The sequence below is a fragment of the Pseudorasbora parva genome, chromosome 23 (genome assembly GCF_024679245.1).
Source record: "Pseudorasbora parva isolate DD20220531a chromosome 23, ASM2467924v1, whole genome shotgun sequence".
NCBI lineage: Eukaryota > Metazoa > Chordata > Actinopteri > Cypriniformes > Gobionidae > Pseudorasbora > Pseudorasbora parva.
Genome location: NC_090194.1, coordinates 6,359,143 through 6,481,038, shown reverse-complemented (window position 1 = coordinate 6,481,038; position 121,896 = coordinate 6,359,143). Strand labels below are relative to the sequence as shown.

Genomic DNA, 121,896 nt, shown 5'->3' with positions numbered 1-121,896 from the left:
TTATATTATATTATATTATATTATATTATATTATATTATATTATATTATATTATATTATATTATATTAATTATATTATAGAAAAAATATATATGTTGTGGAATAGATTTCTGTGCAGTTATTAATGAACATTCATTCATTCATTCAGAAAATAGGAAATTCACCACATTTGTTATAAAAGTTGTTATACAAGTTAAGGTTGTTACACAGATTAATCAATATACTTTATTTATTAGGAGAAAAAAAAGAACGTCAGCTGTGACTATTGAAGAGGGGAGGGGCTTTTATTTTGGAAGTTCCCTTGAGTTCCGGTCCACAGTAATGTATTAAAAATGTAGTTGGGGGCGCGAGCTCGCACTGTCACGCGCAGAGTGCTCGGGCTGTGGTGGGACTGGACGGTAACTCCAGCGGATATTAAGAAAAACGATCTGCTGCAAGGTCGCAACAGACGAGTAAACTAACTTAAGTCTGATTTACGAAGAAAGTCAAAGTTAGCAGGATATAAAGGAATGTGTAAAAAGACAACAGTTAGTTGAACAGCTGACAGGACCGACCCACCACGCTGGCAGTCCGTTGTACCTGACATCGGACCGTTAATTCATCCAAACCTCTGGATTCAACTGCCTAGAAATCAGCAAAGAACTTGTACCCTACTGTGGAAGTGTTTATTATTATTATTATTTAAACAAGAAGTTTATTTGATACATCAACATGTTCAGCTGGGCGAACAAGGACGGGAAGAAGAAGGACCCCGAACTGTTTCAGACCGTTTCTGACGGGCTCAAGCGTCTCTACCGGACCAAGTTATTTCCATTAGAAGACACTTACCGCTTCCATGACTTCCACTCTCCGGCTCTGGAAGATGCTGATTTCGATAACAAGCCAATGGTACTTTTGGTGGGCCAGTACTCCACTGGGAAAACCACATTTATTCGTCATCTCATGGAGCAGGATTTCCCCGGGATGCGCATAGGCCCCGAACCGACCACCGATTCATTCATAGCGGTTATGTACGGGGAACAGGAGGGGCTGATCCCGGGCAATGCTTTAGTGGTTGACCCCAAGAAACCCTTCAGAAAACTCAACGCTTTTGGAAACGCCTTTCTGAACAGGTGAGAACTTCATTCAGTACACTATTCATTAAACAAATTCTTAAAAATTGCAGCCTTGCCAATAAGTTAATCATGTGTCTTTTCCAGTTTTTCAGGGTGTTGTCTTATCAACAGGTTGTCAAGTTTTGTGTTTCATATGAACTCAGTAATACTTGCATGAAATGTAATGATAGGAGGCTTCTGGACTTTAAAACCCTCTGGGTTCACGTTGTACTAAAAATTGAATCTCCTGCACTTTTTTCAGCTTACTACTGCATGCAAGAGTCGCCAGCTGTATTACAGGGTGGAGCTTTGACAGTAGTAAAAGTAGTAAAGCTGAATACTTAACTGGTTCACCACCGGTGGTTTATACCATTGATGAAAGATTTGATTAAGTATATTAGCCTACATGCTTTTTCCAGCTTTTGCCTTTCACAGTGCAGTAATATTCATTTAAATATATATTGAATATAATGTATGCGCTGGAGGAATATTTTTGGGTCCTGATGCCAAATGTCTTGTGTTACCAGTAAAAAGTGGCCTACATTATTTTAAATGTATCTAGTCAGTGACAGAGTGCATATTCGTCTAAAATAATTCCGTATTTTAAGCTTCATAATCATGACCAGCACCAAGTCCATGCCTGTTCATTTTCACCCCCAATGTAATGCCAATTTAAGCATTTTAATCAGCAGTACAATTTTTTTTACCTTTTACCATGTGTAAAATTGCAATAATATCGTATCATGATTTGTATCGAATCGTGACAAGGGTTTCGTTACACCCACTATTACAAACGGCAACTCATTTCTTTTCATGTCATTCCTTATGGAGGGCCCCATTCCCCAAGAGCTTGTTAAAAAAGACCCTTAAAGGCCTCTGCAGCTGTCAAAACCAGTGTCAGCTGACGTTCCTCTCAGAAGGAGGAACCAAAGACTAATGAGAAAGATGATATATGCACACAAAACATGTATTAATGTCTTCAATAATTATTGAAACACAATGAAAAAGGGAACATTTTTAAAGTTGAGTTCTGTTGAAGCTTAAAGGTCAGGATCAACAGCATGAATGAACGTGTCCAGGGTGTGACAAGTATATCAATAAATATAAAGGTTTGTGAGGATTACAATAAAGCGAATCATAGTCTTTATAAACTAACAAGACATATGTTTGCAGGCCAGAGATGTTACACATGCTACCTGTAGTGTATTTTGGGCTTAGCAGGCTGATTTCGGTTAAAGGGATAGTTCACCCAAAAATGAAAATTTGATGTTTATCTTCGTACCCGATTATCCAAGATGTAGGTGTGTTTGTTTCTTTAGTAGAACACAAACTAAGATTTTTAAATCCAACCGTGGCCATATAATGCATATCAATGTTTTTTTATTTTATTTATGAGAGCCACTATGAGAGTAAAGAACACATACATACGAATCCATATAAAACACTGTGGCTTGTGATGATACATCAATGTCTTGAAACACGAAGTGATCGGTTTCTGCGAGATACCCAATAGTATTTTTTTTTCCCTCATAGCAGGCGAATCTCATCTAGTATTCCCCAGCGCCATTACATCCGCTGGTGAAGGACGAAACCCAGCGCGATGGTAAATGGTAAATGGACTGCATTTATATAGCGCTTTCAACAGACCCTATGGCCATCCAAAGCGCTTTACATATCGCCTCACATTCACCCATTCATACACCGACGGCGATGTCAGCCATGTAAGGCACCATCCAGCTCGTCGGGAGCAGCTGGGGTTAGGTGTCTTGCTCATGGACACCTCGACACTTGGTCAGGTGGAACCGGGGATCGAACCACCAACCTCCTGGTTTGTAGACAATCTACATGAACCACTGAGCCACTGCCGCCCCAAGCCACTGCCGCCCCTGAGCCACTGCCGCCCCAATGATCATAGAGGCGATCATAGAGGTGTGTACATAGATGCCTTATTCGACCAAGTGCAGGCACTTATGAGGCATCTATAGATAGATAGATAGCTATCTGGTAGTATTTTGACCTTCTCCAGCGGAAGTAATGGCGTTGGGAATACTAGATGAGATTCGCCTGCTATGAGGTAAAAACAAAACAAAACATAAAACTGTTCGTTTTTTTGCAGAAACTGATCGTTTCATGTTTAAAGACATAATCACAAGCCACAGGGTTTTATATGGATTCGTATGTATGTGTTTTTTACTCTTATAGTGACTCTCAAAGAAAAAAACCTATTGACATATATTATACGGCAACGGTTGGATTTAAAATCTTCATTTGTGTTCTACTAAAGAAACAAACACGGCTACATCTTGAATGCCCTGGGGGTAAGCAGATAAACATACAATTTTCATTTGGGGGTGAACTATCCCTTTAAGAAGTGGGTGTGTCTTCTCTCAAGGACTTGTACTACACTTTTCCTTTGACTTGTGCTTGTTCTAGTTATGAGGATTTTACCACAACCCCATGCTGGTCAATGCTTGAGTTAGAAGGATCATATTATGCACGGATCATATTCACATCACATCCCAACAGGCCTGGGCTGGCAGAATGTGTTTTATTTTACAAAAATGTCCTTTTAAAGAAAGTCTTGGAATGCTTTCAATTTGTGAAATGAGTAGGTTGACTAGTCAGTCATGAATGGGAGGAGAATAGTTAAAGATTTCATCCCTCCACACTAACTGAATTCTCCTTGACGGTGTATGTTTTAAGGTCAAATCAAGGTTTCTTGAGATGCTCAATGTTTTCTCAGTGTATAGTCATGAATTGATCAGATACTTTTCAGTGAGTGCTGCCCTATTTGTTAAATGCATGATTTTAGTGTTTTGACACTTGTTTGTGACTTTTTTTATAGGTTTAAAAGGACTGACTCAGCTAAGGCACTGCACAGATAATCTGAGGAACTGACTCTGTAATTTCAGAGTTCACTATTAAAAGTGTCTCCCACTTGCAAATATCTGACCCCAACTTCCTTTAAATTACGCAGTTTATTGCTTATCATGCATATTTCATTTTCCTTCCATTATTTTGCACTCTGGCCTTGTCGGAGAGGTTCGAAGGTAGCTTGAAGGTCAATGGCGAGATATCAAGGGTGTGTGTGTGCCTTGTGACAGCCACTACTGTAGATTTTTAGTACATATTAACCTTGTCCCAGTAGTTCATTTAACCGTGGATGCTCCGCCTTTGTGCACTCTCCCCACTCTGTGTAACTTGAGTATGCACTTTCTTCTCCTTTGCAGCTGCAGTCATCATTTTTCCTAGGCTCTGGCTTGTATTAAACCGCATAGCTGATTGCAGATGCTCACCACTGAAGTAGTGTTTGTCAGACAGTTTTCCAAAGAGCTAAGTTCAAATGTATGTGCGTCTAAGCCCTATATGTTATAAAGGCTGAAGATTAATTTACGTAGTGGGTTGCAGTTTACTCTGTAGTGTTATTCATTGCAACATGCTCCGTTACTGCTGTCTATCTCGCTAAACGGGTCTTTCTTCTGATATGTATCTCTGTAGTCATTTTGATTTATGTGCTTGTCAGCTTGGTATCTGGATTTTTTGCACACTAGTGTCATTAAATAATAAAAAAGCATTACTATGACTTTTTGTGGCATATTTGGGAAGCTGCTGTAATTTAAAATATTTCTTGAATAAACTACACACAGGGAAATAATAATAAGGCTGAGACATTACTCTCCCTGAATATTATCAGCAAGAGGAAAATTATTTAACAACACAGGCTAATAAGTTAGTGAAAGGGTTAGTTCACCAAAAATGATAATTCTGTCATTAATTCTTCTCCCTCATGCGATTCCAAACCCGTAAGACTTAAGTTCATCTTCAGTGCAGCACTTCTGGGTTCTACGCCAGAATGCAGGCTCACTATTGGCCGATGCTGTTCACATGAGCACAACGACGCGTTTGTGATGCTGACGCCAGTCATTGGCCAATACTGAGCCAGCATTCTGACGGAGATCATGAACTAACCCTTTAAGTCTGTATATTTTGTTGTTTTAGTTTTAAAATACCCATCTGGCAGCAGGACAAGCCTTCGTCTAATCTTTAAGCGCATCTTTGTTGTGAATGATGCATTTCCAACTAAGATTCAACATGGATACATGATCCAACTAAGTTGTAGCTGGGTACATTAATGTTGTATCCCGTGATAGAAGAGGATATTAGTATTCACACTACCAATAATTTTCAAACAGTTAGGGATCTGTAAGTTTAAAAAATATATTTTTTGAAAGTTCCTTATGCTCATCAATTAAGGCTGCATTTATTTGATCAAAGATATGGTAACAACTGTACAATTTAAATGTTACTCCCATTTAGAATAACTTTTTAAATGTATATATGTATATGTATGTGTATATATGTATATAAAAAGTAATGTATTCCTCTGATGTTTTTTTAACATGTCTTCAGTCACATGCTCTTTCAGAAATCATTCTAATATGCTGATTTGGTTCTAAATCTTACTGACCCCAAACATTTTGAATGGTAGTATATAAAGTTGCATCAAATACATTTTAGCTTCTGCAGGGTGTTTGCAGAACAGAACCTCTGGATTTTGACTTCAAAAACAGGCTAGTAGTGTTTAGATATTATCAGTTAACTTCAAATTATTTATTGCACAATTCTTGAAAATAAAAGTACATGTTGGATTTCTTGATCTGTGGAAGGAAGCATGTCTGTACTAGGCTTTACACTTGAAAACATCAGCCAAAATTACACAAACTGTATTTTTTTTGTCAAACAAGCCTAATAATGAGTGGAATGTGTGCAGAAAGAAAATATGGGATGCGATTGGCAGGAGTAAAAGTAGCCACATGTAGAGAATAAGTGATGTCACCCTTTCTGGAAAAATAAAGGGGAGGGGATGAGTAAAATACACAAGGGTGGACAGTGGTAGGGTGTTTGAGGTTGAAGATTGTTTTTATATGAGTAAAATGTGCTGGTATGTTAATGAAATGGAAATAAAAGCATATGGGTTGGCACATAAATGAAGTTTGCACAGGAAGATAAGCTGTGAACATTTGGTAATGGAAAAGCTGAGGTAAGGGTTGGAATGATAAGATTTGGCAAGAGAGGACGAGAAGGGAATTCCTTCCAATCAATCATGTTGCACTAAAAACATTACTGCAAGATCACTAGGCCCAATGGTGAAATGTCTGATTATTTCAAGTGCCTGTCCTTTTCTAATGTTTGGTCCTCTTGTCTCAGGTTTATATGTGCTCAGATGCCAAATCCAGTGCTGGACAGCATCAGCATCATCGACACTCCTGGAATTCTGTCCGGAGAGAAACAGCGGATCAGCAGAGGTAAGGTTTATTATTATTATTTTTTATTTTAATTTAATTTTATTTCCCATTTCTATAATTGTCTCCCTCACTTTTACGATCCCCTGACTTTACTTCCCGGAGTTACCACAACGTCTTACTCTTTGTTTGTCCTATTAATACAAGTGCCATTTGCATAGACAGCTGTTAGTGTGTAACACATGTCCCAAGCAAGGGAAAGGAGGTTAATTCAGTTAGTTTTGCCTTATGGAAGTATTAAGAGGGAAGTATTTTTAGTTTTCCTGCTTACATTAGAGCACAACAAACCCACTCTTCTTCCAAAGTTTTTTTCCCTGTAGTAGGAAGGAAGGGAAGTTAAAAACCTAATTATTCTACAGTGACAGTGTGGACTGTCAATTCCCATCAAATACAAATGTCACCCTCACTGAAAACAAAAATTATGCAAAAATGTCTAAGGTGTTCAGTTACCCTTAGGCAGTGATGGTTAATTGCCTTTAAGCAGCCAAGGAGAGGACGTTCTTTCTTCTCAAGAAGTATAATTGACTAGTCTGGACCTGTTACAGGCCCAGAAATTACAATGGAGCATGTTGGTATGTTGTTTATTCAAGAAAACTCTGAGAGCATTGTGTATGGAGGTAACCGGTGTCATGCTGAGGACTCTTCCTGTGCTTGTCTATCTGCCATGGCGCGTGTGCGTGCAGGCCTCTCCTTGGCTTTCCCTGAAGACCGTGCAAATGTGATTAGAGGCTGAGTGGCATCTACAGATAACAGTCTGACAAAGAGGGGCGACAGCTCAGGCCAGGAAACAGACATTACCGTACATCAGAGAGGACGTGGTAAAGACGTACAAATGAGTGAACTGCGTGAATGCATCCATGTTCATAGATTCTGCTATGTGTTATTGAGCGTGTTATGGCATACCGTATATGTGAGTTGTTGCTCGTAGGCACACTTTGCTTTCTTTCTTGGAGTGGGTTTTCTCCATTTGGCACAAGACAGACAAGAGCACAATCACAAAAAAATGGATGTTTCATAATAATACTATATTTTGTGGACATGATAAAATGGTACCAAGGTTTTAAAAAATAAATAAAAAACATACCTACAGACTGGGGATGTTCCTGAAGCTGAATATTGAAAGCCGAATTTCCGCATTATTCAAAAAGAATGAATAAGATATTCTGCAGAGCCCCTAAAGGGACAAATTTGAAATGGGAGCAAAACATATATATGTCAATGTTTTTGCATTCTCTCACACAACTTTTTTAGGGTAGCGCAAATGTGAGAGCAAATGCCAAATCATTATACTATAATATTTATCCCTTTAGGGGCTCAACATAATACATTATTCATTATTTGTGCTTCTCTGAATATATTCAGCTTCTATTATACCATTTTTTTTCTTGATTGAAAGAATATGAAACCACACATCACGTAAATGATGTTCGTTTATGAATAATACTGAAATAACAGTTTTCAACATGTGGCATCTAAATGTTTTATATTAAATACTTTTGTTTAATTTTTACCAAACCATGTAATATGCTTTTTGGACATGCACCGTGGTATTCTTTGAGTATCTGGTGATGGTATTCATATTGGATAGGGTTATAAGAGAATTGCCTGTGTGCTTCATGAGATACTACAGACATGAGTGGATGACACTAACCAGGTGTTCACAAACACTCTTGCATTCCATACTGTACAGCTTTATCTTTATCTGTTATTTAGGTTTACTTCCAAATGGGCCGCACCCTATGGTCTCTGATAAGCAACTCTTCCCCAGAGCTTGGCAGTGCCTGCGTGTGTGTAAAAACATCATTACTATATGGCAAAAGTATTTCCAGGCCGATACATGGCTGTGTAAGCTTGTGTGAGATCATAGTATGTGAGTGAGATGCATCCAATGTGCTGCAGACTGAACTTACGGCAGCGATTTAGTCACGAGGGCTTAGGCTCATTAAAAAGAGCAAGAGAGGTTACTTCAGCTCTACATCAGAGGCCAGGGTAACTCTCGCTTTGCTGCCCTTTGCCCTCTTCAGAATGGCAGAATGAGAGCTATAAAGATTGATAGTGATGGCGGTGAAGGCGTGGCGGCTGAGAGACTCGGGACACAGCGAAGGGTCACCTGATATATCACCACAAAGGCTCTTTTGTAGAAGATTGCCATGAAATTAGAAGATTTTGAAGGAAAATTCAGATGTCCATTAGTGCTTAATATGTTTGTTAAGGCATTAAATCCATTGACAATACTTTTTTAAAAACATTTTATCAAATGAAATCAATAATCACTGAAATTAAGGTTTTAAAGGATTTTAAAGGAAAATTAAGGACATTTGGTTAAGAATGTTACTAATAATTATTACCCACAACATTGACTGATTTCAATGCTGCTTGCTTCCTAAAATAAAAATGTGTAGCCTGTAGTAAACACAAGGCTGTACATTGCGACTGTGCGATGAATAAATCTACAACAGTGGCAAACGTGCGTTTCAGTTTTGCATGCGTGTGAGATGGAGCTGCTTGTTTGTATAAAGTGAGCATTTGTTGTGTGCTTGTTTGCATATGGGAATAATTTATGGCTGTACGATCAACCAAAATGAATCTGATATTTGAGTGCATATTATTATTATCATTTTTTTAAAAACATTTTTAACCATGTATATGCATCAGAGCACTAAGATCAGAACAGATCGATAAGTGCACAGTAAGTGCTCCATCTGTGCAAGAGCTTTAAATCTGAATCACTTATAACGTAATGTTACTAACGTAATGTGATGTACTATAATACTAAAATTACCAACAAAAAAAGACAAGTTAACTGTCAGTAATTAAAAAAGGACAAATGAAAAAATGGTAAATGATAGCACAAATAAATACAATAGAATAAAGAGACAAATTAAATAAACATGGCTTTAAGTTTTTCAAGTGGGTCTAACTGTAGTATTCAGGTAAGAAATAAAAGTTTATATTCTGCTTATTGATTCCAGTGTATGCTGGAATTACATCTTTATTTTTGTGATTAATTAATTAATGGGATTTAATAGGATTTTTGTCAACCATTCAAGCGCAAGAAGATGCACTCTCCTCCAATTTAGTGCGTGAATATACATATGAATATATGGACAAATACACTCCAAATATTACCCAGAATAGTAAACCTGCCCCTGTATCCGTCTAGGAAACACTGGTGCACTTGTATTTATCTTATGTTATCACAAACGTGCACTCCATTTGATAGAAAACAGAAAACAGGTCAATACTATAGTGCATTAATTAATATTAACCAAACTTAATTTTTTTAATGTATTTGTAATGTTGAATCTTTAAATATCAACACTATAAAACCATGTGATTACCGGTATATTATATAAAATAACTTGAATGTACTTGCCGTGTATTTTTAGCAATTTTCAATGACTGTTTAGGGCTGTTTTTTGGCTTATTATTTATAACAATTGTTTCTTTACCCATAAAAGCGGTACGTATGGAAAGTCTGTTTCTTCACAAGATGTTTATTTAAAGATTCCGGCTCTATTGTGTTCAAAGCTTCCTCTTTACTGATGTTACAGTAATTGAATGCTAGTGGAGGGAAATATAAGGAAAGCCCTGCTAGTGTCATTATCTAAACATGGAAAATGTTAGTATTTGGCTCTCATTTCAAGTAGATAGGAAGAAAAAGCATAAAATTAACAACAAAACAGACAATAATTCACACGGAAAGTGCTAGTCATTGCCTGGTCATACATCATAATGTGGCGTGTAGCCAGTTGCAGTCTACTGAGGTCAAGTGGATGTCGTGTGAATACCCTAACAGCAAAAAGTTTAGGAGGAAATCTGGGCCTGTCTGAGAATAATGGGATGACCACTTGTGCAACTGATCTGAAAAACATGGATATTCAGGTAGGAATGAGAACTATTTGGAAATCAAGCCACAGCCATGCTGTTCTTTGGAAGCGGATGAGCGTGCTTGCTATTTTAATTCAGTCCTTCCTTTTCTCTCTCTGTATTTTCTACATTTTTCTCATCTCCTCCCACTTCATTCTTCACAGAAATGTGGTCTCCATATTGTGGTTCTGGACTCCTGCTCCGACTTTATAGAAGAATAGATCACTGAGGACTGCATATAATAGTTTTGACATGCTATGTTTTAACTTGCAACCTCAAACCTTAAAAATGTCCTGCTCATTTGTAGACCCTGTGAGGTCAGTTAATAATCTTCTGAAGTCTACTGCTGATTTCACATCCGTCCCCCTGCCTGCAGTTATGCTTTACAAGCAGTTAGCAAGAAGGCACTTCAAAATGAATGCTCGTATATGTCCTTTAAGTCAGTTTGGTCCATACTTGGCTATTCCCAAAACCACTATTCCTAATCAGATGTTGTTTCCTCCCCTAATTTTCAGATGCTGTTATATCTTAACAAGAGATGATTTTGGTATTAGAAATATCAATAAGTGTCATTTATTTTTGTATAACTTTAACTTGATTGAGGAAAACTGCATTCCTTTTTTATATAAGTTATTTTAATTTGGTGAGAGTAGAATCAAATTCCACTGTGATCCCTTTCTGTGTGCAATTTATTTATTTATAAAAATAATGTACTTTATTTTTATAAAGGTGTGTGCACTATTTATTTTGGTTTATTTCCTAAATGTAGCTTTGTGTTGGTGGTGTTCCACAGGGCTCTATTCTAGTACCTCTCCTGTTTACTGTACATAGTGCCTGCATTAATTCTTCAGTGTTGAGTAGTAGACTTGGCTGGAGTTCGTTTCATCACTGGTATTATCCCATAATGCTTTGCTCATTAAAACTCTTTTTTTTCTTTTTTTTCTGAAATTACGTATGTTGAACAAACTGATGAACTTCTTGTGCCAGCGAGATAGATTTAGTGGCTGTGCAGAATCAGATTTCATGTATCACACATCCATGCTGCCATCTTCTGTGGAAAGAAGTGGCTTTTTTTTATGAAGAATGCATAAATTATAAATTGGTAACCCTTTACTTTTACGTTTTAATTCTCACTTATAACTAGTTGCTTATTAGCATGCTTAGTTTATTGGCTGTTTATTAGTATTTATAAATTACATATTAATGTCGAGCAAACGCACAGAGTAATTACATAAACATCATTTTAAACACACTTAAACATATCTAATATGATAAACAGAGCAGCGTTACCTCATACTCATAACCGGAAAAGTGGAAATGGCGCCCACGACTGTGTCCCGTCATAATAAAAGTCCCGGTGCTTGCGAGCCGCGTGTTGCTCAAAAGTCGTTCCTGCGGCCTTACTCAGCTCCAAAACACTCTCCTGCTCTGCTTCATACTACAGTAATGTAAATAATCACATCCATGAACGAGTCCTATCCCAATTCTTTTCCACCAGCTGTGAGGTGAAGACCACGCTCCAAGATTCTGAGCTCAAACTTGCTGTCATCAAACTACGCCTTTGTTTTCAATAGGCGCCATCTAGCGGATGGAAAAATTACATAGTGCAGCTTTAATACTACCCAATACCTAAATGCTTTGAAATTAACTTCTTCACTCACCAGCCAGAGTGAGAGTGAGAGTGAGAGTGAGAGTGAGAGTGAGAGTGAGAGTGAGAGTGAGAGTGAGAGTGAGAGTGAGAGTGAGAGTGAGTGCCGTTATTTGTTACATAGAGATGTGTATTTTCAAGTCAGATATGTGCAGATACTGTGCAATACATTGTATTTAATATATCGTGATGACTCATGAGTTGAATATTTGCGCTAAATCTGTGCAGATTTGTCTTACATGAACTTCCCCAGTAAAGTGAAAGAACTAATAAGTAGCCTAACCCACCAAATTGGCTAGTGATTTGACAGTGTTACCCGCCACTGTTGATTTTAACCTGCATTTGGTCGGTGTTAATTTGAAACCCTGTAGCTAACCATTAATAAGCAGCAAATTAATATTTTATTAAGGCAAAAGTCGTAGTTAATAGTGAATAGTATAGGAGTTCCCCATAGTAAAGTGTTACTGATAATTCTAATGACTTATTTCCAGCTTGTATAAACTGATCGCCTGAGACTGTGCTATTGTTTACGTAGATCATTACAGCAGATTCCTCCATTCTTCCTCTCCCTGTGCTTTCCAGGAATTTATGGAGGTGCCCCATTTACATGTGCTGGTACTGGAAAGGATCATTTCCTTCCATGCACAGATGAATGCTCCCAACTTTTCCAGTCCCCCTCCCATTATTCTCACATTTCAAAGACTTTTCATCTGTCAAATACAGGTCATCATATCTACTGGATCAGGATCGAGAAAAAAAACCCCTAAGATCAGTTATCAAAAGTCGTGTGTTGGAGTTAGTTTCTATGTTTCTAGATATTATGGCACCTCCGGTGCAGTGGTCCTATCAAGTCTGGAGTCTGTACTGTCAAAGGGATAAGTTAAAGGGATGTTTCATGCAAAAATGAAAATTACCTCATGATTTATTCACCCTCAAGGTGTATTTGACATTGTTCTTTCAGTCAAATACAATCTGAGTTAAATTAAAAATTATCTTACTAATCCAAGCTTTATAATTGCTTTGATTTGCAGCCCAACATTTGAAGCCCAAAAAAGTGCTTCCATCTATTATAAAAGTAATCCACACGGCTCCAGGGGGTTAATAAAGGCCTTATGAAGCGAAGAGATGCACTTGTGTAAGAAAAATATCCATATTTAAAACTTTATAAAGTAAAATATCTGGAGCTGTGTAGCTTACTTTTATAATGGATAGATGCATTTTTTGGGCTTAATTTTGGGCTCCCATTTACTGCCATTATAATGCTTGGAAGAGCCAGGACATTTTGAAATATAACTCCCATTGTATTCATCTGGAAGAAGAACGTCATATACACCTAGGATTTCTTGAGGGTAAAATCATGGGGTTATTTTCAGTTTTGGGTGAATTATCCCTTTAAGATTAAACTATAGAAAATGTCAATTTTAGAGCTACAAGGAAATGAAAAAAAGAAACATGTCCACTATCCTAAATGTTTTATAGTTTATAGATATTTGTCTGGTCTCAATCAGTGATCCAATCGACACCTGTTTCAGAAACAGCTGGACTTTTTATTAAAAAAAAAATTATTTTTTTCTTTTTCTTATTCAGGCATTGATTGTGGATCAATGTCTGGACTAGATTTTAGCAGGGTGGAGGGCGGCAATACTAAAGATTAGCCTTTGTTCTAAATGACCTCTATCTATACTGAGCCAAAAAGTGTTTTTTTATTTTTTCCTTTACGAATATTTAGTCCAACCTTCAGACTAGAACCAAATGTCTATTTATGGTGGTTGGATCTTTGTGTTGGTTGTAAACTTAAGTTCCAACCCTGTATTCACTGTACATAATATGCACAAAAACAATATCTTTGTAGATAGCTGGTGTCATTTATGTTTCTAAACATCTATATTTACTTATCTGCATAGTTTCCTGCATGGAAGGTCATTCATTTGGTCGCTCATTCATTCGTCTGTCCATTTGTTGTTCATTCATTAGTTTGCTTGTTTTTTCTTGAATTGACTTAATGATTTAATGACGCAACTGTATGTTTGTAACCGTAACTCCATTGGCAAGAGGAGCGTTACATTTTTCTTGATAACTTTTATTAAATGCAGCTTGTGTGCCCACAGATTTTAGTGCAGGAACAAATGCAGTTACTATGGCATTCTTATGTAAACAAGGAAATCCCATAGTTTAAACAAGGATATGTTTTTGGAAAGTATTAGAAGAAAAGCAAGCAAAGAATTGGAAACGCCATATCATTAGGGAAAACAGAGTAAAATTCCATCCATATGAGCTACCTCTGCTATCACAGTCTTTACCAGCCATATTAATGTGTATATGTATACACACACAACTAGCTTATCAGTGTCTGCTCCGAATGTAGACACAAGAAACTCATGGAGAAAATCGACCCTATTGCAGAGTGCATTTGCTTGTTTGTTATTGTCATTGCATCTTAATACATTAAATTGAGTTACGTTGTTAAATGATTCAAGGATAGATACTTACATATAGAAAAGTTATGTTATAGCATTGTTTGTATATTATAATTGCCCGTTTCATTAGTATTGCGATGAATATTGTGATGGATAACAGTCAATAAAGCAGAGCAGTGAATCCGTGGCGTCACGCCCATGTTGGATTCAGATCCAGATTTCACATCCTGCTGACGTTGACACAACTGTTGTGAGCTGGGATGTAGTCTTTCCTGTCTTCCACACACTCACTACACAATCCAAACATAAATTGGTAACTTCTGTCTCAGTAAGCAGTTGGGCCGGAAATGCTGTCTTTAGCATGTGTATTATGGCATATAGAGAAATCTCTGAAGATTAAACCCTCACGATCTCATAAGTATCTTTTTAGAAAGAAAGCCGAATCTGAGTCTAGAAATATTTATGCTGACCCTTGTTGAAAAATATGCATGCAGCTTGTGTGATTTGCTTCTTGAAGACATCAAAATACCTAAGAAAAAATGTCTACATTTTTCTGTGGAGTAGACAGACTTTTCCCATTATCAAACATTCGTTTCATATCCCAGCATCTTAAACTTAGTTTTGACACGTAGCCATCTCCTTGGCTACTGTCAAAATATTTTACTCAGATTTCCATTGTTCCCTGTGATCTTTTTTAACCATGCAAGAAAATAACCAAATATGGGAGAGGAAGGAGTTTCTGTGGGACAGTTTATTCTCTTTCCTGTTTGCTAGCGTGAGTGGACGTGATGTCAGTTTGCTGTAGTGGACCAGACGTGTCTCTCTATCTGCCCCCCCACCCACCAAGTTATGGCCAGCTGTACTCCACCCTAATGAGCCAATAGCGGTGTCATGCAGGATGAATGGATAAAAGGAGATCGGTTTAGTTACATAAAGACTTTCCTTTGACAGTAAAACTCACACATTTTGTTTTGTGCGAGTTTACCTGTTAATGGATTTCTGCTGGTTTGTTTTCTGTTGGTGTTGAGTGATATGGGCAAGATCAGGAAGTTCTAGGGTCAAATATCTGCTGACTGATACTGCTCTTTATCTGGATGGAAAGAGATGTTGGGTTGTGCTTTATCAAGGAGGCTCACATACACAAGCAAGTTCTCTTTGCATAAATAAACTGAATGACTATTTATTAAGCAAGTTAACTGATAATCTAGAGTTAAGCCTTGTCTTGTGTTAAAAATTGTCATGTCCTTATCTCTTTTTCAGGTTATGACTTTGCTGCTGTGCTTGAATGGTTTGCTGAACGTGTGGACCGCATCATTCTTCTCTTTGACGCACACAAGTTGGACATCTCTGATGAGTTCTCTGAGGTGATCCGAGCTCTGAAAAACCATGAGGACAAGATGCGGGTGGTGCTCAACAAAGCTGATCAGATCGGGACCCAGCAGCTCATGAGGGTCTACGGCGCCCTCATGTGGTCGCTCGGTAAAATCGTCAACACCCCAGAGGTCATCCGAGTGTACATTGGTTCTTTCTGGGCTCAGCCTCTCCTGGTTGCAGATAACAGGAAACTGTTTGAGGCAGAGGAACAAGACCTTTTCCGTGACATCCAGGGACTTCCACGTAATGCAGCACTGCGAAAACTGAATGACCTTATCAAACGGGCACGTCTAGCCAAAGTAAGAGATTAAACATTTATAGTTAGTTATAATGTATTGGTGTCTTTTTGACACATTTTACATTAAAAGTGTTATTAGATTAGTAACCTGGTGTGTGTTGCCCTCATGTGATCACTTTATAAATTCTCATCATCCAAGTTCCTTTACTGTAACACAACATATTTTAAAGTGGCCCTATTATGCTTTTTTTTACATTTCCAACTTTCTTTAGTGTTTAATGTCGCTGTTTGAGCATGAAAAAGATCACCAAACACATAAAGTCCCCTCCATTCTCCGTATCAGTCCGCACTGAACTCCTCGAAACGGCCATTCTGAGAACAGACATGTCACAATATTCCCAATTTAAATAATTCCCACCAGAGGCATACGCAAAAAAGGGTGGTATGGTTGAGTTACGTAGTGTGTTGAAATATATAATTAGGTGCATGATATTTCCAAAACATACTGGAAGCGGTTGGCCAATCACAATGCACTTGTCGAGGTGACCCATCAGAGCATATTTCACTTTTTGGAAAGAGGAGCTTCAGAGCAGAAACCAATGCCGCCTTCACGTGCTATTGTAAATTTGATAATTCCCTCGTCTGAAGTCATGATTACGAGCTTGTCCCATTAAAATTTTGAAATGGGAGGGCGTTCATGTGCAATTTTTCCTGTAGCTCAACCAGTGGAGCGTGGCACTAGCAATGGCAAGGTCATGGGTTCGATTCCCAGGGAAAGCAAGAATTGATAAAAATGTAAAAAGTGTTCCTTAAAAATGCAATGTAAGTCGCTTTGGATAAAAGCGTCTGCCAAATGCGTAAATGTAAATGTAGGAAACTCGTATTTACCATAATTCCTAGATCATGTGAATGCAGCATAAGCAGAGTGTTACAGACTTGAAAGACAGTTGCTGCAATAATGTTTTTTTTTTTTTTTTTGAGTATTCATCTATGGAAACCTATTCTAATAGAACCCAAAAATAAAATCAAGATTTTGAAAAAGGGTCCATAATAGGTCCTCATTAAAGTTTTTAAAAAATCATAAAAAATCTATAAAAAATGATCTATATAAAATAAGATCATTGTTATTGTGAAATATTTCAATTTTAACATTTTTTGAGCATTTTTCTATAATTATATAAAAAAAAATAATGCTATTTTTTTCCCTGTGATGGCATGAAAATTGTAATAACTGTTTTCTATTTTAATATGCTCTGCTTTGTATGTTTGCATGTATTCATTATTATGTTTTTTCTTATATAATTTTTCATTCTAGGTTCATGCCTACATCATCAGTGCTTTGAAGAAAGAAATGCCAAATGTTTTTGGGAAAGAGAACAAGAAAAAGGAACTTATCGCTAACCTAGGCGAGATATACGCAAAGATTGAAAAAGAACATCAGATCTCCCCTGGTGATTTCCCTAAACTCAGCAAAATGCAGGTATGGAAAAAATCCCATCTTTCCCAAGAATATTTTTAATATAATTTTTTTTGTTTGATCAGCCAAATATTTTAAATTGCTTTGTAACTATTTACTCCCTTTTTTAATGAATATTACTATTGTTGTTTTTTTAGTTACTAGATCCAAAGTTTCAAGAATATTATCTCATCCTCTAAGGATTGAATAAGCTTTTTTTTTTAAACATCTTTGTTGTCCTCACCATTAGGAAGTCCTTGCTGCTCAGGACTTCACTAAGTTTCAGGGATTGAAGCCCAAGTTGCTGGAAACAGTAGAGGACATGCTGGCCAACGACATTGCCAAACTCATGACCCTCGTTCGGCAGGAGGAAGCTGCCATGCCCAGCCAGTCTGTTCAGGGTGGTGCCTTTGAGGGCACCATGAATGGACCCTTCGGGCATGGCTATGGAGAGGGGGCTAGTGAAGGCATTGATGAGCTGGAGTGGATAGTGGCGCGAGACAAGCCAACTTACGACGAGATCTTCTACACCCTGTCGCCTGTCAACGGAAAGGTCTCTGGTGCCATGGCCAAGAAGGAGATGGTCAAATCCAAACTGCCCAACAACGTTCTAGGAAAAATCTGGAAACTCGCCGATGTGGATAAGGATGGGTACCTGGACGACGAGGAGTTCGCCCTAGCTAACCACCTCATCAAGGTTAAACTGGAAGGTCACGAGATGCCTGCTGATCTTCCTGATCATCTTGTGCCTCCTTCTAAAAGAGGACTGTAAACAATTTGGGAAAATAAAATGTTGTCTTTGAGCCAAACTTTGTAGAGGTTATGGATATGAGTGGAATGAGGATTATAAATATGAAAATATATAAACAGAATTTATGATATGAGTATATAGTATGCATTAGCTGCAGAAATAGAGCCAAAATAGCTTTTAACTTATCCATCACTACAGTTTGTCATTCTCACAATTATTATCTTCTTTGTTCTTAATAGACTGTTAGTTAGAACTCTAATCAAAACTTTAAAAATATGAATAAATTAGATTTCATCTTATCGTATTCCTCAAATGCTAGATGTAGCTAAATTCTGTTTAAGCATGTACAATGCTATACTGGCAGGGAGATTAGTCCATTGTGACCAAAATATATGCTAATATTAGAAATCTCTTTAAGGGTATTTACTTGTTCCAGATCTTTACACTGATGCTGCTTCATACTTAAAGTCATGCAAGGAGAAAGTAATTTTTCTTTCTTACACTCCATTAACTTTGCTGATGGTTTCAGTTTTTTCCTTTGAAACTGTCAGGTAACGATGTTGTAATTCACCATTTGTCCGATTTTGGTTTTACAATTTGGACTTGGCAATATGACAGTTTTTTTATCACTATAAAAGAGGTGGCAAAAAAACAAAACAGTGCTGCATTTTCTATCCTATGTTAACTGACGCTAATTGTTGCATTGTCAATCGTGATGGTTCAAAACAGTGTGTTTCAGCAGACATTCAGCAGACTCCAACTGTGTGATTTGTGTCAGTGATATAAGTAGCACCACTCACATCGGTCTCTATGTGTTCTTGAGTGCCTCACCCTGCTACAGTATCAAAAGCTTTATACACTATAAATACTGTTCATATGTAAAAAAATGTCTAGTTTGCAATAAAAAAACCTACCACAAGCCTTTTTCTCTTATTTTTCTATACAGAGTATTTGAGGAAGTTATTAATGACTAAATAATAAATAAAGTCCTCATAAAATTTAATTGTAAATTGAGATGATAAATTTTAGAACGGAGCAATGTCTTTCCTGAATAGTCCACTGATACTGTATAGCATGGTTTCACAGACAGAGTTTACTTTAAACCAGGATTAGACCTTAGTTCAAATAGGGCACTTAAGTACACTCAAACATGCATTTTTGTCTGGGACTTTCTTAAACATTTTTGATACATTTAAAAAAATATCCTATGATGTGACACTTTCAAACATGGTAAATAAAAATTACAACTTTTATAAATTAAAAAGAAAAGCATAGAAACGTTAATGCAAACATACATAATACAAGTGTCTATTTTATTAAATGACAAACCTCCGTATATTTCTAAAAGCCGCGTAGGCACTAATTAGCTGAAGGACCCCATGCAGTGTCATGTTACTGAAGCCCCCTGTGAAATGCACATTTTAAGTTTTTGTTCAAATATTTAACATTTTTGGAACCACTATAAAAGTGTTAAGTGTTGTCCTTTGGTGCGACACCCCTATTCTTATTTTCGGTCACAACATTAGACACATTTCAGTAAAAAGTGAAAGAATTGACAAAGTTAGTGACTCTTTATGTTTGATCAAACATGATCACACAACATAATATGCATTTTCTCTTCAAATGTGGTGTTTAAATAAACCAATTCAATGTGCTCCGATGACCGATACTGTCGCTTTTTGGAGATTGTGTACGCAAGAGGGCGTGAAAACTCCTTCAAATTCTCGGCTGATACCTCCGGATATTACGTGTGCAGATTCCAGCCACAATCCACCTGCGCAAGGGAGCTAGTGGACTACTGATGCAGCGCGAGACTGGCGAAAGAAGAGTGAACACGAAACAGTTCAAGTCGGGGGAAAAGTTGTTTTTATACTTACATCTGTTACTAAATTGTGGCTTAAAAGCAGAGGAATGGATCTGAGCACTACCTGCCTCTGTTTAATCTATGGTATTCTTCTCGCAGGTAAGTTATATTACATTTTCTTGTTTTGGTCCGGAGGGCTGCGGGAGTAGCTCGAGCGCTACCTTCCCTCAAAAGTTTTTAATACTTTATCTCGTTTTCTTACACCTTTTAGTTTTTTGTTGTATCGGAGTTTTATACGGTTACGGTTTCTATAAAAGTTTAAGCTTTAAACCAAATTGGACAAAGTAACGTACTGACCAGCGGAACCGAAGTTGAAAGGTTTTCAGTTGAAAGGGGGGAAAAACGGTCATTAATTTCAAAATCTAATTCCAAACCTATGGCGATATTTAGAAAACTCATTTAAATATATCCCCAGTAAGGGTTAATACATTTAATTCAGTTTTAATTATTTTACAATAATTCATAAAATAATGGACCATGTGACACAATATAAAAATACAATTTAACGTTACACATTAAATAAAATCCTGTTTACAGGTAATAACGTTACGTGTTATACTATAACTTACGTATGCGTTTGGAGAGGTGTGTTTTTATTTCTTCTGAGGCTTCTTCGATTAACAACAATGCTACAACAACATTGATAACAACGATGCAGTTTAATTCGCGGTTTTATTTCCATTATCTACAATAAGTCTTATCTTATGCTGCTGCTGAACCAGATTTGAGTTATTTCCATTTGTATTCAAGCTCAGGTGGAATGATACATTTTCTAAAACACGGTCCATTTCATGGAAATTGTTAGTTAGCAGTTAACACAATAGGCTTAACCGTCTCAAAGCTATATAGAGGGGCCTCCATCTGCCAGTGCAAGCTCCACTTGTACCCCCCTTCTCAGGAAGACTCTAGTCTAGATGTCTGAAACTAAGGTTGCTTATTATCCAGTCTACATACAAGACCTGATATTGATTGGTCTCTTGGCTTAGAAGGCAACCATGTCACTTGGCAGTGGACTTGTCTCTAGTTAACATTGATTTTCTGTGAGTAGTTAGGCAGACTAGCTGGTGGTTCATGCCAGGAAGGGAACGAGGATAACGCAAGCATGAACACAGATTCCAGCGGCTCCTCTGCTTATTTCTCTTGAGTAATATATGAAACTGCTTGTGGAGTTGTGGTTAAAGGTTATCTGTGTTCTTTAGTTAGAGATTCAGGTTCTGTAGCATACAGACCAGCATAAGGAAGCAAATAATGTGAGAGAGAGTGGCATAGATTGGGTGATGGCTTTCCGGGCCACTGGTTACTGATAAACTAGAATCTAACAATAACAAGCTTTGCTCACAGTCACTCCTTTTGTTTTGATGCATATGTGGAATGTGTGCAAACTTGGTTGTGGTGTTTATCGAAGCAATTTTCCATTACTGTGGGAGACATTGAGGGACTTTTTTGTAGGCTTGCCCTATGTGTGACATTTATTCCTCCATGGTGTTAACTTGTCAAACTCATTACTATCGCAACAGAATGTCGAGTCTGACATTTGTGTGCTCCTTGTCCTTCTCAGCAGACAGGGTTATTGTTTTTGGTGTCGGCTTCAAGGATTTTTTTCTCTCGTGTTGACATTCTGTCACTGATTCATAAAGTGAAGACATGGCCTTTTCACCAATGTAGTATTGCAAATGTTGTTTGTTATATTTAAATGTATAGTTATGAGACTTGTGAATGATCCATCATCAATATTATGTGCAGTGTTAGACATTTCAAAGGGGTTTACAGTAAGAAAAAAAATTAAATATGATATTGTGCAAAGGGAATCAGTTATTTACTGTAAATCAAATTTGCAGTATTATACTGGGTGATATATTAAATAACCGTACAAATTACTTTTGTAGTAATGTAATTTGAAGGCCTGTTCCAAAAACCCAAGAACATAACTATGACAACTATATTTGCGTCCACACCAACAAACAATAACGGTCTGTTTATTTTAATCTTGCGTGCTGTGGTTTCAAATGGTGAACAGCGTATCGGTGATCATGCGTTTGCTGTTGTTTACACCGCTTTAACCAGCTGATGTCCTCCCTGCTATGTTTTGAGTGAATCATCGATCAAATCTAACAGTGAATTTAGCTGACAGTCCATATACTGGAATTAAAACCACCGCTAGTCTTTTTCACTGCAACTTCCAAGGAGATGATGTCAAAAATTAGTGTTTTATGTTACACTGATTGCTAGCCTGGCATATCCTCTCTGTTAAAGGGATAGTTGGTCTGGGTCATTAATGTAGTAGAAATGTGAAATTATTTTTGAATTTGGTGCCTTCTAGTCTGAGAAAACACAGAAAATGTATTTTTATCTCATGGGGATGAAAGGCAACAATTCCCAGAATGCATTGCTTTGCTGTCCTGTGAGGCCACTCCCAAAGCTGTCGCTACTGAATCAATTTCTTACCGTGTTCATTTTCATAAAATCAGTTCAGTTGGAGAACAGACATTACAATTAAAAACTGAACGTGTCTGTTCAATATAATAAGTGAGTCGCCGAGCAAGTGTCACAGCACAAACGCAGCAGGAGTCGGATTACATTCATCATGATGAATGAGCTCCTGATGAGAGCTGAGGTAAGCGAGACCGCGACATTCACCGCGCATGTTCAGTCTGGGGCGTTTTCTGTTCATGTCTTTGGAAGCTTAACTTTCATAGGAATTGATTTGAGAAGTTGTGGAGCATGATTGTTCGAATATACTCCAGGGTTTCTACTGATAGAAAGCCATATGCTAATCGCTGAAGTAACCCTTTAATACATCCATAATGAATGCCCATGCACATTGTATGGCCATTGTAATGGCAAACTCACTTAAATAGGTGCTTTTGCATTTTGCATTGAAACAAAATCTTCCACTGTTGTCTTGTCATTCAGCTCCTCTCTCTCATGATGAATGAAATCTGACTGTTTCTATCTTTGTTAAAACATCAAAATAACTTTTAGGATATGATGAAAATTGTAAAAATAGAGTAAAATATTGTTGACTCATTACACAGATATTTGTCCAATCAAATGTTTCCTGATAACTATTACACACTAAGTCAGGGTTTGTGACTGTGACATGACAAAAGCTTATTGTCAACACAGAACATTTCTCTCATTTAGCCATTTCACATTCACCTTTCAAATACTGTTAAGTAATTCTCAGTTTTATGCATATATTTTATTCAGAATAAAAATCAAAGAGTGCTTGCAAGCTTTTCTTAGGTTTGAGACAACACTCTGCATTCAGTGTCTATTCCTGTAGCCTTCCCTGTTCTGTCCTATAATCCCTAGTGTCCATTAAAGACATATTCTCAATAATACCTTCCATAGGCTCTGACAGGCTTGTCCCTTCACTTAGATATTAGCCAGATGCTTTCAGACATCCCTGGTCAGTCAGCAGTTTTATTTTGCTCCTTCGGTCGTGTATGTGCGCAAGATCAGTCATTCATGTCCGGCTAATGTTGTAGTATGCACTCAACTATCTGCTGAAAAAAATTATCTGCTGCTGCTTTTTTTAAAAGTTTGACTCACACTTGTCCTCAACACCATTAAGAACCCAGGACCTTCCCATTCATAAACAACTGCGTGTAGTGTCTTGTTTTAACCCTGTTTAAGGTCAGTGAACTGCAGAAAAATTCCTCAACCTTGAGTAGACCTGTGATGTTACCTGATAAATCTACCTACTCTCTCTGGAGACCCTTCCTGGAGACCGTTGCTAGGAGACCTGTAGCAAACAGCCTCATGAGTCCTTGGAAAGTGATTGTAGAGAATCACTTCTTGTTGTTCGCTGTAAGAGTGGTTTCCTGATTGCTTTTTTGCTCTTGTCATCCAGCGAATGGAGGTAGAACCCATTAAAAAAAATAAAATCTTGATTTGGTCTGTTTTTGAGTGTTGTGCATTTTATAGTGGCATATGCACACTATTCACTCTAAAAATGGCTGGGTTAAAAACAAACCAAGTTGGTTTGAAAATGGACAAATCCAGAAATTGGGTTGTTTGAATGGGTCCATTTACTAGGGTTTAAACAACCCAATTTCTGGGTTTGTCCATTTCCAACCCAACTTGGGTTGTTTTTAACCCAGCATTTTTTAGAGTGTTGTTCAAAAGTTTGTGGTCTGTAACATATTTTGAAAATAACTAACTTTCATTCAGCAAGTGTGCATTAAATTAATCAAAAGTGACAAGCATTTGCAAGCTCGGGCATTTTGGTCTAGACATGATCCATAGAGGAGTAATTATGCCTGAACAGAAACTGTAAACTGTTTGGACCAATGAAGTCATTAGGGCAGGTTTTAGACGATGACGGACAGATGATAAACAGTAACGTAATCATTAGGGATGCAACAATACAGTTAGTCCATGGTTCAATACATACCACGGTTTTTCAGGTTTTTTTTTGTTGCTATTCTATTCTTAGGCGACATGAACAGAAAAAGGTTAAGGAGAAAATGTTTTTATTGCAAAACTCTTTCTTTGTTTTACTTAAAAGACTTGAAAACCCTTACCTAAACTTAAAACGTTAATTTAAAAAACCCTGTACACATTCCAAGTGTATTGTATAATATAAAGATTTACAGTGGCAGCTTAGAAATGTACAGTAACATTTAAGTATGAAATTGAATGAATAAATGTAGGCTAAAATTAAAACTACATAGTCTTCAATCTACGACACTGATTAAAAGCTACTGTATTAGAGGTCTTTTTTTTAATTAACATAATTTTAGAGGTGAACTGTCCCTTTAAGGACAAGCGGTTCACTAGGCTGCTGCTGTCAATTGAAGACATGCTCACATCTCGTATACAGACGCATGTGATTTTACTTTCACTTTAGAGATAACCGACTGTATTTATATGTTAACCTTGTGTGTGTTTGACAGTATTAGCGCAGTAAGACTTCCAGTAATCATGCGTGTTTGACACATAGACCGTAAAAGAAATGGACAGCGCGTTCCCATAGACTTCAACGGCGGAAAGTGAGGTCAATTAGAAGCACTCACTTCCTGATGGCTGAGCGAACTGCGCAGGCTCAGACTGAGCTTGAGGACGTAGATCTAACGTAACCAACCTGCCTGACAGTTGTAGGTCTTCTAGTAGTTGTGGAAAGTAAAATCTGAATCACGTTGTTTAAATGTTTTGTACCGTTGCTTTTGGCTCACTATCGGTTTCTCCCCATTCTTCTCCCTTGACTTAATCAGACTTTGTCTCCACATCCCCCCGACTGTCTCATAGACAGTAAAAGATTGCTTCTGAGCATCTCCTCCTGTCTGTATGGTAATTTCTCAACTGTGCAACAGTCGCGTGGTTATGACGCAATCGTTAGCCTATTTTTTACAAAAACAGCTTCTACGGGGCGATAGTGTAAGATACAAGGTAATGGAACTTTTTATGCATTGTCGTGTTTCTTTAGAAATAAACAATGGACAAATGGAGTCTTTAAACGCCTCAGATGTAAAGTTATTCACTGTCAAAGTGACTCAAAAATGAATGGGAGTCAGTGGGATGCTAACAGCAGGTGATGGCTTTGTTAGCAATGGCCTCCCCTATGGGTGGAACGCTTTCCGAGTGCTAGATTACCCCCTTGGTTTGACAGACGTTTAGTGCGCACGCTCAATGCAAAACGGTGCATATGCATGCGAATGAAATGTTTAACCGGCAAGGCTTTAAAACGCGGGTAAACACCCCTTAACTTTAGTGCATATGATTGGATATTTGCTCATATTAGCGCGTAGACTCACAGGCACACTCAAAAAGAGCCAAAATAAACTGAGAGAAATGGAAATAATTATTTAAATGCACTTCAAACCTTCACTTTCAAACCGCAATTCACCAGCGCGTATTGAACCTTGAATGCCGTACCGAATTGTTCAATATTATATTGAGTATTGTGGCATCCCTAGTAATCATGCACATCATTAAAGGTGCTTGGATTAAATTTGTTCAAATCCTAAACGGAGAGCTTGTTTGTATATGCATTCACCTTTACTATTTCTCTCTGAAATTATGATCATGTTAGTAAGTACTCTGTGCATCCTTAAATTCTTCTTCTTCTTTTTTTACAACACCGGCAAAGATCGTTTATTCCAGTGTATTGTTTACAACAAAACCTGCCATCTACAGCTCAAAAAAAGCCCAAATGCCCAATAGCTATTCGGGGGAGATCTCCGGGGAAAAAATGGTGTTTGGGGGGTAAAATGTGTTATTTTGGCAAGGTTGCATGCTAAAATTCGCATTTCTGGGTCTATATATCACATAATTTGGCAACACAGTGCAGTTGAGTTCTGTTGACATTTTACAACTCGTTATATGTCACTTCGTTGCTCTGATTGGTTGTAGATCTATCCAATTGATATCTTTCCTGGTTCGGTTGAAACACCCCATAATTACAGCCCAATGGAGCGAGTTTGACCACGTCAGGCTATGCTTTTGCCATAAAAATATATACAGATACAATTAAAATGCCACATAACTAAAAAATGTAACATTTACGTATCTTATATCACGTATTAATGACTACGGCAAATCAAATATTCTTCCATAGTAGACAGTTGCTTTAAAACATCACAAAGTAGCAGTTAAAGGCGCACCTACACAATATAACACCAGAACGCCGTTCCATCACCAGCTGTTGCTTAAAGTCCATAATGAACACTGAAGACTGGAGTAATGGCTGCTGAAAACAGTTTGCCATTACAGGAATAACTAACATTTTAAAATATACTAAAATATGATAAACAATTGTAATATTTTACACATTCTTTTAATATTCTTTTCAAAAGTTCTAAATGTCACATTTTTCCAGACTTGTGCTCTGAGGTTTCAAAAAGTAAAGTAGAGGTTTCTACAGTAAGTCAGTCAGGTTTCACCAGAACATGGTTCATGTTACAGTCCACAACAATGTTTTATTAATAAATTAAGCCTTAAACTATGACAATGACAAGCTAAAATGAAAAGTTTTTACCAGGCAAATTTCTTATCTAATTTAATAATCATCGCATGCCATTATATTTTGCAAAGATGAGACAAATTAACAAGTTTAAAGGGATAGTTCACCCAAAAATGAAATTTGATGTTTATCTGCTTACCCCCAGGGCATCCAAGATGTAGCCGTGTTTGTTTCTTCAATAGAACACAAATTTTATACAAGCAACGGTTGGAATTAAAAATCTTCATTTGTGTACTGAAGAAACAAACATGCCTCCATCTTGGATGCCCTGGGGGTAAGCAGATAAACATCAAATTTGAATTTTTGGGTGAATTGTTTTATTATTATTATTATTTTTATATTAAATTATTATTATTATTATTATTATTATTATTATTATTATTATAGTATTTTACTATAATCTTTCTATTAATGTAAGGCACTTTTTATAATGAAATTGGAGTTAATTTTACCAAAAATAGTTAACCAAAAAATGTTAATGTTGTCATTACTTATTCATCTTCCAAGTTGTTTTCAAACCTGTGTGAGTTTCTTTGTTGAACACAAAGGAAGATATTTTAAAAAATGTTAGTAACCAGACGGCACCCTTTTACTTCCATAGTATTTTTTTTCCTTCTATGGAAATCAATGGGTGTTGTCAGTGTCTAGTTACCAACATTATTTAAAAATCGTATTTTGTGTTTGACAGAAGAAAGAAACTCATACAGGTTTGGAACAACATGAGGGTGAGTAAAGAATGACACAATTTTTATTTTGGTGTAAACTATTCCTGTAAGAAATATAAATTCTTTCTAATTAGCTTACTTTTAGAATGAACAAAAACACCCACAAAGAGGAAAAGATGTTGAGAAGGTACAGCTAGAGGGCATGCTGTGAGGGGAAAAAGATATTTATCTGAGATACTCTCAAGATTTGTCTTTGTGTAATCTAAGGAGAGACGAGCTGCTGAGTTATGGCCTCAGGCCACCCTCTCTTTTCTTTTCTGTTCTGCACCAGCGCTGTCTAATCCAACCAGTAAAGCCTCTCAAAACGAAGTGTTAATATCGGCTTCAGCCTCACCTATGACTCAAATCCCTGTGTTTTGCTCTGTAGTGTCTTTCTCCTCTCAACACAACATTCCCCCTGGTGCTGTCCATCTGGATAAGGGAGTAGAATCACACTCTGACATACCTGTGTTTTGTATATGTGCTGTATACCCCTCCATCTAACAGAGGACACACTACCCATATGACTATTCAGGCCTTTGCTTCATAAATAATTTAGGATGCAAGACTCGTACTTGAGACGCAGGCAATACCTTCTCCTGTTACTTTACAACCTTCTCATCCAGTGTGCCAAGCAAGCCCTTACTCGCTCTCTCTCGCCAATTTTCATTGCCTTCTTTGTCAATTTGGAGGGTAAGTGGGCCATTACGGTGGGCTGATCACGTTCCATTAGACCTAGTGATAATGATAAATAACCATGGTTGTAGGGTGTTTTTTTTTCTCGGTCACTCTAGTTTCAATTGGAGACTTGCAATGCATTCATGGATCATCACTCACACATGCTGAAATAAGCAACACGGGAACAGAGGGGAGTAGAAAGAGACTGAAGGAAAGAGATTTAAACAAAAAGGAGCGATAAGAGCAGAGGTTAAAGTCATGGATGAGTGTATGAGTGGGAGTTTAGAAGAGGATGGAGGGAAGAAAGTGTGATCATTGTAAGTATTTCATGTGAGACTCCGAGACGAATGAAACAAGGAATCGAAAGGGATAATGGAAGAGAATGGAATCGTATTTCAGAGGGATTTGGCAGGGTTGAGGGTTAAGTATGTAAAGGCTGGTAGGAGGTTTTTCTCTCATTTTTTTTTTTCCAGGGATGTGTGAATCACTGTGAAGCTCAGATTATTGCCCAGCAGACTTGGGCTTGGATTTACACTTTTCCCATCCCGCTGTTCTGATAAACTCACCATAAACACAAGGTCATGCAACCTCTTGTTCTGTGTCTCTCCATCCATCACACTTCAGCTATAGGCACTACCTTGTTTTTTCTGCATAGATAAGAAGACCTGTAGTGCATCCATCATTGTGTCCCTCAGCTCACCCCTCAGTAATGCTTATATCCCATAATGAGTCTTAATGCAGACACATGACTAAACTCCTATTTGGGAATCAAACAGAAATGTCTCCCAGTTGGATCTTTTGATACTTAGATTTAAGTTGCTGGGGTACATTCCTTTCCCCTGATAGTGCCCTGTGAAGTAGAATTCAAAGGATATATTTAAAAGGATAGTTAACCCTAAAAAAAATTCTGCTAGCATTTCTCACCCTCATTTTGTTTCAAACCTATGTGACTTTCTTTTTACTGTGGAACACAAAATTATATTTTAAAATGGTTTAAAAAAAATTCATTGATGCACTGAAAGTCAATCAACAAAACAACATTGGACCAACAGACTTAATTTGTGTGTTTTGGAACAAAAATGAGTCCTTACTTTTGATGATGCAGCTAGCTATTAGTATAAAACAGAACAATATAATGCATAAAGGCATAGTTGACAGAACTGTGAAATTATTTTGATCTAGCTGTATTAGTGTTGACAGCACAATGAGTACACAAATATGTCAAAATATTGTTTTGCTAAGTATCCTTGTAAACACAGTTGGTTATGTCTTAAGTTAGTGTAAACACTGAGAAAGAACGTAACGAGTGTGGAACACTTTGTGTCCGTGCAGCTCTTAGTGACAGTAGCCAACATTAATGAATTAACTCACTGCTCTTCAACTAATAACTTTATTAGTTTTAAATAAGGATTAGTCTATATTTACAGCAGTGTTATTTTACATTTGATTACTTTATTAAATTTCTCCCTAAACTAGTAATGTGTATTTAGAGATGAAACGGTATGGAAATTTCACATCACGGTTATAGTGACCCAAATTATCACGGTTATCAATATTATCAATGTTTTGTTCAAATGAGATGGTGTTCAAAAAGAACCAATGCACACACTGAAAATATAAGTTTTATATTTGAAAATCAACAAACAAATAAATCAAGCAGCTCTATGCACTTTTTAAAAGCACGATTCTATTCTGTGGGATTTTCTTCCTTATACAGTATTGGCTGTCGTCAATAGCACTACATAATGCATAAATAATCATTTGGTGTAAATATAACCTCAAATTATATCTATAAATATGTTCTAGCAATATTCTCATCCGTGTCCTATGCACCAGCTATGACGCATCACGCATTTAAATCTAGCATATTTTGTGTACAAGCCCAAACGGTATCCCAGTAAAATAAATCATATCCATATTTTCTTCATATCAAAAATCCAAAAGGTGTGCATTATACCCGACACCTAGATGTGCATACCAATGTTGTATGTAACTTTAGAGATGGTCCCTAAATTTGTGACTCTCGAACATCAAGCCATCTTTATGCCAGTCATATCAGATGCGCTATGGTTCTGCTGTGTTGGTTTTAAACTATTTTCGCTGGTGAAATACGCTAGAACAAAAACATTCAAGTATAGTCGTGTTCGTTCGTCTTTGGCTCAAGCTTCACGTTATTATTTCCCAGATGTAGGTTTGGCATTAAGGTCAAAGTCCACTTGCCTTGCGTTTGCAAGTCTTTGCAGATTTCAAGTTTTCCCCCTATTACAGTGACTATTACAGGGTGACCAGAGCATCTACGATTCATTTTCCCTCGGGACTATTGTAAAAGCCAAAATACGGCCACACCTCAGATTTTGTCCTTTTAGAAGGCTGGAAAATCTCCCGGTGCTGTCACTGCCTTCTGTCATTTCTTCTCATTCAGAAAACAGCGTTGTCACGTGCTGCGCTCCTGCACCAGACTGGATAGGATTTACCGCAAGTTTTCAAAATCGTGATTAAAACCGTCAAATAAAAACGATATTACTAACCGTCAGTACATTTTATCATGGTTTATCGTGAAACCGGTAATCGTTTCTTCCCTATGTGTATTACTTAAATGACTCCATTGTGTTCTGTGATAAACACACTGATGACGTCTGTCAGAATTATTCAGAATGTAGCTCCTGTCCTCCCTGTTTAGAGACTGCTAGGTTGGGTAAGCATGATCCTTTGTGTTCTCCCGGTCCTCCGAGGACAATTTTTGTGTGTGGTGCACTTAGCTCACATATTTTATCTTGGATAATCAGCATGTTTCAGTATTTATTCACATGGAAAAGTAGTCAGTCATGCAGCAGTTTTTCATAATCCAAAAACAGTTGTTCTTTAATCCCAGTTGGTATGCTGGAACATATTCTGTAAAAGTATGTAGCTTTTAATGCATGGTGTATAGGCTTATGCATTTGTTCAGTGTAGGAGAGAGTGGTCAGGCTCCAGTGTAGGATTTATATTTGCCTTAGAGTGTATGTGTGTGTCTGTTTTAGTGCTGCAACGACGCGTCGACGTCATCGATGACGTCGACTACGGAAATACGTCGACGTTCGTGAAATGCGTCGACGCGTCGTGTCAGACGTTCATCTCGCGTAATGTTGGCTTCTGCTCCTGGTTCTATCACAAAAACCTAGACCGCGAATATCAAAAGTATGGGAATACTTTAAACAGAGGCCAAATAGTGTTTCCCACACATAGACTAATTTGTGGAGGACTGCCACATAATCAATAACGGCCGCCACATTCGTCATTCATTCATTTTTATGCTATTTAAAAGACGCACGCATATTCGTTTAGCTGCATTTCCTTAAATTCTCTCTCCGCCCTTTTGCGCGTCTCTTACTCACTCACACACACACGCGTTGCATTCGACTGTAAAACAAGTTTTATTGCATTTTGGCGCATTTAGTATGACATAGCTTTTAAAACCAGAGCAGTTGAATAACAGAGTTGCGACAAGCCTTCATCACGCGGCAGCGCGCGGTCACGGCGCTCATATAATTCTAAACAAGCCAGCGCGGTGTCAATCAGACCAGTGTTTCCCAACCGGGATCCCGAGCAAAAGTTGCGGGGACGCACTTACACTTCGGTTCATCTGGCATCTGATGACGCATCTTTAATATGGGTTGTAACTTGAAAATAATGCTGTATGTATGTTTCTGTCGATGGATACACGTGCTGACTCCTCAGGTATACACTACAACAACAGCGATAATAAAAGAAAAACGTGGGCAAAACGGTCTCTCTTTGTAAACTTTATAAAACGCATGCGAGTGCTGCTGTACGTCCGACTATGAGCAGTCATTTCACCGTCATCACCCCTGTGTAGCCAGGAGACTCGAATGAGAAGATCTGTCTCTGTGCACTCGTCCCAAAGTGCGCAAATATTGAGTTATCTTTCAAATCCTGTGCTTAAACGGACTAACTCACAAAAGTATGTCAAAATGTCATAGCCTACTCTATGCCTTAAGTGAACTTTATACAGAAAATACGACGACTATCCGTGGGTCTTAAAGGGGCAGTAGCATTCACTGCTGTCTGTTTAATGTCAAACAAAAGATAAAGACATCACTCACTGCTCCTGACTTTTTGTAAGTTTAATAAGGATTATTTTTTAATTTTAAACAGTTAAATGTGTGGTTATTTTACTTTTGATTACTTAATTCCATTTCTCTACCTAAAAACTAATGTTAGACCTACCTGAAAATCCTGAAAAGCATTGTTTATTTTATTCTCATCTTTGCTCAATAGTATTTATTTGTGCTGCTGCTTCTATTTAAGTTATCTGTTCTTGTTTTCTTTATTTTCATTTGACAGTAGTCCTTTTTCCCCTGAACATAGCAAATACCGAACTGTACTGAAACGTGAAACTAAAACCGTGATACAAAGTGAACTGTGAGCAGTCTGTACTGTTACACCTCTAGCGTAACTTATGCGAGGGGGTGCCACAGAATTTTGAAAAATTTCAAAGGGTAAAAAAATTAATCGTTAGATTAGTCGACTAATCGAAAAAATAATCGTTAGATTAGTCGACAGAAAAAATAATCGTTAGTTGCAGCTCTAGTCTGTTTATGCCTGCCAGCTTGACATGTCTGTGTGAAGGTGTACACGAGTCTATGTCTGGAGTCTTGTCTACAGGGATTTACTTTTAAGTGAGATATTCTACTCAGAAGCTTTATACGTGCTAGCACTGTTGTCTTTTTCCATCTCTCTCACACAAACATTAACTGGAAAAATCAAGTTTGTTATCAGTCTGCTTAAGAATCAGATCAACTAGAGCATAAAATATAATATTGACACTTACTACATACTAGATTAGTCCAGCATTAGCCAAGTTCAAATCCAGTTAAACATGGCCAAATTCAGAGATGGGTTTTAAAGCTGCACTTCACTTTCAGACTAAGCAAGAAATCCATTCCAGCTTTCTACAATTAGATTATAATCTAGATTGGGGAAATGTGCAAGACCAGTGTTACTATGTTGTATGTTATCAAAGAGATTTAGTTCCTCTAGACGTAACGACGTGAGAAGTAAAGCAGCTGTGTAGAAACCAATTTTAGGCTTTTTATCTCATTGAGAAACATTACACATTATTGACTGCCAGTGTGTGAGAGAAAAAGCTCATTTACACAGACTGGAGAAGAAAAAAAATGCTATGCCCTTGTCTCTTATCAACCCCCTCAACACACACAAATACACTCGCGTCGTGCCTCGTCATTAGCATTCAAGTCAACACCACTCTAATGTTAAGGCAAATTGTAATCTGTTTCTACATATGTAAATGACCCTTGTGTGTGGGGAAAAAGTGATTTGTTTTCCCAAGATAATCATTAGTATGCACAATTTCCTTTATGTGCCATTTTCTCAGCATGAGGGGAGGATTCATGTCGCAATCTTTACATTATAGCCTGTGGTGCCCGTACGCAACCTATTTTGTAATATTTTTATACAAATAACCTTTTGGGCTCTGGCCCAGTTCTGATAAATCAACCATCTATCTCTCGTCTTTGCCCAAACAAACTGTTTCATTAAACCCTTCATGATAATTTCCTACGTTCTGCCTCTGGAGTTATGATTAGACACAGTGAGCATGCATGAATGTGAATGAGTTTAAATGTTATGAAGGGGGAGGAAGAAGGAAGTCTACAGTGCATTTCAGCACAAATATTTGAGTTTTTCATGTGATGTTAGGAAACAAAAGCTAAAAAGCATCTGCAATGCACACCTGCCGAATATAACCTTGAACAAAGGTGTCAACAGCTTGTCTCTGTGTGTGTAGGACATGACCTTGTCATTGCATTAAGTTTCATATTTAGGTGGTAACATCCTCAGGGATATGGTGATCAGAGGTCTAGTCACCAGTTTCTGGAGCCATCTCAAAATAATTCTCAACTCAGGCTGGATTAATTGTACCATTCATTCTTTACTTCATCTGGGCTATACGCGTTGATGCATAAATTCAATATAAAATATGCCACATTTAGCCAAGATTTCCATCTGTTGTCTCTAGTCAGGTTGATTTTAAAAAACAAATCAATACATAAATGGAAGTATCACCCTAAAATATAAATACTAAGAAGGTTGTAAGAATTGTTCTTAAAGGACAACTCTGGTGAGAAATGAACCTGGGGTAATTAACACATGGTTACTGAGTAGATTGTTCTCTGGGATGCGTTTTCATGAAATTGTAAAGAGTTTTATCTCTAAAAATAGATTAGCTTATAACGCTTGTCTATGGGGCACAGGGTAGTAAAATTAAATCGCTGTTTAATACCACTAACAAGGCTCAAAATAGCCTTACACTACCATGCATAATGAGAGTCCAGAAGGTTAATAAATGCTTTCTGAAGCGGATCGATGGGTTTGTGTAAAAAAAAAAAAATCCATATTTAACATGTTATAAAGTAAAATATGTAGCTAACTGGCGTGACGATAATGACGGACGTAGCGTAAATGTTTTGAACTGCGAGAGGATTACAATTTCTTCGTTGAATATGGTTTAACAGTTTATTTTGAATACGTCAATTTATTTTCCCTTTTTTGAGGGAAGTTTTGAACTTCTCTATGCGGACGGAGTGCAGCGCTCTGGTACTCAGTGTTGCTTCAAGGATATTATCCTGCGCATGGGATGTGTATACGCGCTCTGAGCCTCTCTGTATTATAATAATTTTGCGCTATAAAAGATTATTAATAGCCTTTCTTGTACTGCCCTATCTATATGTTGCTGCCTTATTAAAAAGATGTGCTATAAATTTTAAATAAATGTAATTTCTTAGTATATATTGGCACTATTTCTATAAATATATTGACTTGTTTTTCATGAATGTATTTTGTAACATTTAGAGCTACACTTAGGCCCCATTTACACTGCATGGTTCAAGTGACCCAATTTCGATTTTCCTCTCATGTGGCACAGATCGGATATGACATGTGAACGTGTAAGCAGTAAAAAAACGCACGTATTCCGATATCCTCAGATCGGATTCAGGCCACTCATATGTGGTAATAAATCCGATATGATTCGGATGCGTGCATTAGCATCTGCCATGTAAGCGGTCAAATCGGGTATTCCACAGTAAATGCGAGTCGTACGTAATTGAAAAAAGGACGGAGGCGAATGACGTCAACTCAGGTGGACACAAACTGCGATCTAGTGTTGCCAAGTCTGCGGTTTTCATGTGGAATTGGGCTACTTTAACACAGTTTTGAGTTGCAATTGGGCGGGTTTTGTTGTGAAAACCTGGCAACCCCGTCAAGGGTTCTCCTCTTTTCTCCACCTTAAGAGAGAAATGTTTTGCCAACCTTTAAAGATGTGTGGAACAGTGCAGACAGCAAAGCATTGTGCAATCATTTTGTCTGCGTCCATTGCATATCCCGTTGTTTTACTTCCTTTCACCGGTTAAGAACGTCTTGGGCTGTTTTGCCAGTGTACAGTGTAAATGCAAATATCGGATACGGGTCATTTTTTAAAAGATGTAAACGGGTCGTCAAAAAATCGGATATAGTCAACAAATCGGAATTGTGCATCAAGTTCTGCAGTGTAAATGCAGCCTTATTCACTTTTTGCGATTATTTTCTTTTTTTGGTCAACTATCCCTTTAAGAAAAAATTACGCATTTAAGAAATGTTTTTAGGAATGCAAAATATTTCCATGTTTCGTGAATCTGGCCCCTGGACAGCATCAGTGTGAATTGTGAATACTGATTCATTTATTTTCAGGGTGTGTACATCTATGTCCATAAGGGACATTGCAGCAGCATTTTGCTCAAAGCCAGTGCGCATTAAAGAGAGTTAAATGAAGAAGACAGAGATATTGAGATTTAGATGCAGAGAGAAAATCAGAGATCTAGAGAAAAAAGTGTGTAAATGACTGCAGAACACATTGTTTCCCTGGAGACTGCCTCAGGATATAAGCTGTGTTTTCGTGGCGCTTGGCAAACAGTAACGTTTGAAATGGAATTTGTTCTCTTGTGAACAAATAAAACCTATTTTACCCATACAGTGGTAGTTGTGAAGTTTAACCTAGTTTATTAATTCTTAATGCTGAAATCTTTGTCCGTTTTAAGTTAGCCTTTTCCATACATAACTCACCAGTTTCACAGCAGTATAATGTGTGTATGGTTTCTGCTACTGTAGATGTTCCTCTGAAAAAATGCTTTATGGCAGCCAGCTGTTAAGTGTCTTAATGGATTCATGTTTAATTCATGGCCACATCACAAGGCCACCTCTTCTCGGTGTCATTCTCTCAATCCTTTCCATCCTGCGCACGAGTATCAGAAGGAATAGTTTTGTTTTTTTTCTCAGTACTTTCAGAGCATTCTCTCTTTCCCCTCTCTTTTCATTCTGTATAAAGCGATGCATTTAGGCAGCACTAGGTGTTCTGTAATCCTCAGATTTACTGTTTTTCTCTGGTGTGCTCTCATCTGACACAAATACAAACACATTTAAAATGTCCTTTGTTCACCCACACAGAGGCACTTTCCACCTTTTTAAAATCAGAACTTTGACATTTTGCTTCTTTCTTTATAGTGTTTACAATGATTTGACATTTACCTTCGCACATGAGGAGACACTTTGAAGCCTACTGACACGTTGGAAAACTTTAACTGTTTGTAGAAGGTTAATGATTACTTTTTTTTCTTCTCTTGTGCATCTAAATAAACAAGGCTTCCCTAAGAATATTTTATTTTGTTTGCTTCCTCTAGCCTTACGCATCTGTCCCACTTTCTTTACTGGTGAGAATATGAATTCCTTCAGCATCATAGAAAACCTACCCAAGCTGAAGCCTCAAGCTTTCTAGGCATGCAAAACTGCTTTGCTTTGTTTTTAGTGCTCTTGGCTACTGTCATATTTCAAATGAAATGTCAGGTTTGATTTCTGTAAAATTCAATATATTTGATATGTTTGTCACCGTATACGTTTCTGGCGTGCCATTTTTACAAAGCCATTCCGTCGTTCTGCTTGACTTATTTATTCAATGTGTTTTGCAGGATGATTTAAATGAAGATAAATACTGCCCCTTTTTTCTGTCATGTATATCCAACCTATTGTGGGTTAAAATGGTTCCATGTTAATGAAGATTTGAGTTTTTCAGTTTTTCATGCGTTTTAGGTTGTCATTTTAGTCTTTGTCAAATAAGTGGGGATGCACTGATACCATTTTCTTCAGAACCGATCTGATACCCTTTCTGGCAAATAATGGCAGTTTTGGATCGGTGCATCCCTAATAAGAGGTTTGTAAGCACTTCAGTGTACTTGCGCATCTTTTGGCTCTGAACACAAGCTCTCCCTGATTCTTTGATTGAGGTTCCTTACTGAGAGAGAGAGCCTGTTAGCTGAGATCAGACACTTTCATTGGGATTACTGGACTGAGCTGCCTGTCTGACCCTGACTGATCTTTAAGCTGAGAGACAGCTGTCTGTCTGTTTGACCACTCCTGACTTAACCTCTTTGGATTCAAGACCAAGAAGCTTTGAGTGTATGTATCACTCTACGTTTCCATCCAAACGTGCAAATTTTACTTATGACGACAGAGTTTGCTCAGGCATTTCAGAATGAGCAAAACATTTCAGATGCTGTGCAACAAGATGCTGTGCTCCGCTTGTTGTCGATTTGTTATGCCATCCCATCACAAATGCATGTTGCATGTCTTTTTTGATGTACATCGAGGAGTTAATTTGGTAAATTTGTTTCCACTATAATTGGTGCATATTTTCTTATCAGATAAAAATGTACAGTGAGGAAAATAAGTATTTGTACACCCTGATATTTTGCAAGTTCTCCCACTACAAATAAATAGTTAAAAGCTCATACATTGTGATTTCTGGATTTTTTTCCCCCCGACTATGTGTCTCTCACAATGGACATGCACATACGATGACATTTTCAGACCCCTCTATGATTTCTAAGTGGGAGAACTTGCAAAATGGGTGTTCAAATACTTATTTTATGCACTTTTTTTTCTTTTTTTTTGTGTTCTTCTGGAAATTTTCATCAAGTGTTTTTTTTTTCCTTCTTTTTTTCCGATTATCATAAAATGCACATAAAAATAGGTGGATGGAAACGGCTACTGTGTGCATTTAAGCATGTGTGTTGTTGTCTTATTGACTTTCAAAACACATGGGTAATTGAGGTTAAGCAAGTGACTTTTATAGGAATATTGTCAAATTTCATCATAAAGTGACTTATTTGATTAATGTTCCTCTCTTCTCATCAAAATTGTCAAGTCTGCAGATTTAACTTCATAGAAATGTTTCCTTTTAGCTGTTTAGTTCTGAAGAGAGTCCAATCTATTTTTAGAAAGTAATATTTGACTCTGAAAAGGTCATCTGTGTGTTTTCTGGTCTGGTGAATGTGGCTCTGTTAAACCAACATGTCTAGGTGTGAGCTGGATGTAGTGCTGCAACGACGCGTCGACGTCATCGATGACGTCGACTACGGAAATACGTCGACGTTCGTGAAATGCGTCGACGCGTCGTGTCAGACGTTCATCTCGCGTAATGTTGGCTTCTGCACCTGGTTCTATCACAAAAACCTAGACCGCGAATATCAAAAGTATGGGAATACTTTAAACAGAGGCCAAACAGTGTTTCCCACACATAGACTAATTTGTGGCGGACTGCCACATAATCAATAACGGCCGCCACATTCGTCATTCATTCATTTTTACACTATTTAAAAGACGCACGCATATTCGTTTAGCTGCATTTCCTTAAATTCTCTCTCCGCCCTTTTGCGCGTCTCTTACTCACTCACACACACACGCTTTGCATTCGACCGTAAAACAAGTTTTATTGCATTTTGGCGCATTTAGTATGACATAGCTTTTAAAACCAGAGCAGTTGAATAACAGAGTTGCGACAAGCCTTCATCACGCGGCAGCGCGCGGTCACGGCGCTCATATAATTCTAAACAAACCAGCGCGGTGTCAATCAATACAGAACAGTGTTTCCCAACCGGGATCCTGAGCAAAAGTTGCGGGGACGCACTTACACTTCGGTTCATCTCGCATCTTTATTATGGGTTGTAACTTGAAAATAATGCTGTATTTATGTTTCTGTCGATGGATACACGTGCTGACTCCTCAGGTACACTACAACAACAGCGATAATAAAAGTAAAACGTGGGCAAAACGGTCTCTCTCTGTAAACTTTATAAAACGCATGCGAGTGCTGCTGTACGTCCGAATATGAGCAGTCATTTTCACCGTCATCACCCCCGTGTAACGTTAGCCTGGAGACTCGAATGAGAAGATCTGTCTTTGTGCACTCGTCCCAAAGCGCGCAAATATTGAGTTATCTTTCAAATCCTGTGCTTAAACGGACAAACTCACAAAAAGTATGTCAAAATGTCATAGCCTACTCTATGCCTTAAGTGAACTTTATACAGAAAATACGACGACTATCCGTGGGTCTTAAAGGGGCAGTAGCATTCACTGCTGTCTGTTTAATGTCTAACAAAAGATAAAGACCACTCACTGCTCCTGACTGAATAGCTTTTGTAAGTTTAATAAGGATTATTTTTTAATTTTAAACAGTTAAATGTGTGGTTATTTTACTTTTGATTACTTAATTCCATTTCTCTACCTAAAAACTAATGTTAGACCTACCTGAAAATCCTGAAAAGCATTGTTTATTTTATTCTCATCTTTGCTCAATAGTATTTATTTGTGCTGCTGCTTCTATTTAAGTTATCTGTTCTTATTTTCTTTATTTTCATTTGACAGTAGTCCTTTTTCCCCTGAACATAGCAAATACCGAACTGTACTGAAAAGTGAACCTAAAACCGTGATACAAAGTGAACTGTGAGCAGTCTGTACTGTTACACCTCTAGCGTAACTTATGCGAGGGGGTGCCACAGAATTTTGAAAAATTTCAAAGGGTAAAAAAATTAATCGTTAGATTAGTCGACTAATCGAAAAAATAATCGTTAGATTAGTCGACAGAAAAAATAATCGTTAGTTGCAGCTCTAGCTGGATGCTAGTGCTGATGCAAGCCAGAATCTACCCAGAAGGCTTCCACTGCTACACTGTCCTCATTGCCCTCCAAAGTCCAAACATCAACAAAATCAAATGTATGGTTTTAAAAACAAAATAGATGTTTAATAGGAGTATTAACTTTTTGGATTTCGTTTTTCAGATGCTTGGAGATTATGCCTACCCACAAAAGCTTGCAGACTACACGATTCCCTAGCTCAAAAATTGTTCTGCCAGATAATTTTAGATAAAGTAATTTAATGTAGTGACTTTCTGGACTGGTGCTGCATTTCATTAATGACACAATTAAAGGTGCTGGTGGGGAAGAGGATGGCAAGCTGATGATAAAACAACTGGGAAATGGTAAAAGAACAACAGGCACACACAAATCTTACAAAGGTTACATACCCTTTGATTAGTTAAGAGAATCCTTTTAATTCAAAGCAAAGGCAAAGTGTATTTCATGCACCGAGGTCCATTTGCAACTTGATTAGTGCACTGCCTGGTGGAAAACACTGATTGCATTATGCATGTGTGTATGATGCCACACAATGTGCTGTGCCCCACAGCAGGCTTGTAATGCATATTCAGTGCTTTTTGAAGCAGACCTTGCTGCTGCTCTATCACATTCATACACATCTAGTGGCACTGTTAGTGCAGTTTTACACTATTTATCTGTACAGTCCAGATTCTCCACTCCACAGTCAATCTTCCTTCCGTCTATCTTTATTTCATCACCAGTGAAGTTTTTTTTCTTTCTTCTCTAAACAGAGTTGTTGTGTTGAAATGGCATTTGCTTTAATGTTTGACATTCAGAGAGTCTCTTTCTTTCTTCCTCATTTCATCTGTCTCTTTCCCAGTAATAGACCCTGACAGATTTGCTGAGCCTGAGGGAGCAAAGCACACAGAGGTGCGCTCAACACACCTGCTGGTTTGTTTTTCTTGCTCTTGTGTAGTACGTGAGATCGCTCATCATATTGAAACCATGTTCATTGCAGTGGTCCATGCAGATTGCACTGTGTGTTATCAGCAGGGCTGGGAGTGATCTGATAGTGCTCTCACCTAGTGACTAAAGTCCTATCTTTACTGTCCTGCTGTCTCTTTCATAAAGAACACCAAGAATGGCTAAAGCCTGTTTTTCAGATTTAGACCGAACAAAAGCTCTATAAAGTTTTACACTAATTTTCTATGCCCTAGAATATAGAGGACCAAATTACTCAAAATGAAATGATTAAATAAATAATGAATTTACTAAAACAAACAATTTAATGCACAAGTTTTTTCTGAAATAATTATATAATTAATTAAAAATGTATTTATTAATTTAATAATTAAATAATTAATTTAGATACATTTATTTTATTAATATTTAATTATTTTATTTTGTAAAATTACATAAAATTGTTTAATATTTTCCACAATTACCTCTTCCACATACACTGTTTAAAAATCAATTTTTTCATTATTTAATGTGCTTTTTCAAAAATACGTTTTTCATATTATGCTGCATTTACGAATGACAAATAACTGACCATCAGTAACAATCGAACATCCATCAAATCAATGTGTACATTTCTAATTTAATCTAAATACAGCACACATGCGAGTGCGCATACGTTAGCAAAAATGAATGTGAATGACTGACTGATGTAAAGTTAAAACAAATCTCACTCAATCTTTCATCGTTACTCAAAAAGTAGTAAGAACGACAGGCAATTTGCATTAGACACAGTTTCAGTAAGGATGCAATGACTCAAAATTAGCATATCATTGGAAAAACTTCCTGCTCAAGTTGTCCTTGCAGTAGCGGTTCAGCTTGAACAATCGATGAGCTTCCGAACAGACTAGGCCGTTTGGCCAATCAGAGCAGAGTAGGTTCTTGGAAAGGATGGATTCAGAGAGTCTTAATTATCAGATGAGTAGTTTGAGAATCATTGAAAAATTTGGTGTGCAATGTATATTTTGAGAATGAAAGAGTTTTTGAAACATGAAAGAATGAAATTTGACCTTTGATGCATGGTAAACTTGTTGTAGGAGACACAATTAGGAACCTTTTAAAATAACAGAGGCATCTTTTTTTTTTATCCATATGGGAAAAATATTTCCAGAACCAAGGCTGCTGAAAAAAAAGGAGCGAGCACTTTATTTGCATGGCATATTGATCGTGCTGGGTATGAATTCTAGAACATGTTCTGGATCTGCGATGATCTTTTGGATTCAATGCAGTGCTGGTAATGGCACTGTGCCCATACAGACAATGTCACTTAGTATCTTTTATCAAGTGCTATTGATTTACACAGGCACACATTTTATCAAATTCACAGTTTGCCAAGCTCCCAGTGGAGCCATTATTGGAAATACAATATTCTGTAGATGAAAATAAAATGCTTTTGCAGCCCGGGGCAGATGCTGTGTCTGACAAACACCCACAGTTTTAATTCTAAACTAAACTCTTTGTTCATATAAGAATTACTTCCACATTTTCCTTCATATGTAAAATAAGTCTTGTTAAAGGTTTTGGGTGAAAGTGTGAACTAGTTGCCATTATCCTGGGGACTACTGACTGGTTCTATAAGAAAAACTATATAGAACTGCATATAATACAGACCAACAATAATAATAATAATAATAATAAATTTTATTTATAATGCACTTTATATTAAACAAAATCTCAAAGTGCTACAGAATTTAAAAACAAAAACAAAACAATCAACAACAATAAATAAATAAAACCGAAAAATAAAATAAAATAAATTAAACAAGTAGCAAGTCAATTAAAAGTCAATTAAAAGCTCTGCTAAAAAGGTGGGTTTTAAGACCACGCTTAAAAGTATCTATAGTCTGTGGAGTCCGCAGGTGGTCAGGGAGAGCATTCCACAGACTGGGGGCTGCAGAGCAGAAGGCCCGATCCCCCATAGTACGGAGATTGGCTGTGGGAGTTTTGAGGCGATACAGCGAAACAGAGCGGAGGTTACGAGTGGCTGTTTGTGTGGTGAGGAGTTCCTTGAGATAGGAGGGAGCATCACCATGGATGCACTGGTGGGTAAGGAGAGAGATCTTGTACTCGATCCTGAACGACACAGGAAGCCAGTGGAGTGATTTTAGAATGGGGGTGATATGGTCGTATTTGCGCACCCTCATGAGGATCCTAGCAGCGCTGTTCTGAATACACTGCAGCCTCTGGAGATTTTTGCTAGGGATGCCAATAAGGAGCGCATTGCAGTAGTCCAGCCTGGAGGAGATAAAGGCATGGACAAGCTTCTCCGCATCAGCCAGTGATAGAATGGGACGAAGTTTGGCAATGTTTCTGAGGTGGAAGAAGGAGGTCTTACACAGGTGATTGATGTGCGCTTCAAAAGTAAGCTGTGATTCCATTCTGACCCCCAGATTCGTGACTGAAGTGGAAAGAGGAATGACCTGATCAGAGAAAGCAATGCTGGTGATAACGGACTTCTGGACCTGAAGTGGAGTGCCGACTAGGATAGCTTCAGTTTTGGAGCTGTTTAGCTGCAGAAAGTTTTGCTTCATCCACGCCTTTATCTCATCCAGGCAAGTGATCAAAGTGGAAGGTGTGAGGTCAGCAGAGGGAGATGAACTTGTCCTAAAGTAAAGTTGAGTGTCATCAGCATAGCAGTGAAAAGAAATCCCATGCCGGTTGATGAGACGGCCAAGGGGGAGCATGTAGAGTATGAACAGGGTGGGTCCGAGCACAGAGCCTTGAGGGACACCGCAGGTGACATTGTGTGACAGGGATGTAGCTTCTCCTAACGCAACATATTCAGTTCTCCCAGTGAGATAAGAAGAAAACCAGTTGTGGACCGAGTCAGAGAGACCAATGGTGGAATGTAAACGGTGAAGGAGGATGTTATGGTCAACTGTATCGAAAGCTGCAGTTAAGTCCAGGAGGATGAGAAGGGATGGGGAACCAGCATCTGCCGCCATCAAAAGATCGTTTGTGACCCTGACCAACCTCACGACCACACCATACACGCTCTAGGAGTCACAATAAGACACTATTGTTCGATAGTTTGGGGTTGATAAGTTACTCAAAAATACAATTATAACAGTAATTTAGCCTAAATTTAGTTGCTATTTATTTTTAGATATAATAACCAACTCATAAGCTTCTCACAAGGCAGTTTTTGCATTAACTTCTAAATCTAATTATCATTGAAAGTTCTTGAAAAATGATTTATTTATACACAGTGTCATTTTCATGACAGATTTATTTAAACATTACATTAAATAAACAAGAGATCACTAACAGGTTAAGTAGAATATAATGAACATATACTGTACACATGCTAATATATAGTGCATATATTTAGTGAAAGAGTTAACTTGTAGTGAACTAAGAGCTGTGGACGCTGAATGACTTCTGAGGTAAATGTGAGGCTACATGACATTGTTTACAATCTGTTTTATTGACTGTACCGAAATGGTTCAGTATGAATACGTGAAACGTTACAGCCCTATTTAATATATTTTTAAATGTAATTTATTCCTATGATAGCAAAGCTGAATTTTCAGCATCCAATACAATCTTCAGTCGCACATGATCTTTTTAGAAATCATTCTAATCGTGCTAATGAAAGAAATCAGTCTATATGCTGAGTTGGTGCTTAAGATACAGTTTTCCCCATTATCAGTGTCGATGAATAGATGCATGTATAGAACAGAACATTATAATTACCTTTTTCTAGGCTATGAGAAGATATTTGTTTTAGAATGCTAAAATAACATTGAATGCTGAATTAAATTTAGTCACTTCGAAGATATGTTGATGTTGACCTTTGAACATGAACTTTTAGGTGGATCCACAGATTTTTCAAACAGATTTCCCAAAGTGCTGTAATGTTATTTTCTTTCTTTTTTCTGCTGATCTCAACAGCAGGGTGGCCTGTGATCTGGGAGGTTTGAGAGATACCTCTCCCTCATCAGGGAGGATTTTAGTCCATTTATAGATGATATATATATACGTCTGTTAGTTTGTCTGCTGTCTTATCTGGAGGCTGTTATATTATAGTCCTGGCAGTTTGTGTTTCAGGCTATGGGTAAGCTGTGCATGTGTGCATATGTTGAAGCTACTAATTAGTTAATCAGTAATTGCAATGTCTGTCTCATTTTTGATGTGCAATGGATGCTTGGCTAATTTAATTTGACAGTTCAAATTCGGCCTATTTATAATTTTGTTAAACAAACAAAACAGTGGTTAGATTAATCTGAGTGGTTGCGTTTGTTGGAGATGTAATCAGTTCTGGGACGTGCCTGTAACCTTTCTAGGAAACAAAACTCTAAGATTCCCTGGAATGGTGACGAGAGAACTAACTACACAAGGGATTTGTGAAGTCATGCTGTCAGAATAAATTGGTACTCTGTGTTTTGCTCTAAAACGGCACTTTGTCTCTAACATAAAAAGATGCACATTTTCTAACATTTTCAAGAATTCATGCTGTGGTCAAAATTTGACTGGTGTTCTAAGCCAGCCGCAATGACGGTTTTAGGCCAGCCCTCTCTTTCATAAGAAGCCATTGCTAATAACTTTGAGAAGAGGCCTTGCTACTGCCAAACTAGTTGGGTCTTTAATCCTTAATTGAGCACTGCGGTTCAGGAGAAAATGTTCTAAAATGATATTCACGCTCTGTCAGTCTGAGCCCTCTGCTCTTTTGGCCCCTCAAAATCATTAAAGACATGCGTGAGAACTTCAAGCCGTTGTGTGTACGTGTGAGTGTGGGATTATGTGTCGGGTTTTACATTTGATTGCTGTTGTAGCTCTCAATTAAACAGTTAATTTAACGTGTGCTCAACGTTTTGTGTGTAGTTTGTCTGTTCTTTTTTATTCAGCTCTGAGTTACTGATCAAAGACTGTTAGTAGTCTGGTTTTGTTAGATTAGAAGTACACACAAAAATGAGATGTTTCCACTTTCATCTTCTCTTCTGCCCCTTAGAGAAATCTGGAAGAGCAGATTTATCCTTTTACTTCTTCATTCTACATTTTTCCCACACGTCTCACTTATACTGTAAGCTTTATACTTCACACTATTAGCTTTATACTTCACAGTTGCTCAAATAACAATGTCATGATCACTCTGTTTTGTATTATATTATTATAATTTATTCATACTTCAAACTTGTCATAAACAAGACATTTTTTTTATCCACTGACAGAGTGTTTATTTTTTTAAGCTGCTTTGTGATTTTGTTTAGTTGTTATGGAATAGTTTTGATATGTAATGCAGATGGAAGAGGTCACTGAACCAGTGGATTTAGTTCCGATTGGGTGTGTCGTCTGATCGCTCAAGTTGTGTATGTGAGTTTGTTTGACAAGGATTGAAAAAGAGAGACAGGCTCTGGAAATATGTGTGTCTAGATTAATGTAGGTCCCTGTAGACAGGAGAGATTTATGGAATCAGCAGTCTGTCTCTTCACCTGGGGTCTTTCTCCTGGACTGGCCTCTCGGAGAGCACTGACCGGGCACATGATCCTCTTGTGTTTACGTGAATTGAGACTGGTTTGTTCTTGCTACTCCACTCACTTGATTTCCAAAGTGATAGTTCACCCAAAACTGAAATTCTATCATTTACACAGACTCGTATCAGTCTATACCTGTGAGACTTGCCTTTTCTTTTTTCATTTTTATGAAATTCCAATCTTGTGATTTTGTTTGTAGTTTCCACAGATCTCATTTACATTTTTTCCAGTTAACGGTGAGTTACTTGGAATGTGTTGACTAAGCTTGCGTGAAATTTTAATTTTCAGCCGAAAAGTTCAGCAGAATTGGAATGCCTGTTATTTTTCTACGCATTCTTTCATCCTGTGCATGCTTGTTATTTATATATTCTGGCTAAACTGATTATGCTTTTTAGCTACCAATAGGTATATAGTGCTTTCTGCTCTGTTTAACACATTTTACAATGTTTAAATTCATTCCACACAAAATGGTACAGAAAAAACGAACTAAAACGGATCATTTACAGAGTGATTATTTGCAAAGCACTATAAGAAATGTTGTCTTTCCAAGATTTTTTAAGAATTAATCCAGTCAATTGCCCCTCACCCCTTCTTTCTGCAATATTTTTCATAAAAAACGGAAAGCAAAAGGGCTTGGCCAATCTGTAATTTCTGCGCCCAGACAAACTGATTAGGTGAGACGCTACAGCAAATACACTGTTTTTGTGTGGTTTTTTTTCATGGCATCTGGCCTTTTTGAGATTTTGGGCTTTTTTATCTTTTCATAGTGCTTTTTTCAGACTAGTGGAAACAACTCTAAATACAATTTTGTATAGTATACAAATATAGTGAAGGGCAATAGAAATCAAGAGAAAATTACATTCAACATTCACTCTCAAGAAAATTCCAAAGAGGAAATCAAATTTGCCTGAACATAATTTTTCTCATGGTAAAAGGGAACCAACTTGACTCAACCACAGGGACATGAGGAGGACCGTAACACAATACATTTTCTCGCCAAATAAATACAGAAATGCAACACTCATTCAAGGCCATGGTCAAGGTGTAAATCAGCTTTACAGTTCAAAAGATAAATACTTGGAGAGAGTGCAAAAGATTTAGCAATCTTCTGAACCGTTTTATGGATCGCTGTCCAGTAAGTCGTTAACTTAATCCTATCACATTCCCAAAATACATGCATCACGGTACCAATATTATACTTGTAATTGAAACACAGTTGGGAAACATTAGGGAAGATCTTATGAAGACAAAATGTCAAGTAAGTCCTGTAAATGAACATAGTGCTGCACATGATTCGATATTGAGGCACCTCTAAACATTAAGTGTATCTATTTATAGCACTATTTGCATCTGTAGATTACAATTACAGTACATATATTTTAAAAGCCGTTTTCTCAAAAGGAGTTTTTTTCTCCTGCTCTAAGTCAGAAATCTTTAGTAGCACATACCAACCAAACGTTTTATTCCTACCTATATTCTGAAGGTTTTACAGAGGGCTTGTTCATGTATAAATCATGTAAAATTAAATTTTTAATTTTGTTTTGTTTTCCTAACTTTTATTTTCTTTTGATTTAAAGGGTGATTAAAAAGTAGGGTTGGGCATCGAGAACCGGTTCTAACTTGGAACCGTTTAAAAAAATAACGATTCCATTGGAATCGTTTAGAAAATGTATTTTCGGTTCGATCTTCGGTTCCAAGCGCGCAAGTTTTGGTTTCCATGGCCACCTGATTTGCGGTGCTTGCGCGCCCGCTTGTTCTTTTAGTCATGGAAGCCCGGTAAGCGGCTCTGAAGTGTGGATTTATTTCACTTTTAAAAGCCTGGGTCGGCACAGTGCAACTAGTGTTGTCAAAAATATCGATACTGAAATATCTGAAAAGATACGATAGCCTGCTCAGCCTACACAATCGATCCCAGCTGCTCTCCTCTCCTCTCTGACCGTCAGCGAGTTGACACGCAGCCGCATATTCTCATTCAGCCGGTTAACCTCTGAACACGACGGATGCGCGTTCTGCTGGACTTTTCCTTACGACAACGTGTTAGTGTTAGTGTGTGTGATCGGTCTGAATTTCGCGCGGGATTGCACATAATTCTACGAATCCCCGCAGATTTCAAGCTCACATCTGAAGCGCACACACACACATAGCCTACCGTAATAAAGCCGCCCCTGACATACAAGGGCAAATATTCGGTTCTTTTTACAGCTTATTATTGGTCAAATACACTCAAACAAATTCTCAGTGCACATTTTGAACAGTATTTAAACACAGTCATAAACAATTCAGGAAGAAATGAAGAATGAGTAACAGGAACAGTGTTCAGGATCAATGAGTGCGGCAGTTCTTAAAGGGACCGCAGTCATTTGTTTTTCAAAGTCAAACTACAAAAAGACAAACGATCACACTGCTCTTGACTGATCAACTTGTCTAACTTTAATGGTTTTATATGAAACTATTTAATTTTTTGCAAAAACATTATCCAATGTTATTTTAAATTTATTTAGCCACTTTGCGTTTTTTTATTCAGTTTCTTACCTGAATGTTAGACCTACCTGAAAAAATAAAGCAGTCTATTTCATTTATATCTTTTATTCTATTGTATTTATTTGTGCTATTTTTTGTAATATGTATCTTTGTTTATTCAATTTACCATTCAAAATCAAGCTTACTTGTGCTGTGTGTAAACTATTGCAACACAATTACCCCGTTGTAAAAAATACATTGAGTTAACAAATATTTGTGAGATAATTTTAATAGTAATTGATCAATGTTTATACATGAGAAAAAGCTTTAAAGCTTTATCATATAAAGTGATCTCTTCAGAAGAAATGTTTGATTGCCTAGACCAGAGATGCCCAAACTAGGGCCCGCGGGCCAAAGTTGGCCCGTGGTAACCTTTGATTTGGCCTACCGAGGTCCGAGAGAGAGAGCCTACATTTTGAAATGATAAACGCTCAAACATTATAATAAGCATGCATGTTTATTTTCCGTCAGTGAAACAACTCACTGCAGCCTGTAAAACAATTAAACAATTATCAGTAAATAATGGTAACCCAAAGAGTATAAGAAAATTAATTATTAGTTAAAAAAAGATTTGTAGATAGATTCCTAGCCTTTTCCCCCTTAAAGATGCGTCCTATGCCGGTCTGCGCTTTGAGATGAATGTGGGACATGAGCTGGATAGACACCTTTTCTAATATCTTTGTCTTCATGATGTTGCAAAGCAACACTTGTTGTAAAAGGGCTGAAGAGTAAATTTTATCTTCCACAGGGCCAAGACATTTAGGCTATGTTTGATTATGCACCGCTAGAAAAAGCGAAAGTAAAACCGCTGGGTGCACGTGAACTGCGCTATTCAAATAAACTTGACGCGCCTCAAGTCTAATAACAAGCACAAACATAAAATTTAATAAAATAAAATTTGTCAAAAGGTATTCGTCCTACAGTCTTTACCATAGATGTGAATGGGTATAATATACTTAATTATACGCAAACGAAAGGAAGAAGCATTAATATTTTCCTGTGAAAATGAGTGCGACGCGAGTGAAGATTTGAGAAAAGAAACCAGATGTCCATCAAATCGGGTGACCAGAACGCAAAACAGAATTAAAAAGCTGGCAGATCTTAAATTGGGCTCAGCCCACCTCTCTCATCCAGGGCTGCAATGTTACATCTGCGAATTTATTTCCTTTTTAAACAAAGTTTTGTGCTTTACTCCTGTGGTAATATTCACGTAAAACAGCATTCACATACCAAACACTGGGTTAATGACGAAGATAGAGCTTTAAGTAGAAAATAGTTTTTATGTAAAGAGATAAATTAAAATAAAAAGTGCACAACTCTTCTTAAGTGGAAGGAAGCTACCTTTTTTCCCCATCACGTGGAAACTTGTGCGGGTGAGTCCTTATTTGGGTTAATAAAATAATGAAATTATAGTTTTTAAGAAAATAGTATTTATGTAAAGAGATATAATTTACTATACTCTGTATTTTATCTTTTTATAAAAATAAAAATAAACGACGATATCATCGTCCATTGCGATGTTTTACTGTAAGCATTGTCAACTGCCAATTTAGGGGATATCGCCCAACCCTATTTGCAAACAGTCTGTTCCTTTTTTAAAAGAGTAAAATATCCGTCAACATTATGAATCTGGATCATTGTGTATTTGACATTGAACCGTATTTTACATTGAACACTTGGGGATTGTTGCCCATTTAATTGGTCATTAAAATGCAACACTTTACAAATAAAACTGCATTAGTTAATCAGATTACATTTGTTCTATATTTATTGTAAACATTATGAAATGAATAAACCCATAGCAACTTTAATGTAGGCCTAATACAGTTTGATTTATGATTTTTTTTTTAAATTACTTTCGGCCCACGTCTCTCAATCAAGTTTGATTTTTGGCCCTTCATAGGAAAAAGTTTGGGCACCCCTGGCCTAGACTTTCAAAAGACAGACAAAAAAAAAATATATATATATAAAAAATATCTAATTGACAGTATATTCAGCATTTTCCCCCCAGTGGTATTGAAAATAGCATTGAATATCGATGTGACATGTTTTGACTCCACCCCTCAAAGAATCGGAATCGAGAATCGAAAAGAACCGAAATCGAAAGTAAGAATCGGAATCAGAATCGCTCAAATCAAAACGATTCCCAACCCTATTAAAAAGTGATATCAAACTGATATCAGGGCTGTTTTATTAGTGTTGTATTTATTATATTTATATATATTATATTTTTTTGTATTTAGTATTAGTGCTGTTTTAATATATATACCATATTCACCTTGTCTTAATTCAAAACAATTAAAATGTAGAGTAAGCCAGTCATTCTGGACTGCAAAAATGAGTCCTATCAGAATTTCATGTCTTTTGTGTTTGTTTCTTGATACTTTTGCTTATTTCAGGCACATCTTTTTCATTGGTAATGTGTGAAGCTCTTTTGCATTAGTGGCGCAAAGCTGTTGTTTCTAATTAGTCTTTCCTCTTTTTAACTAACCCTGGCACACAGGAGAATGCAGTTGGCATCCCAATACAACAGAAAACACAAACATGTATTTCCAGGATAAAGTGTATAGGAGTCTGACTCGTCTTAACCATAGCCACAAGGGGATTCCTACTATGGGAAAGTGTTGCCTTATTTGTGGCGGGGGGAAGGGTGTGTTTAAATGACCTAGAGGTGGGCAGGGAAAAATGTAAATGGTTTTGCATTCATTACTTTGTCTGTCTCAGGGTTAGGGAGCAGAGAAGAGAGGAGAGGAAAGGTCACTAGCTCTTTGTCTGAAGGGCAGAGAAAGAAGCGGAGGAGGGAGTTGATGATAAGCAGATGCTAAGGGAAATTAGAGCAATGGTCCATTGGCTCAGGCACCTTATAAGATGATAAATAAACAACCTCTCGTTCCTTTAGGACAAGAGTCAGAGGGGGCTGATTAAAGAATCAAAGATTCTCATCACTGATAAGAGATCTGCTAACGGGGCTTCACACTGCTGGCCACTGACATCTCTCTCTTTCCTGTTCAGTTCATTTCCTCTTCAGATTATTTATTAACAGGACTGGTAGTGAAACGTTATTAGAAGGCATATTTGCAGGAAAAGCAAGAATACATTTACATGTAATGGTTTAGCAGATGCTTTATTCCAAAGCCACTTACAAATAAGGAAAAGCATGAACATTTTATCATGCTGGAGCCAACAATATTTGCACTACCTCAGTAAATAATAGAAATACTAAAACAGATGTGTGGTGTTTTCTTTTTCTTTTTTTTAATCCAAGTTTATGGATTAATTAGAGGCTCGCAAGACAGGTGTCTTAAATAATTGTTGATTTGGCACAAAATTTATGTGCTCATCTTCTCTCTTGCTGCATTGGGCTTAGATTACATGTTCATAATTTGCTTTGTTTTACTCTTAAAGCCATATGTTAGCTGTAGGGAGTTATTTTGTTTCATTAAAAACATTTAATTATTCAAATTAATTCTTGCGTAGTTAGGCTTTTTGCTTCCTGCTCAGAGAGTGTGATGCTATGGAGAGTGAATTTATTCTCTATTTCCCTACTAGCTGGCGTCTGCAGTATTTTATAAATGGGAATTATCTCCAAGCAATAATCCTTCAGCCCATCCTGGAAAATATGCCACGCATGCCACGATCCTCTATAGAGCCGTCACACTCTGCTTTGTCATTTTTCTTCTACTGCTGGAACCCCAAAATAACTTCCACTTCACTGTTGCTTTAAAAATGAGTGTGAGGAAGAGAGAGCGAGCTCAGTCTGTACTCCAGCCATCCTCGTATGCGTATGACAACCTAATTACAATTCAAGCTCTGCTGTACTGCATGCAAAACAGCCACACATGCTGATATGTAGAACAATCTTGTTAGCTTTTGAAATGCATTAACTGTGTTCTGTTTGTCCGTACACCAGAGAGATGGACTAAGCCGTCTTATCGGCTGTGGAAAGATTCTTCCAAATCTTCCTCCTGTTGCATGTCAGTTATGCGGGAGTGACCTTTCCTTTCATGAGTGTGGCTCAAATATCACTGAATTGACTTTGGAGAATGGAAATGTGACGTGCATGATTTTAGTGCTGTTTTCATAATTAATAAATGTCCTTCACTTGCCAGCAATCCTATTAACACAAGAACACTCACCTCCTTATACGCAGACATGCCTACCAAAATTAGTGGGGTTTTTTTTGTTTGTTTTTTTAAATAAGGCTGCGCGATATTGTAAAAACACATTGCAATTTTTGCTTCTACTGCAATATACAACTCTGGGGAAAAAAAGAGACCACATAACATTGATTTCTCAATGTTAAGTGGTCTCTTAAATTTTTTCCAGAGCTGTATATTGTGATGAGGAAAACCCTCCTTTTCGAACTAAAGTAAATTAGGGGAAATCTTGAAAAAATAGGGTGTTCAGCAAAACAAAACAAACTGTGTTGGATAAACTTTTTACAAAAACAAACTCCCACAGTGTTTGACCCATTTAATTTGCCATTAAAATAATAATTAAGATCAATATTGTAAATCTAAATAAATTAAATGTTGTTTTAATGCTGTTATACTATCAAATAGTATTTAATGACGTACCATTTTAAATAAAAAATAAAACAATTACAATACTAATACTAATTTTTACATCAAGGTTTAATTTTGTATTTCAAAATGACACGTGGACCGGTAAATGAATTGAGCTGCTCTTAGATGCTCTACATGGTATTGTGACCTGCACACATGTAAATTAATACAGTGTTGCACTTCGATCTTCAACCATAGCGCATTTGATAGCATTTTTAAGCAGCCCTAATCTTTACTCCATTTTTTTCAGCATGTTATGAAGTTCCACAATACTCCTTCATTTTGATGTTACATTGAAAGTGTCTAGAAAAACATAAATAGCAATAGTATAGCTATACATAGGTTACACTGCTCCTTGAAAACAAGCAAATTTGTGACCTAGCAACCAGCAGGGCGGCATTTATTGTGAATCTGTTGGTGTGCTCATTTCTGCATACATCCATAAATCCACCATTACATCTACAATTCTATCACTTCCTGATTCTCTTTTTTATACTTTGGATTTGGGCTGTGTTTTCAGGTTGTGGGCCCAGGTCTGTGGATTACCTATGATTAACGTTATAGCTTAATGTGTTTTTCTGATCTGCAGCTGACTGTAATTTGTGTTCTGCAATTTAAAACTGATTGTAAACCCCATAGCTGTTAGTCTTGTTTACATTTACTCTATCTGTCCACACCAAGCCATTACTCTCCTCTCACTTAGCCTCCCCCACTTTTTTGTTTTGTTTGTATTGCTCACTCCTTTCTTTCTTTATCTGCATTACCTTCCCCCTTTTCGCTCATCCCCTCTCAGGCGTTCTCATTGCGATGTGTTGCCAGGAGACAGGATTCTCTACCTATTGTGAGTGCACAAAGGGGGTCTGCAATCACCAGTGCTGGGGCTCACGAGACGGCGTGAGAAGGGAGAGTTTGGAGGGGAATGGGAGAGCGGGAGATCAAAAAATGGGGGACGGAGTGGAGAGTATTGTGGTGGTCTTGTGGCCTCATTCTAGTAGGTCTAATTGCTTTCTTTAAATCTCGTAGGATTTGTTGTCATGCTCAGCTGGTGGAGGTCAAGAGCAGCCAGGCAGAGATGGATATTCTTAGAAGTTAAGGCCCTCTTACTCCAGACCCACACGCTTGGCATTCCTTTACACTTGAGATACGACTGTACCTGTTTTTATCACGCTTTTAGGGTCACAGTTTCTGTATGGTTCGGTATGTGCTGTGTTCAGAGGAAAAAAGGACAGTCAAAAAAACAAACAAGTTATGGACAAAGACATAAACAAACACCAATTAAGTGCATTATATTCAAAGAGATTTGTAGCCATTCCATAGCTGAATGTGAGGGACAGAAGAATATTTACATCGTTAGATACTGTAAATGCGTTGTCTTTCTCGACTGTTTACGCTTACTTAAGACAACCTACACTGTTTCCTAGGAAGGATACTCATTTTCTATGTCTTTGTTATTTCATTTTTATGTGAATGTGTCCATTCAAGTGCAAGGCTTAAAAGAGAACTCAATATTTGCGTGCTGTTTGAGGCGTTTTCTGTGTGTACGCTTTGGATGAGTGTGCACACAAATCTTCTGCAGTAGCCAAGTTCTCTTTCCTGTTTTGCGCATGAATGTTTAAATGGACAAGCCGGCAAGGCTTAAATGTGATTAGTTTAAACACAGATAGCAACTTGTGGTGTTCATGTCTTACCTGCACTCAGGCGCTGTCAACACGCGGGTAAATAACTGGTCATATTAGAGCATATGGCACTCAAATTGAACAGGGTTTAGGGGCAGCCAGAAATGGGAGCAGCATGTAGCCATCGACAGAAACGTACACTAGCCTAATTCTGTCTGTCTATTTTATGTGTTTTTCAACAAACCATATTATAGAGGCAAATGTGTCATGAGATTTCAGATGTCAAGTGCATACCGAACCCTGGGTGGAGACTGGTATGGATGGATTTTTTTTCTTTTTCAGAGGACTGTTACACCACGGTGATTATAAGTAACTTCAAACTTATGCATGACACTTGAGATTCTGTGATATCCCATGTCGCTTTAGTAGCATCAGCTTTTCCATATCTGTTGTTTATGTGGATTAGTATTACTATGTTTCTGCCCAGGCAGCAGATCCTGAGCCTGTTCTAGATTTAATATCTCCTCTCGTTTCCTTAATCTTAAGATATTTTATGCAGGCTTGTACTATGCTTTTTCCATTTCTACAGCGATTACGTCATCCCCACAATGTAGCAAGTCTTAGATTTTGTCTCTCTTTAAAATAGAAGAAAACATTTTCCCACTTCAAATTTGACTGGGATATTTGTTTGTTTAAATGTTAGTGTCATTTTAATATTACAGAATTTTCAGAATAATTATTTGGTGGTGTATTGATGGTGAAACTGTTGTTGTTTTGACAGTCAAAATGGTGCCTGGTAATGTAATGAAAAATTAATTATGTATTTATTTTGATGTGAGGAAGTTGATGTTAGAAAACCTTCAGCTTACATTTTGTGTGTGTGTGTGTGTGTGTGTGTGTGTGTGTGTTGGTTTCACTCTTACCTAATGTAGATAATCTAATAGCACAGCACACTGATGAGAGGCCATTCAAGGCTCTTTTACCTTCCTGGTAATAAAACATTTGTGAAATGTCACTGCTGGTGTCTATGATACTATAAAAACACCATCACCTAGTCTTTAGTATACATGATTTTTTTTTTTTTGTATAAATGATTAATGTGCTGTTTAATGTGATTTACATTTAATCATTTAGCAGATGCTTTTATCCAAAGAGACTTACAAATGGGGAGAGCAATTGAAGCAACTTAGCAAGGGCAATAGCATGCAAGTGCTGTAACATGTCTCAGTTAATCTAGCTGAGTACACACAATACAGTGCACATACACTATTTTTTTTCTTTTAAAAAAAAACTAAATTAATAGGATAGTTAAGTGCTAGTCCTTATTGGTAAGGTGCTGCTGGAAAAGGTGTGTCTTTAAGATGTTTTTTTGAAAATGGCTACAGACTCAGCTGCTCGAATTGAGTTAGACAGGTCATTCCACCAGGTGGGAATGGTCCAGGAAAAGGTCAGTGAGAGTGATTTCTGAACAAGCAAGTTTAGGTATATTGGTGCAGAGCCGGTGGTTGCTTTGTAGGCGAGAACCAGTGCCTTGAATTGGATGCGAGCGTCCATTGGCAGCCAGTGCAAACTAAACCAGCGTGACGTGCGCACACTTTCGCCTGCAAGGGTTTGATAGAGCATACTGGAAGGCCTGCAAGAAGAGCATTACAGTGTCCAGTCTGGAGAGAACAAGAGCCTGCTCTGATAGATATTAAATGTTGTATAATGCAAACCTGCTGGACTGGGCTTTTGCAGTGATGACCAGTTAAACTTTACTGACCACATTAATCACAACTCCAAGGTTCCTGGCTGTCCTGGTAGGATTTGAATTGAATTTGTTGAATGAATGTTTATGCTATTAAGAACGATTATTCATCTGTAGGCTCTGTTAAACAGATGTTATGCTTGTGCGTATTGCTTATCTAATGAAAATCACTTTTTTTTCTGTACAGCCATGCTTCGTTGTTCAGCTTGTCATTCTTGCATGATTACAGTTAAAAGGTAAGGTAGTTAAGGGGGATTTGATTTGTTGCAAAACCGGTTTAGACTGTTTTATAATTTTTGCTAAGAGAGTCCAATGTGTCATGCATGGAAAAATAAAAAAATGTTAGTAGTAGTTAGTGATTAGCATGGTAGTCGAGCACTATGCTACAGGCTTTGGTACCAGATTTATGGCTCCAGATGGAGAGAGTAGGCCTAGGTGATTGAATGAAGTCATGTCCTCCACACAGCCCTGATCTGTGCTTGAGAGCTGGCTATATTAATTAAAATGAAATGAAATGCAGCCTTCAGCTAGGGTCACCGGAGGATCTATTCGTTTAAAGAATTACTTTGATCATGGGAAAACGAGCATATATTACTGCTAATGGGGGATTTCTGAATGGCCCATGCAAGCAATATTAATTTGTTGACTGCAGTGCCACTTTTCATTTGAATGATTATTCCTTGTGCGATACACATTTGTAATATTTTTCAATCGCACAAATCAAAGCAATGGTGATACCCCTTAGGGAAATTCTCACTCTGTCATAGGTGTGACATCTAAACGATCCTCTTATATAATGTGGTGTACACCCATTAGCTTCATTCAACTGTTTTGTTTGTATTGTGTGAAATGTCCTTTTAAAAGCTGATTTACAACCAGCTCCCTGTTTGTGACTATAGATCAGAACTTCATGTCCTGGGACTGATCTCCAGATTAATAACCAGAGGCAAACTTGACAATATTCTGAACTCTGGGAATGGCACTCCACCTGTTTTTGATTGTTTAAAAAACTGGACTGACTTGTTCTAAAGTTTCAGCACTATATCACTGTGAATGTCTGAGGGCTGAGTCAACTTTAGAAACATCCCATGTACTCAGTACATTCATTATGACTTGTTTTTTAATATTTTTTTAACTTATTTGTTCATTATTAGTATTTATTACTGTTCTCTTTGAACACTCGTTTTTCTGTTTAGACATATGTAATGGTAATAGCATATATCCTGTGCTGAAGGTGACAACTGAAGTTAGACTTCATATAGAGGTAAATTCATATAACTTAAATTTTGGTCATTCTTGACTAATAAAGATTGAAACTAAAACGAGCACGTTCTCAGAGCGTGTATTTATGGATGAACTGTTATTCATGGTGAATGCGCACTGGTGCATTTTCAGTTCATGCATTTGGAAGCTTAACTTTCATAGGAATGCATTGAAACCACTCGCTTTGCTCCGCACTAACATTAACACGGCCGCTCTGGCATTAATAACACTTTCCGTTAGATAGAATTAGGGATTTAAAAGCCCAGTCGTGATACTGGTATTACGTCGATTAACTGGTGGGGAATGTTCCTCAACGCCACATCCCTAATGCCGTGGTAATACATAGACTTGACTTAAAGAAATACATTGTGCAAAACGATTGAAAATATATATAAGGAAGTGGAACTGGGAGCCACCTACTGGTTACAGTTGGTAATTTTATTTTATTTTTAAGTGCAAGCTTTTCTACACCTTGAAACTTTTTTTTAGTTTTACAAATTGGGGTAATCTTTAAAGGATGAAAAAATATTTTGGTCATCACATTAAAAATAACACATTGTAAATTGTTACTACATTCTATGTTGAGCAATGTTGTGGTGGTCGCACTAGCATGGCCGCTAACAAATTTTGCTCGCACAGGCAGGAAAAATGGTTGCAAATCACAACCTTTTAGTCGCATTCTAGAGCCCTGGCATTACTACAGGCAGATGCTTTATTTTTGATGCTTAAGTCTAACTATTGAGCTATGCTGTACATAACTCCACTGTTATCTGCTTTGTTAGTTGTAATTTTCTAAATGATGTTCATTCCAAGAATAAACAATCTCAACATACAGTATGCAGTTTCTCCGACCACAGAAATCAGTCAGTATGCTGATAACTCGCACAAATCAGCTTATTGAAATAACCTGTTGTCTGGGTTTCCATGCAAACCAATCACGCATCTGTCCTCATTTATAGAAGCAAGGGTGATGCAAATGATTGTTAGAAAATAAGCTGCATCTTCATTGCTGTTAAAAAGCATTATCTTTTTTGTTCTTCTCAGGCTCGGCCTGTGGGCTACAGATCACTTCCACTGGTCCCACATCCATTGAGAAAGCCAGCGGAGAGACTGTGAAGCTGGACTGTCAGTTTACTCTTGCTACTGATGACTCTGGGCCTCTGGACATTGAGTGGAGCCTGCAGCCCTCTGACAACCAGAAAGAAGAGAAAGTGGTGAGTATCTCATTACAATTACATTGTCTAAAGTATGTTAGAGAGAATGTCTCTTTAGATGAAAGTGTATTTGATGTCTCATTCAAAAGCCTCTGGGAGGTTTAGTTTTGACTTTGTCCCTTGTGCTCCATTGCCTCTTTTTCTGTCACAAGTTCTTGTTTTCAGAAACAACACACTCACAAATCTAGTTTGACTGCCTTTGTTGTGTCATAACATTCCTTCTGCGTCATGTGTTCACAAACGTATGAGCAGCTCATGATCTAATGCTTTGTGTCCCACTGTGTCAAACATGGAGCTTGTTAAAAATCACTATTAGCCACACCCCACCCCAAATCAGGCAGCTCGGTTAGGACAAAAGCAGAAGCCGATGGAAAAAGAGCTTTCACACCTGGTGCAGCAGTAGGGTACTTGCAACTACTATGCATTTTCCATAAAACACTGACAAAAATTGAAACCCAAATGATTAAACAACATTATTTAGTGTGCAGTCCACTCAAGATCCTCTTAGATGTCAAGTATGGAGGTATTTGGGTGGGATAGTCCTAAAAGGTTGACCTTTCGCTCTACATTTTTGCCTGCATTGATCTGCAACGAGCAGGTGCTGGTTTGTGAGTACCACATCTGTCAGTGAGGGAAATGCAGCACACCATATTGGGCGTTTTATGAACACCCAATGTTTTATGAAGTCCTGTTGTTTTAGTGCTCTGTTAAGTTCACTGGATGGATGTGTGTGTGGTTCCACATAAAATTTGAAGTTAATTTGTTTTGCCAGCTCTTAGTTGACGCTATGTATTGATGTTTTGTTGTGTGTGTGTGTGTGTGTGTGTGTGTGTGTCTAAGTGATTATAGGTGAATTGTGGTCTACAGAGGCTCTGCTTTTTTTTCCTGCATTCACAAAAATGCCATAATATAGACAATATAGACCATAATTAAACCGTTCCTCACTTCTTTACAAAAGGCTGATTTCACCTTAATATTGGGCTTGCAGGTAGAGTAAGCAGCCAGATATTCTGCTTGTGTACTGCAGCCCCTTCATGCAGAGATTACCTCATACTCTTTCTCTCCAGAGATTATGCATTTAGCTGGGGACAGAATTGGGTCAGGAGCCCTCGATGGTCGATCTCCCTTTGGTATCCTTGCACCTTTCTTCCTATCTTCCTCTCTCTTACACACTCTCTCTACTCCCATCTTTTTTCTCCTCAAAGCTCCTTCATTTCTTCTGTCATTTTGCACCTAATATTTCATTCTATTTTTATCAGTCTCCCTTTCTCCTCACATTTCTGTTCCCCTCAATTGCTCAGTTTGGTGTTTGCTGGGTCGTCCTCATGGGTATAGACCTGCACTCTTCCCCCTCTGTTCTACCAGGCTTTGCCCCAGGACTTGAGATTTGTCTTTGACCCACTTCATCGTTTTTAATGGTTTATAAGAATTTGAAGGTTGAACGTGGATTACGTCCATGTTTTTTGTATTTTGGAAATTTCCAACAGTTACTGTGCCCCAGTTCTTGGTCCAGTGCTTTGCAATGCTTTTACTCTTGCTTTGGCAGCTATTATTAGAGTATCTACATATTCACATTTTGTCAGATCATTTATATAGCTATATTGTGCTTGGAATGGCAAATATGGCCTGCCCTGTTTATGGTAATATTGAAGTATTTTGAAGGTTTTCTTTTATAAACCTATCCTGATAATGTAATGTATACTATCATTGAAAAGTTTGGGTCAGCAATAAGGATGCTAATGATTACTCAACAAAGGAATAATTTACTTGATAACTCATCTGGTCATTTAAAGCAAGGTCCTCATTAGAATGTGTAGTTTTGAGGTGCATGTGGCTGATGCGCAAAACACGTGCAAGCAAACACACAAAGACAAATTAAGTGTGTGCACCGTAGTTATATAATGTATAATTGATGTATAATTGTCTTCAAGCCATGCAATGGATTAGGTATGCTAAGCCATTTATTTCGAAACACAATTAACCAAGGGTCCTAAAACCCTTAAAAAATATTTCTATTTTAAATGAATGCTGTTCCCTTTTTTAAAACTTTTTATCCATATTGAATGATTTCTGAAAGATTGTGACACTCAAGAAGACTTAAATACAATGGCTGATGAAAATTCAGCATTGCATCCCAGAAATATTATATTTTAAAGTATATTAAAATAGAAAACCATTATTTTAAATTGTAATATTTTACAATATTATTGTTTTTTTTTTCTTCTGTATTTTTGATCCAAGAAATGCAGGCTTGATGAGCATAAGAAACATCTGTCAAAAAAAAGAAAAAGGTTTCCAAACTGAATATACTATAGATGAAATGTGTATGTATGTTGTCACAGTATTACACTTTGACTGTGTTTTTGATCAAATAAATTCAGCCTTTGTGGGAATAATTCAGAAATATATATAAAAAACTTGCTAATCCCAAACTTTTGAATTGTAGTGCATGTTCTGTTACCCATTAGGTATCTTGATAACGTCAAACAAAAAATATTTCAATTTAATTAATTTTTCTTCAGTGATTGGCCATGGGCTATTAAATTAGTCAAAACATGAAAGGGCAGTTACATATAAAGACCCGATTGCCCAGTGTTTGTATCTTAGACATATATGCCTTCTTTTTCATCTCTCTCTTTTGATCCAAGATATTAAAAGGAGGGCTTGACACTGTACACAAACACACAAGGCTTCCTTTTGAAGGAAAATGTTTTATCTTATATTCAACACCAGTTTCTTTTTTTTATCTCTTTTTTTTTTCTAAGTACAAGAACTGAAACAATGAATCAACCTTGAATGCAGAACCCCAAATTTCCAATGATTGTATTCATTGTGAAGGTCTTTCTGACACAGTGAAGTGTAAATGATTCTCTTGTTTGTGGGACGCTGCTGACGAGTACATGAATTCCATAGAAGACTGCATTGGTCATTAGCGTTAGCATTATAGTGAAGAATGGATGGGAAATGGGGGTGACACTCACTGTATATGACATGCACTGTGGCTCCATAATCTCTTACGTGACACCTGCAATCGCACAATAGTCCTGCTGTGATTGAGCCCGAGAGTGACAATGGGAACTGCAAAACAAAATGATTGTTTAGAAAATAGAAGTAAATTAGCATTGATTTTATCATTGCGTACATATAGAAAAGGAGATACGATTATTTTAAATTACCCCAGTGGCTGTTTTAGCATTAATTGGAAAATTTGCATTTTCATGTATGTATGTGTAAGTCAGAGAAAGTGTCTAGTTAATTTGAAATATTTTAAAGCAGCATGATTTGTCAGAGTAGTATGAAAGCTGAATTTTCATCATCCATTACTCCACTCTTGAGTGTCACATGATACTTCAGAAATCATTGTGGTATACAGATTTGGTGCTCAAGAAACATTTCTTACATAATATTTTTGTGGAAACAATGATAGTTATACCCTGTCAGTTACCATTAAAAGATGTTTTTGGGGTAAAGCAAGTCACTTCGTTGTAAATAAACAGATTGCAAAGACAAACACCTTTTTATATATATACAACAAATTTAAGAAAGTTGAATGGTCTTAAATAAGGTACTTTATTGCTTATTTGATTCTCTCTGTATCTGTGTTTCCCAAATGTAAAGGCTTTGTGATAGTTGGTGCATGCACTAGTTCCAGGTAGCATATACTGCGGGTCAGAGCAGCGTCTGTTTGCGCAGTTAAGTGTAGACACTGATGTAGACAGGCAGGCCTACAGAAACTGCCCGGGTTATAAAGCAGAGTGATCTCCAACACAGGTGACTCAGTGCTGCTTTGCATTTCAAACAAGCCTGATGTGGCCCTAGAGGAAGTACACACACCTACAGGCATACACACACACACACACACACACACACACACACACACACACACACACACACACACACACACACACACACACGTGTAAACAAGATGCACAAGTAAACACGTACATACTTTTTATAAAAAGACACGCTGTCCTTGAAGACTTGATTTGTAAATATTGAAACTGCAAGTTGTGAGGAAATTGAAATTTCCCTAACCCAATTTAACCCTAGCCCATTTATCAATAAAGGCAGAACCTGGATCTGTTCATTGCTTGTTGATTTTATTTTTAATTTTGAGATGTGGGCTTTGCACTCACAAATGAATGCAAGCTTCATCGTATTTTGGATACTTTGGTCTCTGCCTTGAGCAGACTTTGTGTTACGTTTTGAAATTGAAGTAGTTATATAGTACCTGTATGTTGCTTCAGCAAGTTTTCCTTATCCCTTTTTTATTACATTTTAGTTATTTGACATGGAGTGTTTTACAGATGTTATTGGATGTTGCCTGGAATTCCTCTGGGCAGACTCCAGGTGGCATGTATTATGCCTGCTTACTAAGTGATAATTTGAACGCGATGCTTTTAGATTCTGCAGATGTTTGAATGTGAGAGAAAGAATGAGGAAAAGATTCTGCCCTGTACCCCTCCCCCCCTTTCCTCAATTTTTTTTTCCTTCCTTCCTTGCCAATGTGTTGATTATTGTCTGATACATTTATCCGGATTCTAAATGTGTCTCTGAGCTTTTGTTCCGTTGCCCTGAGGTGCGTTCTAAGGACTGTTGAGCTTGATGCAAGACGCTACGGGAGGCCGTCGCCTCTCCATCATCATGTAAATGAAGTGGCGGGGATGTGGACTATTGAATAGATTCCATATTTTCCCTCCATGAGGGACAAGACTCTGTGCATCTGTGTTTGTACTATTCCCATGTGTCTTTTAGCCAGAAACAGACCTGTACTGTCTCTTCTAATCTAGCTTTTTAAGATGGAAGCATGTATTGAGTATTGGCTTGTTTAATATATACCTGCCCTGTGACACAAGGTGTTAATGTTGCCCAACAAAAACAATTTGTTCAAGTTGACTTGAAAGGGCAAATATTTCACTTGTGCTGAAGGATGTTTTTGAGATGAGGAATATCACTGTGTTTGTCTAACTGACTTTCAAGAGCAGAAAAATTTGGTTTTAGTCTGAATCTGAATTGGTTTGACCTTTCACTGACACACTATTTACACAATAAAATTTCCCACCCACAAGCAACATTACATCAATAAATGTTTACTTACTTAAATATTAATCTCTAGTTGTTTTTCCTTTTCTTCCCACAGGTGATCGTGTACTCTGGTGACAGGGCATTTGAACACTATTATGAACCTCTTAAAGGGAGAGTGCACTTCAACTCCCCTGACCCTAAAAATGGTGATGCCTCCATGAACATCATGGGCCTGAAAGCCACAGATACAGGCACATATCAGTGCAAGGTGAAGAAGGTTCCTGGCATCGGCAGCAGGAAGTTCCTACTAACCGTCATGGGTGAGTGGAAAAATATGAGCTTGTAAATGCCATAAATTGGATAATTAATGTCTTAACCAAGCTCTAACCGTGTTTAGTCAAAACTGCTCATTGACATTGTTTTGAAAAACATCTCCCCGTAGTTTTTTGTGTGTGTTGTTTTTCCTTCTGGAAGGTGAGCTGTAAAACACAAGGGGAAGTCCTGAGTGACAAAGTATTGATCTGCACCATAAACGCACAATAAAGTTTGATTTCACAGGCCTTCTGACAGGCCTTGTTTCAGGGTCTGCATTGATCGCTGTCAACAGCAAATGTGACATCAGTGCTACTCCGTGTGTGAAAAATCACCTGTTCCTTGTTGTGTCGACTAGTGCAGAGACAAAAACGCCCTAGGCAAACACAATCTCGCCAAACAAGGTCATCAGACGCAACTCCCCAAACAACATGACGACAGTGGCGTCACTTCCCGAAACTCAATAACCACACGACCGAGATGTGTATTTGCATTACGGATGCATGAATGGCAGTAATTGTAAGATAAAAAGAAACAGGAAAAAGAAGAATTTTTAATTCTGAAATCCCTAAAATTAACGTTCTCTGAGTGAATTGTGTGATTTTTGTAATATTTTTCAAAAGTTTGGCGTTTAATTTCAAGATCTATTTCAAATAAATGCTTCTCCTTTGAACTTTCTATTAATCAAAGAATTATCCCTATATAATTTTTTTTCTGTAAATAATCGGGATTAAAAACAGGAGTTGTTAATATTTTTATATTGTACTAATTTTACAGTTTTTCTCCAAATTAATGTTGAAAAAACTTAGACCATATTTTTTTATTTATAGTAATGGCATCTTTAAATGAATGAAGGTCAGTATCACGGATATTAATACTATTACTGAAGTCTCTATAAAATTGACTTTTTGTAAACATTAATGACAAGACATTCAACATTACAGTATAATTGAAAGCTATCAATTTCAACATGTATTAGGCTTTACATTTTTTTTATTTTAAGTGAACTTAAAACAATCTTCACATTAACCATTAGAATACATGTCATATTTATTTACCTGTGGTCTTCCTACCTGTTAGACATGTACAGAAATTGAATAAAGTTATCAAACAGTTGCCACTGCATAAATAATAATAAATAAAATGTATAATAATCCTTATTAAAGGGATAGTTCACCCAACAAGGAAAATGTGATGTTTATCTGCTTGCCCCCAGTGCATCCAAGATGTAGGTGTTTGTTTCTTCAGTAGAACACAAATGAAGATTTTTATCTTAACAGTTTCAGTCTGCCAGTCATAATGCATGTGAATGGGTAACAACTCTGAGTAAAAAAAAAAAAAAACATGCTTAGACAACATCCAGAGAAACCCTGTTGCTCCTGACGACACATTGATATCTTAAGACACGAACCGATCGGTTTCTGTGAGAAACCCAACAGTTTTTTTTCTTTTATTTTTTTAACCTCATATCAGATGAATCTCATCTAGTGTTCCCATCCGCTATTACTTCCATCTGGTAAGGTCAAAATTGGTGCGAAAAGACAGACAGATAGACAGATAGATAGGCCGAATGAGGAATCTACGTAATGTATATTGTGAATCAGGACATTCACAGACAGCACATTATCTTTTAACTTGTTGCGCTTAAATGATGTAAAAACATTTGCATTAAAAAGAGTGCTTTATATAATATACCTCTAGCTAAAGTATGACAGAAAAATGGATGCTGTGTTAATTGCGCAAAATATTTTTAACACATTAAAATGAAAAAATCTAAATATTATATTTGGGATCCAGAATTTTTGCTATAGTATAATTGGGTATCGAGAGAAGTGTTCAAAAGATGTGAAAGGGGAGCGTTTGTTTGACTTGAGTGTCAGATTGTGAGCCAGTGATTGGTTAGGTAAAACACTTTAGTTGACTTAAAGCTCACTGATTTATTAACATGAATGACTGTTTGGCAAGAGCCGACCTGGCGATTGGAGGTAGATCATTGTAAGACAGATGGAAGGACACAGATTGGTTGTGCTCTCAGCAGTTGATGAATGCAGCTGTTCTCTCTTCGCCTGTTCCCTTCATTGTCCACCCTCATCCTATCGCTGATGACCGCTGGGACTCTGTACCTGCATTCAGAGCAGATGCTGTCTGGCTGCGTGCGTGTGTTCCTTACTAAACGTGTCTCCATCAGAGATAGCAGTCCAAGGGCATTCTCTTGAAGGGGCTGTATGTGCTATATGCCACGTCAGAGAGGCACGACTCTGCTCTGGAGATGCAGAGACAGAGAAACTTTATATGGGTTTACCTTCCACAATTTAAGGCCTTATAAATGTCTTAAATTGGAGCAGAAAGTCTAAAGTTCAATATCATAGCATGAAATTAGGGCCCTAATTTCTGCGATGCATAAAATCTGGACGGAATTGCAAAATCCATTAATTAAAATGGAATTTACTATATAATGATAACGTCAGTGAATTTGTCAAATTTTGAATAAATAAATCAAAAGTAAGGACTGTTCACCCAAGATCTTTAATTCTGTCATTTGACTCACCCTCATGTCATTCCAAACCCATAAGAGTTTCAATCATCATATAAAGCAATCGAGTCTCTTCATAAAATTTGGAATAAACCTCTTGATTCATATGGGTTAGTTTTACAATCTCTTTATGACTCTTCAAACTTTTTGAAGCGTCAAAGTGGTAGTAATAATGGTAGTAATAATACATTGAATTGCGTTCACTACAAAATTTGTTTTCTCGTACAAATTCGAAACATCCTTAAAATCAAGAAATTAAGTCTTGTTTTCTGAGAAATTAAACAAAATTTAATTTTTTTATGCTTAAAACAAGAACATAAAATCACTTTCACAAGATTTCTCAGCCTATCTTTTTGTTGTTGTAAAAATTAGGTTATGGAGATCTGTTGGAAATTGTATTTTCAAACTTTGAAGTGTCACTAATACAACTCTTTATGTGCTTAGGCATTTACATTTAGAGAATAAATTATTTATTCGTGTTTATTCCTACTTTAATTGTTCTTATAAAAGTCTTCTTTTCCTTCATAAAACCTACAGAAACCCTGGTTTAGGTGAATGTTTGGTGTTGAGCATGTAGTTTACAAGGAAGGTTTACAAGGAAAGACAAGTGTTGTTTATATACTAATGTAGTATTTGTTAGATTTTAATTTTAGTAATTGTATGCACTTTTGTCATTTTATATTTAGTTTATCAGTTTATAGCCCATTTATCAGTTTTGCTACTTTCAGTTAGTTGCTGTAGCAATATGTCTCATTAAATTGGTTTTTCATGTAATATTTATATTTTATTTTATTTTATTTCAATTAATTGTTATTAATTATTTTAATGCTTTATATTTAATTAATGAAAATAGTTTAACAATAACAATGCTACTCGCCTATCTCTAACAATAATAATGTTCATATAATATCACCACTGTCCAAAAACTACTTTTTTGCTGAACTTCTATTGCAAAGAAACAATCATTAAATGGTTGCTTATAGAATGTTCATTTTGAGGGTGGTTTGTTACATTAGCTCAATGGAATGTTTTAAATTGTTAAATTAAACATAACTCATAACTTATTTTACAGATTAAACACTTAAAATATGCTGCCTTATTATTAACTTCTACGGTGAACTTTTGAGTGTTCAAATTGGAAAAAATGTAAAATCCATCCTATTCTTGCCTGCAAAAAAGAGAGAAAATGCTTGACCTTTTTCCATTTCATGCCTTTATGCATCTGGAGTTTCATCGGGCGGTTTGACTTTTCTTTTTTTTCTTGTTTTTATTCTCGTCTTTTTGACCAGTCGAGTGTGATCACCTCAGAATACCGACACGCTTGCCTTGATATCACTACTAAGCTATAAAACAATTGCCTTATTGAAAGTAATGACTGATAAGGAAGCAGATAGATATTGTTAGTATAGATGTGTTTGTTGGTTTAAGAAACCGCATTAGACCATCAGTCTACACCTTGGTTTCTCCCGCCCACCTGTCCATCACCACACATTTAAATTCTCCGTCAGTGGAAGCTGCTGTGCTCTGACCCCTCATCCTATTAAACTGCTGTTCAGTCCTGCCTGCTGTTAATCCTCAGGCCTCTAAGCCTCTGTCCCAACAGCCCCAGAGATCGGTTTTTACAGCTTCTATTATCAGACGATGATGTCGATGGAGACTCAAATGCCAACGCCCTGTCCAAGGTTGGGAGGAATCACAAAGAGCAACTATTGACATTCTTCTGTCTTTCTTGCCCTCTAACTCTCTCTTTCGTTTTGTCTTTGGCCTCTAAACATGGGGCTCTGTATCTGTCTCCTCCTGGTTTTAATTTGGAGTTTTGTTTGCCTTTGAATTCTCATGTCATCTCCTGCCAAGCGAGGTGGGGGTCTGTTTGTGCAGGCTTTGGTTTCTACACAAAGCTCCCTATGTTCTCCATCCTCCCCCATCCAATCTTTCACTATCTTTCCATATCTCTTTCTATCCCGCCCTCCCTTAAATACATAGATTTCACCCACTTTTTCCCTCAAGCCTGCTGTTTTTAATGCAGATCTCATTAGAAAAAAACTATTACAATAGCCAGCCACTTCCCCACCCACTTCTTCTGCATTTGTTCACTCTTTTATCTCAAAGAATGTTGACACCCACTGTGCTCTGATTTTAATTAAGTTGATTGGCACCACCTGTAATAGCAGCAGCTGTATCCATTACCCTGATCATGGCTTCCTATGCTGTGATTAGTTATGATGCGGTGAGAATGAATATGGGTGGAGTGTGAGAGAAGACCCTCAGGGACTCATCTTTTACATTTGTGATGCATCATATGTGAAGTGGGATATGATATTTCAGCCTTAGCTGGTCAGACTGGAATGATAATGTTTTCCTTTTTGAAATAATTGCCTACACATGCGATCTCATGCATTAAACTGCTATACTAATAGCTCATATGTACTGTCAAGACTGTACACACTTCGTAGCGATTATGTATGTTTTTTTTATAAGTCTTTGATAACTTGTTACCATAAATTATCCTTTTTATGTCTGATCGTTTCACGCATTTTTTAACATTTTTTTCTATTATTTAATTTGCAAAAAATTAAAATAAATTCTATAGTATTTTTCTATTATTTTACTATACATCATGTTTTTGAAGTGATATGTATTGCTACCTGTCAAGTCTGCATATTTTCATTTGGAAAAGTTGCAATGTAACCTTTAGATATGAGACCACCTAGTAGTTTTGTTTTAGTTTTTCTAACTTTCTCTCCTTCCTATTTTCCTTTCCTCAGTGCGCCCCTCTAAACCCAGATGTAATGCAGAGGGTCAAACTCAGGTGGGGAAAGACATGGTGTTGAGGTGTAGCTCTGTGGAGGGCACACAGCCGCTGCAGTACACCTGGGAGAGAACCACAGGCAATAAACTACTGCCACCTCTGGCAGTCCTCGGTAAGGTCCTTTTACTTTTGTAACCTGAAAGAAGTTTTTGATAAACCTTCATAGCTGTCAGGTGACAAAGTTAAAATTAATAATCTGTCTCCTGCTGCGAACAGATCCAGTTGGGGGCACCATGAGTCTGAGGAACGCCACTGAGGCAGCTTCAGGAACGTACCGATGCGTTGCTAAAAATCGTGTTGGAACGGAAGAGTGTATGGTGGTGGTCAATGTCACACAACGTGAGTCTTCACAAGTCTGCCCTATTCTGCTTTAAACATTGAAGTAGCTGAGTAAATGGCAAAATACAGTAGCTGAGTTTCAACTTGCATCTAAGGTGCTTTTTGTCTTTCCCTTATTATCTGATTACTATACTATGGTGAATGGGTTTATGGGTTATGTCCTAGACTCTGTACCTCTCAATAAAAATCCCTGTTTCTGGTCCTTTGCAGCCACTAACACAGCCGGCATCATAGCAGCTGCAGTAATCTGTGTTCTGCTGCTTCTCATTCTCCTCGCCCTCATCGTGTTTTGCTGCTGCCGTGCACGCCAAAAGAAGAAGTACGAGAAGGAGATCGCCTATGAGATCAGGTACTAACTGACATAATGTCTCTTATTTAATAACGAAAGGACGTAAGAATGAAAGAGAAAGGGAGTCTTGACCCAGATGCCATTCGGTACGTGTCACTGTCCCCATGTCTGTTGGATTCACTCAGCCTTTATTCAGTCATGGGCCTCCCCCGCATTTACTGATGACCAAACAAAGCTGCTGGCCAGTGAAAATGGCTAGCGGTGCGATCACCCTTCCCCTCTCACCCCTCTTTTCTTCAAACGAAAGGCTGGTGTAATCAGTTCTGTGCGTTTGTTTGTTCAGTCGATTCCTGTTCTATCAATGCCTCTCCCCTCTGTCCCTCACTCGCTCCCCCGGCCTATTGAAATGGCATTCCTCACTGTAAAGGGGCAGGCTGTGGGTCAGGCCCTTTATTAGGCCCCCCCTGGACCCCAGAGCTGGACTCTCTGTCTGGGAGCCTTGCGCTGCCTCACTTAGGCCAGGACAAAAGAGGATTATCCAAATAAGCCAGTTTCTCTTAGAGGAGACCCCGCTGTCTCTCTCTCTTTTGCCGTGTTCTGTGCTGTAATGGATTATTGCTGCTGATTACTTGTTAATTTGGAGGTTGGGGGAAGAGCAAGTCCTGATGGGCTACACTGGAAATCCCTCCATAGTCTTATTTAGCCAATCTGAGGCCTGAGTGCCTAAGCACCAAAACAAACCAAACAAATCTAGACTCAGCTGCAATTCTAGCCTCATTGTGCCCCATTACTGCCTCTGTCAAAGTTTATTTGTATGGCAGAAGGATATGTTTTGTTGGGCTTGACCTGTCCACAATGTTCCGTTTAACCCTTTTCACCAGGAAAAACTTTTTATTTGTTTTATTTCACTTTTTGGAATAAAATGTACAGTTCAATTTTGTAGTTTGTGGTTCATCAAAAAATCCCCAAAAAGTAAGCACAAAAAGGTAAACATTCCTTGGTAAGCATAACTTAGATGGCAAACTTTGTAAAGGTTGTGTATTAACGAAATCGCATAAACTTAATGTTTAAAAACACTTTTGTCTGCCATATCAAACTTATGTGGTACAAGTCATGTGATCTAACTAACATGCAAAAGATGAAAATGGGAAATTATATCATAGAGAGAACCTATCTTAGGTGATTTGATGTCAGATAATTTTACCTTTTTATTATTATTATTATTATTCATTATTATTACTTATTTTTATTAAGGTAATATTAGTTGTTCAACCTTGTTTTTTAAGAAATCTGTCAGGTTTTTAATGGAAACTCTTTTCCCCCCTCTCCTTCCCACAGAGAGGATGTCCCCCCTCCAAAGAGTCGTGTTTCTACCGCGCGCAGTTTCACCAGTGTGGGCAGCCAGCGCTCCTCTCTGGGCTCCATGTCTCCTTCCAACCTGCATGAGTACACCAAGCCTCAGTACGATAAAATACCCTCTGATGAGTACGAGAGGCCCCCTAGTCACGCCCCTCTTCCCCCGCCTAGCAGAATGGCCGGTCCCAACCTCAGCCGCATGGGAGCCATCCCCGTCATGATCCCTGCCCAAAACAGGGATGGGTCCATTGTGTAAAGCTGATCTGGGATCAGTGTCTGCACATTTTGACTGTCACTATTCTATTCGTTGTTCTACCGGAATTTGTGAAGGAGCAAATGAAGGTCTCTGCAGAGAGATCAAAGTGAGCTGAAATCCGATGAAATCAAATTTGACTTCCAGAACTTTAACAAACATTCACAAACTTTATTCAACAGGATGCGGAAAGGTGATTGATTTGCCTGCTCCTGTTTTGTAAATAATGCAGTGCATGATGGTTTTTGTTTTTCTTTTTAAAAATAGAAGGCCCTATCTAATGTAAGGCACTTTAATTGTTTGCCTATTAAGTTTCCTCCAGAGATGAAATCAAATGAAATTAAATGTTTGTGGTACAACCCATAGTTTGCTGTTTTAGAAGCCGCTGCTTATTCTTTTTTTCTTTCAGTTTTAAACATTTTAAGACAACTTTTTAAACCCATTTATCTATGACAATATTTTCTCTTTATGCTGCAAAAAACTGGCAAAAATGTACTCAAAGGTCTGTGGAAAATATGTGGGTTAGCTTTGGTATCTGGACGGGATTGTTTTTAAAAAAAACATTTGTTTGGATTGAAGATTATTTACATGCGATTTGTATATATTAATATGAAAGTGATTTATATGAAAATGAGCTAATACTGTGACTACTAGCCTGCTTTGCTTTTTTTTGTATGGACCATTTGTCAGTTTTGAACCACAATCGGTACATGTCAGAGTGATTAGTGTAGACACCTCTGATTGGTCATTAGATTGGCTTGTCACCCCCAAACCTCCCCCTCACACTGCCCATACACTGCTGCATAGTGGTAGTCGTTAAAATAAGATTCAAGGGTTTATTTCAAAAGATGCTTAAGCTGGGTGGTAAAATACGGTTCATTGAGCAATTAGACTTAGGTAAGTTTAAAGACTAACAGCCACCGCCACTTCTCTGCGCCAGCCAGGCTAAAAAAGCTGATCACAGATGTCGCCGATTAAAGACTTTAACAAGAGATACTAATCCTAAACCTGCATTTGGCTTGGCCACAACACATCTTGCTTTAAAGCCAATTGTCAGTTTGTGTTGGTTTGCAGTTTATTTATTAGATGAAGGTCTTGTTTTACATCACACCAGTTTAAACCAATTGAATAAGGTCAATTTAAACGATGATAATCCATAGATTTAAAATAGACTATTTTTTTATGAATAGTGATTTGATTTAGGTTTAGTATGAATATATGATTATTAACACTCTTAAGTCACTGTTTTCACCATAATGCCCACCTGTCATGAAGAAACATTACAGTCCTCATTGTGTGGATTACTGTATATTTTATTTCGCAGGGTCACCCTATTGTTCACTCTGTGCCTTTTTTAACTTTGGGTGTAATGAACAGGTGTATCACACAAATGAGTGAGCAGTGCAAGGTAAATAATACATGAACAATTACATCAGTTGAAGTACATATTGATTTGTGATTTGTAATGCACAATTTAACATTATATGATTTGTTGCCAGTCTCTGTGCAACAAATATTTCTCTATATTGATATGTATAATGTATTTTTTTCTTTTTTTTTTCTTTTTTTTTCTCAGCAATGCTGGTTTTGGTTTAACGGGAGAGTATTGTGTATAACAACTATACGCTTGTCTGTCTCTCTCTGTCTGTATACAAAAGCAGCCTTTTCACAATCAGCTTGTCTTTTGTCCAGGGTTCCTGTTGAATGTGTAAATATATTTACTGTAAATGTTAGGTGCGTTTGATTGTTTGTCTTTACATCTTTACTATGTTGCCGCTTTGGGTAGCACACTAAGGCTGCAAATGTGATGAAGGACATGAGGATGATCAGGCTAATCATCCACCATCTGGATAAGGTATTATTAACATTTATTATACACATGTTGTCATTACCTGAAAGCACACGTACTCGTGATTTTCCCTGGGCTTTTATTTATTAAGCCTCTAAGAATTGGGGTGCTGTTTAAGGATCAGTTCAGCTTGTTTAAACATGGAGACTAATGCCAGTGTAAACAAGGAAATCTGATCCTTGATCAGTAAACCTTTACCTGCTAGCTGTGCAAATCGTCATCTTGGAACTGAAAGATCAGTTTTCTCTTTGGATGGGGCCCATTTAGTATTTCATAAAAGTAGATGTTAGGCCAGTTCTCTGTACAGTGCCATTTAAAGAGATGGTGAATTCTCCTTACTGATAAAAGACAACCAATGATATTAACTGTAGATGTTTTCTTTTCTTTTTTTTTAAACTACTAATATTACATAACTTTTCTCTTCCTGTTTGTTCAGTTTGCACATCATGTAAAAGCTTCATTTTATTTTTGTGTGCTTTTTTTTTTTTTTAATAAAAATGAAATGGCTATTATTCTACACGGGTTCCCTGAGATATTTACTCATTCCCTCTGCATCCTGCTCTCTGCAGGCTACCGGAGATGCTGTCGCTTTTCAGAGTGATTAATTTTAATCTCCCGTTGATTTCCACCTCTAACTCCAGGTGAGGCCATTCTCTCGCCACCTAATGACCACAATTAATCAATGACTCGAAAAAGCACCAGCGGCTCCGCTGACCAAGAGCATCAGAAGCGAAGGCCGTTTCTGTGGGAGTGAACAGTCCTGCAGCTCGGTGCATGTGGAGCGATGCCCTTGAGGGTGCTTCATAAAACACACTGCCTGAGTCAGTCAGCCAAGTCATTGCAAATAACTAATTTGTACCGCAAGCTCAGCCGTTGTGCCAGTTTAAGAGAGGTGAATCAAAGTGTAGAAATGGGTGATGAATTGCTGTGCTTAGCTTTAATTAGGCTATAGGGTCAAATACATTTTGATTTAAATTTAAAGATTAAATTAGGCCTACTTGTGTGCGAATTCAAACAAATCAAGAAAATTATAGTCTTTGTTATAGATGAAAAAAAGGGCTTTCAGTTTTGTAGTTTAGACATCTTCTCTCCCCCCCCCCCCCCCCCCCCCCAAGAACCAATGATGTTTGACATTGTTATATTTCATATTTATAGCAGGTGTGCTTCAGAGGGTTTAGTATACGTTATGTTTGGACCCCGGCCCTTAGTTATTTTGGAGCTCAACACCCAGTCCACATTATAGAAAAAACATTACAAGCAAAATATGTTCTTCGGTGCTCTATGAAAGAAAGTCATATGGGTTTGGTATGATTTGAATGATGACTGACTTGGTTATGTTGCTAACAAAGCAACTGAAAAAAAAAAAAAGGTTCTCGTGCATTTCATCAGCGTAATGTTACTGAATCGGATTCTCAGGACAGTTATGATATATAATGTATGAGGCTGAATAACCACAGCAGTTTCTAACAGGTGCTGTTGTAACATTATGACAGTGTGAACCCTTTGTGAATGTAGGTTAACCATTGTTTTAATGTTTTCGCTGTTTGGTTTTTACCCTTACACAATGAAGGCCTTCAAGCTACCTTTTAATATCCATTTAATTTATCAGGCTTTGAATGGTGGTCAATAACGTGATTAGTTGCAAGGCCGATGTCTTTAGCTATAACTGCATGATCATAATGGCTTGCAGTTATATTTCTCGATCGATGGGCATTTGTAACCAATCACAGAGCCATGACTTAAGTGCAGAGCAAGTCATTAACTGCTAAATCTCAGTAGGCCTATATTTTTCATTTAAGGCAATTCTGCGTGGAATAATTGCACTGTGAATATGTCGTTTGAGAGACGGCATGCTCAAGCCATCAAAAGCACATTAGAGTGTAATGTAATTGTGTTAATGTAAGGGGAATTTGCTTCCCCTGAGATGATTTTAACTCCCAGAGTCAGTGATGTGTGCTGTTGGGTATTTTCAGTGCCCATCTCTGCTTTTGTGCATGGGATTTGAATCTGCACACGGCATTAATCCCACACAATGGAAAACATCACTCTTATAGACCTCCTCTTCCTCTTGTCCTTGTCAGTGAGATGAGAACATGGAAACGTCCCTCCTCGCATATACACACTCTTAGTTTTCCTGCTGAAGGTATTAATTGTTTGCAAATCACAAGGGGAGCAGTTTGGAGGGAGGGTGTTGATTGCTGATTGGTTGGATGCTGCATGTTTCCACGGTAACGTTATCTGGTTGTACACAGAGCGCGAAAGCATGGAGGGAGGATTTATCTTGCAAACGTAATACTCTGAGCCATTACAACTGAAGCCTCTGAAATGGTGGTGGTCTTGCTCAAGCTCTGCTTCACACATCATCATTTGTTTTCTAAAGTGAATACATTTAGTCAAATGTAAACGGACAGTATTCTGACTAAAGGATCAAATATTCACATCTGACCCTGAAGAATTTTTTTACAGGGCGTTATATTCTAGGCCTATGTGTTTGGTGTTAAATAAATTGGGATGGCTTCTGAAAATGCACCGCTACGAGGCCACACTGTTTGGAATGCATCATGTTTGGGAAGCAGATAACACACACACGCCGTCCGGGGGCTTCTGTTTGCTTACTCTACACCTTCACAGAGAGGAATGTGGAGTCAGTTGGGCAACCTGTCCATATGGTTTTAATCAGATGTTTTAAACTTGCAGAACACTGTATTCACAGCAAATGCTGTACAGTCAACCCAAGCAGCTTTTTAACTAACAGCTATTGATTAGGATTTCAAGAAAACGTTCTTGGCCATTTCTAGAGCTCTTTAGTCTGAGCTTTGGGCTGTACCAGAGGGGTTTCAAGATGTAGAAGTAGATGGTTAAGAAATAAAATGGGCTATGGTTGCCAGTCTCTTTTTCCCATGTGAAATCTGTACTGATTTTTAGTAAACATAAGAATAACTTTTATTGTGTCATGTTCACTTACTGAACTTGAAGCAACTTACTTGATTATCCATACATTTGTTCATTGTGGTTCGTGTTTTGCAGAATGTCTTGCATGGTATGGAAAAAACACTTGAGTTCAAGTTTTTAAAAGAAGTTCAATATACCTAGGCCCGGTTTCACAGACGGGGCTTAGACTAAGCAAGGATTAAGCCTTAGTTCAATAAGGACATCTAAGTAGCTTTTACAAATGTGCCCTAGAAAAAAGAAGAAAAAAAACATACTGGTGTGCATCTTGAGGCAAAAAAACTGCACTGACATAGTTTAGAGAGTGTAAATAGTCTGACTATCTAGATGATGTAAATGTTTATATGGTTGTGAACGAATGGGACGCTACACCATCTTTTAAATATGTAATAGGCTGGCCTTAAATAAGATTTCCCCAAGAAACAGACAAGAGTGGTGTCCTCTATGATTCTTACTTCGACACCAAAGCACATGAACGCGACAAGCTTGTAATCACGATTTCAGAAGTGAAGGTAGAACATTTCGATAGCATTCAATGGCTGCATAAAGTGAAGTAAAAGTAAAAAGCATTCCGGCCCTCATATAACTCAGAATTACAACTTGCAAATTCATCATTTTCAGAGAGGACCGACTTGTACCATGCAGCTTCATTTTGGGTAATAATGTTACCATAGAAGCGCATAAATCCGAGGATGTGAACAGCTCTGAGCAGAGCATCACATGTAGTCATCTCGTAATTACGACATGCAGCATTAGCACATTAATTCAGAATGGATGGTCACCGCTCAATGCCTCAAGTGTGGACTCAATCAGGACTTCGAATCGGAACTATCCATTAAAGAAATATCTTTTGTAAATATTTGTTGAAAGTATTGATAACGACAGTTAAAGGAATAGTTCATCCAAAAATATAAATTCAACCATTAATTACTTGCCCTCATGTCGTTCCAAACTCATTAGACCTTTTTTCATCTTCAGAACACAAATAATGAAATGTTTTATGAGGTTTCTGAACCAGCCATTGGCAGCAACTTTATTGGTTCAAGGTCCAGTAAGGTAGTAAAGACATTGTTTAAAATAGTCCACGTGAAGTTGTGTAAAAGCGGACTGAGTTTAACTGTTTGTTGTGATGTTTAATCTCCTCGACAGCCTCTTTAGTCCCATTTAGCTTTTTGTTAGCAACTGCCTTTTTCAACACACATAACCGCTTAAAAATATCATGATGGGGTAATACTGATGCATTTTATGTCATAAAATAAAATGTGAAACTGTCTTAAGCTTGTGTTCACCACTTACTTTAATTTAGCCATTTAAACAACCCCATTGACTCCAGGACAATGGAACCGGAAGTGCTAATGCTAACTAGCTTCCACATTTCGGCCTACTTGCCCTCAGAAAGCTTTCGGATTTTATCAACAATATTTTAATTTATGTTCTGAAGATGCAAATGACATGAGGGTGAGTAATTAATGACAAATTTTCATTTTTGGGTTAACCAACCCTTTAAGAATCTAAAATAAATATCCAGGTCTCCAATTGAAAATGTTCTAGTGACTGTTCACATCTAAATGTTTTAGTTGGCCAAGTTGAATTTCTGTTCATTGCAGAAATTGCATCAATTTGCAGAAATTCAATTTGGCCAAACGAAAAATCTAGATGTGATCAGTCACTAGAAAATGTTGAATTGGACACCTGATTTTTAATTTGTATTTATTTATTATAAAATCAAGAGTTCACAGGGTTATTAAATCACATCCCCAAACATGAATAGACTCATAGGCTAAAACTTTACATTTTTTTCAATCTAAAATTTTACTCATTTTTTCCTCAACAGTATTTCATTGTTGATGAAATATGTATTTAAGGATGCTGATGTAGTCTTATTTCGTCTTCAAAAAGTGTCAACAATGATTTTTTTTTTTTTGTAAACAGAATTAATTAAATCATGTGTTATTTTGCAGAGCTTAAAGTTCAAGGCCAGCACATTTTATTCATTCACTAGCCGCCAATATTTACTCACAATTGTTTTTGTTTTATCCCTGAGTTCATTGGATGCAATGAATTTTGCCATGGTCTGAAGCAGCGCTGGATTCCATTAGAGGCAATCAACACACACACACACACACACACACACACACACACACACACACACACACACACACACACACACACACACAGATAGACGTTTAGCACAGGCTTCAACACGAAGGTAATGCGTTTCGCTGTGGATGTTAGAGGGTCGATGCAATGTGTTCCTTTTCCCCTCTCGTGGCCATATTGGGGTCATCTCCATTACCGCTGCTGTGTATCTGGAATATATGTGTGGTATGAGATCTCCCAGAGGAGAGCAGAGGTCAGGACCACTGAATTAGCTGTGTAAAGCCATTTCTCACCTCTCGCTTTTTTGTCTCTCCATCCCTCTTTATGTCTCTATCCTTCTCCATTTCCCCTCTGGAGATATTTCATACCGGAGGCTAAATCTAGTTAGGCAATTAGAGAGTCTCTCTGTACCTCTGTCTCTAACAGAGATTGAGTCTTTCCCGAGGGCCCACACATCATACCCCACGTAAGTGGGCCTCCAGGGCTCAGAGTATGTGATGGGAGATAACTGCGGTCTGATCGGGCTTGTGTCTCGGCAGAGCATAGATATGTGGGTATAATGGCTCTGAGAGACAAGCCAGGGGTCAGACGTCAGGCACTCCAGTAGGAGACGGGCTGATAATTGGTGGAGCGGTTCGATTGATGTGGTCTAGTTTGGATGGTTTGAGGGTCTTCAGAACTTGACGCTATCAAAAATACCCCAGATGGTTGTACAAAGAGTGTGCTGAAAATATTTTGATTGATGCAATGCAATTTTTTTGACAGATTCAGTTCTTAAAGGAGAAATGTTAAGTTATTTGGTTCAATCCTTTTATATATATATATATATATATATATATATATATATATATATATATATATATATATATATATATATATATATATATATATATAACTACACAGAAAAATGAAAATATGTTAAGGACCCCTGCAGTCCCTCATTAACTACATCAAGCTCAAATGTCTATTAAAGGTTAGTTTGGTCAAAAAATGAAGTGTCATTTTTAGTATTTTTTTGTCGTCGTTGAAAATGAGTGCATTGACTAAAAATAATAATATTGTTTTATGTTGTTCAAACTATTCAGATTTTGAGTTTGTGTTGAATTAACTAATCTTTTGAACTAAAATTTGAGTTGTATTAACTCAAATGTTTTTTTTTTTTTAAATTAACTTGTTAAAGGTCTTGTGTAGTATTATGAGGATTCTGCCAGAAATGCAATATAATATACATAACTATGTTTTCAGTGGAGTATAAAGACCTTACATAATGAACCGTTGTTTTTATTACCTTAGAACGAGCCATTTCTATCTGTGTCGTACACTGGCCACCGTAGGTTCTCTATGAGCTTCGCAGGGGAGGAGTGAGTGGTGGGCGGCTGCAATTTGCAAACTCGCCGCTAGATGTCTTTAAAATGTACACAGTGCACCTTTAAAAAACAATTTTAAGGCAACCAGCTACTTAGTTTAAAGCTGCAGTCTGTAAGTTTTGCCTCTTTGTCGCCATCTCTGTTTAAAACCTGCCATTGCAGTTATTTGTACAATTATTGTGTTTACGTGGGTTGTGAATCAGCATGTCTCCTCCGCATGGATACAGTTTTGAAGAGTGGCTGGCTGTTTCTTGATTAAAATCCACCATCAAAATGATACGTTTAATTATTCTAGCTGCTGTGAGAAAAGGCTATAAATGATCCGCCACCTGCAGCATCCTCACATGTGATAGTCTACTACTCGATGGACTCCTCCTTTACAGACGTGACGTAATGATGCAAAACGAACAGCGCCATTTTCTAAACATATCTTCATGGGTGTTAGCCTCTCCATTTTTCCTGGAGGAAAACTGGTGTGATGGGGGAATGTGGATGGATGGAACAATCTTGTATTGCTCCCACATTACATTTATATAAACTGCATTGATGATTAAGAGCTCCATGCAGATATCATAACAGTCTGAGCAATCCATGAAATGCATCAGAAATTAACTTTTGGTTGGTTATCTTGACACATCATGCACGAATAGATGAGTTTCACTCTGATAAGCTCAACATGCATTAATATTAATGCAGTCAGCCTGAAGAGAAGGTCACGCTCTTTTCGACAAGAATCCATAGCATGAGTTTAAAACAGTTCAAATGTGGTATTTCAGTGCATGCCATAAATATTACATTGCACCGTGAACATGTTATTTATACGGCTGAACGGTTGAATCTCGCCTGTTTGGAGCTAAAACAGCTGTTTTTTATCTTATCAGTGCTTATACCACAGAGGAATCTCTGGTTTATTTCAGTCTGTTCGCAGAAATGAAGGACATGGGGCTGGTGCACAGAACAAGGCTTCATTCCTTTGAGGAAATCTTTCCTACAGGGATGTTATTCTGTAGGTGCTCAATTACCTTAATTAAAATGTCTTTTTAAAAGGGTTTTGCAGGAAATACATTTTTAGGATAACATTTCATCATAATGTCTTTTGTTTCATATTCCTACACAATATAGATTTCACTAAAATACTGAACAGAAGATGTGTGTGTGTGTAACCAGAAATAGACAAAAAATTGTGTGCATGAATGTGTTTTGCTTGCATGTAATTATTATTGTTGTCAGGCATGAGATTATTTGTAACTAATCCCCTTCATGGTTGTATTGATACACTCTGAGGAGATGTTTTTAGCATCTTAACACGGAGGAAATGAGAGAGAGAAGGAACGCACAGCATTCTGGAGAGGATGTTTTAGATTTGCAGTGCAGCCAGAGGAAATGAAGATGTTATTCAGTGCTTGATTGATGGTTCTTTAATGTGTCACTCACTCAGAGCCTGAAATGCAGTTTTATTTGCTGCTGAATCTCGTGGATTAAAATTGTAAGCCTATATATGACTGAAATTAATGCAAATCGGATGTTATGCAATTGCGGTGGGAATCATGATCTCGTTGTTTGGTTTGCTTTGTATTCACAGAATTCTGTCATGATATTTCCTCATCGCTTCTCACGAGTTTTGGTCTTCAATGATTTTCCAGTTTGACAGCATTCTTTGTTTGCATGCATGTGGGAGGCTGCTTACAAACCAGACTATATGCTCATAACCTTCTCAGATGACAGCGAGCACGACCAGTGGTGTACCACGCCCTCCGCTGCACCTGTTCCTCCGTATACCTGCTCTAGCTGGTTAGCCAGGCCTGTTCAATGACGTGTGTAGATTTTATGAAGGAGCGTTGCTGCCATCTGGTGGTGACAGAGGCTCAAAGCGGATTGGGGAAAAAAGCCTGTATTTTGCTGAACAAGAACATATTTTGAAGACTTTCAGAAACTAAACAGTTGATTTACTATAATTATGGAAATCAGTGGGATCCGTCAACGGTTTGGTTATCCATATTCTTCATGATCTTTTGTGTTTAGCAGAAGAAATATATCCATAGAGGTTTGGAAAAACATGAGTTTTTTTTTATTTTATCTTAAAACCTTTAAACGGATTACCAGTAGGCATATCAGTAGTAGTACAAGTAATAGTAATACTACCGGTATTTACTTTTCGGCCCTCTAGCGGTTAAAAAATAAAAATGCATGTGTCTTGCGAGAGAACATTGGTTGTGCTTCTGCTCTGCTCCTCTGCGCGGGTGAATGGTTTGATGCACCTGCACACATCGAACATTTAAAATATGAAAATACGGCACCTGAGCAGGTGGCATAAATTACCGTTCACGGCGTACCCTTCTGTTGGTCGATAATGACATGCACGGTCAGTTTCATGCAAAATCGCCCCGACCGCTCTAAAATATAAATCAATAATCCCTGTCGTTCTTTATAATTTGGCTAACTCATCACTCTCATCACATCACTTCACACAGCCACATGTGACCAAAGAAAGAAAAAGTTTTTTTTTTCATCCTCAGAGTTTGTGTCATATTATCTAAACTGTTTGCGTGAAGCATTATAAAAGGTTCATTTGATCAGTGTTTTCTTAGCTTCTAAAAGACAGCTACAATGTGTCAAGGCTATTATGTCCAGATACCATAGCAAGTTTAATCATGGCTGTCATGGCTAGGGATAGTTGCAACTATCCCTAGCCATAACTTACACAATAGCCTAGCTATATAACCAGTATTGTGTAAGTTAGTCTAAAAGTAATTAATTACTAACTACTAATTACATCTTTCAATAGCCAGTAGGTATATCCCTTTTTAAGTAAATAGCCTACTGTCAGACGAGGCCACAAGGTATAACCAAAACATGGTTGTTACTTGAAAATAGTCTTGCATGTGAGGGTAACTGTGGGAAAGAGTTTTGGAGGGACATTCAAATGTCTTTTGTTGTTGTTGTTGTTTTAGAATTTTTTTTTTCTTTCTGAATAGCAAGGAAATGCGTAGAATACGCTGAACGCTGTACCATAAAGGGTTAATGATGGGAGAAACAAAGCTTTTCAAAGCTCCGAATCGCTTCACAAAATGATTCAAAGTGTTCGAAACATAGACTCGAAACGCTAGAGACTGGTGAGGGGTCAAAACAGTGGAAATGCAACAAAAACGCAGGCCAAACATGCATAAAAACACATTTTCTATAACTACGAATCTTTTGTTCCGAATCAGTTAAAATCAGTAAAGATTTCGAAGCTTCATGAAGCAGTTATTCGAAGAGTTCCTCGCAACTCACCGCACATGCGCACGAGATGAAGTGACTCCATCATGTGCGCATGTGCGGCGTTCGACGTGAGAGTTGCGAGGTTCATGCGAGTGAGAACGCTGCAGTGGTGAGACGAGCTTTTCTCTTTTTCCCGTTTCCTCCCCCACACTGTTCTTTCGCGAGCATTTGGTGGTGCAAGTTGTAAAGTATTGGTATAATTTTGTAGAGGAAAATAATTTTTATGTGAAGTTTAAAGTAAGTTGATGCCGAGTCGCCGACGCCGGCCGGCGGTCGCAGTGCATTGGCTGGGTGCTTATGGCGGCGCCAGCGGTGCCTGGTCATAGTTTTGATTAACTTTCACACAGGCATGGTATTAAAGTAGTGCATGTCTTTCATTTTTCGTTGTAGGATTGTGCTTTGGCTAAAGGAAGGCTATTGGTTATGACAGTATTGTGTCTGCTTCCTGAATGAATAGCGCTGTAGTTGTTTCTTGGCAAAATATGATAGCTGGGGAAATAGTTTTGGGGGGTCTGGGAAAAAAAAACGATTTCATAGATGTGATTTCCTGCATTATGGTGCGTTTTAGGCCATATCCCTTTCCTATACAAAATAAGACCTCAAACCAGTCAATACCAATAGTCTAATAAAACGGCTATTTATTTAACTGCCATAGAAATTAACAGTTTCACAGATAATGATAATGGACAAGTTGCATGTTTTTTATGCTCTGTGCCCAGACAGAAAAAAAGCACAGTTTACTAACCAATTGATTGGGCCAGACAAAATTACAGAAATCACTAAATTATTTTCCGTGGCTATAGAGAAGGGATAAGACGCATGGCATCAAGGTTCGCCTCAAAACGAGCATAGATTCGAATCCGCCTTTTGCCACACTCGCTCAACTCCCTTTCCCCATCACCTATCAGATCGGAAAGGTATTTATTTTCAATAAAAAAAGAGAAAATATTAGAAAAGGGGAAATAAAGTGTTTAACATGTGTTTAATAATAAGTTTCTTAATAAGTTTCTCGGTTAAGGGGTAGCCAAGGTAAACAGAAATGTGCTGAATTAGAGCCGATAAAAGTGAGTGGGTCCAATATCATTGGTCTTAAAAAGTGGGTGGGTCTTGTCCCACCCACACACAATGGTTCCGAAGCCCATGGTCATTATTATAGTGAGTTGTGAGGTTGTGATCCAAGATACATTGGTTTCTGTTCAACCACACTATCATTTTTTTTTCATTAAAATCAAAGATGCTCATCAATGATTGTTTATTAACTAGTGCATTTTGTGTGCATTTAGTTTTGTGATTTCACAGGAAAGAATAGTCTCTCCACATTAAACGATAGATTGATAGAGCCAAAAGATAATGTAAACCCCGCCTACTTTAATTTGATTGGCCATCTGTGCGCTGTTAGCGATAATTTGTTTCAACTGTCTGATCAGCTTCAATTTCTGTTCCTGTCAATCACACGGTGTCAATCATTATAGTTTGGAACATACTCTGCAAGAACAAAGAAATGAGTTCGTTTTCTCGAGGTAGCAAGAACAAAGTTCTGGCCGGTACATTCCATACTTCATGAGAAAAGCAGGTGCCGATCATCTGCGTTTCTCCGCATTAACCACACCCACTTTAAATATATGACCCATCACATGATTGTTCTTGACACGTAAGGCTTGTTCGACTTCACCCAGCGATGCGCAGACCGATCGGCGGCTGACCATAGACAGTAAAAGAAATGGACAGAGCTATCCCATTGACTTCAACGGCGGGAAGTGAGGTCAATTAGAAGCACTCACTTCCTGATGGCTGAGCGAACTGCGCAGGCTCAGACTGGGCTTGACGACGTAGATCTGACATAAACAACCTGACTGAGTTGTGGAAAGTGAAATCTAAATCACGTTGTTTAAATGTTTTGTCCCATTGCTTTTCGCTCCCCATTCTTCTCCCTTGACTTAATCAGACGTAATGTCTCCACATCCCCCCCGACTGCCTCATAGACAGTAAAAGATTGCTTCTGAGCATCTCCTGCTGTCTATACGGTAATTTCTCAACTGTGCGACAGTCGCGTTGGTTATGACGCAATCGTTAGCCTATTTTTACAAAAACAGCTTCTACGGGGCGATAGTGTAAGATACAAGGTAATGGAGCCTGTTATGCATTGTCGTGTTTCTTTAGAAATAAACAATGGACAAATGGAGTCTTTAAACGCCTCAGATGTAAAGTTATTCACTGTCAAAGTGACTCAAAAATGAATGGGAGTCAATGGGATGCTAACAGCAGGTGATGGCTTGGTTAGCAACGGCCGCCCCTATGGGTGAAACGATTTCCGAGCGCTAGATTACCCCCTTGCGGCTGACTTGAAGCACTGCATGCCGGTTAGAAAATTTGTCCCACTTGAGACAGCGCCGACGGCACGTGACTGTGACGTATGTCATCAAAGTAGCGAGAGCGATTCACGATTGATGGAGCTGCTGCAGATTCTCAAGGGTGGCTGCAGGAGGCTGCTCGGGCTCTGATGACGACACAGCTGATCCACGATTGGCCGGATTCACCGCATGACAGCGATCACGTGTGTTTCGTGTTTATTCTAAAACCTTATGTTAAGCTAATGCTCACAAATCATTTAATAATAAAATATAATAATAATGTGTTCGATTTATATAGCGCTTTTCAAGGCACTCAAAGCGCTTTACATTGAAGGGGGGAATCTCCTCAACCACCACCAATGTGCAGCACCCACCTGGATGATGCGACGGCAGCCATATTGCGCCAGAACGCCCACCACACACCAGCTGATTGGTGGAGAGCGTTTATTTATAATAGTAAAACCTCTTTTCATGTAGTCGCGATGTTATATTCTCATGTTTATCAAACTAAAACTGATAAAAACCGTTGACAACACTTCATTGATAGTGTAGGTTTATATGTTGAACATTAATCTTATATGTTGAAGCAGTAAAGTGTTGAATGAACATGTCATTTAAAAACATCTGTGTATTTAAGAAATATTGCATTTATTTAACTTCAGCTGTGGTAAAGTTTGTAAACGCAGCGCAAGCGTCACCACAGGAAGCAGAAAGTGTCCGACTTCATGTCTCTGTTTGCAGCTCCTCCCCGCCTGCACTCGGCTACTCTCGGCGATCGCATCCATCCAGCCGCAGCCGATGTCGAACACACCTGTCGTCAGAGCAGAACTTTTTTCTTGCAGGTGTCTGAGAACTATTGTGTGATTGGTCAGATATTTAAAGTGGGCGTGGTTAATGTGGAGAAACTCAGAAGATCGGCACCTGCTTTTCTCATGAAGTACGAATGTACTGGCAAGAACTAACTTTGTTCTTGTTCTTACCACCTCGAGAAAACAAACAAATTTCTTTGTTCTTGCAGAGTATGTTCCAAGCTTAAAGGCTGCAACATACTCCGCAAGAACAGACAAAAAAGTTCTCGCTCCCAGGGCTGCGAGAACAAAATGACGTCATTTTGTTCTCGCAGCAGCCCTGGTTTGGGAGTTCTCGCAGCTTGTTCTCGACACATCGCCTGAGCAGAACTTTTTTCTTGCAGGTGTCCGAGAACTGTTGTGTGATTGGTCATACATTTAAAGTGGGTGTGGTTAATGCGGAGAAACACAGATGATCGGCACCTGCATTTCTCGTGACGTATGTAATGTACTGGCCAGAACAAACTTTTTCTTGTTCTTTCCACCTCGAGAAAATGAACAAATTTCTTTGTTCTTGCGGAGTATGTTCCAAGCTTAAGGCTTGCAGTTCTGGAAAATGGTGGCACTGGAGACTAAAGGGTTCCTGATGGTTTCACACTTAATTCTTATTTTTTTTGCAGTTTTAGTCTGACCCTGCTGATCCAATGAGCATTTCACTGTCCAATGCTCATGCCTTAACTGCAATGTCTAGTAGTATAATGTTATTAGTATAAAGTTACATTTTTTAAATTCATTTTATCTGTAAAAGAAAATGTGCCTATTGCCTAATAATTCTGCACATCTGAATATAAGGTGTTTTTCATTTCCAGACTTAATGAACAATTATATATCACTTATACATTATTAAATACAAAATTATAGATGGTTTGGAATTGGTAAAATGTGCCTGGGGAAAAAAAATATGATCAGAAAATCTACGTGCCTAATAATTCTGCTTGCAGTGTATGATTTCTGAATATTGTATTGGCTTATTTTTGGGCTACTTTTGTTGCACAGACCTGGCAGCCCTAGCTCTGAGCTCAACTCATTTAAGAGAACAGGATCTGCCTCTGAATTAACCGAGATGCTTCACGGTCTTGACTCCAACTCAGGTAAGATAATCCTCATCTTCATGATCTTACCTGACTCCAACTCAGGTAAGATCATCCTCAGTCTCTGGATTTAGGAGCTAGTTTTAGTGCTTTGTAATGCTTTGTAAAATACTCTTAGAGCAAAAATTTTGGAGTCCTGAAATTAGGACTGACACACCCATTATTTTTTAATGTTTAGGAGTTTCTCCTAAATCGGCAAGTTAGGAGCTACTTTTAGTCTTAAAGGGTTAGTTCACCCAAAAATGAAATTTCTTTCATTAATGACTCTCCCCAATGTCGTTCCACACCCGTAAGACCTCTGTTCATCTTCAGAACAGTTTAAGATATTTTAGATTTAGTCCGAGGGCTTTCTGTCCTTTGAATGTAAGTGTATGCCCACTTGCGGTCCACGTCCAGAAGGTAATGAAAACATCATCAAAGTTGTCCATATGTGGCATCAGTTGGTTATTTAGACTCTTTTGAAGCGTCGACAATACATTTTGGTATTACAAAAAATAACAAAAAATACGACTTTATTCAGCATTGTCTTCTCTTCCGTGTTCCTCAAAAAAAGAATCAAACGGTCATGATTCAAGATTCGGATTGCGTGTCAAACTGGCAAACTGCTGAAATCAAGTGACATTGGCGATATGAACCACGAATCAATCTGCTGATTCGCGACCCTTTGAATCTTTATTTGAGGTTTGAAAACAAACGTGGGAGAGAAGACAATGCTGAATAAAGTCATATTTTTGGTTATTTTTGGACCAAGATGTATTGTCGATGCTTCAAAAGAGTCAAACTCACCAACTAATGTCACATATGGACTACTTTGATGTTGTTTTCATTACCTTCTGGACGTGGACAGCAAGTGGGCATACACTTACATTCAAAGGACAGAAAGCCCTCGGACTAAATCTAAAATATCTTAAACTGTGTTCCAGAGATGAACAGAGGTCTTACGGGTGTGGAACGATTTTTGAAATTTCATTTTTGGGTGAACTAACCCTTTAAGATGTTTTGAACCTGAACCTGAATTCAGTTTCTGGGGCCGTATTCACAAAACATCTTAAGGCTAAAAGTAGCTCCTAACTTGCCGATTTAGGAGAAACTCTTAAATTATGGCCGTGCTAGTCCTAATTTTAGGACACCAAAAGTTTTGCTCTAAAAATATTTCACAAAGCATTTTAGCTCTAAAACTAGCTCCTAAATCCATGAAACGCTAGGAGTAGTCAAGAGGACTCCTAAGTCACTAAGACCAAATCCATAAACAATCCTAATGGCTGTTGCTGCAATCAAAGACACTATACAACATTGAGGCAAGTGATAATTAATGCATCTTTAATAAATAAAAAAAAGTCAGATTACCCGTGGCAGTTGTTTTTACGAGTTTACACTTACAAATGATTGAATAAAGTAAAATAATATTAGCATATTTGATGTGCTGTTCAAAGCGATCGAGGGCTCAGAATTTAGCCCAAAGAGTTTTGCCCCGTACTGCTGACGGACAGAGAGGAACTGTGTGGCGGAGGGATACAGAAAACTGTGGAGGTAACTAATGTTAGGTGAGTCGGCTCTCGGCTGTTTATATACCTCCTCAAGCTGATTGTTTGAACATGCTTCTCACAAACTTTGTTTATAAAAAAAATAAATTCCGCTGGAATTCTGCAGTCTCTCGAGATGCAGACATGTAAGAGGCTGACAATTAGCTGAACTTATGCTAGTTTAACTAGTGACGCTTAGCCTACGTTTTAAAATCTTTATTTGAATATAGCAACATGAAACCTCATTCAACATAATTTTCCATAATTTAATCATGGACAGAGACTTCTCCCCTATCAGCCAATCACTGTGGTAATTGTTAGTAAGCGTGATAACGTCAACCATAGCAACGAGGTCAACCCCGCCCTTACTCTTAGCATAAGACTTCTCTCTTTTGCTTAATAAAAGTTGCTCTCAGAACTTCAGAAGCTTTGTGAACAGGTTAAGAGAGAACTTTTTAAAACTTAAAATTTTACTGAAATTTAGGAGACCTCGTAGCAATAGCAAGTCCCACCCATTAAAAGGAATAATGTGACTGGTTAATTTTCCTGTCACTTGAAAATTTCCTGTCATTGAAATTATGGCTCTCTGTAATTTCACAGCTGGACCACCAATCACAGAGCTGAATGCGTTAGGCGGAAAAATCCTAATATGGGTAAAATGCTTAGTGAGTACGCCGCCAGATGTGTTTTGTTCAAAGGGTATGACCATAACTATGAATCGCATAGTCTACATTTTTACATCATCTAAATGAAAAAAATGAATGATGCTTCTCCTTGTGAAAATGGCATGCTAGGGGCCCTAAATGCTAAAGTAGGTAGTTAAGGACTTTTAAGTGTTTTTTTAATGCAGGCTTTTGTTTGTTTGTTTTTCTTTCTTTCTTTCTTTCTTTCTTTCTTTCTTTCTTTCTTTCTTTCTTTCTTTCTTTCTTTCTTTCTTTCTTTCTTTCTTTCTTTCTTTCTTTCTTTCTTTCTTTCTTTCTTTTTCTTCTTTCTTTCTTTCTTTCTTTCTTTCTTTCTTTCTTTCTTTTTCTTCTTTCTTTCTTTCTTTTATAACGCACAGTTTTAAACAACTCATGGTTGGCCCAAAGTGCTGTGTAATGTTCATAAACTGAATGGAAAAGACAATACAATAAATAAATAATTTAGACCTGGTTAAAAGCTATTTTATTTTAAACAAATAATCTTAAAACTAGGACTGACAAGTTATACCAGAGACGAGGACCCGCAACAGCGAAAGCTTGATCACCTGGGCTGTGGAGCCTAGTTCTGGGAACGGAAAGCAGGCCAAGGTTGCTAGATCTCAAGGAATCATTTCAAAATTAGGAAAACATTTGATCGGTAGCCAGTGCAGAGTCAAAATCTGCATAATGTCATCAAACCTTCGTCTGCCTGGCAGCAGCATTTTGGTCCATTTGGAGACTGACTTATTCCATAGTATGAGTTGCAATAGTCCAGGCAAAGTAAGATAAATAAATGAACATTTTGTTCAGAATGTCTGGCGAAAAGACTTGATTCTCGTTAAACATCGTAGAAGAAAAAACCTAGAGTTGACAAGGGGCCGTATTCACTAAACATTTTATCTTACCACTAAGAGTTCTCCTGAATAGCAGTAAAAGATCTTAGCCAAAAGTTTTCTTAAAACCTATTCACAATGCTGCTGAGAGTTGACCTCGTTGCTATGGATGATGTCATCACGTGTACTAACTATGCCTACAGTGATTGGCTGATAGAGGAGTCTCTGTCAGTGATTTAATGATAGAAATATAGTAGAACGAGGTATCATGTTGCCATATTGAAATAAAGATTTAACAATAAAATGTTTGGCTAATTAAAATAAAAATGTAAAAAGTAGGCTATGTGTCACTAATTAAACAAGTATATGATGAGCTAATTGTCAGCCTCTTATTCGAGAGATTGCAGAATTCAAGCGACAAATGATGTTTCAAATACACAGTTCGGGAGGAGCACTATCTAATCAGCTCAAGTGTATATACAGTATACTCAGCTAACAGCTAATAGTTAACTCGAAAGTTTTCTTCTTCCCTCCGCCAACCTGATTCCTCACTCTCAGTCCAGCCGGAGATTCGAGGGAGAACTCTGAGTTTGGCCTTAAAGGCCCACTCAAATCAAAATTAAGTTTTTTAGCTTTTAGTATGACTGTGTTAGCCATAAAGTTATGAATAAGCTGGTGTGTTCCAAAACTGACACAATTTTTTTTTTAGGAGATATAAACATTCAAAACTTAGTCTCCCACTTCCGCTAAAACGAATGACAGATTTTGATGACATCATCGCAGACTTCACCTTCTCATCAAATCTTCTGTCCAATCAAATGCTCTCTAGAATCTGAAGCCCCGCCCCCTACACTGCTGAAGTTGCGGCTGAAATCGGTCAGTTGTTTGCTAATTTCTACATGGTGAAGGCACATAGCACACTATATATGTGATAGGAAACAATTCAGTGTAAATATGCTTTCATTTGAGGCAAATTAAGTTTCACGCACCACAGCAACACACACCAACACCACACTCTGGTCTAAATTTAGACTACAGACACGGGAGCGCAGCGCGGATCACATGCGCGAGTCGGCGCAGACAACAAAACATATCGACCCATTTGAATTCTGCACTGAATGCTGCATTTCAAAGCGATATGGAGGAGATTATGATGATAAACGGTTAGAGGAAACTGGCTTCACCAAACAAAAATGCTGTAGTCAAACTGTATATTAACGAAATGCTATTGGCTGTTTCAAAAAAGGGGAGGAGCTGTAGGGGAAATTACATCAACGCATTGAATAATGTGGCGCGTTTGAAGGCACTTCAGTGGGCCTTTAATTCTGAGCTCGTAGCCCTCAATCCCCCTGGAGAGCGCGCCAAATAGACTTATTTTCACTTTTACTCTATCCGAACATTTGTACGTCTGGAGCCGTATTCACAAAACATTTTATCTTACCACTAAAAGTTCTCCTAAATGGCAATTAAAGTTATTAGTTAAGAGTTTCCTCTTAACCTGTTCACAAAGCTTCTTAGAGCAACTTTTATTAAGCAATAGAGAGAAGTCTTATGCTAAGAGTAAGGGCGGGGTTGACCTCGTTGCAATGGATGACGTTATCACGCTTACTAACAATTACCACAGTGATTGGCTGATAGGGGAGGAGTTTCTGTCCATGATTAAATTATAGAAATATTTTGTTGAATGAGGTTTCATGTTGCTATATTCAAAAAAACATTTTAAAAAGTAGGCTAAGCGTCACTAATTAAACTAGTATAAGTTCAGCTAATTGTCAATCTCTTACATGTCTGCATCTCGAGATTCTTTTTATAAATAATGTTCATGAGGAGTATGTTCAAACTGTCTATCTAATCATCTTGAAGAGGTTTATAGACAGCCGAGAGCCGACTCACCTGACATTAGTTACCTCCACAGTTTTCTGTATCCCTCCGCCACACAGTTCCTCTCTGTCCGTCAGCGGTACAGGGCAAAACTCTTTGGGCTAAATTCTGAGCTTGTAGCCCTCGATCGCTTTGAACAGCACATCAAATACGCTAATATTATTTTACTTTCAGTCATTTGTAAGTGTAAACTCGTAAAAACAACTGCCACGGGTAATCTGACATTATTACTTTTTTGATTAAAGATTATTTGTAATTCATTTAAGAAGGCTAGCAGCGATCCTGAGGATTTAGTTTTTAATGTTACAAAGAAAGATTTAAATGACTCATCAGCAAAGAGATGAAATGACATTCCATGTTTTGTAGAAATGGCACCCATAGGCAACATTATACACCAAATAGGCATAACATTTTGACCTAATATTGTGTTGGTCTCCCTTTTGCTGCCAAAACAGCCCTGACCCATTGACTCATGGTGTCTGGCACCAAGATGTTAGCAGCATATCCTTTAAGTCCTGTAAATTGCAAGGAGGGGCCTCCATGGATCGGACTTGTTTGTTCAGCACATCCCACACCCCTCAAACTTGTTGTGCTCCTCAAACCATTTCTGCTTTGTGGCAGGGCGCATTACCCTGCTGAAAGAGAAATATCACCAGGGAATATTGTTTTCATGAATGGGTGTACATGGTCTGCAACAATGCTTAAGTAGGTGATGTGTGTAAAAGTAATATCCACATGGATGGTAGGACCCAAGGTTTCAGCAGAACATTGCCCAAAGCATCACACTCGCTCCCCACATGCAGCAGTGAGCCTTGCCCATTTTTCCTGCTTCTAACACATTCACTTCACTGTCATAGTTATGCCTGATCAGTGTATGTGCACATTTATGATAGGAAGTATTGAGAAACTTGGACATGATTAGTTCACATTTTTTAATAACATGGCACAATTTACATAACACAAGTTTAACTGAGGAGCATGCTGTCGCCTCACCCTTTTTTTGTACATGATCTAGAAAGGACTTCATTTTTTTACGTACATGATAAACAGCAAAAAATTTCTTACAATCTCTTTGCAATACGTATTGACTACCCACTACTGCTTCAGTGGACATTTTAATGTTTGATTTTAAGAAAACAAAAAAAGTAGAGAAAATTAAAGAAAAAAAAAACACTGCACAACATCTGAATTTCACAGAGTTTAAAAGCGCACAACTATCCCTCCCATGGACTACTAAAATAGATCTCTGCTCATTAAAAACAAACTTCCATAGCTTACAACTTGCTTTATCATTGTGTAGATACATAATATTTTAATACACAGTTAGACCAATAGGGAATTGCCCTGCTTTCTGTACTCAAAACGTCTTGACATGATGGGATGTGTTGTCATGTTTGCAGTCTTTTTCAAATGGACACTTCTGATTTAGAGGTAATTCAGTAAATTTAGGTTTTGTTAGGTTCTTGGAACATTTGTGTATTTGTAAGGATTGTCAACACAGATTTTTTTTTTATCTTGACGAACAAAAGCATGTTTCTGCATCAAGACTTAGGGAATATGTTTGTCAGAATGAGCTTCAGTGTGAGTAATACTCATTACTGAAAATCCCCATCTAGGAACAATCTTGTAAGTCATGTGTAAGCATGTACTGTTGCTTTGACAGGAGAATGTGAGGGTTCAGTATAGACTGGTAGTCCTCTAGGAGAGAGAAAACGTGATACAGAGAGCCCACGCATGAGTTGCATAGTTAAAAGAAGGGATGTGGTCTCTTGGACAGTATGATCCTTCAAAACATTAATATGCAGCATTAAACTAAAACCAGAGCCTGTGCGCTCACTCCCCTTTTGATCACTGCCCACTATGTACAGCATTTTAAAGTAAAGCTTTCATAACACCCATTTGCATATTTGTACCTTACATTTTTTCCCTCGAGGGGAGAAAACACAGACTTTGCACATATCTACAAGTTTTGCCTTTTGTCAATGTAGTGAGGTACCTGTACATTCCAGAATCATATTTTCCGTTATGGAGCTCTGTCCACTCGCTCAAGATCAGTGTACTGTATAGGTTTAAGAATATACACCAACACAGGAGCGAACAGGATAAAAGAGCATGAAAAATCTCAGTCTTTTGTAAAAAAAAAAAAAAAAAAAAAAAAAAAAAATCAGTAATGCACAATTTATACACCGATATAATACAGCCTCAAGTGCTTGCTTTTGAGTTCCATTATAATCCATCAGGGTCTCACCGTGCCTCGATGTCTTTGTGTGTGTGTGAAGGGGGTCTGTCTCTAATGTCAGTGCCGAGTGGGGTAGTCCGTCTGGGAGATGTGGAACGCGCTCCCAGGGTTGGGATAAGAGGGGGCGGGGCACTGAGTGATGCGGTGGGAGGGGTTTTGTTTAGGATTCCGTTCTGGGCAGCAGCGGCCACAGCAGAAGAGGGGCTAACACGGGGGTAGTGCATGCTGGGAAGTCCGGGGGCCATGAGACCTGGGTGAGGGAGATGTCCGTCTAAAGCGGGGTGATGCATGGCGTGCAGACGCCCCTGCTCATAGTCCTCTCGGAGCAAATGCAGACGTTCCCTCTCTTCTAGGTGTGCCCGTTCATGTTCCCGGCGCTGTTCCAAGGTCAGTCCGTGAGGGTGGTCTCGGTTAAAATCGTGAGGCTCACGGTCCCGGTACGAGCGCTCTGCATCATACAGCCGTGGTGCTGCTAACCGGTGCAGCGGGTCATTCCGCAGTAGCAGATCCCGAGTTAACGGATCCCTCCGGTGGATGTCGAGTCCCCGGTATGGGTCCCTCATGGGATCCCAATGAAAGGCGGGATAGGGGAACCTCTCCACCCCTGGGATAGGACTGATACCCATAAAGGGGCCCACCATACGAGTCCTCTCCAGACTACTGATACTGTTTATGGGATGCATGCTGGCCATACCCATGGGTATTGGCATTGAAGATGGAGGGTGGAGAGCAGCAGGAGGAGGTGCTTGTGGTGTGGATCTTTGCTCTGGTGATCTTTCTGTGGGACCGTCCTGCTCCTCTTTCCTCTCTTCTTTCACCTTCACCTCACTGTTTTTCTTCTCATAGGTGATCTCAGCCTTCTTCTCCAGAACATCTCGAGTCAGCCCACCATTCACCCGATCTATACCACCTGGCCGCATGTAGGGGGACGCTGTAACCCGATTGGCTGGTTTGTCTTCAGAAACCCGGCCATCGTGGATGACGGAAGTGTCCTTGTCACTGTGGTGATTCTCCTTCACCTTGTGCTCATCTGTGTTGGAGTCTTTCCAGTCTGAGTGCTCTCGTTCTCTCTCGCGATCTTTGGGCTTGTCCTTCTCCCGAGGCTCGCTGGAAGAGATGTGGTTCCGGGAGGGCTCAGACGACCGAGTGTGACCCAACAGAGTGAGGGGGTTAACAGGGATCGGGGATTGGTGATTCTGGTGTCTCTTCTCGGCAGGTTCCCTAGAGGTGAAACGGACCATTATTGTTTGGATAATCAACAGTCAGCGGTTGATTAATGTAAAATAAACCTCTCTTCAGGGTGACATAAGACCTCGGATCACCCTCTCTATGTTTATTCTGCATTAATGCAAGCTGATTTTAATATATATTAAGAGAAGCTCTTTCTAGCATTGACAAATCATGTGATATTATCATTCCCACAGCTCTACACACCGTTCTTTATCGTCCTTGTTGACCGATGAATCCCTCTTGTCTAAGTCACGTTCTCTTTCCCTGTCCCTTTCTCGCTCGTGTGAGCTGACTGATGCGCTGCGTTCTGAGTCTCCTGGTTTAAGCCAGGGTGGTGGGGTGGGGAAGGATGGCGGAGTGCGGTGGAGTCTGTTCCATGGCTCGTGTGGTCCGGTGAAGTGCTGTTGTGCGCTGGGTGCATCTTTGTGGCCAAATACAGAGTTGGGTGCTGAAAAAGAGAGGTAAAAGTTGATTTATTTTGATCTCGATTTCATGCAAATAGTAATCTTTGATGTCAGATAATTACAGTTGTGATGACCTTTTAACCTACAACTAGTTATTTTAATGAGATTTATCATTAATTTAAGGTTGACTAATTGACACTCACTGAGTGCTGGGTTTCCCAGCCCACCAAAAGCTGCAGTGCTTAATGAGGCCAGACCTCCAAATGAAGGTGGTCTGCTGAAGGGCTCTGCCAATCAAAACAGGAATAAAGAATCAGTCAATAAACAAATGATTCTGTGAATCACCAATTACTTACTGCTGGTATTAGAATGTTGACTTTTTTCCCCCACAATGAACCAGCTTTTAACAAACTAAATCCTAAGTTTATAAATGAACAGATATCTCAACACATTTTAGCACCATCCGCTGACTTTCAAAGAAATGTTCAGTAACCCTTAGTCCAGGGGTATAAAATCCTAAATTAAACACCCCTGAACCAGCAATCAAGCGCTTCAGGACTACGAGAAACTTCCATGCAAAGGTTGAGGTATGTTGGAGCTAAACCACCAAGGACTTTGGCCCTGCATGTGCAGGACTGGACACCCCTACCTTAGAATATAAATATTTCAGTCAAGTAGAAACATATGTCAGCAATTGACTGCTCAGTTACACCTAGTGGAGGAGTGTGAACATGTAAGATAGGCCTGTTGCGATTGCTGGCCAAGTGAGTTTTAGGGTTTTAAAAAATATATTTAATTGATAAATCAATGAATAATAAGTTCTGTCACATTATTCAATTACTTTTACTGTTTTTTTGTTTGTTTTTTTGCTGTGGTCTCGATTCGGTATCAATGTATTTTAGTCAGGTATCATGACAACACTATTCTATACAAGAAAAAGTATTTGCTGATATTCTCTTATTTTATGTTGGTTTACAAATTTTTTACCATTTAGTTTTAAATGTGTTTTTTTATAGTACACTACTGAATGCCAAAATTGCAAGTTAAATTATGTTTAAGTAAAATTGTGATAAATTAGTCGATGGATTAATCAATGTAAAAAGTCGTTTATGGCAGCCCTAGTGTTAAGAGTCTTGTTTACTTACCTAAGTGGGGTGCTGGGGTAAGAAAGTTGCTAGGATGATGTGGATGGTGTCCAAAAGGTGCAGCTGAGGGATGCGTGGACCCTGAAACAAAGAAAGACTGCTATGAAATTTGTTTCAATATTAGAGGAAGAGGAATTGTCTAGGCAACTACTACTTTGATGACTGGATTGGATGACAGGAGTGAAAATGCAGTACATAACACAATGCAAGCAACATAAAATTAGAATGTTAGCATTGTGAAAATCTAAGCAATTAATTTTTCTTTTGATAATTTGATGAAAAATGATGGGAATCAAATAAATGCATAAAACTAACAAATTAATGTTTTAAAGTGCAAATCATGAAAATTTCACATTATTTGACAAGACATGAAATGTTCATCAAGCATTCACTCAAAGCAGCTCTGGATATGTTCACTTCCTTGTATTGCAAGACTGCAGATGCTAGAAACCCCATGAGCGTCACACATACTTGAGTATGTTGTAGACAAAACTGTGCTGCTCTACTTTTGATTTATTCATCTAGAATTCCATTTTCATAATGGAATTATGACTGGAAATCAAACGGCCTTAAGTTATTTACAGGACCTAACCTTTATCTGTAAGAAGGGATAGTTTATTTTTTTTGAAGTATGAACTTTTTCAGTGGGATGGAGATTAGAGATCACTCTGTCTCTGACATTTTCTTAGATGCACACACTGTGTTTAGAGCAAGTTGAGAGTCAAGTGGAAAGAAGTTGCTTATGCGCAGGTGAGATTCTCCATCTGATTTATAATCAAATACGTGAATAAGCAAATGTACATAATATGATAATCGTATGTGCTCATACCACGACATATATTCACACCGTTATAACCCTAGCTAAGATCTGGATAATCCACTCACCTGCTGCTGAGAAAAGCGATGCAGGTCTTGCCAATTCATGAGGGTGATGGATGGCTCCAAAAAGGGTGGGGCCTGGGGGTCGACTTAAGAACTCCGGTTTGAGGCCGAAGTCCAGCTTGTGTGGGTCAACCTGCATCTGCTGCTGGAAAAGGCCAGGTACAAGAGAGAACAAATGTGACACCTCTCTCAAAGTTAAAATATTATGTAGTTCAAGTTTAACAGGAGGAAGAAGAGAGCCACAAAGAATATTATTTCCATGTAGTGCAGATCTTGATTGGAGGGTGCAGTAAAAGTGAAATCAGGTTATGTATGCAAATCTCACCTTCACTTTCTGTTGGTGATGGTAAATTTGCCAGGCTATATGGACATGCATAGCACACCACTTTCCTGGTTTCTTTGGAGACAGAAAGATAAGGTAAGTTTACATCTTCAGACATGACTTAATTCATGTTAGTTTAATTTTATTCATAAGAAACTTTTAAAATGTTTAAAAGTATTGCATAAGTGTACCCAATATTCTGTTATAGAAATGCTTAAAGTGAAATGTAACTTAATTTCAAGTTTCTGTTCCCATATTTTGGGCATTGCTGCAAATTAATTGAGCAAGACGTCATTACAAAGTGTTTTCAGAGAGGGAGTCCTATAGTGTCTCCTATAGACTCTGAGATGAGACCGTTGAGTCCCAGCGCACAGCTAATTAAAGAGACTGGAGAGGAAGGCAGGTGCTCAGTGTAAGGTGGGATTAAACCGTAATGAGCTTTTACTCTATTTCCTGCATAGTCCTGTGGGGAAACAAACTGAATAACTGATAAAGCAGTCTTACCCTGAGAACTGGCCGGAACGGATCTGTCAGCTGGAGAGGAGAGGGAAAAAGAGCGCGAGTGAGAGAGATTAGGGACACAAAGCTGTCAGTCAGGACTTTTAATTAGCATCTGAGCATCACTTCATCACTGACCAAATTAAAATGTTAAAATTTCCCTTTCTAATGAAGCATTTCGTAGAATAATTAGGCCAGAATTCAGAGTATTCCCCTTCCTATCACTGCATGCATACCAATGTGGATAACGGTATAACATGACTGTCAAAAATGATGGTTAGTTTGCCAGCACTAGTTTTAAAACCACATTTTGTTTGTTGCAAACTTTGTCTTTGGGTTGCCTACCCGAGGGTCTTTCTGAAGAAGTGTGTGAGGGACGGCTCCAGGCCTGGCTGCCACGTCTAGAGGATTTGAGGTCTATAGTGTACAAACACAAAAAGTAAGCATTCTCAGCTTATCGCAAGATACCCAAATCATCTAGTGACATCTATCACTACTGATAGCTAACTGGGATATTAGCAGAATGTACATGTTAAAAAGAACCATTGCAATTGATTGTCTATTTATACTGTACCTATACATAACATTAAAGAAGAAACAGACAGTCTGAGATCTGTTTGTTTAGCCAGAGCCATTCCATGTGTGCAGGAGTACACTCACAACAGCACAGGAGGTTCATTTTGGGAGTAGTCTCGACATTCCAACATTTAGTGTTTGATATTGTGATACCTTGGGCTGGAACGCTCCCTGCAGAGATCCGAAGGGCCCCGTTGGCGGGATGACGGGCGGAATGCCAGACACCGCTGGGGGGTAAGAGTGAAACAGCTGAGAAAAGAAAAAGGATATAAGACACAGTTACTCCAAGAGGTTCTTGTTTGATCGTGTCAGCTGTTTACAGTGAGACCGGAGCCTGCAGGTCCCTGTACAAACTAACAACTACACAAGATCAGCTGCTGACATTCAAATGGCCTTCTTCATTACATACTGCATAAAATAAAGTGTCATAATATGAAAATACACACCATGTGAAAATAATTCACACCAATGTTTTGCTTAACTTTGTCTATGAATGAATAAAAGAATGTGGCTACAAAGCACCTATTCTGCTCCATATAATGATACAACCTTCATCTGACCCTTGGCTGTTGTGACATTCAATAAAGATTAACAGCAAGATGAATTTACAATACGGGTCACTCTCTAAACCTGCTTTGATACCAATGACTGTTATTATCACAACGCACTGCATAATGCATGTAATTACCGGTGTGTGTGTGTGTGTTCTTGGGTGGGTGTCACAAATGAATCATTGCTAAATGGCAAATATATAATTGAAGGGCAGAGATCAAATAAATTAAAGTTGCATTAACCTGTTGGACAGGCAGGAAGAATGAAACGCATTTTATCTGGCACAATCCAGCAAGGCATTTCAGTAAAAACACATCTCACAGCCTATCTGGTAATACATTAATTTCATGAAAATGTGTGCCCTTTATTTTTTTTATAAAAGTGTAATAAGAAGAACCTTTTATAAATATAACTGTGGTAGCAGAAATAAAGATGACAACCCCTACTCTAAACAAGAAAAAAAAGCCACCACAGTAAATGACAAAAATATGGAAATATGATAAGGACTCACGCTGTGTCTGTAGAAGGGATCGACTTTAGTGGGGTATTTGTCGAACTGCAGAGGAAAGGAGAAACAGAGCTCAGTACATACAGAAGTCCTTCAGGCCTACAAACAATTTACTCCTGACAAACATCTTGTGGAGTCATGAGGCTCAAAACAAATACCAATACTTTAATGTGCACTCCAGAAAAGCGTTTGGTTGGCAGTAAAATGGTCTCTTCCCCCGATTAATGAATGTTAGCAGCACAGATCAGAATTTAGTCCTGCATTATTCCTACTGCCCTCAAATGTTGTTTTGTGATTATCATGCAAGTTATGTATTATGATGTGTATTACTCAGCAATTCTGTGAGTGGCAAAGTAGAAGCCATTCGGCTGTCTAGAAATAGACCTATAAACAGCTAATTTAATGAAGTTTGAGTGGTCTAATCTGGATCCAGAATGTTTCCCACTCGTGAGTAAACAATGTGGCTCTCAAACTAGTTTTATACTCTCATTAGCTAACAGAGCCCCATTCTCAGAGGCTTTTGAGCCTGGCATGGTTCAAAAGCCACTTTTAAGCCTCTGTGGGCACTGTGGTTATCATCGAGCTGTGTGTGGGAGTGTCTGAATGAAGCCTCAACTCACTAATCAGCTCTGCTGCCTGCCAACCAAAAGCCCTCAGTCAAAACTCCATCAGACCAAAATGATGTCATTAAACTGGGAATGAATAAACTAGTATTAAGTTCTCAAGGCTTGGCTTGAACAAAAACGTATCGCCAGCGGCTCTGACTGCCAATTCTAAAACCAGGGCAAAGAAAAAAGGGTAGAGAAGCATGCCAGAGAAAAACAGCAGTTTTTCAACAGAAAAGCCACATTGTGGCGAAAGAAACATATGGTTACGATCGAGAGAGTGAGCCACTGCCATGGCTTCCAGTGTTTACAGAATCATACTGTACCGTACACGTTCAAAATTCAGCAGTCGGCACGACACATAAACATGCACTAATTTTGTAGTAATCTACAGTGTTCCCACAGTTTTACAAATTATTTTGATGCATTTGATTTGATTCATTAATGAATTCATTAGCCTGATGTCTTCATACATAAGTAGAAGATGATGAGTGTAAACAATCTTTGCCGGTGTTGTAAAAAATTAATTTAAGAATACACAGAGCACTTACCAACACATTCATAATTTTTGAGAGAAATTGTAAAGGTATATACGAAAAATGTCTCTGTTTAGGATTAGATCCATTCAACCCCAAGTGCTCTTTGGTGATGTGGATGATTACGTTACTGTTGATCTTCTGTTCATCATCGTATAAAGCAAACACTGACAATTTGATTGGTCCGAACAGCTCTGGTTGGAGCATAGTTGCTCCACAACGGACCGAAGTCCAGACCGAACTTCCCAACCTCAAATGTTGTGGGTGAGGGCTAAGTTCGACTGACATCCAGGCTACAATTTTTTTTTTTTTGTGAACCGGTTTGATGATACATTAAAAGGACTCACTATAGAAATGTCTATGACTGTGGGAACCCTGTATCTTATATGCATGCATTTGTAATACAAATATTTTATACATTCACCCATACAATCACCCATCCATCACCACAATGTAAATTTTTTTAGAGTTGTGTTCCACTTATCCTCACATTTCTGGCTGGGGTACGCACCATGGGCGGTGCAGGCGTGGGCATGATGGCGTGGGGGAAAGGAGTGAAGGTGTGCTGGTGTGTGTGTTGGTGTGTGTGCTGGTGCTGATGTTGATGCTGGTGCTGGTGCTGGTGGAACTCAGTCCGCAGGTATGGAGGGGGACCCAGTGATGCCCCGCGATCAGCACTCTGAGACGCCAGGAAACGAGTATTTAATTCCTGACGGAGAATGTCTTGTTCTGGGGGAAGGACAAAAGATAGGAAACAAAAATACACATTAAGTTTTAAAAACACTCAGTGTTTATCAATGCGGAACAAACCACATTGGTATTGCAGGTAATTGCATGATCCAGCATTAGCTGGCAATAATATCTTATTTATATTATGTATTAAAGGGATAGTTCACCCAAAAACAAAAAATCTGTCATCATTTACTACCCATCATGTTGTTCCAAACCTGTAAGAGTTTCTTTGTTACAAACATTTATCAAAATATTTTGTGTTCAGCAGAACAAAGCAGATAGAACAACCATTCACTACCATAGTATTTTTTTCCTACTCTGGTAGTGAATGGTTGTTCTATCTGCTTGGTTACAACCATTCTTCAAAATATTTTCTTTTAATAATATATGTTCTTTCAGCAGAACAAAGAAACTCAAACAGGTTTGGAACAATATGAGATGTGAACTATCCCTTTAAAGGGCACTAGATGAGCGATTGGTACCTGAGTAGGCACTCCCAGCTGGGTGTCCGGGGACCGGCAGAGTGTTTGAGGTGAGAGGAGGAGGTGGAGGCAGAGCAGCAGGCGACGCAAACATATTGGTGTGATGCGGAAGATTGGAGGACGGCAGGGAGGGGGGGAAGGTGTGCGAAGCCGTGGGGTTCGCAGAAAGGGGCAGGGGGAAGGTCGCTGCTGCCCCAGTGGGGGCAGGTTGGTGATGGTGCAGATGAGGGGCTGGAGAGGGGCCTCGGGGCTTCCCTGGAGTGCTGCTTCGACTACTGTTGTGAAGAAAGAGAATAAACAATTGTAAAAATGTGCCTGTATAAAAGAGAACTCCCATTCCAAACTATACTTGCAAAACTACTTCATTCACTAAATTGCTTAAAGAGTGAGACATGTCTGCCACAATTTTATCCAAATAATCTAAATAATCTAGTTTCTGAAAATGTGTGCTACAGTGCTGAAGAATGTGTTATTCCTGGAGGGATTTCCTGTAAAAGCGAAAGTATTTATCAGAATTGTACGCAATTTAACAAAGAGATAATTTACAGGCCAGGTAATTATTTCATATTAAAAGCTACTCACATACACAGAAATACACAAAGTATAATTATCATCAGCAGTCTCCTGGCAAAATACTGCACAGAGTGGACTACACAAAAAACAGGCAGAGGAGGGAGGAGAAGATCTGCTTCTCTGCTGGATACTGGGGTGTCTGAGTCAAGCTGAGAAATTGTTATCTACAAGCCACCGCCAGCTACAAGGCAGCAGCAGTATTGACGTGGGAGGGGAACGAATCAAACCGTCTAATCTCTCAGCTGGGGTTCTCTCTGTGGTGCTGTCAGGCTCACACACAAACACATACAGACAGGAATTTGTGCCTCATGTTTACTGGAGGATTGATACATCTTACATTCTAATACAGAAATTGCGCTGTTCCGCTAGAGTATTTAAGAGCGGTGGGCTCAGATCCGCTGCTAAATCAGTGTACGCCACATCTGGAGTATAACAGAAACTTCCTGCTGATATTTAACTCCATTACACTCATTGTTTGCCCACTCACCTCAGGCCGTTAAGGGTAAGGCTGCCACCGTAGGCTGAAATCGGACGTGGGTGGCACCGTGAGGGTGGTCTGTGCTGCACAGGTTGGGTCGGGTTCTGCTGGGCTGGTAGCGCTGGTGATGGGGGGTGGTGGTAGATGCCTGGGGTCCGAGGTGGCCTTGGGTGAGATGGAGGCTCAGATGGGTCCTGAGGCTGGGGCGTGGGTGCCTGAGAGGGCACGTGGCCCTGAGTTGGAGGCAGAGCGGTAGGAGGCGACAGCGGTCTAAGTGGGCGCTCTGGGCAAGGGTTCTGGGTTTGGGCTGGACTTGGGGGCAAGGGTAACCCCCGGTTGGAGGGGGGTGGCTGGAGGTGAAGAGGGGTGGGGAGGGGAGGTTTGGAATGGGAGGTGGGCACCAGTGAGGGGGTGGCCGAGGAGGGTTCACGGGAAATCTCCTGGCTCTTCTCTTGACTGCGCTCTAGGCCTGACACCTTGGGAATGCCCAGGCCACGCAGCTCCTGGCTGGCATTGGTGGAGAGCGTGTCGACGCTAAAATCTGGAACTGAAGAGACAAGAGAAGTAGAACTTGTATCAATGCTAAAATCTGGAACTGAAGAGACGGGAAACCACACATGCAAACATATTATGGAGGTAAATGTCTATCCTCTGATTGAACAAAAACGCTTCGAACTAAAGTGAAAATAAACTCATAAAATAGCAAAAAATAAAGAAAAAAATCTTGTGTCTCAGACAACTTTCAACTTGCTTTCAGAGGCGAATCTTTGCTGTGTTCAGTGTTGTTTTTAAAAGAGCAAAATTTGTAATTGTACTCTGCTAGATCAAAGATGTGTCTTAATCAAATTCTAAGAGCAAAATCATAATATACATTTAATATACAACCATCATGAGGGACTAGAGCCTAAAGGCTGAATCACAATTCACAGATAGATACAGACAGATACCAACCACCAACAGACAATGCTAACAGATGTGACACACCAATCCAACAAATCAGACTTGCCGAACATGTCTGATGCCGTTGGTGGGCATTTGTCGGTACAGTGTGAATAGGCCTTAATAACATGTAAGGTCATGTGAAAGCCTTAAATCTTCTTTTAGTGAAAGGACATAAACTAAGGAAAACCTGACTGGCACACCCAAAACTGCTTTTACAATGGGCTGATATTAGCGTTTTATATAAGTGCACTCTTATCTATGATTGAGAAAGGAAGAGAGAAAGCTCTCGGGATCACAGTGTATGCATAAATCTGATTAACACCTCTCGGTCTGCCTCAGAGGGAACCACTCCCCTCTGTCTTTTCCATCTCTTCACACCCATCGCCAACAGCAAGGGATACTGATTTAGCCTGAATCCCATAGGCTTTGGGGATCCTTCTGGAATAGAACCCCCATGGCTGATCCCTCTCTCCAGGGCCTAGGGCGCTCCCAATGCAGTGGCTCATGGGGCCCAGCTCAGAGGATAAGGTCCTGGGTGTGCAGCTGAGAGGTAGTGTGTGTGATGCAAACATTAAGGGCCAAGTCTGGCCTGCAGCACTCTACCAGAGGACGATCAATAATCTGGGAGTACAAGGTACCTCTGGGGAATGGGTTTGTGTCAAACATCTGCCATGGGGGGAGGCAAGACATGAAAAGAACAAATGAAATCCGCACACTCACACTCACACACACAAACAAAACAGATAATTTCAATGTGTATTTCGCAGACCAAAAAAATATCCCCATTGACATGAGAGACATAGCTCTCACACACTGCAACTAAATTCAGTTGTGAATTGCCCTTTTAATGGTTAATCCTGTTCTGTATACACACAACCACATTTTAAAAGAATTAACTTCCAAAAAATGCAGGTAGCGAATTTACGCAGTGTGCACAGAACCAAACTGAACAGCTAGTTATGTGCATGCACATAAATATATCACAGTGCACAAATACTTAATTTCTCTTTTTATTATAAATTATATCCTTACATCAAAATATCCTCGTAATCTACAGTTGGTTGTCTAAAGTACTAATAGACTTATAAGGAATTGCATGTGTAACAGTATATTGGATCCCTGCATTAGATCTTAAAGTGACAGCAGCCTAATAAACCTGCTGCTATCTGTGTCATTACTGATAAATTACAAAAGAAAAAGAAAATCACTCATTGATCTTGACTGAAAAAACACTTTAATAAGAATAAATCTATATTTCAATTATAAAAAGAAAACTACACTGTTATTTTACATTTGATTTAAATTTCTGAACTTTGTTCAGTTGTATTTATTTGTGCTACTGCTAATGTGCTTATTTTTTCTTATTGTATTACTGACTGTATACTTGTCTCTAATACTGTTTGAAATTTCAATTATTCTAGTTGATTAGTTAGTTGTTCTTTAGGCTGCAGATTTTAGTTCATGGTATTCAGCAATACCCAACCCTACTCCTGGATTTAAATGCGGTTGTCACCATGAAAGCTCACAATACCCTCTGGCTCTGGCACTTTAAGCACACTTTAACAAACAAGGGCAGTTCAGCCTCACAGCTCAGAAACAAGCTGTCCAGTGGGTGCAATAAGTCACCTTTTATCCTGCCTGAATAACTGGATTTAAGGCGGAGAGGGCTAACAGCACTCAAAGAAAAGCCTTTTGCACTTGTTTGTCAGAATGAGGGCTTTTAAAAAAGAGTTTCCTTCAGATTATATAGCTCCAGTAGGCCGTCAACAACTGATATGACATGTAAGCATGGACATGCTCTCTTTACTAGACACACACGCCCCGTCTCTCTCGCTCTCTTTCCTGCGCTGTGACCTTTCCTGTAGAGACTTGATGGAAAATATCCAAAGCTCTTCTAAAAGGCTGAACCATAGAGAGCTCTGCTGCTCCTCCCTTGAGCGACTCACTCAATGTACTAACATGCCTAAAAAAACAAGACGGAGAGTGAAAACACTGCTTATTCTTCCCGTAATGAAGACTCCAGGGCCGGGAGCGGAGGAGAAGTGCGTTTCTCCTCCCTGGGGAGTTAATTTGTCAAGTCTCCTTGATCCCTGGAAACAAATAAATGCAGCTTTCTCTAGCCTCGCCAAAAAAAGAGTGAAGAGAGGTGATTTTTATTCCAAATGGCAGCCGTGGAGGAGGATGTTTATTAAGATGGTAGAACAGACTGGGAGGCAGACTTTGCAAAGTTCTCATCTGATCACACAATGTTTATGTATGTGTGTGTGTTTGAGCAGGATTAAGGTCTACAAGGCTTCTGGAGCAGTGAGCTTGGGTGAGGTCTCGGCGGACAGCAAAACATAGCTCATTATCCCGAGTCCACTCTGAAGGAAAACAGCATATTCAGCTGCTAAAAACCACAGACAGAGCACAAAGATCTAATCAACAATGTGTTCAAAAGGGGGAAAAACAGAACAGAACAAATATTATCTAAATTTCTTTTTCTAGATAAAAGCTTGTTTAAATACTATGTAGGGCTGGTCGATAGGTAATGATTGATATGTCGCCTTAAAAAATATTGTTATTTCCATTTATATTGTCTACCCGAGTCCAACCCCAACCACGGATCACTCTGCTGATGCCAGGGTGACGTTAAAATAAAATAAAAAATTCAGAAACAGTTCCAGGCTATATAAGTTGCTAGCATTTTTTTGTTTAATTTTTAATTAGACTACTTCGGAGAAATGACTACATATTCCAAATTTATAGTTACATTATTTAATAGCATAAAACGAATATTTAACTTGCACGTTATCTTCGGAACATTAATAATAATAAAAACATCAAATCAAGATAAACAATTAAGAAAAAAATATTTGACAATATTACAGAAATAAGAATGAATGTTTGACACTTACCACAGCGTATTTAAATACACAGACACACGTTGCAATAACCACTACAGCAGACGGCACCATTCAAGCAAATAGCGCTCTTATAAACAGCACAGCCAGCATTTCGTTTGTTTTTTTTTGCGTTTTTTTTTTTTTACCATTTTAATCCCCGTTTAAAATAGGGTGTAGGCTAACTTTTATAGAAAACATTTAATTCATGCTCTTGCATGTGCGTGTAATGAAAATAGATAAAATTAGTGTCTTATCCAAAACAACTTTTGTGTTTTTTTATATTATCAAAAAAGTTTAAAAAAAATACTACATAGATGAGTATGGTAAATATGGGGCTACTTGATTCTGCACATCCCCACAAAAAACTAAATAAAAAAAAACCCACAAGTTATTCTAAGTGACGAAAGTGTGCTTTGAATTCTGCCTCTCTAAATAAGTTTGTGCTAGAATTTGTATGTATACTTAAACCAGGATATTTACAGGGCCTCCCTGGGTTGTATGTGCCGATAGCCGATCCTTCTGGCAAATATGCCAGTAATGCTGTTACGCTGGGCTTCAGGCATCATGACACCTCTGCATCCCTTCCACCCCTGAAATAGCCCCGCATACCCCTGTCAAGCAAGAGATGAGGTCTGGGGTTATGGGGCCTTCCTTCAGTGCCCTCAGGCCTGTGTTAAGCTCTTCCCTTCATTGTAACTGACAGCCCAACACGTCTTCTCCGCCTGACGGCTGTTTTACTGTCAAATCAGCTGAGCTGAGACTTCAGCCTGGTGGAAACGGTTTAGGCATGGCTATTTGTGATCACTCTGAGCAGAAGACAGGACAGGGGCTTTATAGAAAGCCCCTTAGAGGGCAGCTACAAAGCCACAGCTGAAACAATGCAGTAGCAAGAAGCATTCAGCCTCACATTCTCATGTTTCAGCAGCAAAAACAACATATATTAGCAACTTTAACCAGATTAACCAGACCCAATGATGACAACAAAAGGGGCTATTCTTACTGTCTTTGAAGGCTCATCTCTAATCAGTGACTTTATCTCTCTTTACCACAGTAAACATTACAAATAGATCAGCACAAAGCATACATTTCTAACTGAAAAGGGTGTCATAATGCATAAAAGTTTCTCAACTCAACTAGTGATGCACCAATTGATCGGCTATCTATCGCTATCGGCTATAAAAAAAAACAAAAAAAAAAACGCTTCTAATGATTGGATTGGCGATCTCTCAATTTACTAATCTCATGACGACGACACACACACACACAGACATGTGGCTGCCATGAGAGCTTTGGCATGACATAAAATAATTGTAAAGCTGAAGACGAGATTTAATTTCACAAACAGTTTCCCTCTCAAAATGCACAAACGGCTTTATATCATCACATTGCGTCCGCACTATAAGCGAGCTGAACAGTTGATGGAATTGTCACTTGCGCAATTGAAGCAAGGTCGCATCATCACTAAAGTGTATTATCTGTGTTTCTTTTTGAGTTTTTCCAGTTTAAACCAATCAGCACTCGTGCATTATCCTAGACAGTGCACTCATGCACACTCAAAGCTCACACACACACACACACACACACACACACACACACACACACACACACACACACACACACACGAGGCTGCCTCCCAAAGAGCTTGCGAGTAGAAAATTGCAATAAATTGCTGTCGTCTTGATGAGTATGCATGTAAACAGTCAGTTTTGTCTTAAGTCAACGTAAACACATGAGAAAGAAAATGCATGTGTAACAGTATATTGGATCCGTGCATTTGGTCTCAAAGTGATTTTTGTAACTTTATTTGTAAGGATTAAGATTATCCAGTATTATTTTTATGGTGTTATTGCCAAGTGTGTTATTTTATTTATTTGTGCTACTGCTTGTAAATGGTTTATGTTCTTATGTTTTACTGATTGTTTACTTGTCTTTTCTGTGAATTTAATTCAGCGTTTGAAATTAGGCATGTGCTGTGTGTAGGCTATTGTGCAACAAAATTGCCTGATTGTAAAAACAAAAATGCGTCTGTAAAAATCCTGATGGGATCATCCATATAAATAATTTTCCATAATAAAAAGAAGGCTCTAAATAGATTGGTTATCTGTACCAGCAGATACCGCTTCCTGTGATCAGCAGTCTGTGATCGTCTCCAGAAATCGGGGCAGCCATAAACTCGACAGCTGATGTGCCCACGATACAGTAACGGCGCACCTGTGCTAGGTGTTCAGAACAGGTGTTTGAAAAACTAACAAGCCAGTTTTTTTTATTTTATAAACCTCGCCATTTAAAATAACAGCACTTGATGTAATCAACAGTAAACACTCATTTAAGAGCATTACTGCAGGTGATGCAATAAAAAGAAACTCCAAGCTCTCACACACACACACACACACACACACACACACACACACACACACACACACACACACACACACACACACACACACACACACACACACACACACACACACACACACACACACACACACACACACACACACACACACACACACACACACACACACAATTTCAGCAGCACCACCGATGGAAAGCTGATATTCTTTATCTTTAACTGAGTTTAGAGAATGCTAACACAACCGTGATTGAGATGCTGACAGAATAATTCCAGCTGATAGCTGACAGTCGCCACTCTGACAATGACGAACACAGAACATCATTTTTTTTTAAATCAAAGATATAGTTTGGGTTCTTTGCCACTGTCACTTTCTTAGTTGGTGACACTTAATATTTGGCCATATTATTGACTTGAATACACTGACACTATTCGATGAGAACTGATCTGAGCTGGACGATGACATCTCCAGAGCTGCTTTAGATGAACTGAACTCATTCCATAATTGATAAACTTACACAGTTATAAAACCAAACCGAAACAACACTGAACTCATTTCAACTGAATAATGACTGTTTTATATTGTCTTTTTAGAAATGCTTTCCAGCTGAGTTGAATTTAGTTTGCATCACTGAATTATTTTCCTGTTATCAATGTAAACCTGCTTTGAAACTATTTTTAAGTAGATTTTGGATTTTAATCTCTTGGCTCTTGTGAGCATCTCACATTTTTATTTTTCATGAAGCTGCTACTTGTGGTTGACGGTGTGTTCACACGGGGCGTAGGCGTTAACGCTTGACGGAGGGCGCGGCTGAAGCTTGGTGCTGAGGCGATCATCATAGTGACAACAGCCAATCACATTAACTTACTTGCCACTTGGACCACAACACAACACAAAAAAAGTGCCTTTTTTGACAGCTTGTCTGTGAGATGAAATGGATGCCGATTTGGTTGTATGTGCAAATTCAATTTGTTGTTGTCAGTGCACTGCACAGGTGCTCGAAGGTGTTGGGACATTCAATCCTAAAAAACCACATACATCGGGAAGAATATCACGTACTGGCCCGGGAGCTGCGTCTGGATGGTTCACGGAGCAGTAATGAGCGCAATTGGCTAGCACCTGCTCAAGGATATTTGCATACGGCGATCTGATTGGAGGAAGCCTGCGCTTGAAAAGTTGAGAAATCTTCAACTTCTGCCGCTTGCAACATGAGTGAAGCGACGCAACGTGACGGAACCCACAATTCAGTTCGGCAATGGATGATGTCACCCATTCAAAGTAAATGGGAAGCGTTAACGCTTATGCCCTGTGTGAATGCGGCGTAACAGTGTAGTATCAATATCAGCAACTACATCAACCAAATAGTGCAAAATGTATATTTATTTACACTTTAGTGGAAGAAGATCACTGCAGTCCCTAATCGAGACAAGCTCACAGCCATAATCAATCACTGTAATGATGGACAGACCAATCTGGCTCTTAAGCTTTGGGCTGAAATAACATACACTTAGGCAGGTTGCTGACCTAGGAGTCTTCATTACAGATTCAGTATCAAAGTGAGCTCATGCTGCAGAAGTGCAGATGGCCTGTCTGTTTAAAGTGGTAACTGACAGTCCAAGAAAGGTTGTATAATGACCGACAGGTACAGGTCTGTGTGATGGACAAAAATCTAAAAGAGAAAATCAACTACATACAGAATCACAAGAGACGACAAACTAAACCCAACATGCCATTCACAGCATACATGGATGGGAGTTTTTGGAGGAGACTGAGCAAACACAACAGCAGATGTCTTGGTGTTTATGTTGGCCACCCATTTAGTGTCACAATTCACTCTCCACTCAACACATTGTGCTGTTTGTTGCTTTTATGGATGTGTGTGCATTGTGTGATTGTTCAGCTCAGTGGATGTGTTAGGGTTCGTCTCCCACAGATGGCTAAGGTGATAACTGCTGCTGCCGCTTTTTAAAGCTGGTCAATCTGCTGTAATTACTGTGATTACCACAGAGATGTTTTTCTAAGCACTTGTGACAGACACACTGCTCCCCGGGGCCCTGAAAACAAACACACGCACGCACACACACACCTACTAACCATCCCTTACTGTCAGCTTATTCTCACACACACCTCATTCACTCTGTCACACATCGCTTTTCACTGCCTCTGCTCCAAGCTGGCAAGCTTCTGCTGTTGTTAATTCATTTCCTTTCTGTCTCTGTTGAACACTTGTTTTTAGCACCCCATGATTATTTGTGAGATATCATGTTTTAATGTATCAGATTTGAGTCTAGTCAATTTGAATATGCCTATGATACACAAAAGTGCTGCCTAGACAAGCTATCTTATCATGAGGCCCATGGCAGATCTATATTTCAGAGTATGTTAAGGAGTTAATCTGTGTGTGTGTGTGGTAGACTCTGGCAGAAGGATAGATTTCTTCCATGGTGAGGACAGTGTTGATCCCTCTGAGAACAAATCTTTATATATCCCTGAGGACTGAGATCATGTGCATACATTGAAACCAGAGAATACTCTGACAGCAACTGGGAATGTCACACAGACACACACACACACACACACACACACACACACACACACACACACACACACACACACACACACACACACACACACACACACACACACACACACACACACACACACACACACACACACACACACACACACACACACACACACACACACACACACACACACACACACACACACACACACACACACACACAGGCCAGAGGGCTGTTAACACAATTGCTGCAAGCGTATCAAGTCACTCAAGGAAAGAGGCATAACTCAGTCTCTTGTCATCGGTCACTATAGACCTTAGTCTGTGTATAATCCATTTTTAATTTGACCCATGATGAAAATAAGGCTGAGGAACAGAAGTACAGGCCTCTGACATCACTAAGGCCATGCAGGCTATTGACTTATGTTAACTAATAGATGCATCGCTTAGTTTTAGTGAACTTGGTTTGACTTCACTGTGTATTCACATTGAATTTCCTATTTCACTTAGAAATACATCACATTAGGGAGTTATTAGTTAACATTCACTTTAAAGCTCTGCCATGTGTTTTCCAGAACTTTTATTTACCATTTTAAAATTGTGGAAACAAGTCATTTTAGTTTTTTATCATTTGAAAGACACACAGGTACACAAGATAATGTATTGGGCGGACTGTACTTCTGTCCATCATACTTTCTTTAATTTAAATCAACCATTTACTTTGACTAGTCTATCACAAGTGTTTGGATATTATAGCTCTCTAGTTTGTTTGAAATAAGGGAAATTGTAACATTTGGCTGTAAAATTCAGATGTTACAGCTGTTCAAAGAGCAGCTGCAGTGATAATGAATACTAATATAAACATGCCGGAACATAGACAAAATATCAGCAGCACCGTCAGAAAGCAACAAAGAGGTGATGAGGGAGTCAAAGTCCTGTCTATCAGCACTACACCTTCCTATTTTTGCTGCACACCTATTCTGTCAGCTAGCACAACATTTAAATATAAATTTCTAGGGCAGGAAATGCCCAATTTTACTAATAATTTAAAAAGGCCATAGTTTTTCATTTGAAATTGAGAAAATAAAAAAATTATATGAAGTTATAATTGAAAGTGTCAAGCAAGAATTATTACTATTGTAATAACATAACTTCGTTATAAAAAAAAAATACAACATTGAAGAATAAATATAATTATTTAAAAAAAGTTATTTCAAAGGAAAATTGCTGGTAGTCTATAACCAAAAATCATATACCAGAAGTAATATAACTTATGACGTTCCAGGAAATCCCTAATATAGACAAAGGCATCCAGCTATAGTTGTAGCTGAATAAACTATTAATCATGATTTGCTGCTAAATGACGATTTCGGTTTTATTTTGATCAGTCATGCAGCCCTAACAGATTATATCTGCCACAATACCATGGTTACAGTTAGCATTACTACATTAAATCCACGGTGATTTGTGGACTGGACTTCTATAACTTATCCATTCATGAAACAATGTTTCTACTGGTTTCCACGTTTTGATCTGATTTGATTTATAAAAGAGAATTATGTGCCGATTATGTGAGTCGCACTAGATCTCATTGCAATGTTATTAAAATTGTGGCAAATTCAAACGCATTTCTTTCCTTATCCCTCAGTATGTAGTCTCACATGATCAAAGATCGGCCCGCAGGTAAATATGTTCTGCGCTCCCGCCGCATTGTTCAGCTTTTGCTTAGTTTGCCATTTAAAGTTTCTCATATGCCAGAGAAATAGCATTTCTTATCAATTGGTAAACATGGTGGTCGCACCACTGCGACCTGAAACAAAATGTAGTTGCACCAGCAGGAAAAAACGCATTAGTTTAGCGGATGTTAATTTGACCTTGTCTTACAGACATATGTTAAACAAACCCTCTTGCCTTTCTGAAAAGCAGGTAACCAATGGGTAAAAGCTGGTAAGACTGTAAATATTTACAGCTTGTAAAGCAGCCATGCAAATCTACATCCACTGAGAAACCAAATCTGAACTCTGAGTCTCTGTGGCCTTGTAGTCATCAAAGATTTTTAATAGAGGACACAAGATTATTATATCGAACAGATGCCCACTGTAAAAAGTGAGACAGTTGTGGTAAGATCCTGTTGCAGCCTCAGCATTCAAAGTACACACACACTTTCACACTAGCAGATGGCACACCATAACTGACATGTAACCTCTACTTATTCTACAAAAAGGATTACACCTGTTTACTGTCAGTAACCGAAGGGAGCGGAAATCAGAGTCTTTCCATTAGCTTAACTCCTCGCTGCTACTTCAGCGATTCATGAACTAATGACGCAGCTCGAAACTTAGTATGACAAAGGAACACACCAGTACAGATTATATTCACACACACACACACACACACACACACACACACACACACACACACACACACACACACACACACACACACACACACACACACACACACACACACACACACACACACACACACACACACACACACACACACACACACACACACACACACACACACACACACACGCACACCTACCCATATAGCAGTTCCACCTGCTGCTTGTAAAGGCTGTTTTTTTCTTCCATAAAACTAGTGTCATGTGCTGTGTTTGAATGACACACACAGCTTAATTTGGCTCCAGTGGTGAGTGGTTTAACCCAATGGATTGTACCATAGTGTTTAATAAGGTGGAGAACAGAATGCATGCATGTGTGTGTGTGTATGTGTGCTTTGAAGACAGCTATTGCAGGAGATAGGGAAGGACCTAACACACACTGAAGAACTGACATCAAATGAAAATCTTACTTTGAATGAGGATATTTTATGATCTATTTTATTTTTATTTTTTTTTAAATCTTTTAAAAGACAAAAACAAATTTAGTCAATATTCAATAGTTATTCAATATATTTTGTTGTGGCTACAAAATTACATAATGGTTTGTCTATTTTTATATTAATAAACATATTTATAATAGTCTGCTTCCAAATAAAATTTATTTTTGTATCAATTTCCAATGTATTCTTTATATAAGTAATACATCATGTATTACTTATATAAAGAAATTAAAGTAGTTAATAGTATAATTAAAGCGTTAGTTCACCTAAAAATGAAATTGATGTCATTAACTCCTCACCCTAATGTCGTTCCACACCCGTAAGACCTCCGTTCATCTTCAGAACACAGTTTAAGATATTTTATATTTAGTCCGAGAGCATATGAAAGTGTATGCACACTATACTGTCCATGTCCAGAAAGGGAATAAAAACATCATCAAAGTAGTCCATATGTGACACCAGTTAGTTAATCAGAATCTCTTGAAGCATTGAAAATACATTTTGGTCCAAAAATAACAAAAACTACGACTTTATTCAGCATTGTCTTCTCTTCCATGTTTGTTTTTAATCCTCAAACAAAGATTTGGGGCGGCATGGCTCAGTGGTTCATGTAGGTTGTCTACAAACCAGAAGGTTGGTGGTTCAATCCCCGGTTCCACCTGACCAAGTGTGATCGAGTTGTCCTTGAGCAAGACACCTAACCCCAGCTGCTCCCGACGAGCTGGATGGCGCCTTACATGGCTGACATCGCTGTCGGCGTATGAATGGGTGAATGTGTGGCAAAATGTAAAGCGCTTTGGATAAAAGCGTTATATAAATGCAGTCCATTTACCATTAAAACGGTTATGAATCAGCGTATCGCCAATGTCATGTGATTTCAGCAGTTTGGCAGTTTGACACATGAGTCATCATGAATCAATATGATGATACAACGTTTGAAGTCGTAGTTTTTGTTATTTTTGGACCAAAATGTATTTTCGATGCTTCAAGAGATTCTGATTAACTAACTGATGTCACATATGGACTACTTTGATGATGTTTTTATTCCCTTTCTGGACATGGACAGTATAGTGTGCATTGACTGCATATGCTCTGGGACTAAAATATAAATGATCTTAAACTGTGTCTGAAGATGAACGGAGGTCTTACGGGTGTGGAACGACATTAGGGCGAGTCATTAACGACTTCAATTTCATTTTTGGGTGAACTAACCCTTTAAGTTTTGATAACTTAAAAAATACAGTAATTAATATTGGCCTAAATCAATATGATTATCACTATATCAGGCATATCTACTAACTATTTAAAAGTGTATTTTGTGTGCATATTAATAAGTGAGTGGCTGCAATTGCTACAACATTAACACTTTGACACCAACTGAATTCTGCCTCTTTAGATAACCATTAGTGGTGTGTCCCTCAGGGAACTTCAATCAGTCCTCTCTCTCACTCAGGTTTCACAGCTGAATGTATTTAATCCATTCAAACAGCACAGAAATTGCACTCAGTGCCTCTCTTTCTCTCTGAATGTGTGACACGGGGGACAGAATGCTGCCCTTCACTGAGATCTCTGGAAATATAAGCCCTCCAACAGCCCACCAAAACTGGCACTTACCAGCTCATACAGCCTTGTGTGTGTGTAAAGCCCACTTATTATCCAAGACTCATGTTTCAATAAGTTGGGGATTAGAGACACACATGCTGTTTGTGTGCGTGTATACCTAAGGGGTGTTAGGACTGAGCCACCTGGAAACTCAGCCTTACTAGGGCATAGCCGTAAACCAATACTTAGGCTCAACCTGTTGCCAAATAAATCCAAAATCCAAAGCAGTCTCTCTTGCTTCCCCTTTATTCCCATGTAAGGATATTTTCCTTCCCTTCCTGCTATACTTTAACAAGTTCTTCCTCTAAAAAAAAAAAAAATTCTAACTCAATTGGTCATTCTTGTGTTGATCGAAGGAAACCAGGGCTGAAGAGAGTGACGCAAGGTTGGCGAAGTAGTCTGTGTGTGTTATATATGTCTTCATTTGTTTATTTGAAGTGCTAAGGGAAGCCAAAACAGCCAGCTGTCTCGGGAGTCTCTCAACACACCCTTCAATACCACAGAGGTTGGGAGAGTCGTTGGGCAACCCAGGACCCCCTAAAACCCTGCGAGACCTTGGATCAGGTTACTATTAGAACAAAGCTGGCTTTGTGCAGGACAGCACTCTCAGAGGAGGCAGTTTCTCAGATGGACACATTGACACACACATACTTGTGACGGGCCGAATGTAGAATCACATAACATGTCTGAGGCCAAGGGAAGCAAAGTATCCCGTGTGTGTCTAGTGATTGTGGAGTCTCCAGAGTGTATGTTGGTAGGAACTATCAGAATTCAATGCATTTGTGTGTGTTTTTGTTGTATCTAATCTAAGCAGCAGCCCTCAGCTGGGAGAGTTGTTTGCTTTTCTAGTGTCCCCTAAGCCCAAGCATTGAGGCCCGAACTGAAATGTCTGGTTTAGGATGTCACTGTTTGAATAAAACTTGATGCATAGGATAAAGGCTGCCATTTAAAACCGAAATCAAACAGCGTCTTCTTAGAGCAATGTAATCTGGAACAGATGGTGACAATCCTGTGAATGGGACAGCTCTTCATACAGCTTATGAAACCATGGCCCGAGTGTGGAATCTCCCATAAATGGAACAAATGGTGATAAAATGGAATATTTCACACTTCATTAGTGCTTATTTATATGAAAGCACACATTGGATTTTCCCTTTAGCAAAGAATTCTCCGGAACAACCACAAGCTGGACTGAATTGAGCATGGTCTTTAGGTGGTCTGATTTTGCTCTATTCATTAGGCCTATAGGTAGCACACTTGTAGTTCTCTCTCTCTCCTCTCCGATTGCGAAAAAATTATGACTGCATTCTCGTCTTGATGAGTATTTAGGCAAATACAGTCAGTTTTTGAATGTAAATAGATGAGAAAACGCATGTTGTGTAAGACAATATTGGATATAATATTTAATTGACAGCAGGATTAGGATTTTATTATTCATCAGATGGAAACAAAACATTTCTGTGGCCTAAGTGATTTCAACAATATAGCTCACTGTTGTTATTGTTATAGTTGTGGTGTGGTGACTATTCTTATATAATAAGAATGAATTATTATTATTATTAGTTTATAGTTATTATCCTTGGTGTGAATGGGCCTTAATTATAAAGTTTTCCATTTTGGCACATGAACACTGCCCTGAGGGACAGTCATGGATTGAGTGATTGCTCAGATGGGGACATTTCAATGGACTAAAATTTCAAAGGAGAATTAAGTAGAAGTGATGGAAACAGACAGCTACCAAGGTGAGGAGAGGTGTGCCCAATCCTAGCCTGCAGGGCAAAAGGTGTTTATTTTTTACCCCAGATAGGTATGAGTGAGAGTCAGCAAAAGAAATGCTGAGAGATGGAGGGATGCTTGAGTTAGGAAGCATACATTCTTTAGGGAGCAATTAATTCTCTGCTTTTCCTAGATATAAGCTCATATTCTGCACTCAGTCTGTTCACCAGCTGTGGCTCTCACCCCCTGCTTTCCAACTGAGCGTTTCAGTGTTTAATATTTGAGTGAGGAGCTCTCTTCCCCGAGGGACCACAGGGGTGGCAGAGAGGCAGTTATCCCACCCAGAAGGTGGTCAGTCAAAGTGTCTATCCTTGGCTACCACCATGGGTGTCCACAAGGTATATCTCTCTCTCTAAGCCTGTCACGATAACAAATTTTGCTGGACGATAAATTGGCCAAGAAATGGCGATAAATCATAATGTTGTTGTTCTGAGATCATTTTCATCTCAAATAATGATAATGGCATAATAATGCAGGTACACCTTTTCAAAGATCAATAAACTTTTATTTCTAAAGACTATTTAAAAATGAAAATAGAAAACCTTTTAAATATCCACAATAAATGAACAAAACAAACAAAAACAATAAAAGCAATGGACTCTCAGTCTGTTAACAAAAAAATTTCACTCCAATAAATATCAAAAACAATAAATAAAATGGATGAAAACTGCAATGGATGACTGTGTTTTAGGTGCATATTAGCGATGGAACGTTCACAAAACCCACGGTTCAGTTTCGTATCACGGTTTTAGGGTCACCGTTTTCGGTTCTGTACGATTCTTGTTGTTTTTTTCTTTTAATCGTTAACCCTCCAGAAATTTACTTCAGCATATGATATATAGCTTAATTATCCGCAATTTAGGATACAGTATTATTTTTTTTATATATATATCATGTAAATATGTACAAGGTGAACTTGACTTGACCATCTCTGAGGAAAGCTAGGTGAGATTTTGATACACCAAGAGAAGACATTGATGACATGCTTTTCATTTATTTGGCAAAAAAATGAGAACATGTATTGCTATCTCTGCAGGAACTTATGTGCCTTTTTAGCACACAAAGATTGAACTGAAGAATTAACTTGCATTTATCAAACTGCCAATTTCGTCAACGCAGTGTGCGAGACCCCATTTCGCTTGCCGGTGAGCACTTCATATTTTGTAACTTTGCGTGAGGCTTCGCAAACAAAGAAGTACGTTGGGCGAATCTGGCCGAGCATGACGTCTCATCACGCCGGCACCCAGTCTGTGCGTCGAGTATAAACACCTCCACAAACGGACGAGGTGCATGCGCATTCAGTAAAAGACGAGGAAAACAAACAAGCATGCAAATGGAAATTATCGTGGCCGGAAAAATTATCAAAGCTCTTTTTTTTATCGTGCAATTAATTGATTTATTGACTATTGCGACAGGCCTATCTCTCTCACTCTCTTTTTATAGGTCACAGTTCTTGACCAGCTTGATCCTACTTCAGGCTGGTGCTCATCTATAGAAAAACATCATTTAGCAGCTATGCTGAAAAACTACTTTACCTCCTAGACTTCATACAGATACAACAGCTCATCTTTCAGTTTTAATGGCACACAGTTCTGTCTATATGATTTCAAATACAGAGACTTCAGCACAAAACGTAAACCACTAACTGGTATTTAGAGACTTAGGATAAACATAGGCCTTGTGCTCACAATAACAAATTCTTAAATCTGCAAATCTAAGTGAACCCACAGGCAATTAAACCATCTCTTCAAGCAGCTGGATCTTAGAAAACACTAATGGTTTCCCAACATTTACG

At 38.4% G+C, this 121,896-nt stretch overlaps 3 protein-coding genes across 6 annotated transcripts in view; 2 read left to right on the top strand and 1 right to left on the bottom strand.

The window, feature by feature from the left end:
• Positions 1-333: 333 nt before the first annotated feature.
• On the top strand, positions 334-19,069 carry ehd1b (EH-domain containing 1b). Its single transcript, XM_067433522.1, has 5 exons — positions 334-1,111; positions 6,302-6,399; positions 15,592-16,004; positions 17,259-17,423; positions 17,650-19,069. Exons 1-5 carry the CDS (start codon positions 711-713, stop codon positions 18,169-18,171), a joined length of 1,599 nt encoding a protein of 532 aa, XP_067289623.1. The 5' UTR covers positions 334-710; the 3' UTR covers positions 18,172-19,069.
• Positions 19,070-19,925: 856 nt separating this feature from the next.
• On the top strand, positions 19,926-75,042 carry cxadr (CXADR Ig-like cell adhesion molecule). Its single transcript, XM_067433387.1, has 7 exons — positions 19,926-20,113; positions 59,591-59,760; positions 64,901-65,105; positions 70,396-70,551; positions 70,656-70,778; positions 70,989-71,127; positions 72,406-75,042. Exons 1-7 carry the CDS (start codon positions 20,062-20,064, stop codon positions 72,677-72,679), a joined length of 1,119 nt encoding a protein of 372 aa, XP_067289488.1. The 5' UTR covers positions 19,926-20,061; the 3' UTR covers positions 72,680-75,042.
• Positions 75,043-94,324: 19,282 nt separating this feature from the next.
• The window catches only part of auts2a (activator of transcription and developmental regulator AUTS2 a), a 381,444-nt gene continuing 353,872 nt past the window's right edge, over positions 94,325-121,896 (bottom strand). For 2 of the 4 annotated variants that reach the window (XM_067434082.1, XM_067434086.1), the window contains 13 exons: positions 105,181-105,718; positions 104,121-104,395; positions 103,397-103,635; positions 101,769-101,813; positions 100,859-100,954; positions 100,475-100,546; positions 100,136-100,165; positions 99,635-99,706; positions 99,313-99,454; positions 98,428-98,508; positions 97,486-97,569; positions 97,083-97,326; positions 94,325-96,869 (listed from right to left, as the gene is read on the bottom strand). In XM_067434082.1, the coding sequence (XP_067290183.1) occupies positions 95,654-96,869; positions 97,083-97,326; positions 97,486-97,569; positions 98,428-98,508; positions 99,313-99,454; positions 99,635-99,706; positions 100,136-100,165; positions 100,475-100,546; positions 100,859-100,954; positions 101,769-101,813; positions 103,397-103,635; positions 104,121-104,395; positions 105,181-105,718 (3,134 nt within the window). In that variant the 3' untranslated portion in view covers positions 94,325-95,653. The remainder of the gene's footprint in view (positions 96,870-97,082; positions 97,327-97,485; positions 97,570-98,427; positions 98,509-99,312; positions 99,455-99,634; positions 99,707-100,135; positions 100,166-100,474; positions 100,547-100,858; positions 100,955-101,768; positions 101,814-103,396; positions 103,636-104,120; positions 104,396-105,180; positions 105,719-121,896) is intronic. The other 2 variants (XM_067434083.1, XM_067434084.1) reach the window with 2 other exon arrangements.

What these genes read in the sequence shown, in the direction of transcription:
- ehd1b (XM_067433522.1), top strand. Translation starts at nt 711, where the DNA reads ATGTTCAGCTGGGCGAACAAGGACGGGAAGAAGAAGGACCCCGAACTG. An exon ending in GAAACAGCGGATCAGCAGAG is followed by an intron (nt 6,400 to 15,591) that starts GTAAGGTTTATT and finishes TCTCTTTTTCAG; the next exon opens with GTTATGACTTTGCTGCTGTG. An exon ending in AACGGGCACGTCTAGCCAAA is followed by an intron (nt 16,005 to 17,258) that starts GTAAGAGATTAA and finishes TTTTCATTCTAG; the next exon opens with GTTCATGCCTACATCATCAG.
- cxadr (XM_067433387.1), top strand. Translation starts at nt 20,062, where the DNA reads ATGGATCTGAGCACTACCTGCCTCTGTTTAATCTATGGTATTCTTCTC. An exon ending in ACCAGAAAGAAGAGAAAGTG is followed by an intron (nt 59,761 to 64,900) that starts GTGAGTATCTCA and finishes TTCTTCCCACAG; the next exon opens with GTGATCGTGTACTCTGGTGA. An exon ending in GCCACCTCTGGCAGTCCTCG is followed by an intron (nt 70,552 to 70,655) that starts GTAAGGTCCTTT and finishes TGCTGCGAACAG; the next exon opens with ATCCAGTTGGGGGCACCATG.